Source organism: Alosa alosa, chromosome 9, assembly GCF_017589495.1.
Source record: "Alosa alosa isolate M-15738 ecotype Scorff River chromosome 9, AALO_Geno_1.1, whole genome shotgun sequence".
Classification (NCBI taxonomy): domain Eukaryota; kingdom Metazoa; phylum Chordata; class Actinopteri; order Clupeiformes; family Clupeidae; genus Alosa; species Alosa alosa.
In genome coordinates, this window is record NC_063197.1 from 18,818,117 (window position 1) to 18,962,295 (window position 144,179).

Sequence of the window (144,179 nt, forward strand, 5' to 3'; positions counted from 1 at the left end):
TATAATGGGTCCTATTTTAGCAATCAAAATGCTGAAGTGTAATGCACATGAATAAGAGTGACATCTACCATACCCTGGCCTAGAGCCGTGATATACCTGGGGTCCGTGGAGGTACTGCAGGGGGTCCGCCAAATTATTTAATCTGAAGATTTTTTTTTTCCTCTTCCAGAAATTGGAATCGTCCTACATAAACATAACACAAACAGAATATAGAAAAGATGCTTTCTATTCGTTGATAAAATAACATATAGGCTACCTATGAGTCTTTGTGCAATCATGTGATCACCGTGGGTACATGTCATGTGCAGCATTTAGCTGTCTTGCGTCAAAACATGTGACCTCCATCTGCCCCAGAATCTGTGCCACTCACCAGGGTCAGACCTCTTACTAGGTACGCTATGAGATATTGCATCCATACTCAAGCTTAAAGGAATTATCCGGAGTAAAATGCACTTTAGATCAATTTACGGATGATTGGGAGTACACACGTTGAGTTGACATCAAAATCATGTCATTCGGATATGTTTTGAGAAAGTTCGATTTTACCGTTTTTAGTCAAAACTCGTTAGCGTGGAAGTGAGAAGGGCATATTATTTCGCCGCTACAAAACGCTATTTTTATACCTCTTCTACAGTTCCAAACAACATTACACTTACGTGGTAGTGAGTAGAGGGTCCCTAAAGCGAAAGTCCGTAGGAGTCGATTGTCAAGTGTGGAGTAACACGCTCTGGAAATTCACAATTTCGTCGCGGTTTTAAAAAAAAACAAAAAACACATAGTCCAGTATTTCTTTTGAAATTGAAATGAAGTCGTATGGACTGGACTAATGTTTTTTTTTTTTTTTTTAACGGCGACGAAATTGTGAATTTCGGCAATCGACTCCTACGGACTTTCCCCTAAAGATGGCAGCAAAGATGGCAACATTTCCGGAAAGGTACTGGCTTGATGAAATTCATTCTGGACTCTCTATCCGACCACATAAAGACCTCGGGATACTTCGGATTTAACATTCATGCAAAGTGTCCCTGTCACTGCAATAGGACATTGGGATTGATATTTGGTTCCCGCTTCCAGCAGGAACCTACTCTTCCTACCTTATTAGGAGGTTTCTTATCCAAGTACTAACTAAGCCTGCTTAGCTTCAGTAATTCAACAAAGTTAGGGTATCTGCTGGTCTGGCTGCTGGCTAAAAACAAAAGGTGAAAGGCATATAAGATTCTAACTGTCTCACTGAATTGCATTATGCACACTCAATTCTCACTGGTATCTGCTAGACAAGTACCAAAACATGATTAGTTCATAGATTTCACATGTAAAATACAGTTTTGTGAACTTTCGTTCATGGGGGGCCTTACAATAAAATAATTTATGTGTACATTTAGTGACCGTACACCAACAAGGATTCCCGGGGCACTGAAAGACCGGGGTACACGTAACTTGGTGGGCATGTAACCCCACATGGATAGCATGGAACCATCGTTTTTCGTTTTGATCTGTAGCCCCCCCGCTGGACTGGACCCCCCGAAAGGAGGGTAGGGCAGACACAGTTTTCTGTGAATATCTTGAGAACCGTAGGGTCTGTTATGAACAGGCAAGATGGGGGTGGGGTTGTATAAAATTAATTTTACATGTGAAATCTATGAACTAATCATGTTTTGGTACTTGTTGTCTAGCAGATACCAGTGAGAATTGAGTGTGGATAATGCAATTTAGTGAGACAGTTAGAATCATATAGGCCTTTCAGCGTGATTTATTTTTGTGGAAAAAATGTGCCGGACTGGGCGGCGGTCATATTTTGTACCGCTCTGCGGTACATCTAGTTTATAGGTCATTTTGTATGTTTCAAACTAAAAAGTCACCACATGCCACTTTTAAACAACTATGCTTAGAAAATGCTGTTATAGGATAAGATTAACCCTAACCACTTCTTGTTGTTGATAGTGCATCAAGAAGATTCAAGAAAGGTTTTGCAACATTTCACGTTTATGCAATACTTTCCATGTTAAAGCAGAATAGAAGGATGGTGCGTTAGCAGCATAAATTGTGTTTATCAAGCTCAACCTAGATGTGGGCTAGATGTGCTAAAAAGAGGGAAGGAAAAACAAACAGGAAGAGGGTAGGCTGCTTAGTAGTCTACTTATGGAGCCCACACAGTGGATCTCAACAGAAGACCAGAGCCACGGGTTTGAACTGTGTGAATGACTTTGCTTAGCGCACGGCCCATTGGATGAATCGGTGAGTACAGGATTCTGTAGGATGAATAGTGCAGTTGTCTGCACTATTACGAAACAGTTTGGGTCATGTGGTTAACAGGAATACAGGCATGAATACTATTGATTGCCGGTCAATGATCAACAGTGATGGGGGTAAAGTAAACAATGTCAGGAATACTTTGTTTGAACTGATCAGTGGAAGGCAACTATCCCCTTCATGAATATGGCAAATGCAAAGTTATCCATGATGCAATGGTTTCCATGATCAATTATTTTCATTGATATAATAATAGTAACATCATAACAGTTGTCAACATTCTTGATATTATGAACACTCTCATCTTAAATTTTGCAGCACATACCTTGTCTGAATACATCTTGCACAATAGTTATTTGTTACTCAATGCTATTGCCATTGCCTCATTCACCACTGTTCCCCTTCGATGTCCAAGATGACTTGCCTTTAAATGTTGCCCAAGATGTTGCAAAATCTATCAACAGACAGCGTTCAGGGCAAGAGCCTCATCAGAACATGTCTCTGTCACCGCCCTAAAATACAAAGCCACACAAGACCCATCTAACCTTAACATTTATTTTTTATATTGATACAGTGGTAGTTCTGATCTAAACCATGTGAACTAACTTAGTTAGTCATGCAAGCACCAAAACCAGAAACGGCACAACTGGCACTGATAAAAGCATGTATGTTAAATTTAAATAGTGTCATTTGACAATATAATCAGAAATGCCAAGCTGTGTGTTATGTTTTTGTCTGGAGTCCAACTGTTGAAGTGCAATGCAATGTAAATTACATCTCCCAGTTATTGGTCCTTAAAACATTTCCTATTCACATTTGTTGCTTTCGGGCAACTACAGAGCTGTTTTGGTTATATGACGTATCCCAGCAAAGTATACTCTTTACAGACATCAGGACAAGCAGTCAATTATTAACACAGAATCCACTGCTAAATCTTGCCGTCAGACTGGGAGAGGGGGAGGTCTGCAAGATAATTTCACTGGACCGACCAGCATCTAAAATGCAAGCTGTGTTTCTATCCTTTGTCCTGTTCATGTGCCTATGCTCTTTAGGAAAATGTCAAAAAAGAAGTAAGTAATTGGCCAGACATTTTGGTATTGTTATATCTACTTATTACAACTATACATAATGAATGAATATATAGTGTACAAAACTATAATGCTTATTTTATTTTTTTCTAAAATGTAATGCTTTTGAAAGCTCTGCTGATAATTCAGCAGAGACAAGACTTTCTTATTTTGACAATGTGGAGGTGAAATCTTTGCACTTTGTATAGACTGTGAAAAAATCTCAATTGAGGAGAAAAGACCAGCTAATTTGGATTTATCAAGTCTTGAACCCAGCTACGAACATGGCCAATCAGTACGATTACGTTGTGAGCCTGGTTATACTGGATTACAACGGGCCAATTGCAATGATGGACATTGGACTGTTACAGGAAGAAAATGTCAGAGTGAGTATGCTGTATTGATACAACTAGAAGTTTGAATTTGATAAGGATAAGTAATCAGCCAATTAAAGCAGCAAGTTATGCATGCTTATTTGGTCAAACCATTATAATCTAGGCATTATAACCACTTTCATCCATCCTCATGATCTTTTTTTCTTTTTTAGAAAAACCATGTGGTCACCCAGGAGATACACCAAATGGAGATTTTGAGTTGGCCAGCGGAGATGACTTTGTATTTGGAGCTGTAGTTCAGTACATGTGCAAAACTGGGTAACTGTTCCAGGTTTCATCATGCACTTTTAGGTCTCTACTTACCTCTGCAGAATTTTCATCCTGGATCTTCAATTTATAATTTGATATATATTACAGTAAATGATCAACCCTGTCAGTTAAAGGTTTGGACTAACAAATTATCTTTTTGATAGAGTGATAGGTTAAAATGTGTTGTACATTTTTAGTACAGTTGGCTGAATTGACTCCCTCCAATTAAAATGAATGAGAACAATATTTGAAACCTCACTATAACCGAAATAGGATTTCTGATGTCAGGAAAGCATTTTAACAAGTAAAATATAATTTTTGAAAACAAGAATACACATTATATGACTAGTTACAATTGAATCAAAACTATTTTCATTTTTTTGTGTATTTGAATGTGGTCTTGTCCAAAATGTTCTTTTGTAGCTATCGCATGATGAGCAGAAACAGTCAGCGGAGTTGTGTGGCCAGTGGTTGGGACAATGACGTTCCTGTCTGTGAAGGTGTGGTACAGTAGCTCTGAACTATAAATTCCATTCCTACATTTTGGAAGGGTCTGTTCACTTACAGTAGTAGTTTGACCACAGCTGTTGTCTCCACTTGCCATGTCTGCTCAGAAATGCTTTTATAACATAATGTAGTATAGTAGAATGTTAAATTTCACAAATCCTGCCTGGCTCTGTGTACCAAAGACCAAAGCCTGCCTTGGACAGTTGAGAAGAGTAACTGAAACTTAATGTGGATCAATTATTGATAAAGAGCTGGTAAAAACATGAAAATATCATTTTTTTTCTATCTTTCAGAGGTAAAATGTCCAATAATACAAGTGGCTGATAATGTGCAGGCATCAGGCAATGTTGAAGAAGGGGGCTATGGAGATGTCATTCATTTTGAGTGCCAGTCGCCATACTTGCAGTTAAATGGACCTGGAGAAATACATTGCACTGATGAAGGAAAATGGAGTGGTGATATTCCAACATGTAAAGGTACGAATTTGGACACTGTAAATGAAACATGGAAAGTCATGTCAGCACAGCAAACAAAAGTTGGATGAGTGCAGTACTTGTCCTGTACCCAATAAGGAACACTTTCTATGAAGGTTGTATTTATAACGCCCTATGAATGCATTCATAATGTTTTATAAGGTGTCTATGAAGCATTGTAATGCTCATTATTACCATCTATGTATTCACAAGTCGTCATAACCAACTTCATGATGCATTATGACAGCTAATTATGAATGTTTATCATTTTAATCTGAATAATGCATTATAAATATGTCAAGATCTGCCTACTCACTTGTCAGTTTTATGATGCATCATAACTACTTTGCTTTGCTAAATGCGTATAGTGATGCATAAAGAGTTTTGACTTCTACTGTAGTCTTATATATCTATAGCTATAAGTATATGTAATAAAGTTATAATAATTTATTCATCTCCCTATAGCACAAAATTATAAACAGCTGTGCAATATCATAAGTGTTATTTGTCAGCTCTAAGTAAAGTGACAAGAATATAACCCTATTATTAACAGATATAAGTTCACTGAGTAATTAAAGCAACACCAAAATAATGTTTCCAAAATCGTTTCAGTGGTTCATCAATTTGTAACAGGGCAGGGGCGGTTCTAGGGGCGGGGCCACAGGGGCCCGGGCCCCATCTGAAATCTCATTGGCCCCTGACTTGTTGAGAACGACGATCAGACGATCAGAGATGCAATTCCATTCCCAAACAACTGGTGGCAGTAATGCACCTATGAAGCTTGAAAGCTAAAGCAAACAGTGAACTGTAAAAGAAACAATACATTTGGCTAACCAGAAATGTCTCTGCTAATGTGAAGAAACGATACATTTGGCTGAGGTTTGATTGTTTGTTAGCATGCTGATAGATTTCATGTATGGAAAGGTAATGTATGAAGTGTTTGAAATGGTGTTATATGAAATGCAGAGAAATGGACATCCTGTTTGTTTGGGGTCCGAAATTAATAACATTACATGCGCTAGTGCGCCTTACCAAATGTAAATAACGTTCGATTTTTTTTTTTTGTGAGGAAAAAGTTTGGCAGCTGCTAACATGAACATGAGAATACATGCCTATTAGCTAACGCTACGTTTTTGTAGTTAATGTGAGCTATCATTGCAAAGTTATTAACCACTATTCTGAGTTTATTTGATTCATGGGCTTCGCATGAATTCTGTCTCAAAGTGTTAGGACAAGGAGAGTTTCATTGAGATAAATTGGTTAAAGGAAAATTCCAGTTTTTAGCACTTTAAGGCCCTTTTCTGGTTTGTTTTGGATGAACTAGAGTGGTGGACACCGAAATTTTGATGATTGGTCCTGTCTCGACTTTTCTGACTCATTTTGAATCGCCTTTTCACTTCTCAGGGTGGCTGGCAATGGGCATACTGTAGTAGGCTACTCAAACATGTAATAAAACAACCCTTAATGTTCGTTTTCAAAACTCTGCATCTCACCGAGATTCAGCAATAATCAGTGGCGGTTCTAGGATTTTTCTGAGACAGGGGCCATAAAGGGGCCACATCATACACTGAGGGGCCAAGAACCGGTCAACATCCATACACAGAAAATCCCTTGTTCAGTAAGGCAGAGGCACATTGTCTCGTGTGATATGCAGGACTATCACGCTGGTATACCCAAAGTCCTTTTAGGCAAGTCCCTCCACTCGACGGCCATATTGCAACGCTTTTTGGTCACTCATCAGGCATCCTATTCGGCAGAAATATGCGTGCGCAAGGCTTCACGACACCAATCTTGTTCCAGCGGCGAGTTCACAACACATGATTGGCACGATGTCTTCACAACACACCATATGATTGGCTCAATGTATTCACATGTTGGCTCAATGTTTTGTTGACCGAGGAAGGGGTGGGATATGTTTAGACAACGCCAATATTGGCGTTACAAACTAGCCCCATGCATTTCTATGGAGGATTTTTTTTGAGTGCTGTGTCTCCTCATTAGAAAGTCTCTGGTATACCCACTTAAAAAGCATCACCATCTCAGTATACCAACTTAAAACAGACAAGGATAGGTATTAATATTTGGGGTTGATCACAGTATACCCACTACAGCTAACTAGACTACACCACAGCAGTAAGGTGCATACATTTCACCAGTCTTACCTTGTTCAAATACTTGAATGCTAAATGCTAAAAAACAAAAAAGCCAAAACAATTCTTAACAATTTTCCCATTTATGTATAATGTGCATTGAAAACACAATATAAAACTAAAATATAATAGACACTTCAGTGGAAATACATTGATATTTTAAACAGAAATCATACATCATCATACACACATTTTTCGTTCAATTAAACAAGTTTTACTTTAACTGTTTCCCCTTTTGTTGATAAGAGAAACCACTTTCACTGCCAGTTTGCGTGCATTAAAACAAACACACACACACACACACACACACAGCATGTGAGCAACAACTACATCATATTTACACAATTTTTTCAACAACTATTTTTACAATGGTCTTATTTGGAATGGTCTTTGAAGCCACCGTCTTGCTTCCAGTTAGAAAAGCCTAATTCTGATTTGAAGACTGGCGATGGGTCATTTGAAAGCGAAAATTACGGAAGGGGTAGCAAAACACTAAAGATGGAATATCTTAAAACTGCTTGGGGTAGTGAGGGGTCCAGCCGCCCCATCAACAGCAGGTTTGGGATTACTGGATCTGGGTCAGCAACATCACTAGACACATATCCCAACGGCTTGGAATTCAGCATCCCCTCTACCTCGATCAACACAGTCCGCAACACCTCCTCTTGTACTGTGTGGACATCTATATGGACTGCACGCGTCATCAGACACTTGAACCGTATCCCCCATCTTTTCTGAGCGCCGTCCAATTTTGACAGTGAACGGCCAAAAACAATCCACTCCAGTGGAAAAGAAGGGGGGCTTGAACAAGCACAGCCGTGCTTGTGGTAGGTCCGCCATCTGGGGCACTATCGGCTGTGCTCTCCACCTCTTGCAGTCTGGGCAGGTGTGTTGATGGCGTTTAACAGCTTCACGCCCATGTAGAATCCAAAATCTCCTCCGGATCTCTGCAAAGAGGCGCTCAGAACCTGGGTGTCGCAGATCCTTGTCAGCATCATGGATAATGAGCTTTGGGATCTTGTGCGCTGGATCTAAGACCACGGGATGGACAGCATCGGCTTCCAGTTGCTGAACGCTGTGGAGCCGTCCCCCAACTCTTATTCATTTTGTGTCCGGATCATATTCAGGGGCAAGTGTAATCAGTCGAAATCAGATGCCAGCAGCTAAATGGGTTTAGTCTTCGGGAAAGCTATCCTGCTGTGATTGCCGTAGGACATCCCTTTCTACTTCCAGGTAATCATCTGCAGTCGGACCAGTTTGACTGGAGGCTGCCCCATGGCGGGAGAGAGTAACAGCATGCACCATGTCCCTGAAGTAGTGGAACAGGTCTGGATCTGGGAGTGGGGGCTCTGCAGTTGTTGTGACGTAACTGCAGAATGTGGGCATAGTAACAGCATGCACCATGTCCCTGAAGTAGTGGAACAGGTCTGGATCTGGGAGTGGGGGCTCTGCAGTTGTTGTGACGTAACTGCAGAATGTGGGCTTCCGCAGTTCAGCATCTTCCTCCACCACGCCTGCGGAGGGAGTGGAGGGCCAGAATTCTGCTGGTCTTGATAGAAATGCTGGTCCATGCTTCCACCGGCCGTCCTTAGCTATCTCCAGCAATGTTTTACCCCTTGTGATGTCGTCTGCGGTGTTACTGGCAGTATCCACATAACGCCATTCCCTGGCACCTGTCAGTTCCTGTATCTCTGACACTCTTGTGCCAACGAACACCTTGAACCGGCAGGACTCTGACTGGATCCAGGTAAGCACGGTCGTGGCGTCTGTCCAGAGCACAACATCCTGTAGAGGGAGGTGAGCTCCTTTTGGCAGCAGAGCAGCCAGCTGAGCTCCTGTCAGTGCTGCACACAGCTCCAGTCTGGGCATAGATTGTTGCTTCTTAGGTACCACTCTGGATCGTGCAGTGAGGAATGACACTTTAACCCGTCCATGTTGGTCTTCTGTGCGCGACAGAGCCATAGGCTCGCTCAGACGCGTCACAGAAAATGTGGATTGTTCTAGTGCATGCCACACTGTCCATTTGAGAACTCACATAGCAACGGGGGATGGATATTTTCTGCAGGTGTTCCAACTCCCTTTCCCACTCTGTCCACATCTGTAAGGCATCTCCAGGCAGAGCTGGATCATCCCATTCTCTGGGTTTGTTCCACAAGGAGTTTGGCTCTTGTGGTGAATGGAATGATGAAACCCAATGGGTCATAGAGACTTGCCAGAACCCTGTATATATTCCTCATGGTAGGCATGAGGTGACCCTCCAGACGGCATTTATACCCAAGGGTATCCGAGTGGCAAAACCACCTAAGGCCCAAGGCCAACTCCTGCGGGTCTGTTTCTGATGCATTTAGCCACAACTCGTTGCTCTCCGATCTCAACTCCTTTGGCAGGTGGCTGATGGTCCCAGGAATGTTGCAGGCCCATTGACGTAGCTCAAACCCCCCCTAAGACAGGAGAGATTGCAGCTTATTTACCAGTAGCTTAGCTTCATGCAGGGAGGGTACACTTCGGAGACAATTGTCCACATAGAAGCACTTGTCTACTGCTATCCGAACGTCTTCCCCTGGCTGGCTATGATCGGAAACATGTTTCTGCAATGCGAATGTCACACAACATGGGCTACAAGTGGTTCCGACCTAAGAACTTGCCACTCAAAGACGTGGGTTTTCCTCCTTCTGTAGGTCTCTCCACAGAAAGCGGAGAACAGCCCTGTCTGGATCTTTGGCAAGCCGCCTCTCCGTGCTGCGGAGATACGTAAGAACAACTTCCTTTGGCGCTTGAAGCTTTGGCAAGTTCTTTACCCGCAGCAACGGGGTGGCATAGCGCTGAATCCCTTCTACATCCATCCGCACAGTTCTCCTCTCAAGCAGGTCGATGGCTTCCTTGTCTTGCTTGGAGCGGGTCACCAGTTTTTCACTTCTGTAGGGCAGAATGTCCATCTGCCAGAGCCTCTCGACGTGCTGGAACAACTCTGCGGAGGGGGATAGAGTAGACATGTGCAAACACTGGCTTTGCTGGAGCTGCTGTTGTACAAACCTTGTTGGTCCAGAAGAGTCCAAAAGTCTGGTCTTTACTGCAGCTGGTCCACCAGGGGGCCCCAGGCACACCGGCTCGATTGGGGTGATAAGATGTGTGTAATCTGAACCAATCAGAATGACTGGGTGGACTTGACTGAATGCTTGCAGTGGCAGTCCCTTCAGGTGTTTGTATTTCCTCTGCAGCATCTTCACCGGGTAGGTATGCTCCGCTAAGCCTAGCTGATCTGCAGTAAACGCTCCACTAATCTTGAAAGTCCTGTGTGGTTGACAGGCAGGAGAGATGGAGAATGTAACAAAGGCCCCATGTATCACTCTCATATCTTGACGCACTGTTCTCAGGGAGAGGTCTTCAGGTTCTCCTTGCAGCTTTAGAGCCTGTGCTGCCTTGGCCAGCAGAATTGTGCGCTCTGAGCCATCGTCCCTTTACATTTCTTGCAGGTAGTCTTGAGACGGCACTGTCCAGCCTGGTGAGCTCTAACACAGCGCCAACACTTCTTGTTGGTCTTCACCCACGAGGTCTTCTGCTCTGTAGTCAACAGACTGAAGTTCGCACACTCGTTCAAATAGTGTTGAGAATTTTAGCAGTACGGACAGTACACCTGTCTGTCCCCTGGCTTATTACTTACTGACGAAGGGGCTTCACTCACAGCTTTCCTGTCAGGCTGATCTGCTCCGTGTAGGATACTGGTGGGTTTGACTTAGGATCCCGACGCTTGTCTTTCTTTAGGTCTCCATCTGCTTTCCCACTCCCACTGAGGATCTCAAACACAGTCTCCAGCATCTTCAGCTCATACTCTAACCCAGGGGTTCCCAAACCTTTCAACCCGCGACTCCCAAAATAACCGTGCCAGAGACTGGCGATCCCCACTATCCCTGGATGTGACTTTTTCATTTTTAACTAGGTGGCGCTATACATTAAATAAGTGGTAATGGGATGGGTTGACATGCCCCCTTAAGACCAACATACATAAAAAAGGTGGACCTCCTAGGCCCTACGGTTCTCGAGATATTCACAGAAAACTGTCTCCGGCCACCTACAGGCCAGTTGGTGTATAGTAACATAAATTAATTTATTGTGTGGCCCCCCATGAACGGAATTCCACGAAACTTGGCGTGCATACAGAGGGTGTCATAATGATCCTACACTTCCAATTTCGTTCAGTTTTGACTATGTTAGGTCACAGATAGCTGTGATTACAACACCTCATTTTTACTTTTTTGTGTTTAACTAGGTGGCGCTATACATGAAATGAGTAGTTATGGAATGGGTTGACATGGCCCCTTGAGATCAACATACAAAAAAAATGGTCCTCCTAAACCCTACGGTTCTCGAGATATTCACAGAAAACTGTGTCTGCCCTACCCTCATTTCGGGGGGTCCAGTCCAGCGGGGGGGCTACAGATCAAAACGAAAAACGATGGTTCCATGCTATCTATGTAGGGTTACATGCCCACCAAGTTTCGTGTACCCCGGTCTTTCAGTGTCTCGGGAATCGTTGACGGAAATTTGGGCATGCGAAAAAGAAAAAAAAGAAAAAATCTGACTAAACCTATATGATGATCGCTGCGCGGCGGTCATAATAATATCCATGTAACATGAGTGCACATTATTGCTGTCGTGCAAACTTAACTTTGAAACATTACTTTAATTTCCATTTTAACAGAAGAATATCTCAGTCAGGGTAATATCCACAAACTGTTGTAAACATATGTACATTGTTGCTGCGCAAATTTTGCCAACTATGTTTCAGCGTTCCTCTCATCTAATGAGATGGATGTGCGGTATGCGCGGAACACAGCAAGTCCATTCTTGGTTTAATTGTGGAGACGGCCACATGGAGATCATCCTCCATATTTAGACGCGATCTGTATTTGTTTTTAATATATGTCAGTGCAGAGAAAGTCTTTTCGCACAGGTATGTGGAGCCAAACAGCGTCAGTACGTTCATCGCGGCCTTGAATAGCTGTGGATATTTCCTGTCGACTGAAATCCAGAACTCAGCAAGCGTCTTGGAATTAAAATCTGTCTTTAAAGTGTGGTCAAGTGACAGCTCTTTTATTTTTTCCAAATTTATTAGATTTATGGAAATCATTTCGCGACCCCGGGTCCCGACTTTGGGAACCCATCCTCTAACCACTCAGCGAAGTGCAGCAGAGTGGGGATGCGGATGCGCTGAGGGTACAGATATCTTTTAAACTCTGCTCTCATGTCTTGTGGGAGCTTCTGCAGCAATCTTGTCACATGTGACCCACACTGCAGCTCTATCTGGCCACTCTCTCCAAGAGGGTCAAGCATCCCCAATAGCGCTCGTGCTCACAGCGCAAATCTCTTGAAGCCACAGGTGTCATTGGTGCGGATGTTGGGGGCCTCCATCAATTCTGCGATGCGTCTCAGTGCCAGCTGGTGCTGGTTGACCATAGTGTTCAGTGAGGGATGCCATTGTGTCTGTGTATGGCTGCCTGGAATTGGTATAGGAGTCTGAAATTAAAAGAGCCTCCTCAAACTTTAGGTGATCCACCAGTATCTGGTATTTAAAGCGCTAAGTAAAGTAACAAACTGTCCAGTGCTATGTTTAACCGGGTGAATTCTCTGGGGTCTCCTTTTGTAAAGTGGGGAATGCTGGGCTTGGGTCCACGATACACCCGCTCTTGCTGGTGGTGGAAATCCTTTATGTCTGGTTGGTGACCTGCTGATGCTCTGCCTGACACAGGAATGCTGAACTCTGAATCACAAACTGAGGCTGCGTCTGGCTCACAGTAAGCTGGGGTGGGCACTGGAGGGTGCTGTGGCATATTCCCCATTCTCCTCATGTGCTCTGTGAGCTCCTCCACCAAGGGGCTCCACCACAGATAACTGGGTTACAGGTGCATGGAGGGCAAAAGGGACCATCTCGGCTGCCATTTACGCTTCCTCATGATAGGATTCCATAACATGGACCGTATAATCGTCAAACCAAGCTGGTGGTCTTTTCTCACGTTTAGGCCGGGCATCGGCTGTATGGTTGGACTGGTGGTACATCCTGGTTGATCCACAGCAACTACTCTTCCCGGGTTTCGGCACTAATTTGTTAAGGAGAGTAGCAGTCACTGATCAGTAATAATTAGCAGCCGCTGTGGTGCATTGGATTAAAATGCCGGAGATGATGTACACTCAATGGTTGTATTTATTGCAGGAATGAATGGAGTTGGTGATGAATATTATTGTCTGAGTTTGTGTATGTGAGTGTGTGTGTGGTTCTGGAAATAGACAAATACAGAAATACTTACTACCGTAAAACTTCAAATAATCACTGAGTCCCTAAGAGACGCCTGTCTCTTTTAAACGCCTGGTGTGGCTACAGGTTTGGGTTTAAGGCCGGTCTCCAGTAGAGGCCTGGTCTGTTTTTTTAGTTTCGGGTTGTATTTAATCTTCTAAAACCCGTCAGATCGTCTGTTTATAGATTCGCAATGACATGAAACCGTTACAGAAAGGAGGTTACAGCAGTGTGAATTAGATGTTGCAAGCCGTCCCAAAGCATTCACCTTGTCTGGTTTTAGAATGTTGCATCAAGTTGCTGCTCATCTTGGGTGTGATTTGGGCTTAAGTATGGCGCAGACTGCGCACGTAATGATTATGGCATTAAAAGACTGCGGTGAAAAGCTAGAGTTCCAAATTGTATAGCTTTTTTTACAATATGAACTATGCCTATGTCCGACTTTGTCATCGTTCAATTCATCCCTTGTGTTTAAAATTTGCGGATAGGCCGATGGTAAGCGTGTTTTTATGCTGGCAACAAAACCAGAACGATTCGCGAACTACCTTAGACTACCTTAGACTAGGCTATATCAGAGCCCGTCTACGGACATTCTCTGGCTATATACTGAAAAAGGGTTAATGATGTAAAGTCAAGTGCGCTTCTATGGGACTGGTGTGTGCACGCACAGTTTTTATTGATGAGTGGCAAGTGCTGCGCATAGTTGCAGTGGAATGTGGCTGCCCAGGGCATTATAAAACTTCTCACTCTTAGACCTACTCATACACTCATGAAATGGCGTATTTAGCTGTCTAAATTCGAATCATATGCTGGGGAAGAAATCGTCGGACATCCATGATTATTTTGTTATTCAGCACCCTGGTCAAGAATATGTTCCCGCCGCCTGGAAGTAGGCTATGATTTGAATGTAGACTGTTGTCAAATTTGGCAAATACAAAAGCGGGAGAAACAATATGGTTCATGCTCTCTCATGCTGTTTCATTAAATGCCAAAAGGAGGGAGAATTAAACATTAAGCACGTTCCACTTTTGCATAAATAATTCCTGAACGGTTTTGGTCAGGGCTGATAATGCAACTGTATTTGACAAAGGACCGCTATAGGCTATTTGCTAGTGACAAAATATGAGCTTTCAGTGTGATAATGATCTCTTTGTAAATTAAATGAATTAAAACGTGTTTCATCTGTTCTGGCTATCCCTGCTATTTGATCTTACTGTATCTCACTCAATGAACAACATCTCAACACTAAATGAATGATGATCCGCAATTGTCATCAGATAGCCTAGTCATATAGGTAGACATTCAGTGTGTTTGAAATAATTAATTCGATAATATTTTCCATCTTTGCAGAGGAAAAGTTTTGTGTAAAGGGAATTAAAGGCCTGTCTCGTCTCTAATACTAGCCGGTGCAGTTTGGCGATTTGGTCAAATAAAAGCCCGGGCTATTATTAGGAGTTTTACAGTATTCACATCAATATAAACATCCACAGATTAATGCTTAAGGCTAACAGTGACACACATATGAGCCTAGCAGCAACCTGATATAGGCTAGCAGCAAATCTCCTACAGTGTGCAGCCTAGTGCACCACATTTTTTCCATAGGAGTTACAGTCAAACACGCTGCACAAGAGCCTTCAGAGGGAAAGACACGATACAAAACATTATACTAGCAAACTAATAATGTATACAGTAACCGCGAACCTATAACAATAATTAAATGACACACACTCGTGTTAATACCGCGGCCCATAAACAAACACTTGCGTTCTAATAACACATTTACCACACGGAATAACACTGGCAATCTCAGCACAAATATTACAATATACATAACAAACAATGTGCCATAATCACAACACAATAATCCACTCTGTAAAGGCTATAGCCGTCTCCAATGTATCTGCTCCTTCTCTATTCCCGCCACTGAGCACCCTCAGCGCATCCCCAAACTCACACTCTGATAGGTTGAACAAGTGGAGTCAGAAGGGGTGCACGCGCTGCAAGCATGACCCAGCGGCGACAACTGGCTGCTGATGTTTCAACACACTTTAGGTCAATATCACACCGGAATTCTCCTTTAAAGCAACACCAAAAAACTTTCCCTTGTCGCACGCACGCTATTTGTTTATCCAACACCGGCTTTGCAAATAACGATGGCCACAGACAATGTAGAATATGTTGCACGATTTATGAAAGTACGATGTATTGCGACATCAGATGCAAGTCAAATTTGTAGTTTCTTATGTCTCATTCCATCGAACTACAGATCCGCTACCTGATCTGGCAAACTTACATAGTGCGGTTATAGCCGATAGAGGGCTGTGAAGCGAATGCAGAAGTGCCGTTCACCCTGTTACAAGTTGATGAACCACTGAAACGATTTTGGAAACATTATTTTGGTGTTGCTTTAATTACTCAGTGAACTTATCTGTTAATAATAGGGTCATATTCTTGTCACTTTACTTAGAGCTGACAAATAACAATTATGATATTTGCATAGCTGTTTATAATTGTGTGCTATAGGGAGATGTATAAATTATTATAACTTTATTACATATACTTATAGCTATAGATAGGACTACAGTAGAAGTCAAAACTCTTTATGCATCACTATACGCATTTAGCAAAGCAAAGTAGTTATGATGCATCATAAAACTGACAAGTGAGTAGGCAGATCTTGACATATTTATAATGCATTATTCAGATTAAAATTATAATAATTCATAATTAGCTGTCATAATGTATCATGAAGTTGCTTATGAAGACTTGTGAATACATATAGATGGTAAATATGAGCACTACAATGCTTTATGGACACCTTATAAAACATTATGAATGCATTCAGGGCGTTATAAATACAACCTTCATAGAAAGTGTTAGCGGATCTTGCTATATCTAACCAAAAGACTTAATAGAAGAATGCCGATATTGCATTTAATAAGAAAATAGCATAATATAGATGCATTTCTGTTGTTAATTAGTTTATATGTGAAAGTTAACATTTGTCTGCTTTAAGGGCCATACTCTCCCATTTATGTGTAAGTCCCTTTCAGACACACATTTTGAGTTGCGTACATTCTCCCATCAGTAAGCTAATTTCCCAAAATGTTGGCATGTTCCTTTAAGCAAGTCATTCTAGCCTATGTGTATTCAGACGTGCATCATGACCGGCTTAGCAATTAAAGCAGTGAGTCAGGTTTGAAGGACTCAAATCACAAATAATGTAAATTCAAATTCATCCAGTATGCCCATAGACATAATAAGAATGCTTGACTGGCAGGACTGTGACATCACCAATTCTATAAGATTAATTTTCAAACCAGGTAGTTGTCCCACGGACACCTAGGTGGGACTGGGAAATATTTTCTCCATTCAAAGTCAATGGGAGAACATAATTTGTCATAAGCTCTAACGGGACAGTTGAGAAGTGCATAACTGCCATCAAGGTGTGTGATTGACATATTTAGATCAAGGGCAGAATGTGCATAGGCTTACACACATGAGAATATGGGCTTATGTGAATAGGTGAAAGAATGTGTATCGTTGTTTATAAATATATCATAGTGTGCTATTTGAATTCTTATTCTAATCAAACTGCTGAAGCTTGGTATTTTCAAAAGATGGAAACTTGCATAACTGCAAAACTGTCATACTCAATGTGTCACAAAAGATTTTATGTACTCTCAGAAATACAATGTGAAAAACCGGACATCCTACATGGAAGCGTTATAGGCACCCAGCCAGTGTTCAGGAAGGATGATATCCTGAGATACACTTGTGATAAAAGATACAAAGCCTCTGTAGGACCAAACCCAAAATGCACCAAAACTGGTTGGACTTCAACACCGGAATGCAAAGGTGATGAGTTCTTGAAAAAACACAAATGGAGTAGTATCGTTTTACTTTCATCTGCCAGTGGCCTCTAATTGGTGACATTTTACTTGGATAGACCACAGTTGTTAACAGAGTGTCAACATGTTTTATAATAAGTATCTGTAGATAGTCTAAGCAAAGTGTGACTCACTTTTTTGTTGTTGCTCTTATTGTATGCTTTATAGAGATTAGATGCAGATTAGATAAAGCCTCCACCGGAACAACGAGAATCCCAGACCAAAGTTTTTACCTTCCTGGACAAGAAGTTGAAATTGTTTGTTTAGATCGATATCGGACCCCTACATTCAAACAGAAAGATTCTTTTCTCTGTGGAGAAGATGGCAACTGGCTGTCTGGAAAAACACCAGATTGTGAAGGTAAGAAATGTGTAATAGCCATGGCCCTAACATGTTCTAACTTCACTGCTGTAAAACTATGTTTAGAATTTCTCAATCATACAATGTAAAATTTTGCAAGTAACCACTAACACAAATGGTCCATTTTGCTACAGAAATCTTTTGCTCTCGACCTCAGGAATGGCAGGTGGTATTTCCTTGGCATTATAGTTACAGGTATAAGCAAACTGTAAGTTACAGATGTGCAGGAAAGTATAAGAAAGTTGCAGAGTTTGCTACATGTGGACTAGAAGGCTGGATTCCCAGAACTCTATGTGGTATGTAAATTCAGCTTTCTTTGTGTTTTGTATAGAAATTCAAATAGAAACTCTCATAATGTCAGTATAGTAGTTCTATGGACCCTATCTTGGCGACCAGAAATGTGGCGCAAAGCACTGACACAAAGCTTACTCTTACCCAGTCAGTGACGAATTTTTCGCCATGTGCTGCACTTTTATTAAACAATGTGCCCAGGGGTGTGACAATTAATGACATAAGGTGTGGTCTGGCGCATGATCTAACAATCTTACACCATCTACTGTAAAAAGCATTACGCCAATGACCAAGAAAAACCTGGTCTATAGCGAAAGGCGCATATGAAGCACAGCTGAAGACACACTGTCACGAGATGTAAGGTCCTTAGTTTTTTTATTCAGTCATTCAAACAGTATTGGGGTAAGTGGGGTAAGCTATGTTTTTGATGGTACCCCTTGTCAGTCAATAATGAAAGAAATTAACTGTGTAGCCTGTTTTGTCGTTGACTATGACATCACAGAGAAGTTTTTTCACTTTGCCTATAAGTTCAAATAATAGATGAGTACAGATGCATGTAGGATACTCTGCTAGGTTTTAGTAAAGCATGGTTTAGTGGAATACCTGTTCTGGTCTTGCGTGCAAGCAGATTCCTTCAAATGTGCTGCTGACTATCAAAATACCAATGCGCCGTTTGAAGTTGCGTTGCTTGCTGCACTGCCCAAAACACACCCATGATTGTTTAAGAAACTAAGAAATAAGAACCACCTTTTTGCGCCAAGTGCCGGACGTTTAATAACAAAACCAACCCGAACGGACTGGACACACCCCTAAATGTGTTTAAGCTTTTCGCACGACCGTGCGTTTCTGATCGCCAAGATAGGTTCCTAAATGTTCATGGTCAGGTATAATCACAACATACATATAGGCTAGTGGAATCCTGGTCATACAACAAATGCATCATTTTAACATGATCCAGGCTTGCAATTACCGTGCCTCACACATGCTGCAGATATCCCCCATATTTAAATAATTTGTGATTCCCAGTCAGAATGCAAAAACAGTGTCCTCTGAAGACTCTGAATGTATTGAAAATTGAAACATCCATAGTGTGATACAAAATGTAACTTATCTTTCAGTCAACCAGTACACATGTATCCCACCCACAATTGAAAATGGGTTCATAGTGCAGCATAAATTGGACAAGGAGGTCATTGTGATGTTTGCATGCACGGATGGTTTCAAACTAAATACTGGGGGGTGGTGGAAGGCAAGCCAATGCTATAGCGGCACATGGTCTCTCATACCTAAGTGTATTGGTAAGTGTTTTCATAAGATTATAATTATGTTATTGAAATAAAATGATACATTGTACAGCAATAAATATTGTAGATCTACAAATTATTTAAGTTAAGTTACGTTATGTATGTGTCCTTGAAGGAAATGTGTCCTCTGCATTTAACCCACCTGGGGGTAGTTTACACACACATATAGACACTGGGAGGAGTGAGCTCATCAGGAGCACACACATGCACCTGGAGCAGTGGGCAGCCAAAGATCCTATTATTGTTAAAAGCTTTCTTTGCAGCAGTAGGATAGTAGCAACTGGTAGCATGTGAGATTGGTAGTTTGGTGCCATTTCCTCACCTTAAGGTCAGTGTAGCAAGTCAGACAAAGTTGTTTAGTGAAGCTGAAATTCAACAGAGAGCTTTATTATGTTACCGGAGGTGGTCATCAGGTAGTCACACCCTCAAGATCTGAAGACAAAAGAAACTCAGGGCCAGATGTATGTACATTTGCGAACGTAGCAACACATTGGGAAAGGACAGCAACACATTGTTCATGTATTTTTATTTACCTTTCCAGATCAAAATATGTGTACTGCCCGACCTGAGGCTGAATATGTAAAATACACAGAGCCTGCAATGGAAGTTTATACAAATGGGAAATCTCAGCAGTTTCAATGTGAACCTGGTTACACATCAGAAATACAAAGCATTCATTGTGTAGATGGAGAGTGGGAGAAACCAGTTTGCAGTCGTAAGGTTTTTTGTCACCCAGTAAGATTACAATTGATTTCATTTTCATGTCAATTTGGAACTGATATTAACAACTGCCGTTTCCTCAACCAGGAGATGGTAATTGGTGTGAAGCTCCACCAGATGAAATCAATGCTATCATTGTCCAATCGCATAACAAACTGTACAGAGATGGGGTCACGGTGTCATATACATGTCGTGGGTCTTACAAAATTGAAGGTGAGAAGAACACAATCACATGCAATGCAGGACACTGGACCAATCCCCCGACATGCATTCGTAAGTACACAAGCTTTTGTAAAATTAACCCTGTCATGCATGAATTATGAAGTATTGAAGTATTGCCTAGAATTTTTAAAGACTGGCTTTGTTATTCAAAATACCTAAAAGTGAGATCCATTTAAAGTATTTGCTGAACTTTGTTTAATTAAGAAGTATTTAGATGAACCAAAGGGGTAAAGAACTACATGCCCACCCAGTTTCGTGCACCCCAGTCTTTCAGTGTCCCGAGAATCGTTGACACAAAATTACTGAGAAAAATTGAGAAAAATAAACAAAAAACTCCTTTGCTGCAACACCTGGGTGCTAGCATCCACCAGGAGGTTTACATACAGCATAGCCACTGTACAGTGTGCATGTTGGCTGTCATTGCAATAAGCCCCCTAAACCTCACTTCCAACTGCCTGGCTCTGCTGTTCTCTATGGAGAGTATGGCCAATCCACTCAATCGTTCTTGTCCTATGCTAGCCTAATCCTTAGGTAGGACTTAACGCATACCTGTCAACACTCCCGTTTTCCCCAGGTTCTCCCGTATTTCAAGGTCATCTCCCAGCACCCACCCGTTTTGTTATTTCTCCCGGAAAACTCGTAAACCCGTAATTTGCATGACCATCAAACTTCATTTTAAAATTATTGATCCATTCATTTTCTCTAATAGTCTGACATCTCCCAGGTTGCCAGATTGTGTATGAAATACACCCTACACATACACGATCACTTAGTTTCAAATTCAACCGTTTTGTCATAGGCTAAAACCAGGCAACCCAAAACCCAAATAAGGAAGCGGGTGCCGACTGCGCAGCCTGAGTCTCGTCGTAAGCATGCGGGCTAGTTGAATGGCCTACTCCAGAACTAGCTGTTGTGAAATTGTTGGGAATTTAATTGATTAACACATCACATACTGTTATTGAGTGTTGTTGATACACTGAACTTGTGCCCTCGGAACCAAATCTGACAGCAAGCAGCTTTGGAGTTTTGGAGGTAGGATGTAGGCAGGGAGCTGGTCAGCTTAACGTCAGCATTGCTAGCATCAACGCCAGCAGCAACATTCGAGGTGTTTTTTTTTTTTAAAAACTATTCAATTTCATTCATTTGGATTTAGTCTATTACAGTTCTCGTCTTTATTTTCTCTTTTGTGTGCCACTAATTGCTGATTATTATAACTAAGCCACAACACATCCAGAAGTAACTTCACAACATAATGTAATTACAAATGACAGGAAGTAAAATTATTGGATAAACACATTTCCCCATTCCGAGCAGGCCTTGTTCCTTTGTAAAAAATTGACAATAAATAAAGAAATTTAACTAGATGTACTGCAAAGCCGTACAAAATATGACCGCCGCCCAGCCCAGCACATTTTTTCCACAAAAATAAGTCACGTTTGTCAAATTGTGTTCATTTCCTACTTTGTTCCTTTTTTGTGTTTGTAATTGAGTGTGTGCAGAGTGCGTGGTTGTTTTTGTGTATATGTTGCTTCTGTGTGAGTTTATTGAGTGTGTGTGCCTGCATGTCAGTTAGTTTTTTTGTGTGTGTGTTTGTGTATGTAGGTGTGTTTGTATGTGTGGGTGCATGTGTTTGAGGGTGTGTGTGTGTGTATGTGTGTTTATGTGTGCCGTGTGTGTGCATGTATGTGTGTGTGCATGTGTAAAACTTGGCGTGCATTCAGAGGGTGTCATAATGATCCTACACTTCCGATTTCGTGCAGTTTTGACCATGTCAGGTCACAGATAGAGACAGACAGACCTGCGATTACAACACCTTATTTTTACAACATACAACACCTCATTTTTTATTTAAAAAAATACATATACAAATAGAGTCACCATGACCAACAGTTATAGGGCACAAGAGGTATAAATAGCTGTCAATCCCTCAAAACAGAAATGGTGCGAGAAAAAAATATCCGAGAACTGCTGATGTAATTTCATCTTAATTACGATAATGCGCGTTGGGCCCCGAGTACTGACTGGAGGGGGCCCCCCTCCGTGCCTGGGCCCCAGGTGCACCGCACCGGCGGCAGACACAAATTCACGGACGGGCACTACACCTTTCCAGGGGGGGCACGGGAACTTAAATTGATCACGGTAGTTTAAGCTTACACTTGACAAAACATTCTAATATGAAAATGTAGATGCAATTGTTGTAAAATGGTGCAGCTCATTTAAGAGAGCCCCGTGCGCAGGGATGGAGAGAGAGAAAGCGAGAGGGGATATGTTTGTTAGAACTGAGATGCGTGTGGAAAAAGTAGACGTGCTGTTGAGACTGGAGCTAGTCATATTCAAAATAATGCAAAAATAAATCCGCAGATAAAACCAAAATCCTTGTTCATTTGCTAACCACTTTCAGATAGAGTGTTAGGGAGTTAGCCCCGAAGTTACGGATAACTTTGGCCCTGGAGTGGTAACAAGCTCCCTGTTCTCCGACTAGGTCAGGAGAAAAAACAGTAAAGGTTAACGCTATCAAACAAACCCAGAGACTACTAGGCCTACTTCTACTAACTACGATATGAGATATAGGCCTACCTGCGAGCCGATAAGCCATATTTGTCATCGGATGACAGGGGTTAGTGCAGAAGTGAAGTAGACTGCGCCACGTAACCCCCTCTCCATTTAGGTGATGGGCTTACCTAATGTTCCTGATTGATTAGCTACGGAATAATACAGATTTTACAAGTTTTATTTGCTACTTGATTGACTAGATTGACAAACGTATAATATAGGCCTACATTTAATAAGTGTTCAAAATCAATCTATGGGATTGGGGTTGGTTGGTGCAGCCAAGCTCGTCCAGGGCGGGCACAGATGACTTCCACGGGCTTGGCCCCCCCATGATGCCGGGACTGCAGTGTAGGAACATAGAGGGCCCTATCATGACATTCTAAAGTGCATCGTCACTCGTCAAAAGTCTATTCAAATTTAGTAGGATGTCCAAAAAAATGTGAAGAATTAGCTAGTGAATTAACTTGCCACTTTAACACTTTCCCACAAATGTAAGGCTGTGAGACCTCATGTGCATGAAGTTAAGTTATGTGGTGTTTAAATTAGTGTTTTATCAGAAAAATTGCATTTAAAAGCAACATATTATATTTCAACTGTGGCAAAATAGATGTCACAAAAAAACACATAGGGCTGTATTTTGCACCCTGGCGCATGGCGTAAAACTCGTTTTCCACCCGGCGCAAAGTTTAATTCCTTATTTTGCACGTTTATTAACAACTTAGGGAGTGGCTTAGCGCATTCTCTAAAAATCGCTTTTGTCCACCTATAGCGAGTTGTTTATGTTATTTTAAGAGCGCATTGTCAACAGTCATATTGGCGGGTGCACAACGCACCATCCTTCCATCATCCAAGAACGCACACCAGCGCACGTCCATGCAAAACAAAACAAATTGCATGATTACAATGGGAAACATAATTAGAATACAGATATTATGAAATACTGTACATTTCATGATGAGTAGTTATTCACCATCATTTGCAAATTGGTAATGACGGTTTAAAGTGATTAGGGTAGAGGCGAGAGACACATATGGAGCACAGCTGAAGACGCAGTCACGAGATATAAGCAACTCCTGCAGGATAAATGTTTTTTTATTCAGTCATTTGAGCAATATTAGGGTAAGTATTGCTTTTTCCAGCCTATGTTTTCGATGGTGACCCATTGTCAGTCAATAGTGAAAGTAACTGCATATAACTGTCTTATCGTTGACTGACACCATGGTGAAGTTAGTTTCATTTTGCCAATGAGTTCAAATAATAGAGGAGTGCAAATGCGTAAAAGCTATACTAGGTTTTAGTAAAGCATGGTTTAGTGGAATGACTATTCCATACGGTCTCGCAAGTAGCCAGTGGCGCCGCCAGCCGTAATCCAGTACGCACTGTGCGTACAATTTTGCAACGCTTTATTCATGAAATCATTAAATATTACAACAATAAAAATAGCTTGTGTACTGTCTTAATTGGAACATGCTTCGGGCACAAATGATGTTTAGGGCAAAGAGAATGGACATCTCAACATAAGGATGATTGGTGTAAACTTTGTCACGACATGATAAGCAGTTCTGGCCCTTAAAAACGCAACGTTCCATTCAGTCATAAATCATTCAAGCGTAGTGCTCGTCATGAAAAGAAAACAGCAGCTTAATATTTTTCAGGTGTTTAACAGTAGCCTAATAGGAGCACTGTTCTTAGCAGTTATGCCGAAGGCAGTGAGATTAGCCATTGCATCCTACAGTCACGCTGTTTGGAACATCAGTTCGGGTTTCAAGATTGATAAGATTCAGTTAATGCGTAGAGTATGGATCATCTCAAAGTTTGGGACAACCAAACAGCAGTGTAAGCAAATCATTATTGTTAGGTTACCATAGCTGTCTTTTCTCTAGGCCTATCGCAAATTGCGACATAAGCTCATTGGTTTCTTTTTTCTTTTCTTTCCCTTGTTCGCGTGTTGGGTAGTGAAGCGATAATGCATTTAAAGCAATGTTCACGTCATGTGAGCCAGAGCCGATATGGCCAGAGCTGCTTGCTCTGTAAAGGTATTAGGTATTTCTGTCCCACCCAAATTGCGTTAAAATGGTGTGTTTAGCAGCCAGAATCTAAAAAAAATGAAATCTCCCTCATCCCATAACTTTTAAAAAGCTTGAAACACCTCTATATGTAGGGTAGCCACCGTTCTTTCTTTTTTTTTTTTTTTTTTTGATTAGCGCCCCCTGGGCCATGGTGCGTACTATGGAATACAAGCCTAGCGGCGCCCCTGCAAGCAGCCTCCTTCAAATGCGCTGTTGAATGTCAAAATACCGATGCATTTATTTGACATCGCGTTTTGCGCTGTTAAAGGGAATGACAGATGTCATTCTCATTGGTTTAAATGATGTTACTCCCCAAACACACCCATGACTGATTAAAAAACCTAGGAACACCTTGTTCGACGTTTGATAACGAAAACCCTCCCAATGTGGACTGGACATTGAAACTAAATTTGAATAAGCTTTTGACGAGTGACATGCGCTTTTGACTGTCATGATAGGGCCCATAGAGGCTCCATGGTCATGTGCCAAGAATGTGTGGATCATTAGGCAAAAATATTAAATAGTGAAAAATATATTAAAGCTTAAATCTTTTTTTACTTATCATTTTTATTTTAGCTGTATGTGCTGCCCCAGCTAATGCTGATGATGTGACTTACATGTTTGTAAGTAAAAAGGAATTTTATTGGCCGGGAGAAGTTCTGAAAATTGAATGTAAACCTGGTTACAGATCAGAACTGCAACAAGTTCAGTGTCGTAACAAAACATGGGAAGACCCAAATTGTACACGTAAGCTTTTCCTTTCAGAAATTTTTTTTTTATAACTGGCTTCATTATGATATGATTTACATTCAACCTCAATAACCTCAATATTATTAACTGTTTTCTATTCTCAAACAGGAGATAATACATTTTGCACAACTCCACCAAAAATTGAAAATGGAACTATTGTCTCCCAAGAACAAGAATACCCAAATGGATCTGAAGTGAAATATAGATGTGATAGGTTTCATAAAATTGTTGGCAAAGACACAATTACATGCAGACTGGGAAACTGGAATAAACCACCATCATGCATCAAACGTAAGTAGGCTACATCAGCTTCCATGATGTCGTCCCCGAAGGAAAGTTGTGCTGTCTTTGTGTCACATAATTCTAACTTTTTCATAATAATTCTGACTTTTTTTCTTCTAAACTCCCTTGAAAAGGGAGCATAAACTGTTACCATCTCCTACTCCACCCCCTACTCTTGCAGCTTTTGTGTATGTTTTTATGTACGTGCCTGTGTGTGTGTGTGTGCCTGTGTGCTTGCGTGTGTGTGTGTGTGTGTCTGGTTGTGTGGATGTGTGTGTGTGTATTCATGTGTGTGTATGTCAATTTGTCTCTATCAAATGATATGGGATTTTGAAGACTGATAACCTACCTATTTCAATATTTGAATTTTTCAAAAACTGATAACCTATATATCGGCCGATGGTCATTTTTAACAAACACAATGTAAAAATGTTCTCCCATAACAAGGTTCTAATCAAGGAGGGCATTATGTATTTGAATAGGCCTAACTATCTACCGGTAGATTCTTAATGAAAGGCTCTTCAATATACAGTAATTTATTTGTTTAAGAAATAAAAGAGTGTATAGAAAGAATCTTATTCTTATAGAAAGAATAAGAATAAAATAGGTCTTTGTTCTGTGATCATCACATTGCCATAAACTACATTGTGAGCAGTTTATACTTGCAGTGCCCGTTCAAACATGCTATTCCTGAAGAAAACCCATAGCCCAATTGCATGCCCGCATGCTTTAAAATCAATAATGAATATTGAATATTATTTTATAATACATTAGCCTTTAATACATGTGCAGTGAGCAGAATTTAGGCATGGCTGCATGTGAAATTTTTTACAGATCAAAATGATAAACCTAACAGCTATTTTGAGTTAAGGCTATGTTTATTGTTAAGCCTATTGAATAACTTCATGACAGAGAACACAAACCATTTCGTGGAATGATGCATCATCATATGAAATTTGCAACGCTGTGACTTAAAAACAGTCTCTGGTAGGCAGCATAAAGGTCACTGCATACTCGCCGTTCCCGACCTGTAGCGCGACAATGTGATGTCACAGGAGCACTGTACCATTAAATACTCGCGTGTGGTGGTCGCGACACACGTTGCAATATTCTCCTGAACAGAGGTGTCGCTGTTGTTAAAAGGCTAACGCAAACTAGGTTACACAGTAGAAAAAGCTGCAGTAAGAAACACTAGCTAGCCTCTGTGATGGTAGTTGTGAATAGCAGCAACCAAAGTCTGAAGTACCATCATCATTATCATCTAGTTTCCAAGGTGTGTGCAGGTAGATAGATAGAAAATAAATTGTTTCTATTCTTTCCTCTTAATTCCATGTGTTGCAACTCTTGCTGGTAACTTTGTTAACTTATCCAGCAAACTATTAAGAATTCACGACTGTAACAAAACACTGCAACTCTCGCTTGCCCTCGAACTAGTCCATCTTCCGGTTTCCTGTTTGTCACGCTCAGCTGAAAAAAATAGAGTGGTGCGCTACCGTGTGCTACCGTGTGCCAAAATCCTGGTGCTCCAGAGATCTACGTCATTTTGACGTCACATTGTCGCGCTACCGGTTGGGTGTTCGGCGAGTATGTAGTGAGCCTAAGTGACATCTCGCTTTGTCTGCCAATCATGGTCTGTAGCTGTGTGGTTGGCAGCCTGATCTCACCAAATGGTGTAGAATGACACGCCGGTTTCTTAAGTCATTTGGCATGTTATTTGACACCTTTCATGCTTTTGGCATACAGTTTGACGCTCTTAAGCCTACATTGACTTTCAATGCTGTGTGGCATTCAGAAACGTCCTTAAATTCGGGACAACTAGCATATCGCTCGTTTCAATTTGGGACCTTGCAGTCGGAATTGTCATTTGTTTATTCAAAGTCTCAAGTTCAAAATAGCCTGGGCTATTCCAAGTGTCAGTTTATTGCACATAATTTCCCCCTTGTTTTGAATAGACTTGAATATGGAATATTTGGGAATGTGAAAATAATTGCTAATGGACAAATTAATCATTAGATTAATCAACAAATTAATCGTTAGATGATCATATTTGTAAAATGTTTTGCTTGCGTAAAGGGAGAGACATTAAACATAAAGTGTTTGTTAAAAATGACTATTGGTCGTTATATTGGTTATCAGTTTTTGAAAAACTCAAAAGTCGAAATCGGTATCGGCCCTCAAAATCCCATATTGGTCAGGCTCTATAAAGACAAGGAGACAAATTGAGATACACACACACACACACACACACGCCAGAAGCAGACACACACACACAAACATGCACACTCAAACACCCGTACGCATGCACACAGGCACGCACGCGCGCACACACAGGCATGCCAAACAAGGATACACAAAAGTTTCAAGAGTGGGGTATAGAGGAGGAGATGGAGACAAATTCTGCCCTGCAAAGGCTAAGAGCAGTATCTGCACTTTTTCAAAAAAAAAAATTTGCACAAATAAGAAGTACATGATCTGCTCTTCAATCTGTTAAAATTCCATATGGCTACCTAATACATTTCTTAGCTAAATTTACATTTTTAGTTTGCAGTTTGTATAGAAAAGTAGAGGGAAACCAAGGCAGAGTGTATCTGCCCTTACTGCCTTGATTTCAATGGCCATTACTGCATTCTGCCTTTGTTTCACTTGCCCTTACTCTAATAGGGTGTGTGTGTGTGTGTGTGTGTGTGTGTGTGTGTGTGTGTGTGTGTGTGTGTGCACAGGGACAGACTGAGACTAAAAAAAGGCCCTGGACTTTCTTCTAAAAAGGCACACTACCATTCACACTCACACACACATTAGGTGTCTATCATGATACAGTCTCACAATGTTAAATGCCAGTGAAAGTATCATATTCAAAATAGTCAGTCGGATTTTACAAAAAGTAATTAACATATACTTTGACAAATATAAGCAGCAGTGTGCAAAGGTGTCAAAGGTTAGGTTTTGGTGTGCAGCAATGCAATATTGCTTGACATGAAAGTCTACAAGAATAGCTGATTGATTTCGTTCCATTTTTTCATAAATGTTTATAAATGACAGAGTTGCCATTGTTAAGGCATCAAGTACCTCCTCAATTAATATAAAAACTGAGTGATTATGATAACTTGCTACACTTTCCACAAAATGTTATTGTATGACCATGTAAGTATAAGCCGTAATGCAAAGGCAAAACGCAGTATAGCCTGTAAAACTACCAGATTTTGCCTAAATGTCAAAAAACAAAATGTTTAATATTCACCTTACTTTGACCTATCTAAGTATACCCCTTGTTGTTGAATATAATTTGATGCTTATACTTGGTGTAAGAAAAACACAAAAAGCTGTTTTTCTCAGTTTGGCATTTTTGCAGATACTGCTCTTTGGCTTTGTAGGGCAGAATTGATAAGTGTGAAGGGGGGGTTGGGTGACTCTACAGTACGTCTAAGCACTTAGTGTAAGTAACAATATAAAAAAGACACTTTACCAGTAAAATATCACAGGAAGCGTCATCACACCTGCGGCGATGGCAATTGTCAGGGAGGTAAAAAGGGGCGTAGTACAATGAGTTCTTGAATTTAAATAGATGTGCTGTTGTACTGATTGGCCCTTATCTGGATACCTCACTCAGAGTCACTCACAATGCAGCCACCTGAGCTTGAATGAAAAGTGGGCACTGCACCACTTCATTCTGCTACACCTGTAAGAGTAGAAAGACTCAAATTAATAGACAGGACGCAGAGATAAAGACAAACTACGTTCGCAAGGATAAAAAAAGAAACATGTGAATCAAATGGAGCATGTTCTGGATGAAGAAAGTGGTGGTGAGTCTGATAATGAGAGTGTGGATGTAAATTGATATCGGTTCACATGTCTCTATGGTATCAGAGACAATCTACAAAGATAAGTTACAGCACCACACTCTTCAACTGACCAAAGTAAGACTAAGGATCTATACAGGAGAGGCTGTGCTAGTGTTAGGAGTTGTCAATGTGACACTGGATTATAATAGTCAATAAGTGACTCTACTCTTGTACATCATCAAAGGAAACCGTCCAGCCCTGTTGGGCCGAAGCTGGCTGGAAAAGCTCAGGCTGAACTGGCAGGTAGTGTTCCTGGTGGATGATGGTGGCACCGGTCCTCTACAGGAGATATTAGAGAAACACTCCAAAGTGTTTGAGGATGTCCGGATACTCAAGATAGGACTCAATGCAGGCGGAATCTTCAGACAAACACGTTTATTTGCTTCGAACTTACAGTTATAAACTTACTTACAGACAGACAGTACTTCGACAGGGTGAACAGAGAGACGATCCGACAAAGAACAGAGAAACAGGAGGGTAGAAATACACAGACCAATTAACAGAAAGATAGGACTGTATGAAACCAACAAGACAAAAAACAGGGAACAGGTGTGAGGAGAAACAGAGGGAAACTAACGAGACAGGAAGTGCAGACCATATAAGGGAATGGGTGAAGACAAAGACACATGACCAGACAGGTAAATACAGAGCACAACATAAAACAATACACAGAATGGCCACCAGGGTGGCACAAAGTCATCAGTCCAGGCCAGATCCTGACAGAAGAAGAATTAGGCAGCAGGAAAGACATAACAGTTAAGCTGCGAGCATTAAGCCAGGAAGTACTTCAAAGTGCCTGAAAGCGAGACATGTTCGTTATGCTATCAAACCCAAAGTTGAAGCTGAATTAGATAGATTAGTTAAGAGTGGTGTGTTGGAGCCGGTGAGAACATGTGAATGGGCCACACCAATTGTACCAGTCATAAAAAAGATGCATCTCTAAGAATCTGTGGTGATTTTAAAGTCACAGTAAACCCATTGATGACATTTTCGCTGGTCTGGCTGGGGGACAAAAAATCAGTAAGGTGGACTTATGTCAAGCTTATGATGCATGTGGACCGAGAATCTCAAGGACTACTTACCATTGTAACACATAAAGGTCTGTACAGGTACCAGAGGCTCTCTTTCGGAATCACATCACATCTGCAACCACCCTGCATTGTTCCAAAGAGCTATGGACCAAATCTTGAGTGGGTTACCCGGGGTTCAGTGCTATTTAGATGATTTGTTGATCACTGGACCTGATGAGCAGTCACACTTGAGAAACCTGGATGCAACACTGCAAAGACTGGAAGAATATGGTCTCAGAGTAAAAAATGAGTCAGCTGAGATCTTTCCATGGCCTGCTGACCTACTATGCAAAACTTGCCTTCAACCTCGCAACAAAACTGAATCCGCTGTTACACAAAACAAAGGCTTGGGAGTGGACAGACAAATGCGAGAAGGCTTTCAAAGACGTGAAGTGGGCTCTGTCTACATCCAGCACCCTCGCTCATTTTGACCCTAAACTACCAATTCAGTTGGTTTGCGATGCCTCACCATACGGTGTGGGCGCGGTGGTGTCGCTTATTCTCCCATCCGGGGAAGAGAGACCTATAGCTTTTGCTTCGCAGACTCTAAGCCAGGCGGAAAGCAGGTATGCACAAATTGAGCGCAAAGCTCTGACCATCGGCCACTTACCTCTATCTCTGGCTCTCATACTGGCATTCCATCAATTGCAGTCAGCCGCATGAAGCGATGGGCTCTGTTATTATCTGCCCACCAGTATGACATTAAGTATAGGAAAGCGGGTCAGCATAGTAATGTGGATGGGCTAGACTTCCGTTGCCAGTTGCGCACATTGAGTCAACTCCAGCTGACATTTTTTACTTCAGGGAAGTGATGGCTGCCCCTGTGACTTTAGGTCATGTGAGGAAACACACCTGGACCGACCCAGTCCTTTCAGAGGTTGTGGACATAGTCACTATGGGGAAGAGGGGAGTGTTGACATCAACTTTGCAGCCATATCTGGCACGAAGGAATGAGCTCTCAGTCCAATCTAGATGCCTATTGTGGGGCTATCGCGTCATTATTCCACCACCATTAAGAGAAAAAATGCTGGGGTGCTGTGGCTCAACAGGCTACAATGCTCATACCATATACGGGTCCAAGTGCCCACGGGGACCCAGGTTCGAATCCGACCTGCGGTCATATCCCGGTCCCACCCCATCTCTCTCTCCCACTTACTTCCTGTCTCACTCTTCACTGTCCTACAGGCTTTTTGCCTTCATTTGCCTACACAAATGAAGGCAAAAAGCCCAAAAAAAATATATACAAAAAAAAAAAAAAAGAAAAATGCTAAATGAACTCCACTCTGGACACTGTGGTGTGGTGAGAATGAAAGAAATTGTGCGCAGCTATTTCTGGTGGCCATGCCTTGATGCAGCCATAGAGGAGAAGGCAAGGTCATGTTCTGACTGTCAGAAGTGGAGAAACCTTCCCCAGCTAGCCCCTGTGCGCCCTTGGGACTGGCCTGAAGACCCGTGGCACAGAGTTCATATTGACTTTGCTGGGCCACAGGATGCAGGCGCCGCTCCCCTGGGACCGGACCTCCTCTCGATAGCATATCCATTTGTCGCTGTCGCTAAGCCCCGCCCCCCATTGTTACCGTGTGAAAACTCGGACAAACAAACCAGACTTGATTAGAAATACATTGTGGACAATGGCAGCTGACAGTATATGAAAGCAGGCTTTGAGGACGTTTTGGTGGTAAAGGATTTACTTTCCTCCAGAAGCTATCAAAAGGGACTTAATTATGCTATGGAGGGGTGTATTCAAAACTTTAGAATACATGCAAGGTGACAAGCAGTTGTGGCGAGTAGCCGTGCAAATCACCGTGCAAAAACCACTGACGTTAATGCTAGCTAGCTAGTGGAAGATTGATACTAAGATATGTTAGGTTACGTTAATATTTGATGTAACGTTAGTAAGAATATAATAGTTGGTTAATGAGCATTTTTATCTTAGGATTTAACAGGGAACCTGCTGCCCCCACGTTGTTGGCTTAGTAGCCTACATTACGTCGAGCTCTTGCAAACGCGAGAGACGTACTGTAGGCTACTGTTGATGAAAATATATCCTGTTTTCTAGCCTCTCGGGGTACCGGCTATCAGTATTACACGTCCCCCATGCAAAACGTTTGACCATGGTTATCCGTCGGGTTTTTTGAGTTAATAAACTCCAAAAATAACAATTAATTTGTCATTTTATGCCTCCTCCCTGTTGTTTCCTATGGAGTTGTCCGAGCTGATGTCCGAGTCCCGTTGAGCCTGGACTGTCATTGGCTCATCAGCGTTCTAAGGGTGGCGCTTAGCGACAGGTCAATTCATCTCGCCGGGTCGGGTGTGGGCCCACAAGAGTCGGGTGTGGGCCCACAAGATAATCTCCCTTGTCACTTTCATCATAGAGGCCGACCATAGACCACCCTGGTGGTTTATGTATGCTACTGCCGCCGTGCTGTCCGAAAGGATCAAAACGTCCAACTGTGCAATAATCGGCTAGAAGTAATTCAGGGCTTGCCTGACCGCTAGATGTTCTAGGATGTTTATGTGCTGGGCACTCTGGATGTCTGACCACCTGCCTTTTACAGAAAACCCTTGACACACCGCACCCCAGCCCGTCTTGGATGCGTCCGTTGTAATTACAATATGTGCAGAAATTCGACCTAGGCATACACAGGGGCGGATCTAGAGATTTTTTCCTGGGGTGGCATGAGGTTCCAGGAGGGGGGCCATGGACATTATTCAAAACTTAAAAATCTACGGATTTCATTGAATATGTTTTGTCTACATTACATTACACGAGGTGGGAGGCAAATCGGAGATGTAGCTGGCTTTTTGGATGATGTGGGTCTTAATATGTGAATTTCTTTCTCTGTGTAATCACTATACAGTCTGTGTAGTCTACTTAAATTATACAGTGTCAAAAAGCAATTCTAGGGGGGTTTGGAGGTATGTTCAAGAATGTAATTATCTACCACCTCACTAATAAACATGCAAACACACATACTGGTGGACAATAACTAAGTACTGGGTATGGGTATCTAATTCAATTATTTAATTCTTTGGAAGGTTTTTACTTCAACCCCCACTACAATTAAAGGCCAAATATCTTTAGCAGGGATTAGAAACGATTCAAAGAATGAAAAGGAAAACACAGTTTTTTTTGGAAGGACGTAACTGAAAACAGGAGCAAAACCAATTGTTCGAGATTGAAAAACGCCATTTTCAATTTTAGATAACCGTTAATAACGGTATTTATCATTCGATTAACCTTTGTTTGAATATTATTCAAAACTCCATAGGCTTGGAAAGTCACCTGCCCACACAGTGTTCCCCAGACCCCTTATAAGATGAATTTAGTCAGATGTTATGAATCAGTATCTCCCCTGCATAATTGGCTAGAACTACTAGTTGATGTGTAAAAAGAATATTAATATCCAACACTATCTAACTGCCTTTTCCAAGTATGTAGTCTAAATTACTGAAACAATTTGTGAAATAAGATACCAGAGACACTAGGCAAATATTTATAAGGACATTTTCTGTGCCTTTAAGTTAGGCTATTATTTTTAAGACCTAATATTATATAGGTATTATAATATTATGATATCAAATAATGTTTTTGCTCAGAACGAACCTAAATGGAAATCGGTCCCCCTCAGTCCCTGATCTTTAGTGCCAAATGTTGTTTTGCCATTCACAATTTAGGCTACTCACTCACAAAGTGGTGAATAATGAAGTACATGTATACTGTATTAAAGTACCTTTATAAATATCCTATTAACCTATTAAAATATCCTATTAATTATTAAACTACCTCAAACACGAGTGAACAAGCAACATGTTAATTTCTTGAGGACACAAACTCCTGTGCTGGCCTCAGCTTATTGGTTCATCTACCAGCAAATGATTGAAATCTATCACCCAATGAAACTGGAAGATTTAACTGGAATCTAGACAATTACATCTCATGCACAAAGCTTCATATGTGATGTGCTTTGACATCATCAAACGTCTAGTCTATAGCCTATTCTGAGTAGGGTTTGTTTGAAAATAGTAGGCTACTTTTACTTATTGTGATTGAGTAGAATTTCAGTCATGTAACTGTAGGCCTACTTTACTTGTGTAGATTGATTTACACCATATATGAAAAGAAAGGAAAAAGGTTTTTGAGAACCCGTGTTGAATTATCACGTGTATTAATGGGTTGACATTGACAGCTGTATTTACAATCAAAGGTTATAAACTAGCGACACACACAAATACACTTTAAACGTTAAACGTTAAGCTACGCATGAGCATGCCCTTATTATCTGACCTGACCATCATCGAAAAATTCGATGAGACAAAGTCTTGCGGAGGTAAATGACATAGACTAACAGTGAGGTTGTTGCAGGGTTAACTGATTTATGGACTGACTATGGGTCTGAGTATGGACTTGGTGGTCAAACTTACCACTTCGTTGTAGGCCTACAGACAGTTGGCACATAGTTGCATGCACTGTGCAATCTGCTGCCAATGGTGAAATTTCGCGGGGGTCACTGCACTCAGTGCGCTGATGGTGATGGGTGAAACCATTGTGAGGGGGCGGGGGATTCTAAATCGGCGATTTCTGTTTGAGAGAAGTTTGGTGCGGGTTTCACACCTTCTCACAGTCCAACATGTATGAACATAAAATATACTAAATATAATAAAAAATATTATCTGATTTATAAATGGGGTGGCAAGACTGTGTCCCAGGGGTGGCAGTTGCCACCCTTTGCCACCCCGTATATCCGCACATGGGCATACACCCTTGAGATAAACTCTCTCGTCCCGCCACGGCTCCTACGTCTGTAGGCCTTCTAAATTGTTTGTCACAGTTAAGTGTTTGTGCTTGTCTCTGACCGGATGTAATTTGTGAGTGTTGAACTACCGCTGGACTGGGCACAGATGCTGCAGTCCTAACGGTGTTACAGATGAGGCTGCTGTAAGTAAACCTAGGAGCCTCTGAAAATATTGTGCAGGTAGGCAGCGCTCTCTTGTGGCCACCCCAAGGTACTGCCTGAGGGAGATTGTGCGTGAGCTCGAGAGACAAGCTGTCATTGCATTGGAGTGAGGCAAGAGGGAGAGTCTAAATGGAAGAACAAGGGCAAACCGTAGAAAACGCCTGTGTGTCTGGGGATGATTGACAGGTGGAAGTAAGCGTTGGTCAAATCTAATTTCACAAACCAATCTCCCTCACGTATCTCCTCTAGGATTCTTTTCGTCGTGAGCATACGAAACGTGTAAGTGCGCAGTGCTCGATTTAGTTGTCTCAGATCCAATAACGGTCTAAGGTCCCCATCTTTCTTGGGTACAAGAAAATATCAATTGAAGTGGCCGCACGGCTTCCCTGATTGCATTCTTTTTTTAGCAACGACTATCTCTTGACTGAGGATGTGCGCTTCCTGCTCAGACAGGCCTACCATATTTAGTACCCAGGGCGAGTCTTTGGCTATCACACGCCAATAATGTATATGTTTTTGAAAAGGGGACCCGTGTAATGTTGACAGGGGAATCTTTGACCTGTGTATTGACACTTCATACGATGGTAGGGAGTGATTGTGTGTGGCAATTACGATGTTTGTGGAACTGGTGTGCTTATGACTGAGGACCGTGCTGTGCCCAGCGCGGCAAGGCAACGGGGTGCTTTAATGAGGACAGTGGGCCCGTTCGGTCGTTCCCCGTGGCTTTTCTGCACAGAGGAAAGACAGCATTGGAAGTTGAGAGCGGGCATGTTCAGTTATTCCCCATAGCTTTTCTGGTACATAGGGAAGACGTCATTGTAGGTTGACAGTGGGCATATTTAGTCATTCCCCGTGGCTTTTTTGATGGGCTGAGGCCCCTTTCCCCTGACGCCGGTCATCACATCAGAGACGCTGAGTGCGCTGCTTGGGGCCTGCCTGGCGTGGTTCTTGCATGTCCGGCCTGAATTTGTCCATCCTCTGCCTGTTGTAAGCCTTGGCGGGTGGAAACCGCGGGGAGAGGGCCCGGGCTGTTGCCTGTTGAAGTTAGTGTTCGAAGCCGAGGAGCTCCGTGAGGTAGCCGAGTGAGAATGCCTCCGTATTGCTCCACACTGTTCTGCTTGCTGGTGGACAGTGGAATGCTGAAGATGAGGAAGCACATGCTGGTACACCACTGACTGCTTCTGAGTAGGGTTGGGCACCGAAACACGGTTCTAATATGGCACCGGTGCCGACGCAAACGGTAGTAACTGCATCGAATAACAACATGGATTTCGGTGCCTCATTTCAGTGCTTAAATATTGTTTTTTTTATTATTTTTTTATACAAGGCATCACTGCATGTCATGCGCCATCTCTAACGTCTTGCTCTGATAGCAACACATCCAGATACAGTTAGCTACTGAACACTGAATGTATATACCAGAGGGGTGCACCACATAGGCGAGTGGACAGTGTTTGACAGCTTGCGTGAGCCCAAGTAGCTTACTTTAAAGCGATATCACGAGCTCCTGTCAAAATCTAGCAGTGGGCCTAACTACACACAAGCAAAAGGCTATGAAACATCATCAACAGTATACGTTACACAGTATCCTTGCTAATGCACTAACTGGCATTTATTTGTAATGTTATCAGCAAAGTTGTAAGGTGAAAACTTTATTTCACGGTGTGTTCTAAACAACATAATGGCATGATATTAATCTTTCATGTGCATGAGGCCCATATAGCATCACAATGAATAGGAAGATCATGTTAAAAGTTAGCTGGCAAATACATAAATATGTAGGTTACATACCTGATGTCACTGAGCTGTCAAAGAGGCTACGAAACCATCTCCGTATGTTATCGCTAATTAAACTCAGCTGACTGGTGTTAGCGCATAGCCATAGTTGTTGTTAAAATGCCTACTAGGCTAGCGCTGGGACTCTAAACACTTCAACACTGACATGTAGCCTAACACAGGGGTCCCCAACCTTTTATCTACCATGGACCTGTTTGATTCCCATTTTTTTTTCACGGACCGGGGGGGCTTCGGGGGTTCAATGTTCCATATGTGTTGTGCATGCATTACTTGAAAAGAACTAGCTCCAGTTATGTATGAACAGTGAAGGTAACAAACTCTTAAACATGAGAAAAACGTGAACTTGAAGAAGTGAAAATTGAACAATATGAACAATGAATATTGAACAACTTAAAACTACATCTATCAAGTGTGAACATGTTTAACAAAATATGGGAACAAAACATGGGAACTAAACGTGCATTACGAATATAATCAGTGGGAGCCCTGTGCTTGTTTCCCTGCAACAAGAAGGTTCCATCTGGGGGTGATGGAAGATAGTGACACCCTCAGTGTGTTTGAAATGTCCAGTCGATTGCGCAATTTGGTCTTAGTTGCAGTCATTGCCGAAAACCCGGCCTCGCATAGGCCTACGTGGTGGGAAATGGTAGCAACGTTTTCAGCGCTTTTACGGCTATCTCGGGATATTCTGCTTTGGTTTTGATCAAAAAACCCGCCAGAGAGGTGTCCTCATACACATTCTTAAGACCACCGTCATTTGCAATTTCGATTAATTGCTCTTCCTCCTGCGCTGACAAGTTAGGACTATTCGGGATATTGACAAATGGCTTGCGGACCCACTCATTGGTTTGCTGTGGATCTTTGGAGGATGGGAAGTAATGCTCAAACTCATTTGAAAGCGCAACAAGGTGATCGCGCACCAGCTGCGAGAAAGGGCCCTGCCTCAGTTTCTCCCAAAACCCCCACTACTGTTTGGAACATATCAAATACACCCCGGTCCACTAGTCGTCCCCACAAATCAAGCTTGGCTTTAAATGCAGCGACTTGAGGCTTTGAGAGACTGCTTTGAGTCCACTGACTGGAGTGTGCTACTGAATAGAGAGGACTTCACACATTGCACTACTGACTATCTGAACTATCTGAAATAGTGAGGACTTCACACATTGCACTACTGACTATCTGAACTTCTGTATGGACATTGTTGTTCCCACAAGGACTGTACGCTGCTATCCAAATAACAAGCCTTGGATAACCAGCAATGTCAAGACCCTTCTCAATAGGAAAAAAGATGGCGTTTAAGGAGGGGACATGGCAGAGCTGAGGCGAAAGTACAGGGGAACTCAAGATTAAGCTGAAAGAGGCAAAGGAGGACTACAGAAGGAAGATGGAACAGAAGCTGCAAGATAACAACATGAAGGAGGTGTGGGACTGTATGAAAATCTATCACTGGCCTTAAGAAGAGCAGCAGCTCTGTGGAGGGAGACCTGGTCAGGGCTTAACCAGCTGAACCACTTTTTACAACAGGTTCGATTGCCCACCCCCAGCCCCCACCCCACCTCATTACCAGTGCAACACTCACCCCCACCATCACTGGATATTGCACCCCTCCCCACATGGCTACCATGAACAAAGAGGTGACAACGACCTCAGTCAACAGCCATCAGACACACAGACCTCAGATGCTGCCCCCTCCCTCCCTTCCCCACCTCCATCATCACTGCTGATCAGGCTATCGCACCTCCTCCCCCACATGGTGACCACGAGCAGTGCGACAACAATGGCTTCAGCCAATGGCCATCAGTCCCCATCCACACGACAACCCCTCACAGAAGCACCCCTCCTCCTCCTCACCCTCCCTCCCCTCACCCCCCATCATTTCAGGACCAAGTAAGTTATCTCTTAAGGAAACTCCATCCTCGTAAGGCAGCCGGGCCTGACAGACTGTGTCCAAGGCTGCTCAAGGCCTGTGCTGCTGAACTGGGGGAGCCACTGAAGCACATCTTCAACTGGAGTCTACGTCTTGGACAAGTTCCAACACTGTGGAAGACATTATGTCTCACCCCCGTTCCCAAGAAACCACACCTCAGCGAGCTTAATGACTTCAGGCCTGTTGCTCTAACATCACATGTGATGAAAACAATGGAGCGGCTGGTCTTAGGTATGCTCAGACCCCAGGTACGCCATGCACTAGACCCTTTACAGTTTGCATACCAGGAGAAAGTGGGCGTGGACGATGCCATCACTTATCTTCTACACAGGACACATTCTCACCTAGACAAGGGGAAAAGTGCTGTGAGAATCATGTTCTTTGATTTCTCAAGTGCTTTTAACACCATCCAACCCCTCAGACTGGGAGACAAGCTCTTGCAGATGGGTGTGGACGCTCACCTGGTAACCTGGATTACAGATTACCTGACCGAGTGACCACAGTTCGTCAGACTGAAGAACTGCCTCTCTGACACTGTGATCAGCAGCACCGGAGCGCCACAGGGAACTGTGCTCTCTCCAGTCCTGTTCACCCTGTACACATCTGACTTCCGCTACAACACCGAGTCATGCCACATGCAGAAGTTTTCTGATGGTACTGCAATTGTGGGGTGTATCAGGGACGAGCAAGAGGAGGAGTACAGGAGCCTGGTGGAGGACTTTGTGCATTGGTGCAAACTCAATCACCTTCAACTTAACACTTCAAAGACCAAGGAGATGGTGGTGGATTTCCGAAGGTCTAAGCCCGCTCTGCTACCAGTCTCCATTGATGGGGTCAATGTGGAGGTGGTAAGCACCTACAAGTATCTGGGTCTCCACCTGGACAATAAACTGGACTGGTCAGCCAACACTGATGCACTCTACAAGAAAGGACAGAGCAGGCTGTACTTCCTGAGGAGGCTGCGGTCCTTCAATGTGTGCAGCAAGCTCCTCAGGATGTTCTATCAGTCTGTTGTGGCCAGCGCCCTCTTCTATGCAGTGGTATGCTGGGGAGGAAGCACAAAGAAGAAGGATGCTGGGCGACTTGACAGGCTGGTAAGGAAGGCTGGCTCTGTAGTGGGAGCTGAACTGGAGTGCATCACTTCAATATCTGACAAGAGGACCCTAAACAAACTGATCAACATCTTGGACAATGAATGTCATCCGGCTCTACAGCACTATCAAAACCAAAAGAGCTTGATCAGCTGGAGACTTCGCCACTGCCATGCACAACTGAAAGGCTGAGGAAGTCATTTGTTCCTAGGGCCATTGAACTGTTCAATGCCTCACTAAAGGGAAGAGGAGAGATAGACTTCTCTGCTTAGTCTGTCTGCCTCTCCACCCTCTCCATGTCCATGTTTTTTGAGTACTGACTGCCCACTACTGCTTACTACTGTTTTACTACTTTTTTACTATTGTACACAGCCTAATGTTTTCACTACTACACTGTTACCTCAACCTGTTCTTGCACTGAAATAGTTTTTTTTTATTTTACCTTGTCTACATTACACTTTACTCTCCTATTTGTCTATATTATTTATGCTGGTCTCTAGACCTTACTGTTGCACTGTTGGACTAATGTTGGACTACTTTTTGCACCTTCACCATGACACCCACTCTCTTGAGCACCTTGCCAGGCACACACAACTAAGGACTACGGTTGGACTACTGTTTGCACCTTCACCATGACACTCACTCCCTTTAGCACCTCACCAGTCCTGGCCCTGTCACTACAAGCGTCTTATGCTTGATCACCCTCAAGCACATTGGACTTTCTAAATTTAACTTATATAGTGTATTTAGTATTTAGTTTTGTTAGTTTCTTATCTTATCTTCTACTATCTTTATTGTACAGTGGAGTTTAGTTATATGTTTATACTATACTAATGTTTACCATTTCTGTTGTAAGTGCATGTTGTGTGTTATGTCTGTATGCTACTGAGACCCTTGAATTTCCCCTTGAGGATCAATAAAGTATGTATCTATCTATCTATCTATCTATCTATCTATCTATCTATCTATCTACTTTATCTGCCAGTTTAAAGACAGTCAATATTCTCCCCTGGAGTGACAGGTTGAGGTCATTAAGCAACCCGAATATGTCACACAGGTAAGCGAGTTTTGACACCCAGTCCTCATCAATAAAAAGTGCAGCTAACGGTGACTTTTTTTCTGTAAGAAATCTCTGCAGCGGCTCTCGCAACTCAAACACTCTGGCCAGTGCACCTGCTAAAGATGCTTGTTTTTTGTTGCTCATTCTAGCAGTTTAGCAACTTCGTGTGACACTACCGATCGTCAAGAACTGATCAAGTGAAGTGAGCTGACCTGAGGCTGCGCAGCGCCCGGTGGTTGGGGACCGCTGGCTTAACATGTTCAAAAGTATTGTGTGTATTGGCGGCCTTACATTGTACGATTTTGGTCTGTTTTCACAGTCGGCGACTAAATTTCCAAAGTTGGACAGAAATCATGGGAGTTGTACTGGAATCGCGGCGCGCTCCCGTCAACTAGATCGTTAAGTGTAAGGTGCCAATCTTAGCGGTTTTAAGTCAGTCGGAGTCAGTCCTTTTCTAATTTTGCCGTTACGACAAGTCTTTCTAGTCGTGGCTCATTCAAATAGTGACGTGAACTATAAAAACCAATAGTGACCTCTCTCCAACACCAAACAGGAAGGGGCAAAGTAGGCGACAGCTGTAGTCTATATGATTATTTGTTATTCTTATAATATTTGTCATTTCTTATATATATTTAGTCGGCTCTTCCACGTGTCAGAACAACTCTATATCGGTTAGGGATGTCACGCATGAAACAATGCTGCAGAAATACGAAAATACGACTTTGAGTTTAGTAGGCTTTTATCATTTCAGTTCCTGTTTATCTATTGCACAATGGGTAATATTTTAAAGGAATCTAGTTGCAGTCTTGTAAATAGTGACCCTGCAAGATCCCTAGTCATTGCAAAATCATATGGATCAAATCAAATGTGACTTAAAACTCTACTACTTGTCTTTAGATGTGAGAGGGTCTGAGACTGTAGTCTTTCAAAAATCTTTTCCAAAACTTTGCAAATCTTTCCAAAGTCTGTCAGTATAAGGAGGGCTTTATGGGTTAAGACATGACATTTCTTGAAGTATTTGGGAACACACTGAATTAACTGGAAAGTAGAGTCCCTGTTAGATTAGCTCGCTTGCAAATGCCGTTGTCCATGACCTGGCAGTTCTATGGCAATCGGTTTTAACATACCTTATGGCAAACCGCCTACACTGGGTAAACTTGAAAGCAGAGCACCATTGTGTGTGCAAGCTGTTTTAATATTTAAATGTATTATTCATAGGAGCAATGAGATATTGATAGTAAATGGAATATAACAGTTCAATTTCATGTTCAAATTTGTCTTATCAATAAAAACTAAAAAAAATCATGCTTTAGACCAGGGGTTCCCAAACTTTTCCATGACAAGGCCCCCCAAATACCACTAGGTTCTGGCCAAGGACCCGATGTGTTATTAAACCCATCGACAATACTACGGCAAATGTAAAAATACATTAATCTAATCCTAACTAGATGTACCGCATAGCGGTACAAAATATGACCGCCGCTCAGTCCTGTACATCCGTTCCGCGAAAATAAATCACACTTCAATTTGTCTCCATATTTTACTCCATCCCCCACTCTTGAAACTTTTGTGTATGCTTGTTTGGCATGCCTGAGTGTGTGTGTGCGGCTGCACAGAAAGTAGCCTACTGGTGCTGAAAAGGTGAATAGATTGTAGAATAGCCAAAGAAGATGTAGCATTGTTATAAAACCTTTAAAATCTCTAAACAATCACAAGTAGGGCAGTTCATCACAGTTCATCCATTGCAACTGGATTGATGAAAGGTCACTTACACCTGTAGGCTACATTGTATTTGGGAAAAGCAAAAGGTATCAGCATAATGTTATTTATTTATTTATTTATTTATTTTTTATGTATTTTTAAACAAAAACATCTCTGTCAGTTCCATGCCGTTTTCAACAGCTATCAAAAACAAAGGTCATTTTTGGATGGATGGATTTTTTTGTGAATGTTTCTTCTTCTACATAAGATTTTAGTCATCTTTAGTTCATGTAATACTTTATTGTCAATGCACAAATTAAGTAACAGTAGTCTGAAACGTTATTGTTAATGCACAAATTAAGTAACAGTAGCCTAGTCTGAAATGAAATGCTGTTTTACATCTAGCCAGTGGTGCAAATAACTGACATGTCCAAATGGGCCTTGATGAAATGCGTCGCTAGACTGTTCATACACATTTTAACGGGCCAAAGTTGAAGAGCTTTTGTCCGTTATTGTTCGTGCAAAAATAGGCTGATTCATGTTCCCTTGCATTGTGTAACTGAGGTCCATGGCTAGTCTGGCTTTCATCAGACCAAGCTCAATCTTTTAAGAAATCAAAAAATAAATAGCGGGCAGATCAGGCTGGCTTCACCCAGCCTAGTCCATAGGCACCCGATATTGTTTAATTTTCCGATTGAGATATACACGCTCTGGCTATTCTAAATGCAAAAATGCATCAAGGAGTTATGACAAAACGGTAACTAACAAACTAGATCCTAATAGAAAGCTTGTTAGCTTCCCTAAGCTACAGGTAGGATTATAAGGTAGGCCTATTTACAACATAAATTGTCAATAGGCTATGCTGGCTTACACAAATAAAATCTCCTTTGAAACCAATGGCTTACGCCTTGTAATAACATTCATCAAGAGTCGGACTTAAACTGCCATATCGATGGGACCCAAAAATTGTAATAACATTCAAGCAGCCATAATGAGTCAAGGAAATTGTTTGGATACTTCACAATGAAGTAGCTACAACTTCTAGATGGGACCCACTACACAGTAGCTTAAGGTTAAACAGGCGTCTCAGTCTCACGCATGTATAGGCAAAACTGTATCAGACCGGTGTAACGTTGGTAAATCTTCCATTGCACAGAATGATTTTGTAGCACGTGCAATAAATAACAGTCAAAAGATACAAACAGTGCTGCTATCAATTTGCTTGGTATAACCGCATTTATAGTTTTCTACAAATGCAATCAATCAAATGCCTCCATCACTCAACTAACGCTAACGGTAACATTACCTAGGTCCTTATTGATATTACAAGGTTAACGTACCTGCAGTAAAAACCAAGCATGTCCGATAAAAATCCTCAGATTTATTTCGGCTTCAAGAAGAAATGGGAATTACACTTCATGTGAACATCGTCCTATCCTTATTAGATGTCCGCTGCGGTAAATTACAGTCCTTGTAGGAAGCGTCCATTGTTTTTTCCAACCCACTTTTAACTTCCAACAAAATTACGTCTCACTGCAACGATGCGCCATCTAGTGGACAAAGAACTACTTATCGCCAATAAAATGAAAAAATGCAGCCATGATGAATATTTATTTTGGCTTTCTTTTAATCCTACTGAATTTGTAATTATGTATCGGCCGTTCTAATACCGATAGTATGTGGGTGCCTGTGTGTGTGCATGTGTATATGTGTGCACCGCCATTCAGTCACTAAATGCCAATGAGTGTACAGTCACTAAATGTACACATATCCTAATTTTTTGCAGTTCCCCATGGATGAAATTCTAATATTGCATTTTCATTTTTAAACTTGGCATACCCCCAACAGAGAACCCCAGAACCCGGGGTGGTGGTCCCAGGTACTAAATGAAATTTTTCCGTAAAAGTCTAGTGGGGCTACATACCCACCAAATTTCATGTACCCCGTGGTTTTGGTGTCCCGGTATCAATGACCAAAAATTCAGGGAGAAGATGACGGGAAAAATTCTTGAATTATGTGCATGTGTGCGTGTACAAATTTATGTTTATGTGTGTGGGTGTGTGTGTATGTGTGTATGCTTTGTGTGTTTGCCTGCGTATGTGTGTTTGTGCATGTGCATGCATGCGTACATATGTCTACTGTGTGAGTATGTGTCATAATTATGATTACTATAAATGTATGTGTGTGCGTGTGTATCTGTTTATGCACATGTGTGCACATGGAATGGGTTAACATGACCCTGGAGGCAAACATAATGGAAAAAATTGGTCATCCTAGGCCCTACAGTTCTCAAGATATTCACAGAGAACTGTGTCCTGCCCTTCCCAGTCCTAAGGGGCATGTCAACCCATCCCATTACCACTTATTTCATGTATATTGCCACCTAGTTAAAAATTAAAAATATCAAAAACAATTGGTGTTTTCATCACAATATCTCTATGTGACAAGGTCAAACTGCACCTAAATTAAAAGTGTAGGATCATTATGACACCCTCTGTATGCGAATGCATGCCAAGTTTTGTGTACTTTCGTTCATGGGGGCCTTACAATAAAATAATTTATGTGTACATTTAGTGAAAACTGCGAAATTAAAAGTGTAGGATCACCAACAAGGATTCCATTTAGTGACGATACACCAACAAAGTTCGGACACTGAAAGACCGGGTACACAAAACTTGGTGGGCATGTACCCCACACATGGATAGCATGGAACCGTCATTTTTCGTTTTCATCTGCAGCCCCCGCTGGACTGGACCCCGAAAGGAGGGTAGGGCAGACACAGTTCTCTGTGAATCTTTTATGGTATGTTGGTCTCAAGGGCCCACATCAACCTGGCTCATAATCACTCATTTGTGATTTGTCCCCCGGTAAAAATGAAAATCAGTAGGATCAAAAGAAAGCCAAAATAAATATTCATCATCATCATCATGGCTGCATTTTCAGTATTGGCGAAGTAGTCGTTTGTCCACTAGATGGCGATCGTTGCAGTGAGGCGTAATTTTGTTGGAAGTTAAAAGTGGGTTGGAAAAACAATGGACGCTTCATAGAAGGACTGTAATTTACATGGCGAACATCTAATAAGGATAGGACGATGTTCACATGAAGTGTAATTCCCATTTCTTCTTGAAGCCGAAATAAATCTGAGGATGTTTATCGGACATGCTTGGTTTTACTGCAGGCACGTTAATCTTGTAATATCAATAAGGACCTAGGTAATGTTACCGTTAAGCGTTGGTTGAGTGATGGAGGCATTTGATTTATTGCATTTGTAGAAAACTATAAATGCGGTTATACCAAGCAAATGTATAGCAGCACTGTTTGTATCTTTCGACTGTCATTTATTGCACGCTACAAAAATCATTCTGTGCAATGGAAGATTTACCAACGCTACAATCGGTCTGATACAGTTTTGCCTATACATGCGAGACTGAGACGCCTGTTTATTTTGTTTTTTAAGTGCGTGCAGGGTGTGAGAGGGGAATCGATGTGCTTTCATTACAGCTTGGTAGTTGTAGTCTGTGAAATTAAAAAGCACGTGTGTGTGAAGTATCCAAACAATGACACCTTCATTTCATTATGGCTGCTTTAGCAAAACACCTTAAGCTACTGTGTAGTGGGTCCCATTTAGAAGTGGCTACTTCATTCACGCTTTCCTTGACTCATGGAGCTGCATGAATGTTATTACAACTTTTCGCCACGATATGACAGTTTAAGTCCGCTTGATACTGTAAGGCGTAAGCCATTGGTTTCCAAAGGAGATTTTATTTGTGTCGCCAGCATAGCCTATTGACAATTTATGTTGTAAATAGGCCTACCTTATAATCTTACCTGTAGCTTAGGGAAGCTAACAGCTTTCTATTAGGATCTAGTTTGTTAGTTACCGTTTTGTCATAACTCCCTGATGCATTTTTGCATTTAGAATAGCCAGAGCGTGTATATCTCAATCGGAAAATTAAACAATATCGGGTGCCTATGGACTAGGCTGGGTGAACCCAGCCTGATCTGCCTGCTATTTATTTTTTGATTTCTTAAAAGATTGAGCTTGGTCTGATGAAAGCCAGACTAGCCATGGACCTCAGTTAAACAATGCAAGGGAACATGAATCAGCCTATATTTGCACTAACAATAACGGACAAAAGCTCTTCAACTTTGGCCCGTTAAAATGTGTGTGAACAGTCTAGCGACGCATTTCATCAAGGCCCATTTGGACATGTCAGTTATTTGCACCACTGGTTAGATGTAAAACAGCATTTCGTTTCAGACTAGGCTACTGTTACTTAATTTGTGCATTAACAATAACGTTTCAGACTACTGTTACTTAATTTGTGCATTGACAATAAAGTATTACATGAACTAAAGATGACTAAAATCTTATGTAGAAGAAGAAACATTCACAAAAAAATCCATCCATCCAAAAATGACCTTTGTTTTTGATAGCTGTTGAAAACGGCATGGAACTGACAGAGATGTTTTTGTTTAAAAATACATAAAAAATAAATAAATAAATAACATTATGCTGATACCTTTTGCTTTTCCCAAATACAATGTAGCCTACAGGTGTAAGTGACCTTTCATCAATCCAGTTGCAATGGATGAACTGTGATGACCTGCCCTACTTGTGATTGTTTAGAGATTTTAAAGGTTTTATAACAATGCTACATCTTCTTTGGCTATTCTACAATCTATTCACCTTTTCAGCACCAGTAGGGTACTTTCTGTGCAGCCGCACACACACTCAGGCATGCCAAACAAGCATACACAAAAGTTTCAAGAGTGGGGGATGGAGTAAAATATGGAGACAAATTGAAGTGTGATTTATTTTCGCGGAACGGATGTACAGGACTGAGCGGCGGTCATATTTTGTACCGCTATGCGGTACATCTAGTTATTTTAGCCGCAAGCACTTTCCGATGGAGCATACAGTGTGTAAAAATTGCATTTGGGGCTTTCTGCTATATGAGAGCTATCACTCTACTATTGTTCCCAGTCATTATCATGGGAAATATAATGTTCAGATATGTGTCACATTATAATGGCATTGTATATCAACCCTCATAGTAATAGGTATATTTTAAATTTTTCAAATGTATTTATTTGTTGCTTTTATCTTTTCCTTCCAACTTGCTGAGGCCCCCCTGCACCCCCTTGTGGCCCCCCCTTTGAAAACCACTGCTTTAGACCATTTTAATTTAAAAACAAAGTACCGGTTCAGGCACCGTTTCGGCACCGGCACCGTTTTAAAAGTCGATTTAAGATGAAAAACCCAAACGATATCCAACCCTACTTCTGAGTCACCTCAAACTTCTGTCAGCATGGAAATTGCCTCGCCTAAGAGACCGCCTACAAAGTCAAAGTCAAAGTCAAAGTCCTTTATTGTCAATTCCTTCACATGTTCCAGACATACAAAGAGATCAAATTACCTCAATCCCACTGAAGACAAGACATATTTGATCAATTTTAAGTCCACAGACAACATAACATTCAAGTAAACAAAAAGTAAGTAAATAAGTGAATAAGAGGGCACATATAATAATTGAAAAAATAAGAGCAGCAAAATTTTTTGAAATTGTGCATAGACAGTCAATAAAATACTAGTGCAAATACTGTAAAATACTATAAAATACTGTTTGACCTAAGTAATAAAGAAAGTGGCATAGTGGTGCAAGTTATTGTACAGCAGAAGTGTTGTGTTTTCAGGACAACAACACCAAGTTGTAAAGTGTACAAGTGTGCAAGTGTTCAAGTGTGCAGGTGGAGTAGTGCAGGCCCATTGTGGGTCCAATGTCCAGGGTGTTATGTAGCTGAGGGGTGGAGGGGGAGAGGAGGGAGAGAGTTCAGCATCCTTACAGCTTGGTGTATGAAGCTGTTGCCCTGGTAGTCCCATGGCTTCTGTACCTCTTCCCAGAGGGCAGTAGATCAAACAGATTGTGGCCGGGGTGACTTGCATCACTCACAATTTTGGTCGCCACCGGTGTAAATGTCCTTCAGGGAGGGTGAAGCACCAATGATCCTTCCAGCTGTGTTCACTATGCGCTGCAGGGCTTTCCTGTTGTATTCAGTGCAGCTTCCGCCCACACAGCCATACAGCTGGATAGGATGCTCTCAATGGTGCCTCGGTAGAATGTGGTCATGATGGCTGGTGGAGCACTTGCTGCGCCTGAGTTTTCGCAGGAAGTACAGACAAGACAATTGAGCATCTATGAGGACAGACTTGTCTCTGTTGTGAATCTGTGTGAGATTCAGCCAAAAGTGGCGCTCGAGGACCACCAGGTTTGACATCGTCCTACCCATGGCTTGGGCTCCTCCTGCTTTTCCCACCGATGTGACGTATGCCTTCACCTCGATCATGGAAGTAGCTCTACACGGCTTCGATGGCAGGAGGGGCTTCGACTTCCAGCGAGGCGCTGCGGAGGGGCACAGATGAGAAGAGACGACAGTGCTAGCACCGAGTGAATAAAACCCAAGCATCCCACACACGTGTCGTCATAGGCGCCGGAAGCACAGTGGCCAGGGAGCCGATGGCCCCCCCACTTTTGGCTCAAAATATCTTTTAATAAACAAAATCATCCACGGGAAAAAAAAAACACCGCGCAAAGCTATTTGTGCAGCGTCACTGTTGAAAAACCTTAAACTTTCTGCCCATGGGTCAAAACCGATGAGCAAAACACCAGCAGAGCGCGCAGTCAACACCCCTGAAAGTAATTGTGGTGAATAATTACTTAATATTAATCTTAGACTGGCAAAGTTCAGGAAAAACTCAGGAATCAGGTTTATTCTGTTACAAGCAGAGAGGGTACAAAAAAAATGGTCTATTGTCTATGTAGCCTAGGCCTGTAGGGCCTAGGTTGGCCTGTAGCCAACCTCTCCCTCGCTTCAGTTCTCCATCCTTCTAATCTTCTTCTTGTCTGACAAACATTGCAGTTTAGTTACTTTTGTATGGTTTAAACAAAGGAAGAATTTTGGCGCCAAAACAAGCCCACTTGGTTGGTTCTCCACTTGGCATCAGACACACCTACTCACACCCACTTCACACCTATCTGAATAGCATGAGGAGAGATATCTTATATATCAGAAATATCACTTATAGAATGTTCCAAACATTCTCACAATCAAATCATTACAATCCTTGTACCGAGACTATTACAATGATACCAAACATGAATATATTTACATTTCATGACACATGGATACATTATATCAAGGTAACATCCTTTGACCTGATAGACCTTAGAACCAGTACATTAGCATTTCTTTGGGGGAGGGGAGGGTGTCTTTGTTTTAAACCAAGAAGGGCCACATGGCCAACTGAAACTAGTCTAGAAATTAAATTATTATTAATTTTAACCGTAACATTATTGCTATCACCCCCAGGGAGCAGACAGCGCTCCACTCTGTGACGCTCATTGTCAATCAATGCAACATGTGTGGAGGAATTTTCTGTGTCCCCGTTTCCCAAACCACATTTGCTGATGCGAATTTCTGCTGACAAAAAGGAGGCTGCATTTTGTGTGGACATCTTAATGCAGTTTAAGGCTGATTTATGCTTCTTACTTGTGAGCCTACGTGGGTCAGCGGCAGTCATTCTCGCGTTCTCCTTTACAGCAACAAGACACAATTCCTCAAACTCTAGCATCGCCCTTTACTCATTGTCTTCATCTTTTTTCCCCTTTTGAAAAAGTGTGATATTCATACTCAAGTCATTCGCGTTCTGTCTCCCTGTACTTTGGAGACTCCTCCAGCAACTCCAGCTGAGGGGCAGTGGTTGTCATTAGCATATAGTAAAATGTGAACGATTATCAATGATATGATAATACTGCTATGATGATACTGCTTTTATTGCACAACTGAGAATTGGGCTAATCTGTTACAAGGTGCTGTCATCTATCCGAAACATGGCATGCTTGGAATTTCACCATTTTGGGGGCAAGGCCACTTGGCCTTCAGTTGGGCATATTTGGTGGGGGGCACAAAGGCCACATGTCAGTGCACCAAGGCCAAAGTTAAAGGAGCCGTATGTAAGAAATGTATTTCACTTAATCATGAAATAGCCCTGATATGTCACTAGACATTAAGAAATCATGTTCATTTCAAATACTTATATCACTGACAACAGTAGTCCGGCCAGGATATTGTCATTTAAAAAGTGAAGTTGCAGCCCTCAACTGATGTTGATGTGTTTTGTCATGTCATGTCATGTCGTGTTTTGGCCTGATGCGCCACCCTCCACCTAACTACTAATAACAAAGTCAGTAGTGTTTCGGCATCCGGGTTGGCAACCTCGAGTCAGGGGGGAGGGGACACACCGCCCTACAGTAATTTGAAAGTGATTGCAATACCGGTTTTGGCCACAATGTTACATATGGTTCCTTTAACAATTTCAATCATTTTTATAGCCTACTGTATAGTTAACTATTCAGTAGGCTATAACTATACAGTAGGCTAAAAAAAAATATTGAAATTGTATTTAGCCTATTCAATAGACCTGCATCACTGTATGAAACATTACAAAAACATGAAACATGACATATTACATAGAACTGTAAATCATCTGATCATCTAATATTTACAGATATCTAGGCTATTTAACATTTATTTTATATTTGGCCTGTTATGAAATCATGTAAAATCATGGCACCAAGGCCACAGTGGCCTGTAAACCTCTGATTTTCAAAGGGGCATCTCGGCCAATGCAAGGGGCAACGACGGCCATGGCCGTCATGGCCGCCGTGAAATTCCTACCCTGTTGGGTGGGTATTGCAATGTTCAAATAAAGCATGTTAACCTATTTTATTTAATTCACTTCTGTCCGCCTTGTGTGATATCACTCAAGTCTTGCTTTAGTTAATTAGCAAGTTACTACCAGAAGCTCAAAAATGCCGTCATGTAAGCTACTTTCTAAATTTTCAACATAATCGGAAGCAGCTGCAATTGTAACAGGACATGTTGAAAGAGACCTGCTGCGTCTACTTTGATAAGCAGCGTCATGAACCGCACTCAAATACGGTATGTTTTGTTTAACTTCAAATAGCATAGGCTTTGTCTGTCCACTTTTGAAATTACATGCGGGGCTGAACCCCTGGCAAATGTGTGTGTGGTCCTATCTGAAATGATTAGTGTCTGTACCCATTGGCGCCTGCAGGTGGCTCAGTGTTGGGGTCGTTACTCAAAAAAGTAATGTATTAGGCCTACACATTACTCGCTACTGCGTGTCGTGAGTCTCATGGGGAATAATGACGGTGCGTTAATATTCGCTACCGTCTGGGCTCTCTTGTGAGTGGTGGACCATTAAGGCAGTGAGTGAAGACTAAGTTACAGCTTTCAGCATACACGGCGAAATGTATCACTGGACCAAGCTCAATCTTTTAAGAAGTCGAAAAAGAAATCGCCGGCAGATCAGGCTGAGTTCACCCAGCCTAGTCCAAGATAGGCGGGCGATAGAAATATTGTTTAATTTTGCGATTGAGATATCCACGCACTGGCGCCCCCTGCGACGTGTTCGCCCCCCGGTTTCAGAGCTATTCTAAATGCAACTCTGTGGCTAACTCACTTAGTTGTCCTGTTAGTAGCCTAGGTTATGGTCATAAGCAAATGAAGTGACAGTCGAAAGATACAATTAGTGCTGTTATCAATTTGCTTGGTAGCCTATAACCGCATTTATGGTTTTCTACAAATACATCAATAATCAAATTGGCCTCCATCACTCAACCAATGCTAACGGTAACATTATTTTTTTTACTTACATCCTTACGTCCTATTGATATAATTTAAGATTAACGTAGCCTACCTGCAGTAAAAACCAAGCATGTCAGATAAACATTCTCAGATTTATTTCGGCTTCAAAAAGAAATGGGAATTACATGTCATGCAGAAATCATCCTACCCTTATTAGACGTTCTCTGCGGTAAGCTACAGTGTTGTCCTTGTAGGCTAGGAAGCGTGTCTTTCCAACCCACTTTAGATTAACTTCCAACAAAATTACGTCTCACTGCAACGATACGCCATCTGGTGGACAAACGACTAAAATGCAGCCAAAAGATAATGATGAATATTTGGTTTTCCTTTAATTCTACTGAATTTGTAAGTATTTATCGGCCGTTCTAATTGTCGATACCGATAGTGTGTGTGTGCATGTGTATATGTATGCACCACCATCTACAGGCCAATGAGTGTACAGTCACTAAATGTACACATAACTTAATTTTTTTGACCCCCATGGATGAAATTCTATGAAACTTGGCATACCCCCAGAGAATGTCAAGGTTAATCATACACATAAAATTTGGTGCAGTTCTGAACATCTTAACTGAAGAGAGGGGCGATTAAAGCAGAATGATTGCATTTTTATTTTTTACCGGAGAGGTGTAAATCACAAATGAGTGATTATGGGCAAGGTTGATGTGGGCCGGGAGTGGCCCCCGGGGACTCTAGTCTAGTGGGGCTACATACCCACCAAATTTCATGTGCACCGGTGTTTCGGTGTCCCGGGTATCGTTGACCAAAAATTCAGGAAGTAGATGACGGGGGAAAAAAAAAACTTTGACAATCACTATATGACCGCTTCGCTAGCGGCGGTCATAATGATCATCGCATTTGGAAGAGGCACATCGATCAACTGGTCTCCACATCAGGTTCCAGTGACGATCAACCTCAGCCCAACCTCAGGATCACCCGGAACATCAATCCCAATCTGAAGAACCTTCTGGTCAGATTGCAGAGGGTGACGCTGTTCCTGGTACACCTCCACCATTGTTGGGAACGTTACTTTAAAAAAGTAATCAGTTATAGTTACTCACTACTTGTTCCAGAAAGTAACTGAGTTAGTAACTGAATTACTCTATGATAAGAGTAACTCGTTACCAGGGAAAGTAACTATTTGCGTTACTGTTACAAAAGTTGCTATATGTCAAAGAATTTGGATTTTTTAAGCAGTTTTGAGCAGCCAGTTGAAATGAGTAGAACAGACAGGTGTTTGTAGGCTACATAACTTTCAATATTTAATAGATAGATAGATAGATAGATAGATAGATACTTTATTGATCCCCAAGAGGAAATTCAAGATATTGCACATCGACAGACTTACGGTTGACTTCAGCCTGTGTCATAGGTTTTTGTTGTCAGGCAGAAAGATCTAGCTTTTGCTGCTTGGAGGACTTTGCTCCGAGTCCTTCTTTGCTAGTGGATGGCGAGCTATCATCTGTGGTGGAGGTATCGGTGTTTTTGGCCACTAGCGTGTGTGAGATGCTTCATTAAATTAGAGTTGCTTACAACAGATGTAGACAAAGTCTTCGCTCCTGGACATGTACACATTACATGCATGTTCTTGCCTGTAAGTGCTTATATCTCCACATTGAAAAAGCCAGCTTTTGGGATTACTCCTGACCTCTGCTGTTTCGTTGAATATCTGTTTTAGCTGTTGCGTGTGTGTGTCTGGCACGTGTGCTGGCAAGTGTGTAAAAACACTGGCTCTGATTGGCTATCATGAAACATGACTCGACTCTGCCTTAGCCAATCATAATCGCTTAGTCATTATTAACCCACCTCCTCACTAGCTGTGAGCCAGGGTGCGTTCGGATTACACAGTTTAATCAATCAATGCATAGTAACGCACCGCATTTAATGTCTAGTAACGTTAACAGTGTTGTAACAATGGGAAAAGTAATTAGTTAGATTACCCCGTTAGTGAAAAAAATAACGTTGTTACCTAACGCCATTCTTTTAAACGGCGTTATTCCAAACACTGACCTCCACCAGTCCAGGTGTTTACTCAAGGCATCACGTCACACCAGCCGTGCTCCATGCCACCCTCCTTCGGTGACACTTTGAGTGACATACCCACTGAACGTACTTATCCCAAGAGAGTTAGACACCTTCCAGACAGACTCTCCTTGCAGTAGAGACTAACCCACTACGTTGGGGCAAAATAATCCCCAGGGTTTAGTCTGGGAAATTAGGCAGTCCACCCTCTTTCCCTAGTTTTGTTTATGTCACAAAATTGTTTATTAAACAATGGTTAATAGTAGGGATGCACAATATTGAATTTTAGGCGATATCCAACATGCCGTTATTTACAAGATCATTATGGCCAATTGCCGATGCTGATACCAATACACCTCTATTTTTATTAATTGAAACGTCTCTCCTGTACAACAATTAACCTGTTATTATAATAGTGTAGGCTACTTGCTGTCAATACGGTGCTGACATTAAAAACTTTTTCAACCCTGTATCATTTTAGAAATAGACATTCACTCATGAAAAATATTTAAATTATTTAAAATATGGCACATACAGTAGAACCTTTGTTATTCTGAAATGTGAAAAATTCTTAAAATTCTTCATAGATAAAATTGACACAATAAGAGCCAACATCCCACCTCCTGACTCATCACCTAGTTAGCCATCTCCAGCACTTTATACCAATGTCTTCTTCCCAGCTGTCTGTGGTGGTCTCCCACACAGGGATGTAGTGGTAAAATAAGAGGTGGGTAAACTATGAATTTTGTGATCTTGGTGAGATGAACTGTGCCATGCGGTATCGGATTTTTGTGGTAAGGCATTCAGAACATGTTTGTTCTTTCTTCTTTGCAGACTGCAGACCACAGAAATTTAAACAGTGCTTCCTTTTGGAGCTAGTACTGATTGGTTCTCATAAAAAAACAATTAACTGTGTCACTCAAAATTTCCTGACTGAACTCAGCAGTGGCATAAAAAATATTAATGGCCAAACATTGCTTCCCAAATAATGTGTTTTTCAGGCTGTAAAACTAAATAAATATCAAGCGCTGAAAATATGATATATGGAATTTCAACTGAAATATTTGCAACTTGTAAGATTTGCTAATCAAAGATATGCATTTTTTGTAATGATACAGCACAGCTTTATAATGTATAACTAATTATTTTGAGGACCCCCAGTCCATGGCTCACTTTGAGAACCACATACTTATATGTCTTATATGTATTTATACGTCATTATTCTATGTTCCATTCAGAAAGCTGTGGTAAGCCTAATGGCAAACATATGGAGTTAAATCCAGATGTGGTTGAGTATCAAGATGGAGCTACCGTGAGGTATACATGCAAGTCACCATACACTGCAACACCAGGTGGAGTTTTGAATTGTGCGAAAGGCCAGTGGAATGGTATAGTGGAATGCAAAGGTACGTTTTCATTATCTATCAATTATCTTGATACAAACTTCCAATATGGTTGTAAAACAATTTGGGTTTTGTATGTCTTTGCAATTACATTTTTATGGGAAAGCACATTTGTTGTATGAATGTATGTTCAAACTGACCTTTAAAATAGACAGGGCCCTATCTAGGGCGATCTGAAATGCTTGGCCAGAGGTGCAAAGCTTAAATATCCCTTTAATAACCCTATAAAAGACATTTAGGGCGTGTCCAGTCCACAATTGGTTTGATTTTGTGATCAGACGTCGGGCGCATTGTTACAAAACGGTTGTTCTTCTGTTTCTTAATCAGTCATGGGTGTGTTTTGAGCGTAACATCCTTTAAACCAATGAGAGTGACATCTGTCATTCCCTTTAATAGCAAGCAGCGCAACTTCAAACAGTGCATTGGTATTTTGACAGTCAGCGGGGCATTTTAAGGATACTGCCTGCATGCGAGACCGTGTATGGAACACAGGGATTTCCCTAAACCTTGCTTTACTAAAACCTGTTTGTGACCAGCAGAGAGTAGCCACCATGCATCTGCACTCTCTTATTATTTGAATTCATAGGCAAAGTGAAACTATAATAACTTCATTTTGGTTTCATAGTCAACGACAAAGTTATACACAGTTATTTACTTTCACTATTGACTGACAAGGCGTGAGGTTTAATGAAAGTGGAGCGCATGGCTCCATTTATCACTTTATTGAGCTTAATCACTTAATTTTTCATGCTCAAAAATAAAAACGAGAAAAGGCGCGTAACTTTTTTCATCTCCTGTTTCTCGATGATAAAATGCATCCCTGTCTTCAAAAATCTCTTGAAGACCCAGCTCTTCCAACACACTTAAATTACACTTACCATGACATCCTTCTCTATCCTGTCTATTCTTCTTATCTACATCCCTGAATTAACATGTCTCTGAACTGTCAATCAATTTTTATAAAAGGTAGCACTTATTATTACAGTATTGTCTCCTATCAGCACTGTACCTTGACTGTTCTCTATTTTACTTCATGTTGGGTAATAATATGATATACAAGAAACTACAATATTTAATAATCACACTGAATAATTAATTTGGACCATTTAAAATTATTTTACAAATTGTTTATTCTGAAATTAACCCTTTGACTCTTCTTTCTTTTGCATTTTTTTAAATAGTGCCTGAATATTCATGTGTTCCACCTTCAAATGAGAGCTTCATACAAGTAATTGGGAACACAGATGAATTATTTCATCATGGAACCTCTGTGAAATTCCAATGTCCACTCTATTATACTTTTCTGGAAGACCAAATCGTGGAAGACCAAATTGTGAATACGTTCGAGAATACATGCCATTATGGAGAATGGACCCATCAAATGACATGTTGGAGTAAGTACACTGATTTAGCGTAATGCCTGTATCTGAACTGATGTTGTTACCATAGAAATGATAAATGGTAAATTGAGCCTTATAAACTGGATAGTGGCTGCTAGTGGCTTTGATTATTAGTAGGCCTACCATATTTTGTGGACTATAGGTCGCACTTTTTTCATAGTTTGGCTGGTCCTGCGACTTACACAGCCATGTTTACCAATGACGCACAATATACATTTATGAAAATATATATAATTGAACATGTTTTTAAATATGTTTAAATTCATATTAAAGCAATGGTTCGGAGTAATTTTACCCTAGGGTCCTTTGCACCATGACCTCGAGCCAAACACCTCATCAGAAGCTTTTTTCCCTTGGTCGAACATTGGTCGAGTTAGCGCTATCAGGATAATAGCTTAGAGCAGGCGCTAACGGAACCAACGATGTATCTCATAAATTACCCCACTAATAATGCCCGGAATGGTAACAAACTTCTACAGTAGTACAAATATGTTCTGTACTCATAAAACGAGGCATTGTAAAGTTTGTAAGTACACCAGGAGTTTATTTAAATAACACTTGCCTGATGGCTCCTACTCTCTGCTGCTAGCTACTGCTGCATTAACGTTATTTCCGTGATTTGGGAAAAGCCTGTAAAAGTCCTAGGTTCTGTTAGCTATTATCCTGATAGAGCTAACTAGCTCCTGATAGCGCTAACTCGACCAATATTCAATTTAATTCATAAAAGAGCTCTTCTTAATATTTTATATTGTTGCCTGGTTTAATATTGTTGCCAATGAAAAGTCGTTGTCCTATGGGTCTCCAACACGTCGCTCTCAAGCTACCAGTCACTTGCCGCCCCCTTCTGAGCTTGCCAGAGGCTGAAGCAGTAGCCTAGGCTACATTTAAACAATTGTTGCTGCGAGGCATTCCAGCCTACGAATTTCATAAAAAAGTAAATCATGCATAAGTAAATAAACTAGATGTACCGCAGAGCGGTACAAAATATAACCGCCGCCCAGTCCAGCACATTTTTTCCACAAAAAAGTAAATCATGCATAATTAAATAAACTAGATGTACCGCAGAGCGGTACAAAATATGACTGCCGCCAAGTCCAGCACATTTTTTCCACAAAAATAAATTACGCTGAAAGGCCTATATGATTCTAACTGTCTCACTAAATTGCATTATCCACACTCAATTCTCACTAGTATCTGCTAGACAACAAGTACCAAAACATGATTAGTTCATAGATTTCACATGTAAAATTCATTTTATACAACCCCACCCCCATCTTGCCTGTTCATAATTCTGAGAAATTCTTGAATTGTGTGCGTGTACACGTTTATGTTTATGTGTGTGTGTGTGTGTGTGCGTGCTTGTGTGTTTGCCTGCGTATGTGTGTTTGTGCATGTGCATGCATGCGTACATATGTCTACTGTGTGAGTATGTGTCATACGTATGATTACTGTGAATGTATGTATGTGTGTGTGCGTGTGTATCTGTTTATGCACATGTGTGCACATGGAATGTGTTAACATGACCCCTGGAGGCAAACATACGGAAAAAATTGGTCATCCTAGGCCCTACGGTTCTCAAGATATTCACAGAAAACTGTGTCTGCCCTACCCTCCTTTCAGGGGGTCCAGTCCAGCGGGGGGGCTACAGATCAAAACGAAAAACGATGGTTCCATGCTATCCATGTGGGGTTACATGCCCACCAAGTTTCGTGTACCCGGTCTTTCAGTGTCCCGGAATCCTTGTTGGTGTAATGGTCACTAAATGTACACATAAATTATTTTATTGTAAGGCCCCCCCATGAACAAAAGTTAACAAAACTTGGCATGCATTCGGAAGGTGTCATAATGATCCTACACTTTCAATTTCGTGCAGTTTTAGGCCCTTGTTGGCAGCCTTCATTATCTCCCGGCTTGCCTCAGCTTGCCACCATTCACTCCTCATTAACATTCCCGGTAGAATTCTCAATATTTTTGGCCTCTGTGTCCAGTTACATAGTCTGTCTTTTGAGATTTTGAGCAACTTATAGTCCGGAAAATATGGTAATCATCTCACAAATGACAATATAATACAACTTATTTATAACATAACTTCACATTTAACAATAATGAATGAGAATATAGAATAAATGGAGTAGAGTGAGTCTGCAATATAACATGCAATGTATAGGCAAGCAATTATACAAACTAGATGTACCGCAGAGCGGTACAAAATATGACTGCCGCCCAGTCCAGCACATTTTTTCCTCAAAATTGTGACATTTTTGTGAAAAAATTGTGAAATTTGTCAAATTGTGTTAATTTCCTACTTTGTTCCTTTTTTTGTGGTTGTAATACTTGTGTGTGCAGAGTGTGTAGTTGTTTTGTGTATGTATGTGCTTCTCTGTGTGTTTATTGAGTTTGTGTGCCTGCATGTTGCATGTTAGTTTTTTTGTGTTTTTTTGTGTATGTAGGTGTGTTTGTATGTGTGGGTGCATGTGTGTGAGGGTGTGTGTGTGTTTATGTGTTTATGTGTTTGTGTGCATGTGCGTGTTTGTGCGTGTCGTGTGTGTGCATGTATGTGTGTGTGTGCATGTTAGGCTTGTGCCGATGGACGATCATCGTCCATCGTGATGGTTGACAGACATCACAATGGGAAGCAACCATTGTGATGCCACGCCCCCACATGCCAGGCACTAATTCCTGCTGTAACATAGGCTAAAACATAAAAAACCTTTCCCTGGAAATTATATATATATATATATATATATATATACTTTAAAGGCTGTCAGCCAAACAGTTATCACTTATTAGTCTACCGTCTTGTAAAATAAAAGACTTCAAATAATTTCTGATTGTGACGTGAATGTGTACAGTGGGCAGTGCTTCGACTTGGCCAGTTTCCTTCGCGGTCCACTGGCGCTGCAACAACCGACAGAGGTCTCAAGTGAGCATGGTGTCTCGTAAAAAGAAATGGAGCTGGAAAACCCTACACAGACTTCACTACAGACTTTAGCAGACTGGTTTAGAAATAATTTAATAGCCAGAAATATGCCTGCCCTGCCCTAATAAAGACATATTTGGTTAACGGCCAGTGAATCCTGTTTGCAGCCGTAGAATAAACTGTTTAAACATTCTGGTTTTCCCGTAGAAGAATAGACATCATTTGGACAAATTAAACATTCTGGTTTTCTCCTGTTAGTCCCCTGTTATCACGATGATAGACATCATTTGGACAAAATATAGAGCATATTTAACCTCCGTTGCTCAGCCAAATGCCTTCCTGTTTGTTTGTAATGGATGCTGTTATCGCTTTGTCATAGGCGGGGGTGCGCCGTCTCTCGGCACCCACTGAAAACATCGGCGACGCGTTATAACAGTTCGATTTTTAATGGTCAAAGTTTACTTCATTAATGTGATTGGATATGTTGCTGTCAATTTATTTTAACCAAGGCTTTGTCTTCCCACCTGGAAGAATCTTCAGCCCGAATGATTAAAATGTATAAAGCCCTGAATATCATTTTAAAAGTAGTCTGACAAAGCTTATCGTTTTGTGACACAGCTAAACACTGGTACCTCATGGAACGTCTATAACATAGCCTAGGTGGTCACAACTCACAAAACTAAAGCAGATAGAAAGAACTCACGCAAATCTAGCCTACAACACGCAGACAGCTTCATGCAGGGGGAGAGGCCTGGCAGGTGCTTTTATGATTGTTGGCTTCTGATGGTATCTTGCTAATTCACTGAACTGCATTAGGTGACACAAATCGTATTGCCTTTATCTTATAACTCCTTGTCTGAGCGACTACCAGTCCTATGGGTTTTAACCCTTAAAGGAGTACCGTCACACCGGTGTCACGGGAATGTTGAGAAATTAACGTTCTAAAGAATATCTGGGTTCATTGAATTCAACATAGAATTTTAGAACCTTCAATTGTTGCGGAACTTAGAATGTTCAAAAACCTACACCTTTAAGGGTTAAAAGTCAGATGTTCCCTGACAAAGACATTCGAAAATTAATTAAGCAATATAGCACGAGTGAGAGTGGGGTTGGTCATGGATATACCCACGGTGTTGTTGACGTCGAGGCCGGAGGCAGAGGCGGCCGAGGCAGGCAAACAGCCGTGGGAATATCCATGACCAATCCCACGATCCAAAATGCTATATTGCTTTTATACAACAATTCTACCACAAACTAAATAATCTGAAAACATCCCGTTATTGTTTAAAAATGTTAATTTCGACATCGTTCTTACGCACCAAAAAAATAGTTCCCTTTTCAATAGACAGCGTCTTGGTTGCTAGGTAACCAACATTCCAGATCCCTCATTCACGGTCTTTGTGGTTTCGTGTCTTCTTGAAAGAAATGTTGAAAGTCGGGCTGAAATCACATTCATATCTAGGTTTGCTGCATGCATGTTACAAGGATGGGCCATGTCATGTAAGGGACATGGTACTGCAAAAAAACGGAAACATAGTCTACATTGCAGAACCACTCAACTTTATTAATTTATGGTGAATAAATGTTACACTACTGTGCACAGCCTGGCGGACGATGCTAGCAGGTTAGCAGCGGTTAGCTAACTATGCTAACGTTAGTTATCTACAAGTCTCCTCCAAGTGACAATCATATTATACACAATGCTGGCAATGCTGAGAACAATTAGCATCCTCGTTTATCTTACTTGCATTGAGTTGACTGTGTGGCTTAATCCACAGATGTGGTGAAGCACTGTTTCGTTATGGTTTGCTAAGGAGTAACTATAGACAGTAAAAGATAGGGACCCATTGCTTGAAATAGTGGAGAGCTGGGATGAGAACATTGTGTCAAATCTTCGCATTGTATTGCGGAGTGATTTATTATTAGCTGTGCTAAGTCTGAGTTGAAATGTCCAGGGATATTCCAACTCATGGAACGTCTCTCGGCCAATCAGAAACAAATAAATAGTTCCATAGAACCCAATTGTTGTATAAGAATGTTTATTGACTTGAAAAATACACAAACTCCCTTCATTCAACCCTTGAAGACATCGCGGTCTGGTGCGCTATGTAGATCGTTTCTCGTACCATTTAATTTCTCAGAATTTAGGTCTACTAGGGCTACAATAACGTCATCACCAAATACATCTTTTATTTTTAGTTGATCAACCACAAAGAGTAGCATAGGCCTACTGTGCACAGTGCACTGACGACTGTAGCAGCCCAAGGTAACCAGTTGTTGTAGATGAGAGGCAACCCCTTGTTTCAGATAGCCTGGACAACATGTTACCTGGGTGTTGCCTACGTTATTAATTAATGGAAGCCTACAATAGTTAATTGATTCGCGTAACATTAGTTGGCTCAAAGAGTAGGGAATCAGGATGGAGAGAGTCACGCGTGTGTTGCTTTTGCGGGATCGAATCCAGTTTAATGCTAGTTTTCAAAACATATATTTTTTCACATGTCTTTTGTCCAAGTGGCTGTAATGTAGCCGCGGCTCATGGCGTATGGCGACTTCAAACCGCCTAAAACAACTTGTTTGTGAATGTCTGACAACTGCTGCAAGCGCGCGCACGCGCAAGGAAACCAGTAGGTGGAGAAACTAGAAGGCACACAACACCGAACGATTTTAAGGCTATTTCGCATAGGCTACTCAATGGTGCTATTTCACACGCATTATAGCGACCCCCACTCACCGGGGTTAGGTGGAAGGTGTTAATAGGCGATTGGTGGCCTACAGTGGACTAGGGCTGTCAAAATTGCTCAAAAATGACGTTCAATATCCCCTCTAAAATAAACACATGTATTCAATATATTGGAATATCTAGGCTATATTATTTTGGCGCATTATGTCAGTGGCCCAAAGATCATGTCATCTGTTTTTAACTTTTTGTATGGTTATTGCTTGACGGGGGATCCCAAGCAGCTTTCAGCCATAAGGCATTTCCTAATTCACCCGACACTGATATTCAAAATGTTGAAACTATTTCAGCATAACCTATAAGCAGTTTAATTAAATGTAATGCTAGTTGTAAACAAACGGGCTACTTGGTGAGGCTTGGCCTCACAGATGCGCTCGTGCCTTAAATGGGCCTATTAACTGACCGCCCGATTCACGTTGGCTGGGGTGCAGGGGGGGCCATCAGACATTTGTTCCCAAGGGTCTATGCCCCCAACGAACGCAACTTTTCACCTCTGAGACAGCTTAAAAGAAGTCTAGAGGACTCCTAACTCACTAAGACCTACTTACTGTAGGCTGCGCAAACCACAGGCCTTTTTTTTGGACAAGCCTGCATTTGAGGCAGGCCTTCTGTTGAAGAATTTTATATAAATCCTGCACTAACAGTAATCCTCCTACCCCCGCTACCACAGCTGTGGATAGTGTGGCATGCTCACGCTTTATGTCTCCTTCTTGCAAACTAGGCCTATAGCCCAACCATTTACGTCTTCAAAAAATAACAACTTGCCAGATATGCCTTCATATCTTTGGGCTTCATTCAGCATTTTGTTCTTCCACTGGAAATGACTCTTCTACATTATTTTCTGCCTGCTGCATCCTTTCTGTTTGTATTGTTTAGAACATTTTTGACGTATTGAGTTAATGCATTAAACATTGTTTGCTGGTAACCAGCCACAAATAGCCTACAGATTCTTGCATGCGTACATTCTCTATTCTCTCCAAAATGTGCCCGTTCTATAGGCTGGCCAAGTGCATAATTCTGCGGCATAAAGCAGATGTATTTGTTTATTGTACAGAAAAATAAAAATAACCTGTCAAGCAGTCAGTTGACTACATTGCAGTCAATAAGTAGGGGAAATTACAAAACCAAACGTGGGTCATAGTTGTCTAAGCCTCTGCTGTGAGGCCAAACCCATGAACAAAGACGCATTGATATCTGCAATAGAGTTTTTTTTGGCGAAACAAGCTCACAGCCGAACGAGTCATAGCACTGATGGGAGAGGCAACTGTCATGTGATCTCCCCACGGGCCAATGGATGTACAAGTTTTCTCCTGTGCCTACGATATTTAATCCAGTGTTTTGTCAAGTTGCAAAATGCTATTCGTTTTAACGAATTTTTATGATAGTACCCTATACAAAAAGTACTTCATACTATCTTAATTGCTTTATACTCAATACTTGACCAATGGCTATTGCATCTGTCTATTGAAAGTGAAAATATGGCATGTGATCTACTGTGTAGGCTTCATAAAATAAAATAAACAGATTGCTAATGGCCTACAAGCAGATCTGGGGTGCGTTTCCCGTACAACTACGGAGGTTAGCTTTTTACTAACCGGATGCATCGTTCAACTAACCAACATGTAAGTTACGACTGTTTCCCAAAACATATTTACATAGTACTGTAAGTTTGGACCATGATAGTTTCCAAACTTCAGTAGTCTGGACTAAGGTAGTTAATGACGTTTAGTAGCACGTGAACGGGCACCTGCACATACTTCTGTGGCGCATTGCGCTGAGGCCGGAAGATGACAGCCGCCGTTGCACAGCAGTTCCCTGTCCAAGAGTTCGAATCTGGGTTAAGATTTTGACAACAATATTGACATTGTTGTTTACCTAAGTTTATCTTTTGTGCAGATCATATTATCCAAAGTGAATCAACCTCCTTGGCTCGGTTTGCGTAAACTAACAAGGACCCCCCCTCTATGAAAATCAAAGGCTACATATTCTCAGCTGACTCGTCAAAAAATGCGCACCACCTTATTATTATCTGCAGGTGTGTGACTTTTACTTACGTGCACATGGCTGCAAACTGCACATGTATTTTCTGCCTTGGGCATTTTAAAATATGGATGTATGGTGGTTAGAAGTGTACATATCAATTAGAAACCTAAATATATTTATAATTATTAATTTGCAAACAAATAACTGGCGTCAGTGACGTCTTTGACATGAAGATCCCTGGAACTACTAGCATTCTACCACAGGTCGAGAGGTGTAGTTGTAACTACACAACTTTACGATAGTGGTTACGAACGTTAGTTGCTACTATGGTTTTGGGAAACACTAACATAGTGTAACGATGCACTGGACTATGTAAGTTCCAAATATGAATGTAATTCTGCGTTATAAAGCAGATGTATTTGTTTATTGTACAGAAAAATAAAAATGACATGTCAAACAGTCAATTGACTACATTGCAGTCAAGAAGTAGGGCAAATTAATTTACGAAACCAAACGTGGGTCATAGTTGTAGCAGGCTAGTTGTCTAAGCCTCTATAGCGTAGCCTGTTAAAAACTTTGCAGAAGCCTGCCCAAGGCTACAGATTAATTCTGAACAGTTATTTCTCTACTGGCTCAATTATCACACCACTGTTTTGATTTGCGTAGTTGCGTTACCCCAACACTGACAATAATGTAGACAGCAAATTTCGATTTCGATTTTCGTTACCACCGTGTAGTCAAGCCTTAAGCCATACCCAAGTTGCCTAAATCGAGGTAAATCAAGCTTTTTCATAAGGGGCGGCAGGCAGAGCGATGTACAGTGGCAGAGCGACGCACAGTGGCTGAAAGTGGTACTAAAGCTTCACGCAGCTTCACGCCTCGTAATGCGTGACTGAAGTGGCCATTTCAAAGTGATGCCCACTGTAATTGTCTTTTTGTACATGTCTCGCAGTAGGCCTAAAGCCTACGTTGAACGTAAAATATGTAGCCTAATGTTTTAGCAGAAAATAGTCCTAATTAATTATTGTTGTTATGACTAGGACATTCTAGCGCTCTAATATTTTTGCGAGGCTACAGCACTGAAGCGCCAAATGAGTCCTTCTCCTCCGTGTTAAAATAAACCATTTCTTTTGTTAGTTATAGGATCAGGAGGTAGCCTAGCCGTCTTGTAGGCTTGTATTTCATGCATTTAGCAAAAGCCCCAGACAGTAGCGGGGTGGTAATCGGGATTCGTTATTTGTAAAAGTGTTTTTACTTCGCCCTCCTATAGCCTGGACTGTGCGATCGCAGCCCCTTACTTTCACTTTCCGTCGCCCTCAGTCGGCATGGCCGGTAGTCTATAACATGGGATGCATAACGTAGGCTACTACTGAAGATTTTAGATGAGTGACCACGATAGTAGTCTTTAGTAGCTTTTTTGCTAGGCCCAGAAGGCTGGCAATGTGGAATATTCCGCTGGTTGTGCATGAAAGTTTTCATCCTAGGCCCTACGGTTCTCAAGATATTCACAGAAAACTCTGTTGGTGTACAGTCACTAAATGTAAACATAAATTAATTTATTGTATGCCCCCCCCATGAACAGAAGTCTACGAAACTTGGCGTGCATTCAGAGGGTGTCATAATGATCCTACACTTTCAATTTCGTGCAGTTTTGACTATGTCAGCCAGAGATATTGTAATTACAACACCTAATTGTTGCTTTTTCATTTTTAACTAGGTGGCGCTATACATGAAATGAATGGTTATGGGAGGGTTGACATGGCCCTTTAAAACCAACATACAAAAAAAGGTGGTCCTCTTAGGCCTTACGGTTCTCGAGATATTCACAGAAAACTGTGTCCGGCCACCTACAGGCCACTTAGTGTACAGTAACATAAAATAATTTATTGTATGACCCCCCATGAATGGAATTCCAAAAAACTTGGCGTGCATTCAGAGGGTGTCATAATGATCCTACACTTCCAATTTCGTGCAGTTTTGATCATGTCAGGTCAGAGATACCTGCGATTACATCTCATCTTTGCTTTTTCATTTTTAACTAGGTGGCGCAATACATGAAATGAGTGGCGACGGATCAAAACGAAAAACAATGGTTTCATGCTATCCTTGTGGGGCTACATGCCCCCCAAGTTTCGTACACCCCTGTCTTTCAGTGTCCCGGGAATTGACGGAAAATTACTCATGCGAAAAAGAAAAAAAACGGATGAAAAAAAAGTCTGGCTAAACCTATATGACCGCCACTTCGCTGCGTCATAATTATTGTGTACATATAGTATCCTCTCTCATTGAACTTGGCATCTCCAGTTACTAAGCAATGCAAAATATCATTGATATCATTTAACATGGCCAATCAAATCGTTTGGGTGGGCTTTATACAATGAGCAACACTGAAGCAATAATCCAGGTCACCTGAATGAGCTCGAGTTGATTTTTCACTGCACCTGGAGAAGTGAGATGCTTAGATTCTCCTTTTGTATTTGTTATGCAAGATATTGATAAAAAGGGCCTGATTTCCCCTTTAAAGGAATTATCTGGAATAAAATGCACTTTAGAACAATTTATGGATGATTTGGAGTACATACGTTGAGTTGACATCAAAATCATGTCATTCGGATGTGTTTTGAGAAAGTTCGATTTTACCGTTTTTAGTCAAAACTCGTTAGCGTGGAAGTGAGAAGGGCATATTATTTTGCCGCTACAAAACACTATTTTTATACCTCTTCTACAGTTCCAAACAACATTACACTTACGTGGTAGTGAGTAGAGGGTCCCTAAAGCCAAACCGAAGTATCCCGAGGTCTTTATGTGTTTTTTTTTTTTTTTAAACGGCGACGAAATTGTGAATTTCCAGAGCGTGTTACTCCACACTTGGCAATTCAACTATTTTTTCGCAAAACAGACGTGCGCTGTTTTCATACATATGGCGGAATAACTAATCAATCGCTAAGCACTTTTCCTCCCCTGTGTTGAAGAAAGAAACTAGTTTTGTATGCATTATTGTAACAGATGGGCTAGATTATTGGTAAAGTAGTTGAATAGCACACTACTCATGCATTAGGGTTGGGCAATGTCCCCTTAATTGTGCGATACTCCCACTTTCTCCTGAGCTTCCTATGAATGCATGTGCGTGACACGGAAAAGCGCAAATACCCATTCTCAGCTCCCGCGTCAGGCAGTCTTTGCTTTTTCCTCAGTACAGCCTGTTTGTACATACCTCACCATTTTTTACATGCACATTGCAAATCAAATACACCTGAAGTGGGCACAGAAACATTAGTACATCTGAGTGTGTAACATGATGAGAAGTTACTTCTATTGTGAAAAATGACAGTTTATACTTAAAACCAGATTTGTTCATTTGTCTTCTGTGATTTATTTCAGAACCCTGCACGGTGACACAAAAGGACATGGATGACAGAAACATTGTGTTTAAATACCTTAGGGAAGGTCTAAAGTATATCATACATAATGACCATTTTACATTTGAGTGCAAACAGAGTACAACAAAAAAGCCTGGTAGTGTTGGCATGAAACGGCAGTGTATCAACGGCAAGATGGAACTTCCTGAATGTCACTAATACACTAATATACCATTTATGCTTCCCTCATCTGTTGTCGTTTGGAATTCGAAATTTGGCTTTTCACAATCCAATGATATATCCAATGTGCAAACTAGTTGGTGATGGAATGGAACTGCCAGTATGCATGCTACACAGAGGTCTGATAGGGCTGTGCATAGCCTTATAAGTAGGCAAGATACAGTCACAGTCAGTTTTTAAGCAAAATACACACACTTTTGGAGTTTTTTTGAGAAAACAAATAAACCAGGACCATTTCAATAGCTCAACACAACTGTGTCTTTTATTTTGTCTTTTTAATTATTTTTTATTTTATTTTAAAATGATTTTACCTTGTGCTTTTTATGTTTTCTTTTTTCTGATGATCTTTACCTATAGTTACCAAACTATTATCTGACTATTGCTTTTCTGCTTTTTTATATTACTGTTTGATTTTGTTTATGTAAAACACTGAATGACCTCTGTGTATGAAATGAAAACGCTATATAAATAAACTTGACTTGACTATGGCAGGTTTGGTGTTTCAGTCTGGTTTATTCAGTCTGGGTAATGAAAAAAACAAGTTGTGGCCCTGGAATTATCCTAATTTTCTACTACACCTAATGCTTACTGAAACAAGACTGTGAGAGTGAACAATGCTACAGGCTTAATATAATAATATGAACATTAGCATACACAGCCAATCACAGTTATTCATTTACCTGTTAACTTTGCACTTCTGCTCCAAATGGTTACAAAAGATTGGCAAATACATTTTCATGTGTTTGTGTTCACCTTTTTCATGTGTTTGTGTTCACCTTTTCATGTTGTTGTGTTGACCTTTAATTTTGTCTTGTATAAACAAAGTACAAACAAAAGTATAGATAAAAAATATTGGACCGCCTGACATTACAGGAACTTCTGATATCTAATTCCATATGCAAATGAGGAAGACTGCAGAAAGTCAGTTGCTGAAACATTTAAAAGGTAAAAACTAAGAATTTCTTGAGAGTGTATAAGAACATTTAAGATAAATTGAACTAAATTAGGCTAAATGTTTGGATCAATACATAAAAATACATAGCCATTTGCAAGACCTACGTGACACAATTTGAAATATGTTTCATGCCTAAGGCTAGCCTAAGGCAGAAAGAGTAGCAAGATAAACCCCCCATAGGGTATAGAACAGACCAGACATCAATGTCAACAACTTTGATAAGTCAGATGTATAAGGAGGAGATGGGGTGGTGGTGGGTTCCAAAAAAGCTTGCAGAGAAAGTGGCAAGAGTATGCAGGCTACAGCAGAGTAATCAGCTGGGTAGTTAACTGAGCAGTTAGCCAAGTTGCTGGGCGTGACTCCATGCCTTGCCTGAACTAACGCTATGCTCCATTTCTACATTAAGTGGTTAAATTACAAACAAAAATCTTTTTTTGAAAACACTGGATAACAGTACAGTGCATGGCTGGATTCTGTTTTATGGATTCGCCTGTGCTGAAATAATAGCAACATAGACTGACACACCAGGCAAAATCTTGGGATGGCCTCTGAACCCCCAAACTAGAGTAGCTCAGTCAGGTTTATATAAGGATTACCTGACAGCGCTATCCCATGTCATTCTCTGGTACTGCAAACAGTAACCAACTTCCAGATGACATAATAAATAGACCTCTGAAGTTCGCCTACAAAAAGGCTGCCATCTTTGCCCATAAAAGGAGATCCGGTATCTTGCGATTTTTCCTATAAGGGGTTTTCACGGCGTGTCATCAGACTGAAAGTCGCCATATTGGAGACACTCCGCACAACAAAGTCCAGGCACTGAAGTAGACCCTGAACGTCGTCAAGGAAAATGGTTAATCATCGCCGTCTTTTAGGTTGTACCAATAGGTCAGACCAAGAAAAACATTTGGAATATTATCGACTTCCAAAAGTTACTAAAAGCCAGGGAGAGGAATGCCAGAAGTTATCAGAGGAAAGGAGGCGCTTGTGGTTGGCAAAGCTCAACCAGGATCTGTGAGGGAAGGATCCAAGAAGAGGGAGCCAACTCATAGGGATCTGCACCGCCAATAAACCGTAATTTCTCGAAATATCACGCCTTTTCTTGTGGTCCAAGTCCTTCCCTATATGCCTTTGCATCTTGGACACGTTCTGATAAGCTTTTATGTTGTTTAGACATGGCTACATTCACTTAAACAGTGGCGGATCTAGACATTTGTTGGGGTGACGAAGGGGTGGCATGAGGTTCCAGGAGGGGGGCCAGGGACATTATTCAACGGATTTCATTGAATATGTTTTGTTCTCTACACTACATTACACGAGGTGGGAGGCAAATCGGAGATGTAGCTGGTGTTTTGGTTGGTGTGGGTCTTAAAGGTAAACTATGCAGTATTGGCAATTTCCTTACTGTGTTCTCGGTTTTTGCTTCTTTTTCGCTGGCTCTGTCATGACGAATGTCTGAGAAACTCCATCTCTACCTTTTTCTAGCCGGTGCCTGCAGGTGTGTATGTGTATTTGAATGCAGTAAAGCAATTTGTTACACTCGTTATACTTCCTGACACTGAGGCCGTCGGCCCGCCAGCCCACAGTTGCAAGGGTGGTTTTTCCGCTCACAGGCGCTAGGGGGAAGCGAGACGGCCACCATTCAACCCGAAAAAAGTCATATAACCATTCCAATGACTCTGAAGCTGTTAAATGAAGGTAAATTAAGCTACAAAAACTTGCATATTAAGCTAAAAAATCTGCATAGTGTGCCTTTAATATGTGAATGTCTTTCTCTGTAATCACTACAGTCTGTCCTTAAATTATACAGTGTCAAAAAGCAGTTCTAGGGGGTTTGGAGGTATGTTCCCCCAGAGAAATTTGTTCAAAAATGACCCCTTAAATGATCCCTAAACAATTTACATTTCGACTCCACATCATTGTAACACCATACCAAACCCCTTAAATGACCCCTAAAAGCCATGCTGTGGGCTATTGTTCTTCTTAAGTTTTCTTATTAGTGGGTTTGATCCAGCAAGCCCACTATTGTTCTTCTTAAATTTTCTTATTATTATTAGTGGGTTTGATCCAACAAGCCCACTATTGTTCTTCTTAAGTTTTCTTATTATTAGTGGGTTTGATGCAGCAAGCCCACAGCATGGCATTTAAGTTTACTTATTAGTGGGTTTGATCCAGCAAGCCCACTATTGTTAGTGGGTTTGATCCAGCAAGCCCACAGCATGGCTGTTTTCTTATTAGTGGGTTTGATCCAGCAAGCCCACTATTGTTCTTCTTAAGTTTTCTTATTAGTGGGTTTGATCCAGCAAGCCCACTATTGTTCTTCTTAAGTTTTCTTATTAGTGGGTTTGATCCAGCAAGCCCACAGCATGGCTGAAAGCGGAGCAAGCCCACTATTGTTCTTCTTAAGTTTTCTTATTATTATTAGTGGGTTTGATCCAGCAAGCCCACTATTGTTCTTCTTAAGTTTTCTTATTAGTGGGTTTGATCCAGCAAGCCCACAGCATGGCTGAAAGCGGAGCAAGCCCACTATTGTTCTTCTTAAGTTTTCTTATTATTATTATTATTATTAGTGGGTTTGATCCAGCAAGCCCACTGTTGTTCTTCTTAAGTTTTCTTATTTATTATTCCTTTTCACCCACTTTTTGGACGAACTACTGCTCCTAGACCGTTTGAGCTATCGACGCAGTTCGAACTCCAAAAATTCAGGCCCGAACCGGTGTAACTTGCTTGTTACTTTCGTGTCGCTGGCCCTTGACGTTTTCGCGGTATTCCCGTTTTTCGGCCCCATTGAAATAAATGGCGGAATGTTCAAGGATTCTAATTCCGATTGTGACATCACAGCTCTAATTGTTTAAAGCCTGTGGTGCAGGTTAAACAACACTGTCAATTAATAGGTACATTAAGCACTCAAGATATGTGTATAAAGTTAGATATGTCTCCAAAATGGTGTTAAAGTCCAGTTTTTGGTTAGTAACGGTTATTTTTTATGCAATTCGGCGATGACGTCACATGAGGTAGACGTGGTGGAAGCAGAGATAAGAAGGAATCCGACCTGCGGTCATATCCCAGATCTTTGGTGGAAGTAGCCTCAGCCTTATAGCAGCTACTAGCACTATGGCGTCTAACTGGGATGAGGAAGAGGTGGCAAGACCCACAGTTAACATTTATGATGGCCCACAGCCATATAATTTCGAACCGGTTAGACGTGAGAGGGCGAATGAGGAAATACCGAGAGCTGATGATCATCAAAGAGAAATAAATGCATGGTCAGAGGAGAATCACTGGATCACTTCCCGTGATTGATTGTCATTGACACCGTCAGGGTACCGCTTACCGGGAGAGGGAGAGAGTAGTAAGCGTGTCTGTGTCGCTGTGTTTGGCAGGTGTCTGTGTGGGCGGTGTCGTCCCATGGAAACTGTGGTGGAGAGCTTGTGTTGTAGGGAGGTGAGCGCGTTTTGGTCGCTGGTCGAGGAGCTCACCCCGCGCCCAGCAAATATAACGTGCCTAACGCAGCATCCTGGATTTGAGGCATGCTGCCTGAATCCGTTTGTGCTACACATAGCATACTCACACTTCAGGCAGGATCATGGTCCCCTTCAAGCCAGCACGCACGAGTATGTTCATGGTTTATGTTTACTTTACCAATCTTTTTACACTGAGTCCTTTGAACCAACAGTTATAGGAGAGAGGAGATGTGTTGCATACACAATAAACATGCATAAGAAACAGACTTAAAATGATGTCTCCAACCTACTTACAGAGTTTTAAACTAAACAATCTTTCCTACTTATCCCTAGGCAATACCGGTACACTGCATACAGGCAGGCTATACGCTGGGCTTATGGAGTTTTAGGCAGGAGTATAAGGAAGCCTCTACCCTCTTGTGTGGTTTCAACCATCAGACAACAATTTCAAAGTGGTGACCAGACCTATCAGGGCTTTCAATGGCCTCGTTTAGATGAAAATGAATAAAAATAATTGTTATGCTTATTCTGTTGTGATCGCTCCATTGCCCTTAAAATGTTATAAAGTACACAGAACACATTAATTTTGATTAAAACAAAACAGTTTATTGGCATTGCTTGTAATGGTTACTGAACATTTAAACATTTACTGAACAAGGACAAAGACACAGGTTGGAAGTAAACAAAAAAATGGTTACAAACATACAAGGAACACTGATGAAGGGCTAGACCCGAAACATTTGCACCTTGTTTCTTTGGCCTGCAGTAGTGTGGTCTTACCTGAGGGTCAGCTGATGGTTCTCTTTCTCACACACAAACCCATACTATTTCATGCATGCATATACATGCAGTGATACATGCAAAAGCACATCAAGCAGACACACAGTGAGCCCAGACAACACCGCACACAGAGGTTGACAAGGCACAGGTAAAATGATTGGTAAATTATTTTGAATTACATACAAGATATTTCATGCAAATAACAACAAAAAAGAAAATCCAAGCACACAGATAGAGGAGCAGACATGCAGCATGCAGGACCCCTTGAATGGGGTACAGAGACAATTATTGCCACTTACAAAGACGAGAAAAGGTAATGATTTTGTGCAAAGTAAAAAACAAAGCAACAGCACACAAAGAAAAAACAAAACATGCAGCATGCAGGAAACCACCACCAAATGAGATGAAAGGGACAGAAGGAAATTAGATAACTAACAACTAAAATAAATACTTACAACTAAATAATTGGATTTGTCTGTGGAAAAAAATAATAATGTATAATTAGTTTTTTTTGTAGCGTGACTGCCGGGCTAGGTAGAGGCTGACGGCCTCCTCCTTAGGGATCTGTTCGAAGGATTTGGCGATAGGGGCGGGTGCATGGGAGGACAAATTGGCGCTAACCTCTCGAAGAGCCGCGGGTGAATTGTTGTAGCTCTCCCGAAGGGCCTTCATTAATGATGTTGCATAACCTGCAGACATAATAATAATAATAATAATAATAATGATAACAATGCTGTATAAAGATCATTGTCACTGATCACAGATGTCTCGTGCGCCATCTCAAGATATGATAGAACTGCATGACACTGCTTACCGTATGAGGCTGCCTCTTTGATGGGACGCACCACATGGGCTCCTTTTCTGAAGCGCGGATACCGCACACAGTACTTCTCCGTCCCGTCACTTCACTCATTGTGATTGTAATGCAGCGCCGCTAAGAGAAGCCTACAAAATAACACATTTGAGAAAACCTTTGAAACTTGGTGTATGTATGACAAAATACTACAACAAGCATGATAATATGTACTATCATTACTAAGAAAGGCATAATAATTGGTAGTATTATTCCATTGGATAGCACTGACCTGCTATACATCCCAAGGTATGAAAACCCTGTGTGCTTGGGCGCAAAGTGCAAGATAAGGGAGTGGTAAGCCTCAAGGGAGAAGGTCTGGTGCTGTGGAGACAGCTGTCGAACATCTTTCTGTAAGGCTGTCCTCATGATTATGTTCTCCAACTTTACTGCTGCCAATGAGCCTGCAAAGACCTAGGCAGGGAGGCAGACAGACACATAGGCGGAAAACGTACAAATAGACAAGACAGATAGACAGAAAGTTATGAGATTGCCAGGGAATGAAAAAATAAATTCATCACAAAGGTCACATGACAAAGCATTCAGACAATCACTCAAAGACAGCAAATACAACAAAACTATGTAGAGCGTGCATAATACCACATACTGTGTGTACTGTACCTGGCTCCAGCCACTCTTTGTTGCGCTGATCCCCGTCTAGAGTGCCATGGGCACAACTGGAGAAGGCAGGGGTGTCATGGTCATGGATGTCCTGGATGTGGTTGACTAAACTTCTCCATTTGGCCTCCATGACCGCTGGGTTGCCATCTGGGGTTGAGGCTGCAGTCCAGTAGAGATGATTCACTATAGCTGGCCTCCACAATCGTAGTTGGTCACACTCTTTTGAAGCTGCATCCAATGCCTTCCCCAGACCTGTTTTAGAATAAATGGTATTAATTGATATGCACTAACACTGCTAAACTGCTTCAAGGTTCCAACAATGGATACATACTTTTGGCAATGTGCCACACATCAAAGTAATGGCGTGTCCCTTCAGGACTCAGCTCCTCTCTCACCCATTTGGCAACCTAGAGAAAAAAAAAAACTTTTGTGGATGATTGACCTGTGTGGCCCTCAGTGCATCAGCAAACCACAAACATCCAGCTTCAGTGCAATTCAGATATTTACATTCTATACTGCATTTTTAGTGTAAATACCTGGCGATGTCGGTCGGTGATCAGCGTTGCCAAATGCAGGTCCTTTCCCCTCAGCAGGCCAACACTGCGCTTGAGCCCTTCAAGCTCACACCATGAGCTGTTAGGGACCTCTGAGCTCTGCAACATGACATAACAGTGTAAGTGCAGAATGCTGGTGGTGTTGAAGGAGGTGTGAATGAACCGAAGCGTTGCTGGTCCAGGCATTATGATACACTGTACTCTAGTTAGGCAATACACAATAAAGCTCTATGCGTGGTTGTACTAGTGGAAAGACGTTATATTAAGATACAATCCGTTTACCAAATTGCAGAGTTCATTTCTTTGTCTAATAATATCAGGTTTACCTGAACAAGCTGAACATCCACCACCTTGTTCACTCTGTCCTCTATCAGAGAGTATGACCCATACTTCGCGCAGTGCCCAGGAGAATCTGACCTGGAATTAATTACAAATTTTAATTATGTTTCCAGTTTTTAATAACCAAGGTCTGTAAAGATAATACACCATGTCATCTGCAAATGCTGACTAAACCACCCTACATGATAACAAATAACAAAATCAAAACGTGCAACTGGTCTATGAGCTCTCACACTGGTTTACCTGCAGTCACCAGCAAGAACTAGCCCGCCATCCATTGCCCGTAGATCACTAAAAATCTTGGCTTGATCGTTCTGCCAGGCCTGAACGATTACAGGGATGGTATAGTGGCGCTGATGTCGAAAGAAACTGCTTGCACTGATGCACTGCAGGCCAAACAGGGTCAACATTCTTAATGTTTGGGCCCCACTTAACAGGAGGTTGCAGGTCGGCATGTTCCTGTGGAGCATTGGCTGGTTTTGCCAGAAACGGTGGTAGCCACATGATGCACAGACCTAGATATGTAAAAAAAGAAACTTGAACGAAACACACATGACCAATACAGTATAACACTTAAATATGATGACATCACAAACCAACAGACTAAAGCCAGCCTGGTACACACTGTAAATTAACTGGCAAGACAGTCAGAGCTATCAGATTTTAATGAGATATTCTGATTTTCTAATCAGATGGCATGCTGCGTAAACAAAACCGTACCTGCTTGATCTTAACAAAAGTTCCTTCCTGCTGCACGATGCTACTGTCCGACCTCTCACAACAGGCCGGACAGATGGCAAAAAGCCCCATCAGCTCCTCTTGGCAAACAATGAATTTGTCAATGCCACTACAACAACAAAAAATGAGGGGGGTCAAACTACCAAAGCTACAGTACATAAAAAAAATGAGCATTCAAAATGGTCTGTTGGTTTTAAATTATCTCACTTGTGGTGAGGGTCACACGTGTAAGGTGGCTCCTCATCATATACTTCCTCCTCATCCTCCTCATGCATCGGCTCTTCAGGCACCCACGATAAGTCACTGATGACAGAGGCATTATCATCATCATCATCATCATCATCTGTCTGTTCAGGACTAGCAAGGGGAGTGGAGGTTTGTGGGCTGAAAGACGTCTGTGTGCCCACGCTGACCATCTTGGGCTTCAGGTTAACCTGCACAGCTGTGGCAAAGGCAGTAAACAAACATATAACATTCATGGCAAATCTAAGCGGCTATGTTTTTGGTGTAGGCTATATATTCATTTCATCAATGTGTATGGAAATGTCCTTCTTACATACTGGCAATGTTTTAGACAGAATATCTACCCCTTAAAATACCCAGGATTTACCGTGAGACCATTGGGGGGGCTTCAAATCACACTGTGTCCCAGCATCAGAAGTGGAGGAGGGCAAGAGCTGATCCCCAGTATCGACACTCTCCACAGTGTCTACACTGTCCATGGTCTCCTGCTGTGAGGCGTCTTTCAACATCTTGTGAAAACAAATATAAAAAAGGTCAGCGAAGAGGGTATACAAGAGAAAAAAGATTACATTACAGTGGACCCTGATATGCGGCTTACTCGATGTTTTAAAAATACATGAAAGACATTCAGAACATATTTGATGATGTTGAAGGTTACTGTTAAATGTTTACATCAATACTAGTGGTAATAAATGTCTAGAGTGCATGTGGTGCATAAACTCTATGAGGTAGTGTATTTACTGTATTGGGAGGTAGCTAAACTCTGAAGTGAGAAGTGGATAAACTCTATTTCTGAAATGTCAGAGGTGGGTAAACTGTGTTTACTTGCGTTAGCCTCCACTACAGCACTGGCGACACTGTCATGGTCAAATATATGTGAAAGAGAACCGCAGTCTAACAAAACGCAAACACACTGTTTAGTGAAAGTGTGAAAGCTGCTTGATGGATCACCACCACTGATCCCAACACTAGACATGAAGCTTTCATGGCGATATGGACATTTACTTCAGGGCTTTACTTTGTTTTGGCTCATATTCGTGAATCACGAAATATGCTCTTTTAATGTCAGACTGATCATGCTTGTAGTGGAGGCTGTGTCAAAGGAAACACGGTATGCAAAATACACACAGAGCTAGCTAACGCGCAGCTTGTAAACATTAGCATGATGCTTACAGTGGCACTATCTCGCTTGCGGCTGACGGTGTCTCTCGACCTCGGGACAGGGCAGGCAGAGAGGTTTGCATGGACAGACGGCACAGCGGTAGGACTTAACTTCGCCATCCTCTCACTCTTTAAACCAAGTGAGACCATCTTGGCATCCCCTGAGTGGTAATCCTCCTCCTTGAAATGCGCGCTGCATATTCTCGAGAAGGCGGTGACAGAGCTAGCTGAAAAATCTGCCCGCCTAACCTTGACAAACTGCACCCAGCTTCGGAAGATCCCTTTGTCCTTGGGGAAGGAATGGACCCTATGTCCAGTTTTGCTGGAGTTCTTGCACCCGGCACAAACACAGTAGTAAACCATTTTATCCATTTATATCTACTCTCTCTCTCTCTCAGCTATCTATGTTATGTTATGTTATGCTATGCTATGCTATCTCTCACTATCTATCTATGCTATGTTATACTATGCTATCTCTCTCTCACTATCTATCTATCTATGCTATGTTATACTATGATCTCTCTCTCTCTATCTATCCATCTATCTATCTATCTATCCATCTATCTATCTATCTACTTATCTATCTGACACTTACTCTCTCACTAGCTGCTAATCTCACTACTCGTCTCTCTCAATGTCTGTCTCCCAAAGCGAGTACCTCATGTGACGTCATGGAATGCATTGTGGGAGAAATAAGAATCATCGGAAACCTGTGCTAACCGCTAAAATATCACCTACTTTTCCTTATTATTTTTCTTTTTTGTGATACCTTACAACATCAAATACAATGGATAATTGTTTAAATGTTTATTAACAACTCTAATGGGCTGGGCTGGGCTGTCTGTGTATATGAAGGTGTGTGCATGTAACTTTTGACCCGTATGTCCGATTTTCATGAATGAGGTACCGTTGGAATCCTTTAATGAAGCCCAGTTCAATGCCTTGCCAGCACCAAGTGTAAAGGTCATGTAAAAAAAGATGAGATATTTTTTTTTAAAGCCAAACCATTTTCATATAGGTCATTAAAAAAAAAAAAAGGTATTTTCCCAATCCATTCAACCCAGTTCAATGCCCAGCTTGCTCCATTCAAAGTCTGTCATGTATACAGTTGTATATTTTACAACATTGACATACACACATTCACACAGAAATTAAGTATGTCCACACAACACGACTTTACACAAGTGAAGTTACTCATCATTGCCCGGCAAGAAGTCCATAACCAATTCAATTGTCTTACCACGACCTGTGGAGCGTACACGAAACGTTAAATCATTACAGGTTCTGTATGCTATTTAAAGCCGACCTAACGATGAGTCCCTTCATGACGGTGTGTTGCAATGCATTCTGGGTGCTGTGCTGTGATTAGACTAGAAATAAATCGCTACCAAGGCTCCAAATAGCAACACACTTACACCGTAGCATAATGAGGGTATCTGCATGTAAACCGAAGCACTTTACAGTCGCTCACTCCATGCAAGGTGGACCCAGTTGCTAAGCAGTAAAAAGAAAAGTAAAATAGCACAGCTACTTAGGACAAACACAGGGTGCAGCTATCTTTGTTTTCAAGTCGTAAGAACTCTGCTGAATTTTTTGTACAAGATCACTTATCATCAGATGACTTGAAATGCGCATAGTACCACTTACTACTGGTAAGATGACAAGGGGAACACACAATCAGCCTCTAAGCAGACTGTGGGCCTCCAGCCTCAGCCCCTGTCTTCGCCCCCAGTCTAAGCCCTTAGAGGTTGAAGCTCACGCTCTCCATGGTCTCCCGGGTCAGAGTAAAGCTCGACGCCTCTCTTGCACCAGAGTGCGTAAGCCTGTGCATTTTCACACCCACTTTTACAATGGCAACTGTTACTCATGACTCATCTTAGCCCCAGTGTGGTAGCTTTGTCTACCCCAGTTTTGCCTAAATTGACCCCACATGCAGGTCACACAGCCTATTTTGCTATTTCTTGCCTTTGCCTGCAGTCCATAATGCTCTGGCAAGCACACACCTTTACACACCACCACACCTCACTACTTACCTCAGCAATTGGTGAACATGCACAATCATAGGTTCTCCAAATGATTGCAAAAAGCTACAGTTCATTAATATAATCCCTAACCTCTACAATAATTCTACCCATGGTAGTGCCACCTCATTGCGCTTCTATTCTGAGAGAGAAAATAACAAAACACACCACAGTGAAACATGCCAACCACCCAATTCCTGCACAAGACATACTGAGAGTGTTTTACAGCAGATACTTTATTATGGCTAAATATGACAGCATCAAAGAATGCCAGCAGGAGTCTCTATGCCCCTCTCATGCTCCAGCATCCAAATCCTTTCTACTAACCTAAAGTGTTGACCTCACCCTTTAGAAAGGAGTCATTGAGCATTGAGCCCCCCACCATGAAATTATTCTAAAATCTACCAGCCACTCTAACTTTTTACCACTAGAGATACAGTATGACATTTTGATGTCATGACCAAAATGATCACGGTTATCAATACTAGGCCTATTGCAATATGATTCAAATGTGCTGACTTTTTTCTAAACCAACACCAATGTTGGACAGAAGTCATAATTGGGTTCAGTGTTTGCACAGAATCAGTGTTTGCATATTTAACATGTTTCATACACTCTTTGCAACACTGCATTTCGGTCGTTGCTTTTACCCATACCGAAACAGATACGCAGGCCAGTTATGTATCCACCACCTCCAAAACTCCAAAGCTGCTGTCAGCTTAATGATGTTCTAAGGACACCAGTTTCCTATTGTGTATCAACAACACTTAACAGTGTATGTGATGTGTTAATCACAAAATTCAACTAGCCCGCTTGTTCGCGAAACTTGTGGCTGCGCAGTGTGAACCCGCTTCCTTATTATGACCGCCGCGCAGCGAAGCGGTCATATAGGTTTAGTCAGATTTTTTTTTCTTTTTTTTTTTTTTTTTCTTTTTAGATGCCCAAATTTCCGTCAATGATTCCCGGGACACTGACAGACCGGGGTACACAAACTTGTGGGCATGTACCCCCACATGGATAGCATGGAACCGTCATTCTTCGTTTTTGATCTGTAGCCCCCCGCTGGACTGGACCCCTGAAAGGAGGGTAGGGCGAACCACAGTTCTCTGTGAATAACCTGAGAACTGTAGGGCCTAGGATGACCAATTTTTTTTTGTATGTTTGCCTCCAGGGGTCCATGTTAACCCATTCCATGTGCACACATGTGCATAAACAGATACACACGCACACACATACATTTACAGTAATCATCACATTATGACACATACTCACACAGTAGACTTATGTACGCATGCATGCACATGCACAAACACACATCACAGGCAAACACACAAAACACATTACATACACACAAACACACCCACACACATAAACATAAATTTGTACACGCACACATGCACACAATTCAAGAATTTTTCCGTCATCTACTCCCTGAATTTTTGGTCATTGATACCGGGACACGAACCACCGGGGGCACATGACATTTGGTGGGTATGTAGCACCACTCGACTTTTACGGAAAAATTTCATTTTAGATCCCCGGGGACCACCACCACCGACCCCCAGCCCCCTCCGTGCTGGGCCCCGAACCGCAAAAATCAGTTTTTCCTAAATAACTACCTGAACCGTGGCACTGAGGATGAAGAATCTTTATGGTATGTTGGTCTCAAGGGCCCACATCAACCTGGCTCATAATCACTCATTTGTGATTTGCACCCCCACCCCCGTAAAAATGAAAATGCAATATTATTCTGCTTTAATCGCCCTATCTTCAGTTAAGATGTTCAGAACTGCACCAAATGTTATGTGTATGATTGACCTGGCATTCTCTGGGGGTATGCCAAGTTTAGAGAATTTCATCCATGGGGGTCTAAAAAAAATTAGGTTATGTGTACATTTAGTGACTGTACACTCATTGGCCTGTAAATGGCGGTGCACACATATAAACATGCACACACACAGGCACCCACATACTATCGGTATTGAAACGGCCGATACATAATTACAAATTCAATAGGATCAAAGAAAGCCAAAATATTCATCATCATCATCATGGCTGCATTTTCAGTATTGGCGATAAGTAGTGGTTTGTCCACTAGATGGCGCATCGTTGCAGTGAGGCGTAATTTTGTTGGAAGTTAAAAGTGGATTGGAAAAACAATGGGCGCTTCCTACAAGGACTGTAATTTACCGCAGCGAACATCTAATAAGGATAGGGCGATGTTCACATGAAGTGTAATTCCCATTTCTTCTTGAAGCGAAATAAATCTGAGGATGTTAATCGGACATGCTTGTTTTTACTGCGGATGCGTTAATCTTGTAATATCAATAAGGACCTAGGTAATGTTACCGTTAGCGTTGGTTAGTGATGGAGGCATTTGATTGATTGCATTTGTAGAAGACTATAAATGCGGTTATACCAAGCAAATTGATAGCAGCACTGTTTGTATCTTTAGACTGTCATTTATTGCACGTGCTACAAAATCATTCTGTGCAATGGAAGATTTTACCAACGTTACACGGTCTGATACAGTTTTGCCTATACATCGTGAGACTGTGACGCCTGTTTATTTTTGTTTTAAGTGCGTGCGGGGTGTGAGGAATCGATGTGCTTTGATTACAGCTTGGTAGTTGTAGTCTGTGAAATCAAAAAGCACGTGTGTGTGAAGTATCCAAACAATGACACCTTCATTTCACTTTTAGCAACACACCTTAAGCTACTGTGTAGTGGGTCCCATTTAGAAGTGGCTACTTCATTGGCGCTTTTCTTGACTCATGGAGCTGCGTGAATGTTATTACAATTTTTAAGTCCGCTTTGATACTGTAAAGTCCGCTGAAGCCATTGGTTTCAAAAGGAGATTTTATTTGTGTTAAGCCAGCATAGCCTATTGACAATTTATGTTGTAAATAGGCCTACCTTATAATCCCTACCTGTAGCTTAGGGAAGCTAACAGCTTTCTATTAGGATCTAGTTTGTTAGTTACTGTTTTGTCATAACTCCTGATGCATTTTTGCATTTAGAATAGCCAGAGCGTGTATATCTCAATCGGAAAATTAAACAATATCGGGTGCCTATGGACTAGGCTGGGTGAACCCAGCCTGATCTGCCAGCTATTTATTTTTTGATTTCTTAAAAGATTGAGCTTGGTCTGATGAAAGCCAGACTAGCCATGGACCTCAGTTACACAATGCAAGGGAACATGAATCAGCCTATATTTGCACGAACAATAGCGGACAAAAGCTCTTCAACTTTGGCCCGTTAAAATGTGTATGAACAGTCTAGAGGCGGACGCATTTCATCAAGGCCCATTTGGACATGTCAGTTATTTGCACCATGGCTAGATGTAAAAACAGCATTTCGTTTCAGACTAGGCTACTGTTACTTAATTTGTGCATTAACAATAACGTTTCAGACTACTGTTACTTAATTTGTGCATTGACAATAAAGTATTACATGAACTAAAGATGACTAAAAATCTTATGTAGAAGAAGAAACATTCACAAAAATACATCCATCCAAAATGACCTTTGTTTTGATAGCTGTTGAAAAGCGCATGGAACTGACAGGATGTTTTACATAAAAATAAATAAATAAATAAATAACATTATGCTGATACCTTTTGCTTTCCCCAAATACAATGTAAGGTGACCTTTCATCAATCCAGTTGCAATGGATGAACTGTGATGAACTGCCCTACTTGTGATTGTTTAGAGATTTTAAAGGTTTTATAACAATGCTACATCTTCTTTGGCTATTCTACAATCTATTCACCTTTTCAGCACCAGTAGGCTACTTTCTGTGCAGCGACACACACACTCAGGCATGCCAAACAAGCATACACAAAAAAGTTTCCAAGAGTGGGGATGGAGAAAATATGGAGACAAATTGAAGTGTGATTTATTTTCTTGAACGGATGTACAGGACTGAGCGGTCATATTTTGTGCCGCCATGCGGTACATCTAGTTTGGGTTCGGGGTTGGCAGGTTTTAAGACAAAAAGGTTTAAATTGAAAGTAAGTAATTGTGTATGTGTAGGGTGTATTTCATACACAATCTGGCAACCTGGGAAATGTCAGACTAACAAAAAAAATTAATAGATCAAGTGATAACAAATAGGGAGGAATAACAAAACGGGAGGGTGCCGGGAGATGACCTTGAAATACGGGAGAAACCCAGGAGAAACAGGAGTGTTGGCAGGTATGCGAGTTTGGTGGCCGAGGCCCCAAATAGCCTGACCTTGCCGAATGGTAGCGTCGCCTATGGCTATATAGCATAAAAGGCATTAGGCTACAGGCCCCATCACTCAAGGGCTGTGTTGCAGCATCTTGGAAGAGCATCTCTATTGAACATGTCTGGTTTAAGTGCAAGCTGGGGTTAGAGCGATACCTTTGCTCACATGTATAGCCTGCATTGGTAGCCTGATCTGTGCTTTCAACTTCACACACGTGACTGGCGCCCAGCGTGTGTGTGTCACGTCTCAGTCTCTAATGTCAAGTGTGCTCAATGTGGACTACGGCAGCCTGTCAACTCACACTGATCGCTCTGTGTTGTCGGCCTCACACCAGCACCTGCATAGCATGTTGCTGCAGTTCTACAGTGGGCGTTACTTCAAATTGGCCAGCTTCCCTCAGATTACACGACTTTAATTTGTATTTCTCCAGTGACGCTGCAATGACACTGCAACAACCCAAACAACCGGCAGATGGCTCTTGTGAGCATGGTGTCTCGTAAAAAGAAATGGAGCCTGGAAAACCCTACACAGACTTCACTACAGACTTTAGCAGACTGGTTATCAGACTGGTTTATATCAGACTGTATATCAGACGTGCATGCCTAAGACAGCCCAGACACTAGCAGCTCGCCAGGACGCGGAGGTGTCACTCGCGGAGGTGTCACTGTTTTCGGAGGGGAGGCCCACATTGATGGAGTTTGGGAACCCATGCTTTACACCAGTGGTCCCCAAACTTTTTCTTCCGAGGGCCAGCTTACTATGCCTGGCTGTAAGAGAGGGCCAGTGACTCGGAGTATATCAGTAACCATAAATAGCTTAGTGCTGTGAACAACAGCAGTCTACCTTAGTTGAATATTCCATTACATTTAATCTATAGGCTATTGCAATTTAATACCATTGTTAGCTGTGTTTTATATTGCCATCATGTGTAAAATGTTACTCAAATTAAATAATACTAATAAAAAGACTTTTGCATTCCCAAAGGTATTAGCAGGTAGTCCCAAAAGTATATTTCATTAAAAATGTGTGAACTCTGAACTCTGAAAATTTAAAGTTCTCAAACTATGAGAATTTTATGAAGTGCTGAAGTGGTCTGAAATGACCACCATTCTAACTTTCACTCACCTGAACTTGTGAACATTGTATGAACATTTGAACAAATAAAAATAATTATCCCAGAAAGTCCCAGAAATATGACTTGAATATAAGTTAGTTAGTTATTAACAATTCATTGATAAACTTTTAGAATACTTTGAGCACTGATGCAGTCAGCATAGGCCTCTTACATTGTTGCAGGTAGGACTACATTTCATTCCGTTTTTGATGGCAAACGCGAAACAGCGCCAAAACAACCACCAGTGGACAAAAAGAGTATTACATGTGTACTGTTAAGACTCGCCATAGAGAATGAATGGGGGAAATTGCGGAGGTTATGGTTTGAGGATGTCGTACTCCCGTGCGGGCCGGTTGCTATATAGGCTACCACGGACATGTTTTGGGGAGCCACCCAAAATGAGGTGGCGGGCCGTAGTTTGGGGACCACTGCTTTACACACTTGTCATCTGCCTTCAGAGCTACTGTGATCTTAGGTATGCTAAGATGGCAAACTTGTAAATCAAGACTTAAGAGAAAATTAGCCTTGGTGACTTTCTTAGCCACTTTTAATGTTGTCTTTTGTCTGGTAACATATGTATTTTAATTTATTTTTACATATTTTTTAAATTTTCCTTATTCATATTTTCTATTTTTATTTGACCCTCATGCTTCTTTTTATTATCTACTATTCTCTGACAGCGTAAAGAACATTAAGTTACACTGTATATGTATTATTTATATACAAAGAAAACTGCCTTGCCATGCCTTGGCTAAACTTATTGAAGTGCTATTTAGTGTGTTACATATTGATGAGCATTTAAAGGAACCGTATGTAAGATTGTGGCCAAAACTGGTACTACAATCACTTTCAAATTACTGTAGAGCGTTGTATCCCCTCCCCCTCCCCTCTGACTGGCAGATCTGGCAACCCAGATGCCGAAACACTACTGACTTCATGATTAGTAGATAGGTGGAGGGTGGTGCATCAGGCCAAAACACAACATGACAACATCAACATCGGTTGAGGGCTGCAACTTCACTTTTTAAATGACAATATCCTGGCCGGATTACTGTTGTCAGTGATATAAGTATTTGAAATGAACATGATTTCTTAATGTCTAGTGACATATCAGGGCCATTTTATGATTAATTGAAATTACATACGGTTCCTTTAATTGTCCCCACCATTCTGGAGGGTACTGCAGCCATAGATATCTATATCTGTGGTTGCAGTTCTCTACTCCATAGTTGTTTCAGTTGAAGGCCATTATAGCATTGCTGTATTTACATATGTATCTACATCTTCATATGTAGTAAGACCTTTGCAAAGGATTCCAAATGTGGCAGCGTGTTAGGTTTTTAATCAGCTGACGAGGACTTTTGTAACTCCTCTGCTGGTGACTCTTCATTTGTTCCTTGCCGCTGCTAATATTCCATTTTAAATCCCTTAGGTACAGGACAGCCACAATACAAGTTCAGCACCACCTTCTTTAAACACGTCTCTGCCTTCCCTCAGCATCAAGAGATTTAATGGTAGAATGACTTGCCTGCTACTGCCTTTCAAACAACAGTTTTCAAGATGCTATTCTCCAAGAAGCCTTGGTATATTCAAAAAGTGCCTCAAAACTCACCTTTTAAACATAAATCACAATTGGCTCAGTTATTTGAGTCATACTTAATTAATAAAATATAGTGTCATCGTTATTTTCACATATAAGAAATATGATATGTTTAACCATAACCAAAATGAGAGTATTTTGGGGAAACAAATCCATTGAGGCAAATGCTAAAATACATTTACAAATTTCCTTTTGATTTTTTACTAGCTTTGTTCAGGGCTACTTGAAACAGCGAATCAATGGTAAATTTCAAATATCTAAAATGATTTGACTAGTTCAATGAATCAGTGGGGAATTTACGAAATGTTCAAAATCGTTTGATGTCATACAAAACATATGATGGGTTTAAATTGCGAAATACTCCCAGTGGGTGTTGTGTCATTACAACATTGGGACATCCTGCGCCTCACTGACGTGACAAACACTGGATGATGAACCACTGAGTCATGTAAGAGGCGGGCCAGTAGAGGCAATATATGTATTTACCTGCCCACAAACACACAGCCCTGCCAGTCCTCACTGGACATGCTACATGCCACAATGAAAACAACTCTATTGCTGTTCTACAGTCTTGTGTGTGTTGCCACCGATGCCTCACAGACAGACCTTGACGAAGGTAAGATTTTTTTAACTCTCTCTGTCAGTCAGTTGCTACATGAAGTCTGTAAGTCAGTGCAGTGAGCAAAAATGTATCCACAGCTTATTCCCAGTAGGGTAGGCCTAGACTGTAAGGCTTAACTAATGAAGTCTGTAAGTCAGTGCTGTGAGGCTGATGCTTTTGACTGATTTGTGGTTTTGGCAGTGTGCACTGAGCCACTCCCAGTGGTGGCCAATGCAGAGGTGTCAGAGGAGTACAGGAGGCACAACTACACCGATGGCAGTGTCCTGCCCTTCTCATGTAGATTAGGCTACGTGTCGGCAGGACGGACTATGTACTCTTGCTCCAAGGCCAAATGGCTTAGAGTCCGCAATGGGAAGTGTGTTCGTGAGTAAATATTATTGCTTTTCTGGCAGCTGGCAGCTGGCCCAAATGTGTCTGTCGATATTTATAGGGTTTCCAACATCGAATATCTGCTGTTGTGTTTTTTTGGATAATTGTTCATAGCCAGACCATGTGAACTACCGGAGGACATTCCAAATGGGAGTTATGACCTAGTTGAGGGAACTGATCTAGTGTTTGGAGCAACAATCAAGTACACCTGTGATGAGGGGTGAGTCATTTATTATTCTTTTTTTGTTTAATTATGACTGCCGCATAGGTTTAGTCAGATTTTTTTTTTTTCTGCATGATCAATTTTCTGTGAAGGATTCGGACACTAAAAGACCGGGGTGCATGAAACTTGGTGGGCATGTAGCCCCACAAGGATAGCATGGAACCACATTGTTTTTCGTTTGATCTTTTCTTTCATGTGTCCATGAGTCCATTCATTTTGAACAATTTGCCAAATGTATCCACAGCTTATTCACAGTAGGGTAGGCCTAGACTGTAAGGCTTAACTAATCGAAATATATATGCTCTCATAAAATCAAATTAATCCAATTCTTGTATTAAACCTCTGCCCATTTTCAAAATATAAAGGTCAGTGAACAGAATTCTTACATAGCCTACTGTTTTTGTTATAGCTACCAAATGATGAGCAGATTTGACACACAAGTGTGTATGGTTGATGGATGGAGCAACAGTTTGCCAGTTTGTGAAGGTAAGTTACAATAAGGTACAATAATCAGTAGTAGATAGTTCAACAGCCAATCAAATGGAGCCCTCTTTTCCCGAAACAAAATCTGGGCATTTACGCTATTACTCTATTGATTGGCTGCAATGCTGTTTGTGTGCACCTTTAATATTGATATCCCTTATTGAGGATGCAGTGAAATTCATGATTTGTTTCTATAATTACACAAATTGTGGTATTGTTTATTTACACATGAATTCTTTGTAGCGGTTACCTGTTCGCCTGAGGACAACCCAAGTTTGATTTTAAGAGGACTCCCCGAGGATGACACCCCCATCTCATTTGGCCATAAGTTACAGTTTGAGTGTGCGGATTCAGGTAGGGTCATAAGAGGAGAACCAGAGGTCACCTGCACATCGGCTGGGCAGTGGAGTCATCCCTTTCCTCGATGTGAAGGTACGGAACGGAGATATCAGATGGCTTATGATTACCCTGTTTAGTTAATTTCTATGAACAAAAACTGATTCAGGGGTGCCGACATAGGATTTTAAACCTGTATTGTTCCAGTGTTTCCTTGCTCGTGTTTTCTGTGTCCCTGACCTGTTGTCTATAATATCCATATAGCCGTGCTCAGGTCCTAAAATACTGAGTGTCGATGTGCTTGCTGCTTGGTATTTAAACCGACATTTAAGCTCCAAAGATCCCTTCCCAAAACTCTATTCACCCGACGGCCAGAACAAGGCTACAGGGTGCACTTGCCATTACACCTCAGTCATTTTTTGGCAGTTTGCAAACGGAGTGCATTACCACCATCTACTGGACTGAGGTGTAATGGCAAGTGTACCCTGTAGCCTCGTTCTGGCCGCCGGGTGAATAAGGCGAATTAGTGATCATTTCCACAACATAAAAGCAAACGTTTTTAGATAGTCACTCACCAACACAGGTGGTTGTGTGCATGCACTCTTTGTGTGTGCTGAAAGAGGAGCATTCCCAGGGCTAGGTTAGGAGGTTGGGTCTAATTTATTGAATAATATATAAATGAATAATCAAGCAACCCTGAACATTGTAGAAGCCTGAACAGTGCATGCCTGCTTAATCCTGTACTGACCATTAGCTCCATTAGTTGCAATTGGATTTTTTCTTTTCAGCAAAACTCAAGCTGTTTGTTTCACTCAGTTGTCACCTGTGAGTTGGAGAGGACATACTCCAGTGTCACCGTAAGAGGAGTTCCAGCTAATGGTGAACCTGTTAAATATGGGAAGACCCTGTACTTTACATGTGCTGAAGATGGGAGGACCATAAGGGGAGAGAGGGAGGTGACTTGCACATCCACGGGGGAATGGAGTGCACCGTTTCCTAAATGTGAAGGTAATGACACCAGTCTTTTTGAAAACTCAAATAAGAACTCTTATTGAAACAAAAAAGAAAAAACTCTAGTGAACTAATGTACTCTCTACATCTTAGCGATTACTTGTGCACGTGAAAAAATCCATACCAGTATCCATGTGAGAGGCCTGCCCACTGGAAACGGTCCTGTGATATATGGAACAAAACTATATTTCAGTTGCGCCCATTCATCCATGGTTCTGCATGGGGCGAGAGAGGTGGTCTGTTTGGATAATGGGCAGTGGAGCAACATGTTTCCCAGATGTGGTAGGAATCATTTGCTCTCCACAATTTAGTCACTGTCAGGTTTATCAGTGTTTAAAATCAGCGTTCTTTACAAATAGTCACATTTTACTTCAATGGTCTCATAGGCTAATACTATGCATATATGCTTAGATTATAAACACAGTACCTGTTGAAACTGTTATAAGATCCATTTCTGTTAAGGTTGGTTTGGTTAAGTGATATTCAGTAATTCAATAACAACTTTAAAGAATGAACTTGGATTTCAACAAACATTTAATTCACAATGACTTAAATATAGGCTACATTTCCTTATAGCCTATGCCTTCCAACCTGTCCTTCCTTTGTTTTGCTCTGTAGAAAAACAACCAGTGCCTGATGGTTCATGTGGTCCACCACCTCCAGTTGAATTTGCAGATATAGTTAGAGGATCGAAAGTAGTATACAGTCATGGGGACTGGGTGGAGTTTCAGTGCCAACCTTACTACCTTTTGGAGAGTAGGAACTGGTATCCTTCGTGGATGCAATGTAAGAATGGGAAATGGGAGAATGAGTCAATGAGATGTCGTAGTAAGTACATTGATTTGGCTTTTGCCTGTGCTTTATATCAGTCAGTCACCAGGGTTTTGTTTTTGGAAGTGTGTTGATGTCTTTAATTTCCGTTTCTTTTAGGACCCTGCACAGTAACATTAGAAGACATGGATAAAAGGAACATTGAGTTTCAACGTCCTAGAGATGACCTACGGCATGTTACACATGGTGACCGTATAACATTTATTTGCAAACCAGGCACAAGTAACAGCTATGCAAAACTTACACAAAACTGTGATGACGGTCACATGGATTTTCCTAAATGTTACATCTATTGAATTAATGTAAATATTTTGGGTCATGTCAAACAGCCAAAAGACTAATATAAAATATGTAAGGGATAATGTATTGTCCGCCAGTAATTATCAGAAAATAAGTCCCGACAGGGAGAACAGAACCCGACGCCAAGCGAGCGGAGGTGTTTTTTTTCGACCTGAAGGGACTTATTTTCTGATAATTCGGCGGAACAATACATTATCCCGCTTTATTACACGACTACTTGCCAAAGCGAGAAAAGAAACCTAACACAATGGGTCTTTAAAATGATTTTGCTACCGTTTCGTGTCTTCTGCTGACAAAATAAATAGTTCGCCACACAGATAGAACTTGAGTTTCAGGTGTTGCGTGGCAACGTCTTACTAGTTTACGTTCCCTTTCAATGAAATCCCATTGCAATAAGCGAACAGACGTCTTGCGGAGCGATATGAAAGACGTTAATAAACCCGTTGCCATTGACAGCGTAGATTTAACATTGGGCCTTCCCAATGTTCGGGCCTTTCATGTAAATGGAACTTTCTGCAGCACTCTAAAGAGCCGTGCAATAAATATTGATAATAGTTGAACACATCTAACTCACTGTATTCTTCTGTATACTCCTTCATGATGTCATTGAATTAAAGTGGTTTCAACCAAGATCTTGTTGGAACTCTGACAAGTAAATCTTTTTTTTTTTTTTTTTTTTTTTTTGTTTCTAACACCCATTTTTTTTTGAGACTAATGTGGCTCCGTTCATAGTTATGGCAAGGATTCTAGAGCACTCTGCGTGGTGATCTTGAAGTGTGACCCTTCTAAAAAATGTACTGTAACGTACGGTATGTGCAGAAACAATCAGTATTTTACTTAAACTGTTTCTGACCCCATTTTCTACAACCCAATTTACAGATTATAGTTGTAGGTCCATATAGTTGTTGCCCGACAACAAAATTAAGACATTTTATAAGCATAATGGCATGAATTGACTGTCAGTAAAGCAATAACATAATTTACTCATTGTTAAGTCTATGCAGGTTTTCCCTGTTGTGGAACTGGGGATGTGTCAATTCACTTAATTTATTGCCATAAACATGAGGCTCGTTTCCATTACAGGTACTCGGCCCACTACCCAGGTAAAGGGGACAGGAACGCCCCATAATTCAGCTCTTTCAGTTGTATCTCCACTGCTTACAGAAACCACCCAAGCAGCCTTTTGCAATCATGTAGCCCTATTTAGAGTAACCAATTGTATTTTAGGAATAAATAAATCCATACAATTTACTAGAAAGGGGAAAAAGAATTTATTCACTCTTGTTCAAAGCACATCGATAATATTTACAAAGCAAAGTGAGGAAACTAGTGATGTTTTGTAAGTGATGAAACTCCCATTTCTGAACAATCAGCTCAGTTAGCTTAGCAAGTCCATGTTTTCTCACTGCCTTTAACAAAAATTAAGATTGTAACAGTGGGAAGTGAAAGGCAGTCTGCATGTTCTAACTGGTGACAAAATAAATGACCATTTAAAATAATTTTAAAAAGTATGACACAGGCACATAAAAAAAGGTTGTCTATACACACAAACATACAGATATGACCATTTCATGAAAATTAGCACTGAGCAATGCATGGCTAAATCATTTACAAACTTAATGCAGATGCTAGCATTTGGATGGCACAAAGAGGATCAATGATGTCTCCCAGCTTGTCTTTCCTGAGTACCCACTCTGGGACAAACCTGTAAATGAGAATAATTTAAGTCAGATACACATAATTTCTCAATGTGTGTGTGTGTGTGTGTGTGTGTGTGTGTATGCACAATCGCACATAGATTCAGTGTACCTTGGTGGCATCTTCGACTTGCGAGGGGTGGCTGGGACAAGCAGACTGCCATTGAGGGACCCATTCATTTTTTGTCTGACCACCATTCTCTCTGTGTCCTTCTTGCATTTACGCATCGTAAGACGGTAGATGCTGCGAAGACGATCCATAGCCTTGGGGATGTTTCTCACCTCCTAACAAAATGTTGAAAAGGTGATATAGGCCAGTGATAATGCTAACTGCCTTTTAGTTCACATCATGATCAACTAGCTAAAGAACTATTCAAAGTATACAAAACAGAAAACTACAAAATCAGTAGGAGTGCAAAAAATGCCCAGGAGTGCAAAAACTACAGCTCTGTGACTGGAAGCCATGCCCTGAGGACGGGTTTCTGGCCCATTCATTTAGAAAATTGTCTGATCTTTCCAGAGAGATATTAACTTGAGGATTCACAGCAACTAGTCATAATACCATCAAACTGAAACTACAAACTAAACAACTGTAATATCCATGTCTGTACTGGCTTTTCTTACCGCTGCCCTATGGCGGTCTTGCACAAGTAGAATCAGCAGGAAACACGCCTTGGTGAAGATGCTCCCTCCTTTGTCGCCCATTTTATCTCCTGCCTTTTCCCGGTAGATCTGCAGGAGATCCAGGAGCATGTCCACAGCATGCTCGACTGCAAACACTGCCTCTATCGTCCGGTTGTACTGTGGGGTAATGTTTTTTTTTAATATATCATTATAAACTAACGACATGTATTTGTGTCGTTGTTATGATCATCATTAAGCTTCAAATGACGAAGAGCCGTCATCACAAGGGGCTGTGTTCGGGGAGGTGGATTAAAATTGGCCTACCTTGGAGAGGTTGAGGAGCACCTGGATAGACAGGCTGATTGTCTCCATGGAGGGAAGGCTCCTGTTGCAGCTCCTGATGAGAGTGACAATTTTCTCTGTCGCTCCACTCTTCACCAGGTGTTCACAGCACTCGGGCGAAAGCCTGGTCGCGGTCTCTGCAGACAAATTATGAAACACAAATGGTTACTGTAGTCCTTAAACGGAAGGTATTTCTAGCTTACAACGGGCAAATGCAACTTCAATAGAAATCCTCACCCAAGTACTTCAAGGCTAAAATAATGTAGCCAAAGTTGTGGCATCCCAGGAGATAACCAATGGCCATTGTGGTCTTATTGCGTAGGCAATCCTCCTCCTTTACTTCTTGGTTGATTTTCCGAAGACGATGGCGTATGGCAACAATTTTGCGGGTGTCATTCAGCTTTCGGGAGCAATGACCTCTCCATAAAGCCTGTAGGGAAATGCCAAACAGACAATCAATTTGCAGATTTGGGTATGCAACAACATAATGCTAGGTCCCCTCTCCACTTGGGTTGGGAATCAAAATGTTAGAATCGAGTAGAATCGATAAGAAGGAACCGGAACCGATAAGTAGAACCAAAAACCGAAATAAATAAAAAAATAATACATTTGAATTTGGTTCTGCCTTTTAATTCACAAACACAAGTCTTTTTTTAATGTTGTGTATAAGGGCAAGTAAAGATACACAAGTTTGTCACAATTTTGAGACTCTGTAACATCAAGGCCGAGCAGTCATTTTAATTAGCAACTCTAGATTGATGTATTATTAAGGCCTAGTATTTTAATGCATAATTATGTCGGAGGATCAATACTTAGTAGTACAGCACAGATCACTTTTTGAATAAAGAAATGTTAGATTTTGTTTTTACATTTTGGAATAAAAAAAATAATTTAAATAAATCTGGTTTGATAGGATTCCGGTTCTGATTCTACTTATTCGATTTTGGTTCGGTCCGTGTCCTTGAAAAGGAAAAAAGGGAAAATTGGATTAAATTTTCTAAAATCATGTTTCCTAATTCTTAATTCTATTTGTTATCCACTAATTATCCATTTTTCTATCCAACGTTAAACAAATACAAAATCAGGATACAACTCCAAAATCTTAAATACCGGTATGCATTTATTTGACCAGCAAAAAAAAATGGAAAAAAAAAAATACTTTACTGATGAGCATTACACGGACCAAACCAAAATCGAATAAGTAGAATCAGAACCGGAATTCAGGGTTCCTACACATTTCAAAATTCCATACTTTTTCCATACTGAAATTTCCAAACTTCTCGGTAGATTTTTCTGACCATATTCTTGACATTGCGGCCACATCTGGTTTGGGATAACTCGATGAAAACAAAGGTATGGACAACTGAAGTGAATTAAAAAATGACACTTAATATTCGTCCATTTAGCTGGGTCATTTTTAGTTGTATCTTGACGATGGGGACTGACAGTTAGGCTACACAACAGTAGGAATGGTTCATTATGACCTGAGTGAAGTGATTAGTACTGCAAATGCAATAGTCTGGAAACACATTTTTCCATACCCTTGTTTCTTTTTTCCATACTTATCCAGACCTGGAAATTACTAATATCAAATTCCATACTTGTCCAGGTTTTCCATTCTGCGTAGGAACCCTGGGAATTGATACCCAACCCTACTCTTCCATTACAAATATTACAATGAAAAAGTTGATTATAACCAAAAAACTGTCCATCAATAAAGATGATCATTAAATGAGGAGATATCCAGCTCATTGGCCTCCTGTGCAAGGTGTGCTGCCATGTACCTGTGCCCTAATGATGCCGCGCTGCATCTTTTCCTGGCGACGGCTAAGCAGCATTCCCCTCACAGTGCGCTGGATGACCGTGGCTGCCCGATGGCGTCTGGCCAACCATGCCCTGGCCGCCCTCTGGGTTACAACTACCTGCCGACGCTCCTCCAGGTATCGCTTCCTCTGCAGCTTGGTCTTCATCCACCGCTGGAAACACAAGTGAGGGATTGTATAATAAAGCGTGAGTGAGTGACCTGCCCACTGATGGAATCAACCATCAGATAAGACAGTTAATGATAAACAAATTGCATGAGAAAGTTGGACAAGACGACATGCTGACATTTTCTTAGGTTTCCAGAGAACATCTTAGGCTTGGTGAACAGGACCATGACCAAGTATTCCACTATTTGCTACACTGGTAGGACCAGGAAGCGGGCAGAGAACATCAAAGAGCCCACACACCCTGCATACACCCTCTTTAACCTCCTCCTCTCTGAGAGGCGCTACAGATCCCTGCGCACAAATACAACCAGACACAAGAACAGCTACTTTCCCTCTGCCATCACTGTACTAAACTGCAGTTAGAAGTGGGCTCATCCCCTCTTAAGCCATTCACCCACTTATCCCTCACATTACATACTCATCATCCCAATATGCATCTTGCACTCATTACATGCATGCATACATTTGCAGTATTATTTCTGCACTTTATATCCACTCCACTCCCATGTGTCTTGTATACTGCATTTTGTATATTATGTTAATACGTTGATATGTGCCTACTTGTATATTGTTGTCTACATTGTACAGTGTGTGTGTCTTTATTACTATTGAATGTTTTACTACTACATGTCTATTTGTCGAATGTACAGAGTTAACACCTACTGAAGTCAAATTCCTTGTATATGTAAGTATACTTGGCCAATAAAAACTGATTCTGATTCGCACCAAACACTCACTGAACTAAGAGTCTCTAAGTGTTACTTGGCAACAGCTGGTGCTAGAGTACAAAAAAAAAAGAAGTCAGTGTACACACCTGGATGCAGATGACTGAATGGATCTGTTTTCTGGCCGCTTTCAGAGCCTGATGGGCACGGAATGCCTGCTGAATCTTCACGGCACAGAGATGGTGGTAAACTGCGGCAGAAAAGCGCAGCCTTCTTTGGGCATTCTCTGCTTCCATCATCTAGGGAAGCAAGCAATCAATTACATCTTGAAAAATTAAACATGAATCTGTTAAATCACCAACAACCTACTAAACAACATGGTTCTGAGATCGGACATGGGATTTGTTAACAGTCATCAGTTAAACTTGACACCTAACCATGTCTGTCTCTCAAATCATCAGTAATGTAATGCAACTATGTCACAGGATAGATTAGAATGACTTAAACAAGTGTAAACAACTAACTAAACAACTGTACCCTTCTCCTGGTGAGCCAGCCACGGCAGTATGCCTGCAGACTGGTGGCAGCTGCGTTCCTACGCCTCTCATTCTCTTTCGCCAGACACTCCTTTCGCGCTGCCTGGAAGCGCCTCTGGACCTTTAGGGCTGCCTCTTTGAGACGCCTGAAGCCCTGCCTCTGGGAATGGCCTCTGAAGTGGGCTTGGATCAATGTGGCTGCCAGCCGCTCCTGCAAACCATTGCATAGTTAGCATTTTCTCTGAACCACTACATTTCTGATATATGCTCTTCCATGGAAATAGCAAATGATCAATTCTCTGAGAAAACACAGGGTACCTTGTGAATACATTGTCTGGCTCTGTGGCCTCTCCATAAGGCTTGGATGGCAATCGCTGAAGCCTTCATATTCAAATAGTTTCGATGCTGCTGCCTTGTAGCCAATGTCTCTCTCCATCGCTGCTGAATAAGGAGAGTCCTCTGCTGCAATACCAGGAATCTGGAACAACCCATTTAAGATTGAAAAACTAGACCATTCTTGCTGAGGATTCTGAAGATGTTTATTTTTTTTTTTAACAGTCACAGTATGCATATGGTCTGAGGGAACTAGTATCTGCATTACCTTCTACGCTGTAGCCTGGCCTGCAGACACCTGTGGATGGTTGCAACAGCAGCTTGTCGGGCGACGTAATGTTGTCTGGCCAGGGTTCCTCTAAACCACGCCTGAATCTTGATTGCAGCCTGCTCCTGTTCGGCATGCTTTTTGAACTGGTATTGTCTGAATGCTCTCTTCAGATAAACATTCAGAAAAAGAAACCAAGTCAAGCAACTATTGCAAGAGGCTAAAGACAGCTTTACCCAACATCTTTATCTGAAAATACCTGAATTAAAAGAGCAGATGATTTCATTTTCAGGAAGCGGGCCCTCTCTTTCTGGGAGTGGACTTGGGCTCTGTAATGTTTCTGGATAACCGCAGCTGCAGCCTTCTGACGTTCCAACTGCCGTCTCTCAATTGTTCCTCGGAAAGCAGCCTAGTGGGTTGGGGTGGGACACATTTAGAAATACACTTAGAAAAACTATTGGAAATATTACAATTATTTCAGACGTTGTGTCCGCAATCACTATAAAGAATCCAGTCATCAGTGTACAAACATACAGTGCTCTTACCTGGATTGTGATAGCACTCTTCTTAAGTCTCTGGAACCTCCTCTGTTCTACAGCCCTACGCAGGTGTGCCTGGAGGATGGTCAGACTTCTGAGAGTATGCAGGTAATGCTGCCTCTGCTCCCTCTGGGCTTTCTGAGCTCTGTAGCGTCGCTGCAGGATGAGGGCTGCGCTGCACTGCCGGAGATAGCTCCTTCTGGCCAGGTACATCCGGACGCTCGCCTGCAGCCTGATGGCACTGCCTCGCAGCAGCAGGAGCCTCCTGCGGTGCATGGCCATGCGCAGCACTGCTTGGATCTTGACGGCAGCGTGTTCCCGCTTAGCGCTCCTCCTCGCCTGCATGCCACGGAAGGCTGACTGCAGAGTCAGCACCGCGTGCTGTACGGTTTTGAACATGGCTCGCTCCTTTTGGACCTGTTGGCACGACCGGTACCACGTCTGGATCACTGTGGCCGCGGCACGCATTTCAGAATACCGACGTTGAGCGAGTTGAGCCCTGAAGGCTGACTGAATGGTCACGGAAGCAGCCTTCACCTTAATGTAATGACGTCTCTTCTGGCTCATCTTAAGGAAGGACTGGATGGTCCTGGCTGCCTTCATCCGCTTTGCCAGCTCCCTTGCCTTCTTACCTCTATATGCTGCTTGAAGGCAAACAGCTGCAGTTCTCAGTTGCTGGTAATTGTGCAAATGCTCATTTCGGAGCTGCACAGCCCTGAATCTTTGTTGAAGCACAACGGCAGCCCAGCACTGTTTCCTGAAGGACAACCACTGCCTGTGCCTCCTGAAGTGAGACTGGATAACTATGGCCGCCCGGTGCATTTCAGCAGCCCGTTGCCTGGCACAATAACCTCGGAAAGCTGACTGGATGACTATGGTAGACTCCTTCAACTTAATGTACTCTCTTCGAACGCTTCGACTCATGGTGTAGGCCCTGTAATGCCTCTGGATGATTATGGCGGATAACTTCATGGCCTGGAACTTCACATGCTCCCGGTGTCTCCTGAAACTTGCCTGGATGACTTTGGCTGCCTGGTGGGATCGAAGAATCTCCATCCTAGTCTTGTGCCCTCTGAAAGCAGCCTGTAGGGTGACCACTGCATGCCGCAGGCCTAGGTAGCGCTGCCTTTCCTCTCTGCAAGCTTTCATGGCACGATATTGCCGTTGGACCGTGAGGGTAGAAGCCTGGAGGGCCAAGTAATGTCTGCGCTCATGGCAGGCTCGCAAATGGCTCTGCAGAATCCTCGCAGCCTGGTGCATCTGCTGCAAACGTTGCCTGGCTTTCATGACATGGAAGGCTGCCTGAAGCACCGTGGCAGCCCATTTCTTTCTTCTATAGTCCTCTAAATCTTTCTTCATCTCTAGCTTGGCCCTATATTGGTCCTGTATAACCTGCACTGCCCTCAACAGACGTATGTAGTATGATCTACAGAGGTGTTTTCTAATGTGGGCCTGTATGAGCACTGCTGCTCTTTGTTCTTGCTGCAAGTGCTGTCGAACCTTCATGCCTCTGTAATATGCCTGAATAGTGACACAGGCTTTTCTCTTGTTGAGGTACTCTTGCCGACACTGCATTGCCATATGCTGAGATCGATACAGTCTTTGACAGAACACTGCAGCGGACTTAAGTGCAAGGAAGTGTTTCCTCTCCTTTAACGTTAAGTACTTCCTCTGAATCAGAGTAGCCATTTTGTGCCTTTTCTTTATCTCCTGCCTGGCTCGGTATCCACGGAAGGCAGACTGGATTGTCAAAGCAGCCTTTTTCTTGGCCTTGTACTTCTGGGTGTAAGAGTTCCGCATTCTGTTGGCCTTGAATTTCTCTTGTAAAATCCTGGTGGCCCACAAGAGCCTCACATACCGTGTTCGGCAACAATGCATCCTGAACTGGGACTGGATAATGAGAGCTGCTGAATGCATCCTTTGGATCTCACGCCTTGTCCGATTGCCTCTGAAAATTGCTTGAACAGTGGTAGCACTCTGACGAAGCTTCAGATAGTCTTCTCTGAATTGTTTTCCTCTTAGATGGTGTCTGTATTGCCTCTGTATGACGACTGAAGCCAGTCTCATAGCTTGGAATCGCACTCTTGCTCTGTACATTCTGTAGAACGCCTGGATCACTGTAGCAGCCCTTTGTTGCTTTTGCATATCTTTTCTCACCTTCATACCTCTGTACATGGACTGGACGGTGATGGCTGCATCTCGCAACAAACAAAACTGCCTCTGCTCTTGCCGTGCCATCAGCGTGGCCCTGAACAGTCTCTGGATTTTTATTGTGGTCTCTCTGAGAACAAGGTACTCCTTCCGCTGTTTGTATGTTCTGTATGTCTGTTGAATGACTGTGGCAGCATTTAGCATTTTTGCTAGACGTTTCCTCACTATTGCACCACGGTAATGGGCTTGGATGCATAGAGCTGCAGATTTAAGGGTAGAGTACTCAAGCACAGCTGTTTTCCTGGCCAGGTGAGCCCTGAATCTCTGTTGAATTAACTGCGCTGCCCAACGGGATCTCTGATATCTGACAACCTCAATATGCCCTCTGAAGTGGGCCTGAATGACTGTTGCAGCTGTGTGCATTTTCCTGACATGACTACGAGCCTGCATGCCCCTGAATGCTGACTGCAGTTTAAGGGCTGCTGCTCTGACCTCCAAAAAGTCTTTCCGTGCTCGCCGGCCAGCGACAACTGCCCGGTAGCGCTGCTGGATAATGGTGGCCGCACACTTTGCTGCGAGGTAAGCTACTCGCACCTTATGAGCTCTGAAACATGCTTGAATGAGCGTAGCTGCCTGGCATTCCTTCTGCAAACGCCGTCTAACTAAGAGTCCGCGGAAGCTTGCTTGGAGTTTCACGGTTGCTCTCTGAACCTGCTGGTAACGCTCCCGTTCAGCTCGACCCAGTAATTGTGCACGATAGTGCTGCTGAAGTACGCTTGTCGCCATTCGCAATGCCAGATATCGCTGGTGGCATGCAAAAGCTCGCACATAAGCTTGGATCACTGTGGCTGCACGGTTCTTTGTGCTCAACTCTTGCCTGACCTGCATGCCACGATACGCAGCCTGCAACACAACTGCAGCTCGTCTCAGCTGGAGATATTCAGTCCTCGCCTGCCTGGCAGAGAGCATGGCTCTGTACTGTTGTTGGATGACAAGAGCCGCTGTTCTTTGGGCCCTAAAACGAGATTGAGCCCTGTGGCGACGATACTGCGCTTGAATCAGTGTTGTGCATCTATAGAGCTCTTCTATCCTCTTCCTGTGTGCTCTCCCTCGCCAGATGGCCTGAAGTGTCACAGCAGCGTGTCTGAGCTCCAAGTGGTCCCTCCTGACCTGCTCACCCAGAACTTTGGCCCGGTACCTGCACTGCACAACCACAGCAGCTCTCTTCAAGGACCGAAAAGCTCTCTGAGCCACGGCCATCCGGAAAGCGGTTTGGATAGTCAGTGCTGCCTGGTGTCTTCTTTCCAGCTCTTTGCGAGTCTGTAAGCCTCTGTAAGATGCCTGCAAGGTTACAGCTGCCTGCTTCATCTTAAGGTAATGCAGCCTTTCTTGGTCCCGTTGACGGCAGGCCCAGAACCATCTCTGGATCAAGAGAGCCGCTCTCCTCATCTTCGCAACCTGTCTCCGGATGAGGTATCCTCGATAGGCACTCTGAATGCTAATGGCAGAGGACTGCTGCAGTTTCAAGGTCAGGAATCGACGCTTCTGAGAGCAACCTCTGAACCATGACTGAATGCTCACTGCTGCACATTTGAGCTTGTGGTATTCTTTTCTACATGTATGCATGCGGTAACAGGCTTGGATCACAGTGGCAGCGCGATTCCTCCTCAGAAATTCTCGGGTTCGCCATCCTTTATAGATTTTCTATGACAAAAATAACAAAAATGTCTTACTTTTCATTTAACACAAAGTTTTGAACCACATCAATAATAATGCCACAGAAGACAACTCACTTGTATGATGGTTGCTGCATGGTTATGACAGGCAAGAAGATGAGCCAACCTTATGCATTTTAAAGCCTGACGTGCAGCATAACCCCTCCAGGCACTCTGGATGGCGATTGCTGCCACAGCATGCTTTTCTGTTTGCCGCCTCAGAAGGAACCTCCTTACCACAGCCTGGATCTTTGCGGCTGCCACGTTCCTCATCTAAGCAAAGAACAAAAATTAGGGGGAGGGGACTAAAATCATACCTGTACTTCCATCATTACCATGCAACACAGAAAGATTAGCTAAATGTCAGTTAGCAACTTTTGTTGGAGGGAATGAGCTTACCTGGTAAAGCTCAAGATCTTTTTTCAATCTGTACTTCCTCCATGCTCCCTGAATGACCCTGGCCGCTCTGGTCTCATTTCTTAGGTCCAAGAGACGAGTACAAAGGAATGACAGAAAGCATGTAACGACCTGAAATAAGGAAATAAGTCTTAGTCAGTTTCATGTGATATCTACAAAGACATTTTACCAGAAAATATGTACAGGTACATTCATGACTCAGACAAGAAGGGATTGTCCTAATTGTTCAAACTTCACTTGGTCCTATTCAGCTGGATACAACCTGTAAGTATTGGCTCCTGGATCTAATCGGTTTGATTACAGTGGTTTTATAGCATGTATCTCCATGTCTTTTATCACATGGAGTGAATTATATTTTTTTATTATCTAATTTGTTTACTAATAGTTTATTCTTATTCTTTATTTACTGCACACTCCAAGAGTTTTACACAAAAATGTAGAAACAAATGTTTGGCAAACTAAATCTCTTGACTCTTACCTTCTCATTTGGAATGGTGTTTGACATGTCAGAGGGGTTGATCATAGCTGGAACTCCTCCAAGATATGACACCGCAGAGTTCACCAACATGAAATTACTCTTCTCATTCTCAAGCAGCTCTTTGAAGTCAACTGAAAAGGATCCTAGGCCTAAGAAAAGAACATGGGTAATAACATTATGAATAAATTACCTCCACAATATAGCTATACTATAAAACATACTGTTGCTGATTATCTAAATCAGCTAAGATTTGCTGAACGATGAAGAAAATACACTTATTTTGTTTGCAGGTGCCAAACAGTAGACAGTCAACATACTACCAACACATGTAAATCTACTGTTAACTAGCTTTGCACAGAAGTGTCTGCTGATAATGAATAATGAAAAACATTAACAGATTTTTGTTTCCCCCGATCCAGTCAGCGTGTGCAGTCTGCACAGACAAAATGTAAATGCTGCATGGACAGTCTGTGCATACTGTGTGGATTTCAAAATTTGCTTCATCCGCATTGTGCAGAAACCCCAGACTGCGCCTACAGAACTACACTTGCTCATTCACGCTTACCATTTGGCGCCACAGGGTCAGCATTGATTGAGGTGTCCGAGTCACTGCTGGAGTTATTGAGCTCCACTCTGCCACGGTGGCCACAGTCTATGGTCTGAGTGGTCTCCTGCCGAACCTTCTCCAAGGGCAGCTGGCCGGGGTGGTAGTGGTGGACCAGATGGCAGAGAATCCGGCCATCTGAGAAGGCCACTGTGAAGTTCTCAGCCTTGGGAACAGAAAAAAAAAAAATAATAATAATAATAATAATAATAATAATAATAATAATAATAATAATAAAGAGTATAAAAAAAACATGGATTATAGGTCACACACTAATGCCTTGGGAAAGAAGATGGCTTACCTTCAAATTGTAGAACTCACAGACAGCATTCACCCAGTCCATGAGCAGTGTGATCTTCACATTGCTTTGTTTCATCTCGGGCTGGGACTTCATGGCCTTGAGTGGGACACTTTTGTCTGTCCGAAGGGAATTCAGCTTCCGTTTTGTTCGCCATGTCCTCCTAAGGAAACTGATTTCCTCCTTCAGCTGTTCTTCATCTAGCAATACCTCCACCTTAATAGAACAGTGTAACATTCACAAGATTTAATTGATTGACATGGCAAGTTTAATTGATTGACATGTCTATAGCTTTGTGACGTCTTGTGCAGAGAGAACTGCTTCTTCAATTCAACAAAACTCAATGAAACAACACTAGAGCACAGACACATTCAATCTTTATTTATTCTCGGAGGTTCATTGAAGGTAGTCCTCATTTTCAGTGAAGCCGAGATTACACAGTAATAATGGAATAACAAGAGATATAGTATAATAATTGTGGAAAATAAAACAAATAATAACAATAACCTACATACCATTATAAAGGAGGAAGGGAAATAAAAATACAGAAAATATTAATAATGAAAACATACCTGGAATGCAAAAATGATTTTCCACAGAAGATTCAGAGTTTTCTCTCTGTGTCCATCCACAATGTCTCTGGATTCAATAGCTGTGCCTGCATGACAATACAACACTACCTCAACCCCAAAACACACAATTCCAAACAAGCATAAAATAAAATTGCATTTGCACTATTCCATATTGAGTAGCATTCATTAAAAGCAGCACTGAAGATTTGCTCTCTGGGTCCCCCTACAGTTGAGAAGCACAATTATAAACAAACTAAATATGCGCCTTTTGCTACAAAGCATGAACATAACTGATACATTATAGAGGGAATGCACCGACGGCAGCCTGTAGAAAGAGATCCTGTAGCATAGCAACTTTTCCATTTCAATTTCGGGGGGTGGGGTACAGTGTTCCTACCCGAACACAGAAAGTTGCTAGGTCGGTAATCGTCTATAGAGGGCTGCTAAGACAATGGCAGAAGTGCTGTTTGTCATATTATGACATTTTTTTGGAAACTTTATGTTAAGGTAAAACATATAACGTGGTCACTCACCGCGCTCGTCTTTCAAGTCCACCCCCCTCTCTCTCAGCACCTGAAAGGCCAAGTCTACATTGTGGACTTTCTGGAGGCGGCAGATGGCTGGCATCCTAAGCCTCTTGGACAAACTCCAGTCCTGGAGGAAGAGCTCCATGACACGCCTGATGTGAAGATGTGAAGAGAAATTCAAACTGATTCACGGAACCAACAAACTAACAATTCTGTTCTGAAACCAGTCCTTACAAGTAGTCTAGCCAACAACTTTGCATTCAACAACAATATAGCATGCAACTCTCAGCAAACAGATCATCCCAGTCAAAGGTATAGAGCTCCTAAAACAAGCAGTCTTTGACATTTGGTAGTGAGGCTAGTTATAGAACAAGACGACTTACACCAAACGAATTCCACATCGAAGGTCTGTGGCCAAGTTTCTCACAGCAAAGTCAAACTCATCCAGAGGGGTTTGAATGTGGGACACTGCTAACCCCAAGTGCCCGAGGTGTCGAGACAAAATCCCTTCACCACTTAGGAAATCTCGAGAGAAAGCCAGCAAGAGATCCTTACTGGTCTACAAGACACACACACAAAAAAAAAATCCAATACCATATACATCAAAAAACAAAATACATGAATTAATATGTTTATTTGTGGTTCTTTTGCCATTTATTCAAATAGCACAGTGAAGAGTGACAAGCAGCAGGTCGGAGAGAGAGATGGGGTGGGATCAGGAAATGACCGCTTGCACCACAGCACCCCTCAATACCACAGTAACACAAACTCTACCTTAAATTCAGCATCCATGCAAAACAGACAGGGGTCGTGTTCAATCAGCCTCGACTCTTTGGCCTTGTCCAGGAAGCAGACCAGCAAGAGGAGCTTCTTCAAGGTGAAGCGCGACAAGGCCTCCTCGTGACCTGTTGAAAGCATCACACAACCCGTTGCTTAATCTGCAAGATGCACAACGCTGTTGTTCTATTGGGTGTATTTGAGACTTGAATCATCCAGATTTGGTACAACCATATGTTGCTTGCATACTGAGACAAACAAATATCCTGGTAGTTAAGCTCATGACCTGGATTATAAATTAAAAGTAAATGGATGGATGGATCTGAACAAAGCGTAATTAATAAACAAAAATGCACATGGAGCCAGAGTATGCAACACTTCTCTAATATTTCTAAGTTCTTTACAGTGGTTGACATCTTGTGACAGTCTTTTGGTGTTGGTTACATTTTGATTATGTAGTCTAACAGTAACTACCAGGCACCGTAGTGCTAAGTGCTGGTAAACATTACCATCTTTGTACAGGTGTGGGACTTTATGGTGTCTGTATTCTGCAGCGATGTCAGGGTTCCACAGCAAGCGTCCGAGAATGAACATGGCCAACCCCATGACGTCATTGTTACTCTCCAATGAAATCAGCTCGCCGTAAATGGTCTGGGGAAAATGGTGACCGTATGATCAACTATTCATTTCAAATGACTTTAATGGTCATATGAAGAGACAATACATGTTTTATGTAGACCATCAATATATGAGCACATCCGAATTCCACAATACCTCCAGTCCAATACGCAGCCAGAGAGGATTATAGGACAAAAGCCAGTTCAGAACTTTTTGCCGCTCTCCTGAAAGAGAAAATAAAAAAGGACCTGTACAGTTAACAAGCTCCTACAGTTACAACACTGAAGCACTGTAGAGGTCTTTGTACAATAAAGTATGAACTTTCACACACCAATGTCCTTCCACAGGTGTCGGTCCTTGCGGATGAGCAGTCTTTTGGCCTCCACCTCCATCTCCAGCCTCTGGATGGCCTTCACCACAGCCTCAGAGGAGAACAGCTGGCACGCAGAGCGACGCAGGCGGTTTAAGCGTCGACGGGCTGTGTAGGTTTTTAGCGACATCTCCTCCTTGGTTGGGGCTTTGGGAACGGCAAACTTGCAGTCCCCCGTTGCCAGTGACAGAGCGTTCACTACACACACACACGTCAAGAGGAAAATGTACCATCACAAACACACCAAACAGATCAGTTCAGGACTGGAGTATGATGTAGAGGTTTGGTGCATGATCACAGGCACACATTGATGGACACATGACGCATAATATCATAATCACATCTGTACTTCCAAAGCTACACCAGCATGTTGATTTTCCAACAAGAGGAGATAACATCCTGGACCTGGTCTACACTACACACAAAGGAGCATACAAAGCCACCCCCCTCCCCCACATTGGACTTTCAGACCATATCACTGTTATGCTAATGCCCGCATACAGACAAAGGGTAAAAGCGAACAAACCGGTTCGTAAGCAGGTAAAAGTGTGGCCTGAGGGAGCCTCCGATGCTCTTCAAGACTGCTTTGACACAACAGACTGGGAAATGTTTAAGCAGGCAGCCACTTACAACAACCGGACAGACATAGAGGAGTATACAGACACTGTAACCTCTTACATCACCAAGTGCATCGATGATGTGACCCACACAAAAGACATCATCACTGGCTAACTGGAAGCCATGGCTGACAGGGGATGTCCTCAGGCTGCTGAGGGCCAGAGACAAAGCCTACAGAGCTGGGGATGAAGCTGGCATGAAAACAGCGAGAGCCAACCTGTCCCGTGGCATCAAGGAAGCAAAAAAAGGAATACACTCACAAGATAACCACCCACTTCAAAGACAGCAGGAACTCACAAAGCCTATGGCAGGGCATTCAGGCCCTCACGGACTACAAGCCCAGCCACAGAGCTGTGAGAGCAACATCCCTCTGCTCAACAACCTGAACCGCTTCTTTGCTCGCTTTGAAGCACAAAACAGCACCTGCCCACAGAAGACCCATCCCCCCTCTACATGAGCAGCCCCTGTGCCTCTCTGCCGACAGCGTGAAGAGGACACTTGCTGCTATCAACACCCGTAAGGCAACAGGTCCAGACAACATCCCAGGACGGCGCTGAAGGACTGCGCCAGGGGAGCTTAAGGATGTCTTCACAGACATCTTTAACACGCCCCTGAAGCAAGCCATCGTCCCCATCATGTTTCAAAGCTGCCACCATCATACCTGTGCGAAGAAAACTGCTCCATCCTGCTTCAATGACTACCGCCCTGTGGCACTGACACCCATCATCATGAAGTGCTTTGAGCGGCTTGTCATGTCACATATCAAAGCCATTCTCCCCCCCACCCTGGACCCCTTCCAGTTTGCATACCGAGCCAAGCGGTCTACAGAGGATGCAATCTGCTCTGCCCTCCACCCAGCCCTCACCCACCTGGAAAAAAGAGACTCATATGTGAGATTGCTGTTTATAGACTTCAGTTCTGCATTCAACACCATAATACCACAACAACTCATCTGCAAACTTGACAAACTGGGACTCAGTACCTACCTCTGCAACTGGCTACTGGACTTCCTCTGTCAGAGGCCCCAAGTAGTACGTGTTGGCAACAATACCTCAAGCAGCATCACACTGAGCACAGGGGCCCCCAAGGCCTCGCGTGCTCAGTCCGCTGCTCTTCACCCTGCTGACGATGACTGCACTGCAACCTACAGCAACAATCACATAGTGAAATTTGCTGGCGACACACAACTCTGGTGGGTCTCATCACCAAGGGCTTACGAGACACAATACAGGTTGGAGGTCGACCATCTGACCACGTCGCGCAGACACAACAACCTCCTGCTGAACGTCAGCAAGACCAAACACACTGTTGCTGACTTCGAGAGGTCACACCCAACACCTGCCACTGACCATCGACGGTGCTGTGGTGGAGAGAGCGAGCAGCACCAAATTCCTGGGGTGCACATCAGTGAAGACCTCTCCTGGACCACCAACACTGCATCACTGGCGAAGAGAGCTCAGCCTGTACTTCCTTCCTGCGAAAACTCAGGCGAGCAAGTGCTCCACCAGCCATCATGACCACATTCTACCGAGGCACCATTGAGAGCATCCTCTCCAGCTGTATCGCTGTGTGAAGCGGAAGCTGCACTGAATACAACAGGAAAGCCCTGCAGCGCATAGTGAACACAGCTGGAAGGATCATTGGTGCTTCACTCCCCTCCCTGAAGGACATTTACACCACCCACCTCACCCAAGAAGGCGACCAAAATTGTGAGTGATGCAAGTCACCCCGCTCACAATCTGTTTGATCTACTGCCCTCTGGGAAGAGGTACAGAAGCCTGCGCTCCCGCACTACCAGACTCACCAACAGCTTCATACACCAAGCTGTAAGGATGCTGAACTCTCTCCCTCCTCTCCCCCCTCCACCCTCAGCTACATAACATCCTGGACATTGGACCCACAATGGCCGCCTGCACTACTCCACCTGCACACTTGAACACTTGCACACTTGTACACTTTACAACTTGGTGTTGTTGTCCTGAAAACACAACACTTCTGCTGCTCTTACATAACTTGCACCACTATGCCACTTTCTTCTTTATTACTTAGGTCAAACAGTATTTTATAGTATTTTACAGTATTTGCACTAGTATTTTATTGACTGTCTATGCACAATTTGGACAAAATTTTGCTGCTCTTATTTTTTCATTATTATATGTGCCCTCTTATTTACTTATTTACTTACTTTTTTGTTTACTTGAATGTTATGTTTGTCTGCGGACTTAAAATTGGTCAAATATGTCTTGTCTTCACCGTGGGATAGTGAGAAACGTAATTTCGATCTCTTTGTATGTCTGGAACATGTGAAGAAATTGACAATAAAGCTGACTTTGACTTTGATTCACCCCTTGCAGACACGTGACTTAAGTCACGTGACGGCTCCATGCTGGACGGCAAAAAGATGGGAGACGGACAGCAAATTACATTATGTCATAAAGATTATGATGAACTGAACACCATTACTATAACATCTTTGTAGTTCAATGTATTGCTGTTTGGGGTCTGATAGTCAAAGAAGATGCCAGTGGTGTTGTTAGATGAAATGGGTCATGATCGCAAATGTAAAGTTATTAAAACTGGTGGTAACAGCAAGGGGAGATAACGTTAAGTTAGGCTACTGTAATTAACATTATGGTAAATGAACACCCATAAGTATTTCTGGACTAACATATTGCAAAGCGATTTGGTTACTTTATTTGTCTTGCTTTTATCAGTTGTAACATAGTCAAAACGTTAAGAATGTCATATCAGAACATGAAATAATAACTAGCTGCCACACTTAGAAGCTAGCTATTCTAGCTAACGTTTATCGTAGCTCATAGTGCTAGGGCTAATGTAACTTCGTCAGTTTGTAATGTTGCCCAGCTTAATAAACTTACTTCTTACATGTCTTAAGTTAAAGAATTGAAAGAAATAGGAAATTTTAAAAAAACTTGAACGGTTTTATCTGTTTACATTCAGATCTTGCCAAAGACTTTGCCTAAGTGCTATCTGCCGTCCTGTTCAGAGTCCATGGTTGCTATAGCAACCGCTGCTGTGCTTCATACACTGAGAAGATAAGCATGCAATTGTGGTTGAAATACTCCCGAAACACAAAGAAAACAAACCAAAATATATCTATGCAAGAACATGGGATGTTGTTGTATTCCAAACAATAAGCCAACAGTCGTGGAAGGGCATTACTATGGTTAAATCTCACTATAATCTCCTAGCTGTGCGATATGTCCCATTACAACCCATTGATTTGATTCGTGTTCTTGCCGTCCACTAGGCTATTTTGCTGTGGCGCGAACAAAACGTGACGTCACTTGCAAGGGGTGAATAGGTTTCTATTCAGACTAAATCATCAGACTAAAACTCCATGCAAATCAATCCAGACTGATAACATCAAGTCAGCACATGTGTGTTATCAGGCTATGTAAAGTTCCACTGTTGACTAAACAAATTGCTTTCATATCCTTTTTAGGTTATAGCTCACCAAACCTGAACTCTGGTAGAGTAAAATAAGCTTCACAGGAAAACACTACATACTAATTGTTCACATTTTATGTTTGAATGCAAGTGACTGAAGGTGCCACCACACCCACCTTTGGTGACCTCTGTGGTGACCCTGAAATCATCAGGTGTGAGGACATAGTTTATCCACCAAGTGAATCCTCGTTCCTGCTTCTCAATCCACCTCTCATCATAGAACATGTTTTTGGCAGCAAAGGGCATGGGGTGCCGTGGTATGACTGTTGAAAAAGCAGAGTGAGTAAGCAAAGTAAAGACAGCACAGACAAATGTATACTTGTGAAGATATGTAGATGCAATCACCTGTTTGAACTGGCTTTATGAAAGTCAGCTGTGACTGTGCCACAGCAATGACTTTTGATTTCTTCACCGTGGAAAGGGACACTGACTTTACCGAGGGAGCTGTGTTTGAAACATGTTTGAACATTAAGACAAAATGTAGATGTACAATGCAACATTTTCATGTACGGCTTTTAACAGAAGCACATCTTTACCTCTCTGGTTTGTCTTTGGGGCCGCTGGCTTGGACTGGGGCCTTGAAGTCCTTCTGCTTGTATAGGACCTTGCGCTCGGCACTGCAAAAAAAACAAAACAAACAAACAAAAAAATAAACAAAACAAAGATGAGATTCAAATCAATGCGCAGTAATTGTTTTTTTTTTTTTTAACTAGTGAATAGGTCACACCAGTAACATTCAGTGATAGAGTGTCAATTATTCTGACATCCAGTCATGCTCTAATGGACTTGCATTTAAGTTGTCCGACAATCTTTATTTGGGAAAACTAGAAAAATGTTGCTTAATCAAAATCTGTGATTTAATACAGTTTCATAAGTAGACAGCAATTCAGTTCTCTGAAAATACACTTTAGGCTACTTTGTAATGATTGAAACTACAATTTTAATCTCCGACTCTGCCCTGCAGCAGCCATTCAATTCCCTTATTGCCACTTTCTGAATTTAAAAGATTTATCCAAAGGGTTATACTGTTTGCTAATTGTGTTCCCCAACTAGGCCCATGTCTGTTATATAAGAAACAAAACAAAGCAACTGTCTCTGGCACTCTAATATGGTATAATACATCATTCAATTCATTGTCCTTCTAGACACAGACACACACACACACTTTCTACTCACCAGCTGCCTTGGGCTGCTTCTGCTCCACTGTGGACCGGGCCACAGGAACTTTGCCTGGAGCTCTGCTGATGGTCTCTGTCTGGCCAGTCTGTGCTCTGCCTCTCTTCACCTGAAACGTCCTCTTTGCATCCTCCACGTCCTCCCTCAGGAACTCGTCGCTCTTTCTCTTTTTCCCCAGATGTGGTGGCAGTGGCCTGTGCACAGCAAACACTTCTTGCTGTCGCACATCTGGAACAGGAACCTTTGGCACACACTGGACAGTCTCCGGTGAGCGACCTGCTGATTGGCTGGTTGCTCTGCTGCTGGAGGGTGGTGTTGGCACTGAGACCAGAGGTGAACAGTGGGAGGCAGTGATTGGGGCACTGCCTGAAGATGAACCAGTGGGGGAGAAGTCTTGCCTGGAGACCGCAGAAGAGGCCATGGTGTCCAAATCAATCACAGGCAGAGCACCTATATTTCTTGCAGGCTTATCTACAGGCTCCACCTGATTAACGCTCGGCAACTCCTCCAGGAGTTTCCGCCGTGATGTTTTGATTCTGTGCTCATGGTGATTGCTTGCTGGTGACGACGGCACTCTGCTTTTGGTAATTGTGGCAGAGCTGACTGGTGGCCTTGCAGGAACAGAACCCTCACAGCTGACCTCAAATCTACATTCAAGCTCTAGGGCTGGTTTGGGTTTCACAAAGAAGGTAAGCCTGGGCTCAGCAAGGTTCTGCTGAAAGGGAACGGTAACGTCCTCACTTGCCTCACACTCTCCCAACTCATTGCTTGGGCCTCCCATTTCAGACTCCAGTGAATCAGAGAAGTCAAAGCTTGAACAAGCATTTGGAGGGCTCACCGGCTGACTGAGATCAGAGTCAATGATGACCAAAGCTTCTTTCAGTGACAACCCAAGTGATTCAGGCAATGGTGCCTCATCGGAGGCAGCGGGTGCTGGGTGTGTTTTAATCACAGGCAGTGGGCTTTGATAAGCCTGTTCTTTACACCTAAATGTGCTTGCAATAGGAGAGAGGGTCTTGTTTAAGACTCTACGTTCGGACAAACCTGCAGGAGTCTGCGGTGTGCCTGCTGTAGGCACAGCTAAAAGTTTGTCCGCAGGAACCAACACCACTTTGGGGGAGATGCTTTGATGGGGAATGTTCTCAAAGTCATCCTGAAGGGACTTCAACTGGGTCTTCAATGCCTGGGGTGTGCAGGGCTTTTCCTGAATCAAATGGTCCCTTTCACACGCAGCTTTAGGCCTCAGAGAAGGCCTTTCACTGTTACACTGAAACAGGGGAGTCTTCAGCTTCTCTCGTTTGTACTGAGGCTGTCTGGGTACATGGAATGTTCTGTTTGCTGCTTTATGTGGTCCCGACTCTGTTTTCTTGGTCCGGTATGAAACAGAGGGATCGGTCTTCTTATTTTTGATAGAGTCCCACAAACTTTTCTGAAAGGCATGGGAAAAAACACTTTACCTTCTGTGAAACACTGTGTGTTTAGTTCGCCAAATAAAAAAAAGAAACAAAGCAGTCATTCTTTTCATGTGAGTAAAATTAGGAAAAGTTATAACACAATTGCACTATCCAATATTCATCTCAACCCACTAAACAAATGTATAACAGTGAGCAGTAAATTAATTGGATTAGAGCAGGAATCACTTAATACTCAAATACTCATCAGTATTTACAATAGAAGGACTATATTAAAAGGAACACAAATAGCCTTGGACACCACTGACTCACTACATAGCCATACCGTCTCCTACCTTCAGGCCAAAGGTACAGATCACACACATTCAGGACTAATAAGAGCTTCAGGACTATGTCAAGCTTTGTGCATGCATCCATCAGACTCATGAATGTTTGAACACCTTTTTAATATCAAAACACTATTTTAATTATGTATTGCTTATGTGGTATGTAACATGTCCGTATGTTACATATAACCATGCTCCATGTGGTGTGTACTATGTTGTATGTAGGCTATGGGATGTGTACTATGTATTGTATGCATTGAAGCTTTTCATATGTTAAGTTTCTAACAGGAAAGGTTCTTTAAATGTACACATACCTTTTTCTTTTTTGGCGTTTCCACTTTTCCCAGCAAAACAGCTTGATGCTTAACAATTCCATTTGCTATAAAAGTAATAAGTTCCCTGACGCCCCCCTCCTCCACAGGTGTCCAAGTTATGGTCAAGATGGTACTGCCATCGGGCTAAAGAACAAGAAAACAGACCCAACTTAACTTAGACGTGTTATTTCGAAGCAAACATGTTTTTTGTTGTTGTTTTTTTTGTACAAGTAATGGTGATGATACCGAGTAATAAGAAATGTTATTACTGATGATAAATCATTTAGCAGCTACATGACAAACTTTGAGTAACACATGGCAAGTAGTCTAGAATTGTTCGTAGCATCCGATATTCTGGCACCAGGTGACATTTAGTGATACGAGCTAACTAGCAGGCAAATTAAATAATGTTTAACACAAAAGTTAGTTTCGATAAAGTAACATACTCACCTCAATTGTAAACTTGGTTTGGTCCACTGAGAATCCTTTCGATGAGGCTATTTTATCAACGATCACGACTATAGGAGCCTCATCGGTTGGATTGTCAATTCGTAAAAATGACGATTTAGATGAACCCAACTTAACAGTTCCAAATGACACAAAAGGAGCTCTTGAAAACTTAACTAAACTCAAAACAGCAGTCGAGTCATTGTTTTCCTTATTTGTGTCCATGCCACTGAATTGATCTTCAGACAAGTAGTTTGTAGGACTAAATGCCATCAAATCACTTTTTGGAACTGCCATCTTTTGAAACTACACGATGTAACGTAATACTAAATACACTCTACTCCGGCGACAAAATAGACAAAATCTAAATACATCTCAGTAGAGTAGCCTAGCACATGCAGTATGTTCAAAACCTGATAAACAAACTTGTGTTTGCAACACACGACTCAGTTCCTGGATCCTCTGCTCAATTTGAATTTTGTCACGACATTACCAACCAATAAAATTGTAGAATGTAAATTCATTATCCAATCGCTGAGAGAAAAACAAAGATAAGCCAATATGAGCTAAGCGAGCTTTTAAAATCCCTTACGTCACAACCAATGGGACGTTTGGTGGGCGGAGTTGGTGGAATTGAACGGTTGCTGCACTGTCTTCGCAGAGTAGGTTACTACCCGTACAGAGACGGTTGATAAAATGACACCAAACACAAGAATATAAAACATTGAAATATGTCCTGAACATGAGCCAATACCAACATATGCATCATGCAGCATCTAAAATGCATATTTTTCAGCAACAGCTGATAACACTAATTTAGCTGTGACCCAGGAAGGGTTATCACCAAAATGTTATTTACAGAGTACAGACATGGACCTTTTCAAACCTTTGCCACCTTGACTGGTATTGATATCTGACTGCAGTGCGAAACCCAACAACATCTATGACGGTGTGGAGGTGCAAGCATCTTGCCCATCTGGCAAGGCACAATCAATTCTAAATGACGTAGGTTTTGAACAGGCTATTGCCATCCAGGCAATGTCTTTTTGGGGGAAGACCTTGAATATTTCAGGAAAACAATGCTAAAATGAATTCTGCACGTATTTAAACAGTATTTCTCAATAGAGAAAGAGTCCAGATGCTAAAATGGCCTGTCTGAAGCAAGACCTGTCAAATTAGGTGCATCACGGAATGAACATGATTAAGAATAGGCCTACCCCATAGGCAACTGAAATCCTATATTGGGCAGAAAAGGGACAACATTTATTTCTCAAAACTCTCAACTCTCCTCAGTTCCTTAACATTTACAGAATGCTGTTAAATGAAGGCGGAAGCAGCACAGTATGCCCCCGTCCCAACTTTTTTTGAAACATGTTGCTGGCATCATGTTCAAAATGAACGTAGGCTATATTTTCCACAAAATAGTCTATGTTTTCATTTTCAACATTTGATATGTTGTCTTTGTCCCTTTTGCAGCTAAATATGGGGTTGTGATCTGTATATTATCACATTCTGTTTCGCATTTTACACAACGTCCCAACTTTTTCTGATTTGGGGTTGTACAAGGCCCATGGAGCAACTTGCGGTTATTGAACCCATTTTCAGGCTACTACATGCTAGCCCAGCTTCTTAGCCATATGCTACCACCACCCTTGCTATAATATTTAATTAACTAAATTGTTGTTTATAGAACATCCCATCACAGACTGCATATTTCCCTTTCTCACCAGGTGCTGATGCCTTCAGACATGATGGCATTCAGCATATTTCATTCAGCTACTGTCAGGAAGGTAGGCTACAGTCTGAAAGTGAGAGTATAAGTACATGTCAGACTCTCTACTACACACAGAAGCAATGTACATCCCAGGATATGCGGTGAATGGTAAAGCACACAATACTCACAAAGCCTTTCCTGAAATGATCAAAGCTTAAATTACTGGTATTTTGATGGACTTTGATTCACACACACTAACTGGGTTTCCATCTGGCTCATCCACATATTTTATGCACAATCATGAAAATTTGGCTAAAGAAATGTGCATCTGCATGTGTTTCACACATTTTCACATACAATTATTCCCACAGTTAAACATCTAAGATTTTTATACATTATTTACTTTCCTGTCAATCATGAACCAATGGAGGTGGGGAACTTCAGCAGAACAGCCACTGGAGAGAGTTTTGTGGTGGAGTTACCCCCAGGATCTACAGGCCCTCCACCATTTCCTCCCTGTAAGATCTGACCTGAAGGCCAAACTGGAGGGAGACAACGTCCCTCTTACCTGGACTGCTCCTGGGGCCAGGGAACAGGTGAGATACCACTCCCAAATATGATATCTGATGGTATCAAATGTTATGGAGGTTCACCACCACAAGAAAAATGTATACAGATGTGAATGACCCACTCACCCAACCCATGCAAAACCCACCCCTTTTATTGAATTGAATTCTGATACATAATTTCTACAGCCTTGCTCTACCATATCCACTGGAATGAAGACTTGGGGTTGCGGAGAACGGCCTTTGATAAGTCTGATGATGTCAACACATCAGCACTGTCACCACAAGAGGCTCCATTGAGGAATACTCATTCAGCTCATCCAACTTCAACAACGGCACTAGGTTCTTTGCCATTGCAGCTGAAAACACAGACTCTTTACCATCAGGAATGTCAAACATTGCCCGTGTGGTCAAATTGGAACCTCCGGTACCCCAACAACATAAGAGCACAAATGTGATAGCAATTGCAGTGAGTGGCATAGTGGCTGCCATAATTGCAGTTATTGTATATATTAAATAGCGTTCTAGCAAAAAGCACAAGGTGTTCCACAAATAATTAGATGCAAGTTGTGGCTGTTGTTGGTGATGATGTTGTGAAGAATCATGGTGATTGAATTATGTGTCAGTTTTATCTGCTATAATGCTTTTAATTGGGCAGCAGATATTGTGGACATAAAGGAAAGTCTTCTCTCACTTGATGTCCGCTTTATTTTTATATTTATTAAAACACAAATACAGAATTACTTGACGTCATTAAAACCTACAAATCAATCTCTAAATGTAAGACATTCAGACTCTACTGCATAATGCATTGCTGCAAATGTGCCGTTGCTGCCATGGTGGAAAACAAAGATTTTCAATCGATTTCTGTGTAGCCATATTTAAAGTTAAGCTACAGTAGTTGGCTGATATTTGGCAGACACTTTTCCCACACAAGGTGAGAGGATAAGCACATGCCAGTGCCACAGTTTAGATTATATGGGTCCCAGCGTGAGGAAGCACCATATCTCAAAAACTGCTTCTATTGCCTGACCTACAAACAATTGATGGGAAATGCCTCTGTAATCAATACTGTACAACAGTGCACACTTACACATTCACCATTCCATAAGAACCACTGTTGGAGAGTTACAGACAAAGGTATCATCTTGGGGTAACCAAGTCCCCCAAAAAATCTTCAAAAGTGACCTCACTGCTAATAGATTATTTAGAGGGCATGCCAAGTAAAAGCCTGTCCAGTCATTTAATTACCAATGTAAATGTCAGGAGTTACTGAATGGTACAGTGACTTTGTCTGGAAGTGTGGTCTATTGTCAGATTAAATTAAAATTGCGCTCCTTGGCTAGAAACACTTTAGGTGTGTTTGGCATACAAGAATGGCTATACTGAAAAGAACCCCATGCCTAATGAGAATTGTGGTGGAGGGGCTGTGCTATTGTGGGGCTGTTTTTATTTCCAAAGGCCTTGGGAACCTAATTAAGGTGCATGGTTTCATGAACACCAAGAAAAATCTGAACATTTTCAAAGGAAATCTGTCAATCTCCGCCAAGACACTAAAAGTTGGTCATGACTGGATCATTCATCAGGTCAATGAACCAAAACAAATGTCCAGATCAAAACCAATATGGTTTGCTGAACACAAAATCAAGCTTCAGACATTGCCATCTCAGTCCCCTGATCTAAACTCCATAGAAAAACAGTGGGGTGAGTCAAAGAGGAGGATGCACAAGTGTAGACCTAGGAATCCGGACAATCTAGGGAGATTTTGTAAACAGTCTTAAATCCCTTGCTTTGTATTCTCCAACTTTGTTTTATTGGCAAAGGGAGGCTTAAAAAGTTATTACAAACAGGGGTGCCAATAATTGTGAGCGAAGTGTTTTTGTTAAAAATATTTATTTCTTTATGAGATTTTCCTTTTTCTCGAAAGAAATTTGCTTCCCTTCAAGGTTGTATTTTTCCTATTTTTTTCATTGTGAGATTACAATAAATCACCAACAGATTATGTTTTATACTGGTTTTTAGTCAACTTTAGCAGAAGTGCCAATAATTCTGGAGGGTACTGTAATTTACATGGTTAGGGGAATGTTACTGCAACCAAAATAGAAACCTATAGGTACCCTAAAGGTTGTCCCTAAACAAATGTTAGAAAAATGTTAGGAGAGCTTTCTGCAAACTAAAACACATAACAAAAAAAAACCCATTGTATTTCCATCAGAAAAACTTTCCTGGCAAACCATAGGACAACATTCTCAACTTTCAAGCAACATTCCCATAACCAAGAAAAAAGATTCCTCTAACGTTCTAATAAAAAAAATTGTTAGCTGGGTTGTTTTTATTACTACTATTAGTAGTAGTAGTATATAGTGGTAGTAGTATTATCAGCGCTGTAATCTGTCTTTTGCTGGGCATGGGTTAGCGGTTCTCTGTTGGGTCAATCACACGTCACATTGTTTTTGCAGAACTGCATCTCAAATTTCAGTTACCCTCGTGATATAGCAGACTTCTCATACCTGTTTGTAGGGAGAGACAGAGTTCTTATCTTTTACTCTCAGATTGTTAGGTCAGAAGCCATAAAAACATTGTCTTATGAGAAACTTGCCATAAAAACATATTACGAGAAACACAGTGTACCTTGGACAATTTTATTGTGGACCTTTGACATTTTGATCAATCTTATGTTCAGCATGGTAAAGTTCCTTGCAGAAGTGTCATAGCCATGGATCTGCAGACATCAGGACTGTTCTTTGTCATCCTATTGTCTTGTACATTTGGAATACAGCTGAATGAAAATGGGTACACAGGTGTTCTCATTGCCATCAACCCAGCTGTCCCTGAAGATCCAGCACTCCTTCAAAGCATTGAGGTGATGCTGTATCACAATATTCAAAATCATTTATCATTATTTTTATTTTATTATTAGTATTTCATAAAATGTGAATTGAAATGTGATATTGACCATTAGTTATTCTGTGATTTCCACTGTTCTCTGTCTTTACTATTTTAGGACATGATAAAAGACGCATCAAGCTATTTATACTATGCTGCTGGGAAAAGATTTTATTTTAAGGAAGTGACTGTATTGGTTCCTTCTAACTGGGCAGGCAAATATGAGAGGGCTAAAACTGAGAGGTATGACAAGGTATGGAAAAAAGCATCTGTAACTGCTGAAACATGCATCTTCATTTTCTTCAAAGATGCAGAAATACGCTAATGACTTCAAAATGGTCAAACTAGCCTAATCAGTAAAATAAATTATGCTTGCCAATAGCCTAGTTAGTCAAGTTGCTTGGATTTCCCCTTGGGGATCAATAAAGTATCTATCTATCTAAGTAATGATTTGAAGATAAATCATTTTTCTTATTCAGGCCCATGTCATTATTGATGAGCCAAACCGTGCATATGGAGATGAGCCCTACACCCTCCAGTATGGTCAATGTGGAGATGAGGGCCAGTACATTCATCTCACCCCAAACTTCATGCTAGATGACAATCTTGTTGCCGTGTATGCAAAAAGAGGTGAGCTAGATGACCATGCTGATTTGTTGATGGGGACTAAAATTGGGGAAATGCTGAAGTAATGTGCTCATATCTCCCAGCTCCCATAGCATTAACATGGGCAAATTGGTAAAAATCAAGACAACATTGACATTTTGTGTTTTTATATCTGATGTGCTGATATTTATCTATTGTTTTTCCTGTTCTTCATGATGCCAATTTACAGGTAGAGTTTTAGTGCATGAATGGGCTCATCTACGGTGGGGTTTATATGATGAGTATAGTGATGAAGAGCCATTCTACCTGTCTAAAGAGGTTACAGTTGAGGCAACAAGGTAACACATATTTTTTATATCAGCTTCATCAGTTTCACAGTCACTAAACCGTGAAACTCAATTAACTCAATTGAGATATTTGTGTGAGATGTAGCCGGAGTTTACAGGACAGTAGCACTACCAGAAATAAGAGTATAAGTATATTAGACAGATCCAGTCACTGCTATTTTATTCTCCTTTTGGCTCGGTAGCTTACCGATAATTGTTGCCATGCAGATTTGATTCAGAGAAATAGTAATCTGTACCTGTGTATAAGTAACGTTACATACATTTATAATGTTATTCCACAAAAAAACGAGAGGGGCTAAATATGCTAAAATTTCAGTTGGTTTCCTGTCATAACACAACAGGGAGTAAGGTTTACTTTGGCCTTCATTACACATAATCTACAGGAAATGTATGCTTAATTTTTGACTACTACCATTGCTACTATTTTATTCTTCCCTTCAGGTGTAGCAAAAACATTGATGGTGAGCAATGCACATCTAGAGAGGACTGTGGGGACTGTGCAAAAAACACAACAACTGGATTGCCCACCAGTGACTGCATGTTTCTACCAAATCAATCCTCAACAGCAAAAGAATCAATTATGGCTTATCCAGGCTTAAACAGTGTAAGTGTACAGAAGAACAGATGCAGCATGGCTGTACGTTTCTCAAAAGAAATGGCCTATTTGTTTGATATTTTATTAATAATAGCATCATATAATTAGATTAATTGGATAGGTATTAATGTTAAATTAATAAGCATGTTGTCGTGTATTACACACTAAAAAAAAATTCTACATCTTGTTTAAGCATACAACTGGAATAGCACATGGCAGGGTATGAAAACAAAAGTATGCTTTTATTAACACAGCCACTTATCTAGCCAATATCACAATACCAAGAGAGCGCCCCGGAGGTGGATACTCATATTTATACTTTTATAAACAAACCAATTAGAGACCTCCACTATCTCATTACCAATCACAAATGCCAAAACGACAAAACTAATACCTTTAGTCATTTCTGTGTTCAGAACACCACAGCTCCTCCCCTGTAAAATCTAAAATTCACCCCCTCCCCGCTTGAACCCTCTCTGGCTTGACGGCTGGATCAGGATCGGAGATTAGATGATGATTTATTGATGGTACAATAACGAATAACAGAACACAAGCTGTGTCTCGAACAGTAAAACTGTGCAGAGTCTAACAGTGTGGTTGTTATTAGAAGCGGCTGCGCTTGAGCTTCCCGACAGAAGGTGCTCTTTCTCGATCCGTCTCAGAGTCAAAACCTAAGACAAAGCCTGTTATACTAAAACATACGAACCTAATTATGCCAACGTGGCAGGTGCCAACCAGTGTACAAAACTGGCTCTGACCCAGAGTTATGCACAATGGTATGGACCTCTCCCCGCTGTATACACACAGAAGTAACATATGAACACATCAGAATACAGTGAGAATACCCCAGAATTCTACATACTATTGGTTGTTCTTCCACATTGTGTGGTACAGACGGTTGTTCCAAATCATAGTCTGCATTGAACTCATCAATGTCCCAACCAGTTTCATCACAAGAGTCCATTTGAGTCGAGTGAGTTGGATTTCCCTTGATACCAAACATCTGGTTTACATGTCTTTTCACACAGTTCCATTTACTTCCACGCTCTAAGTTACAGAACCCAACACTTATAACGTATAACTCCATTCAACCATTTCTCCCCTCCCCTGTAATTCTTTACTAACACCTGTTGACCAACCTTGAAAGACCTGACACAAGGAAGGTTTGGCTCTGTTTCACTTTGCATTCTCTGAGATAACTGAGGTTTGATAAGTGACAACCTGGTTAGCACTTGTCTTCTCAGAAAAATCTCAGCTGTAGACTTCCCTGTCTTAGTATGGGGTGTGTTTCTGTACCCTAACAGAAAATTTGCTACACAGTGCTCAAGTGACTGCCCACCAATAACTCGATTCTTGGCAAGCGATTTCTTGAAATTTTGCATTAACTTTCAGCTAAACCATTACTTGCAGGATGGTATGCAGGAGATTTTATGTGTTTTACTTACATTTCTTAGAAATGTCTCAAACTCTTGCGATACGAACTGAGGTCCGTTAACTGTTACTTCTTTTGGTAACCCATAAGCTGCAAACAAGTGTCTCAGTGCTTATTGTTTTAGCTGATGTGGCAGTGTGCATGGGAATGATATCTGCCCATCTATCTAGCCATCACTAGCATAGGGCCTACCTTATATAGCCTATAGTTTGTTAACAGTCACGGTTTTGTCATAACTCCCTCTATGCATTTTTGCATTTAGAATAGCTCTGAAACCGGGGGCGAACACGTCGCAGGGGTGGGGGGGGGTGCGTGGATATCTCAATCGCAAAATTAAACAATATTTCTATCGGGCGCCTACCATGGACTAGGCTGGGTGAACTCAGCCTGATATGCCGGCGATTCCTTTTCGATTTCTTAAAAGATTGAGCTTCAGACTAACCATGGACCTCATAGTTGCAAAATGCAAGGGAACATGAATCAGCATATTATTTGCACAAACAATAACGGACAGTAGCTCTTCAACTTGGCCCGTTAAAATGTGTATGAACAGTCTAGCAACGCATTTCATGAAGGCCCTTTTGGACATGTCAGTTATTTGCACCACTGGGTAAAAAGGCATTTTGTTTTAGACTACTGGTATTTAATTTGTGCATTGACAATAAAGCTGAATATCGTGAACTAGATGACTAAACTTATGCATATGTAGAAGAAGAAACATTCACAAAAATCCATGACATGACCTCTCTTCTTGATAGCTGTTGAAAACTGCATGGAACTGACAGGGATTGTTTTGTTTAATAATATTAAATAAATAAATACATTATACCTTCTGCTTTTCCCAAATACAATGTAGCCTACAGGTGTACCTTTCATCAGTCCAGTTGCAATGGATGGACTGTGATGAACTGCCCTACTTGTGATTGTTTAGATATTTTAAAGGTTTTATAACAATGCTACAATTTTTTTGGCAAGTGCTACAAATCTATTCTCCTTTGCAGCGCCAGTAGGCTACTTTGTGTGCGGCCCGCAAACACACATTCCAAACAAGCATACACAAAAGTTTCAAGAGTGGGGGATGGAGTAGAAGATGGAGACAAATTCATTAAAATATTTTTTTTTCGCGGAATGGATGTACAGGACTGAGCGGCGGTCATATTTTGTACCGCTATGCGGTACATCTAGTTTACTTTCACTATTGTCTGGCAAGGGGTTACAATCGAAAACGTAGCCTGAAAAAAGCAACACTTGCCCCAATAATGTTTGAATGACTGAAAGAAAATCCTAAGGATAATTATCCTGCAGAGGGGTTGTTCTGGGACTGGTTGCTAAGGGCTGCTTACATCTTGTGACTGTGCATCTTCAGCTGTGCTTTATATGCACCTCTCCCTATAGACCAGGTTTTCCTTGGTCAGTGGCGAAATTATTTTTTGAGGGTGTAAGATAGTGATTTTTGGATCATGCGCCAGACCACATCTTATGTCATTAATTGCCACACCCCTGAGCGCAAGGTTTAATAAAAGTGGAGCGCATGGCGAAAAATTCATCACTGACTGGGTGTATGAATAAGACTTGCGTCACGCGTTGTGCCACATTGCGACGGCTGCACAATAGGGCCCATAGGGAGGAAACAACAATGACTTTGAAAAAATCATTAAAGTGGAATTGAATTTGAACACATTCTCTGCTGTTAATGGTCTGTGTAACTGAATAGAAGTATGTCTAAGTGAAGACAGAACAGTTACAGTATATTGCCATCATTATGCTTTATAACCCTTATGAATGTAATTGTAATGCTTTATGGAAACTGGGTTCACAGAAAGTGTTAGCATACTTCCCAAGTTAATGGTATGAAAATGTTCTTTCATGGTTCAGGTGAGTGAGTTCTGCACAACAGAGACTCATAATGCTGAAGCCCCAAACAGACAGAATCAGATGTGTGGCAACAGAGCAGCTCTGGACGTGATCCTCAACAGCTCTGTGGATGCTGGAGCTCAACAATCATTTGCCACCATTCCCAGCGTAAATATCACCTTTGTACAAAGGAAGTCCAGGGTTGTGTGCCTCACCTTGGATGTGTCATCGAGCATGTCGGTAAGACATAAAAATCATTTCTTTTTCAAAATGACTGCATTTTCACTTTGTGTTCAAGATTTTGAGAATTTTATAATGATGCTCAGTGATTCTTTCATGATAATATGTATCTAATGACAGAACAACAGGAAAATACAAATAAGCATAAATAAATGTATTTCTAGACTAAATGATCTTCTGTCATTCCTCATTTCAGTTTAATGATAAAATACTGCGTTTGCGGCAAGCAGCGACCTTGTTTCTTCGAGAGATCATTGAGGATACAGCTCATGTTGGTATTGTGCAGTTTAGTACTGAGGCCGAAATTCTGAAAGGCTTGACAGAGATCAACGGTAACCAATCCAGAGAGGATCTTGTCAGTGCTCTCCCAACTGGGACAATTTTATATACATATGTATGCAAGGGACTTTTAACAACCTTGGAGGTAAAAGCAGAGAATGCTTTAGAATTCTGTAAATGAGCAATATCATTCTTGTCTGCAAAAACCACTATAGTCCTCTTTTTGCAGGTATTAAAGCAACATGATCAGAGTGCAGAGGGAGATGAGATAGTTCTTCTCACTGATGGTGAAGCAACGGACAATATAATGACAGATTGTTTCAACGACATTACCAGGAGTAATGTGATTGTGCACACTATTGCTCTGGGAAAATCTGCAGACAATACACTAAAACACATGTCAGATGAAACAGGTAAGGTGGTATCAGATATACATATAGACCGACAGACAACTTACTCAGAATCAGAAAAAAACATCAACATCAACCAAAGTTTATTGTCTTGTATATATCAAGAGTTTGGTTCCAAATTGCTATAAATCCATTTTTGAAAACATTTGAGAATGGTAAGGCGGGCCTACAGTATCAAGCGGACTTAAACTGCCATATCGTGGCGAAAAGTTGTAATAAAATTCACGCAGCTCCATGAGTCAAGGAAAGCGCGAATGAAGTAGCCACTTCTAAATGGGACCCACTACATACAGTAGCTTAAGGTGTGTTGCTAAAGCAGCCATAATGAAATGAAGGTGTCATTGTTTGGATACTTCACACACACGTGCTTTTTAATTTCACAGACTACAACTACCAAGCTGGAATCAAAGCACATCGATTCCCCTCTCACACCCTGCACGCACTTAAAACAAAATAAACAGGCGTCTCAGTCTCATGCATGTATAGGCAAAACTGTATCAGACCGGTGTAACGTTGGTAAATCTTCCATTGCACAGAATGATTTTTGTAGCACAAATGACAGTCGAAAGATACAATGACAGTGCTGCTATCAATTTGCTTGGTATAACCGCATTTATAGTTTTCTACAAATGCAATCAATCAAATTGGCCTCCATCACTCAACCAACGCTAACGGTAACATTACCTAGGTCCTTATTGATATTATAAGATTAACGGTGTCCCGGGTATCGTTGACCAAAAATTCAGGAAGTAGATGAGGGAAAAAAAAAAAAAAAACTTTGACAATCCCTATATGACCGCTTCGCTAGCTTTGCTAGCGGCGGTCATAATAATAAGAAGAAGAAGCCAGGAGATTTCAAGATAGTGGATTCCATCCACTATAATAATAACTAGATATACCGCATAGCGGTACACAATATGACCGCCGCTCAGTCCTGTACATCCATTCCGCGAAAATAAATCTTATTAATGAATTTGTCTCCATCTTCTACTCCATCCCCCACTCTTGAAACTTTTGTGTATGCTTGTTTGGAATGTGTGTTTGCACACATTCCGCACACAAAGTAGCCTACTGGCGCTGCAAAGGTGAATAGATTTTTTGTTTCTGGGCCAAAAAATTTGTAGCATTGTTATAAAACCTTTAAAAAACAATCACAAGTAGGGCAGTTCATCACAGTCCATCCATTGCAACTGGACTAATGAAAGGTACACCTGTAGGCTACATTGTATTTGGGAAAAGCAGAAGGTAGCAGCATAATGTATTTATTTATTTATTATTAAACAAAACAATCCCTGTCAGTTCCATGTAGTTTTCAACAGCTATCAAGAAGAGAGGTCATGTCATGGGTTTTTGTGAATGTTTCTTCTTCTACATATGCATAAGTTTAGTCATCTAGTTCAAATGATATTCAGCTTTATTGTCAATGCACAAATTAAATACCAGTAGTCTAAAACAAAATGCCGTTTTTTTTGTCAGTGGTGCAAATAACTGAAAAGGGCCTTCATGAAATGCGTTGCGAGACTGTTCATACACATTTTAACGGGCAAAGTTGAAGAGCTACTGTCCGTTATTGTTTGTGGAAATAATATGCTGATTCATGTTCCCTTGCATTTTGCAACTATGAGGTCCATGGTTAAGCTCAATCTTTTGATTTTCACCCAGCCTAGTCCATGGTAGGCGCCAGATAGAAATATTGTTTAATTTTGCGATTGAGATATCCACGCACTGGCGCGTCCCTTGTGTGTGTGTGTAATGTGTATTCACTCCAAATTGGCCCACCATACCTTCCCAACTATGCACAGTATCCCATTAGCTGCATGCCATGGGGCTATTTACAATTTTCTATTATGTAACTTGAGCGTGAACATTTATCAAAATTAACGGGCGCACATTTTGTTTGAGCAGTAGACAGAATACGCACGCAGGCACGCAACTAGGCTAGGCTACTTGTTATTTTCTTTTACTCGGCTATCTATGGTTATCAGCACACAATGTTGAGCTAATTCACTAACTCAATACTCATCATGGATATCACAAGTTTAAACAACGAAAACAGAAAGTATGCAAAGCTAGAGGAGTTATTCCAGATGGGCAAGAACAAGGTAGGCAATTGGTGTAGGCTACTTGTCAGAACGTTAGACTGTATAGTAGGGGGGCCTATGTGTCTAATTTGGGGGCTTGTGGGATTCGCATGTTAATTTTTGGAGAGTAGTATATCTTTGTTCTAGGGGTTCTTAAGAGTAAAAAAAAACATGTCTCCATTTTTTTTGAAGGTTTTGAAGGACCCAAATCAAAGGTCAAATTCAGAAAAGGTCAGATTTGGTGTTTTGTCCATAAACCTCACATTGCTGGTATTATAGCATAGGGTTTGGTGCCAAAAAGCAAAGATATTCTACAAGGTAGTGTGCAAAAGTGGGCCACATAAACAGTATAATCTTATAAAACATTTTTAGGCTGATGATTAATCTCTTTAACAAGAAATTGTGCCTAAAATTCTCAAATTCTCAATTGTCTGCTTAAAAAATAATACTTCAATATCAATACTATCAATTCATGCCTATTAATGTGCTTGAGTGTAGGCCTAGCCTGCTTTGTCAGTTCTTGTCTACACCCATTCAGAGCACAAAGTGCAGAGATCTCTGTTAAATCAAGTTTAACAGACTTTTACATAGTATCAGCTGAAGTCTGAAAGTAGCCTTCCGTAGCCTATGTAAGTGTGTAGAAAAGAAAGGGTAAAGGATCATATAGACAAACAGACAGGTGTGTGTGTGTGTGTGTAAGAGAGAGAAAGAGAAAGAGAGACACTACCAGCCTGGAAGGATTATGAACTTTCAGGCCCCTGGGCCCAGAAGTATTAAGGGCCCCCCACTAATTGTTGCGGGGGACATTTGTTAAAATTTATTTGATGTGATTTCCTGTATTCTGGTGCATTTTGGGGATGGCCAATACTTTAATTCAATCAGATTCATAGCCTATGTGTTGATATGATGTGTTGATATTGAGGCAATGATTCCATGCAATGGCTTGGGCCCCCTGACTCCTTGGGCCCCTGGGCTTAGGCCCGGTAGGCCCGTGCAGTAATCCATCCCTGACTACCAGTGACAGTTGGCTGATGATAGGCAGTGATAGAATTTAGAATATCGAATAACCTGAAGCACATAGTGCTCTGTTCTTCATGGTTGGTGATATTAGTGACCTTCTAGCCTTCTACATTTGAGCAAGCACATTTTCATAGTTCATGGTGGCACAGTCTAGTTAGGTTATATTCTGAGGTGTGTCTTTCTGTTAGTCAGGTGATGGCACACATATTCTAAATGAAACAGATTTTGGGCTATGTATCCAGTGGCAGATATGTGTGGACTGGTAAATGACCCATCACTAGAGACGTATGCCAAATTTCTTGTTTTTGTCCATGAGAGAGTATGGAGATGGGGATCACGGATCAGCCAACGATTACATTGTTACAGTGCAGTTATTTTACAACAGAACAAAGCAGTTTGGCACAGGAACTGCTACAAATCCACCTGTAACAGTGAGCATCTGCAGCATGCAAGATTCCCTACTAGAAATCATGTGAAGCAGGCAGGACTCAGTGTCTTCAGAAAGGACGTGGTAGACCATCTTCTGAACCTGCAGCAACACCTGCAACTGCATCAAGTCCATCTAGAGGGACTTTGCACTTGTTCAGCAGCAGCTGCTGGCAGCATAGAAGTGCTTCTTCTGTCAGAAGCAGACAAAAGTCTGCCTTCTCTTCATGAGGTGTCCTCTTTCAATGCAGGCAACCAACCAAGAACTCTAAGTAATATTTTGAAGTCAATGACTTTTAACAGGTAGCCAGTGTAAAGATGCTAGGATGGGGGAAGGGCTTAATAACAGATGTCTTAAATGACTGCGGTACATGCCCTGATAGAATTATTTATAATCTAGAGCAAAACATTATCCAGGAAGGGGAGACCAGTCTTAAGAAGGTGAGAACAAATAGGGTTTAGTAGACTAGTTGTAGATTATGATGAGGAAATTGTGGAGGTGAGATGTAATATGTTGTGTATATGTAAATGAATTAAATGTTGTTTGAGGTCTCATCTGTGATTCTGTGATTTTGCTATCTTTCAGCAATGGAGTATGTGTATTGGGTGAAACTGATTGGTTATTGATCTTATCTCTAATTGTTTGACATACAATCATAATACTGACATACAATCATACTGTTGAAAATAAGAAAATAACTGTTTTGTGAACTTTATTCAACATAGCCAGTGATTTAGGCGAAATTTATGGTGTTAATTATAGTGAAATATACAATTTCACCAAAATAGGGTTAAAACAGGTAAAAAAAAATGGAGACATAATTTTTCTCCATGTTCAATGACCTCTAAAGACAGTCCAACCACTCTCCAAAAATTAACATTTCAATCCCACAGAAACCACATAGGCCCCCTGACTAGTATTGCAGCTGTTTAAAGCCAGACGTCACGTTACGCTAGAACAAAACAAGGTACATTTAGCCTGTATTGGGCTGTATAAGTTGTCCAAATGAATAGGTCATTGTAGACGTTGATTACTATTGCATGTGTATGTTGTTATGCTATGTAGGCTACTGTTCTGACCAACAGATAAATATTGTCCACGCGTGTGCGTACCATAGCATTAATTCCTGCAGGCGCCCCTGTCCTTTGGAACCAATGGCTTACACCTTACAGTATCAAGCTGCCACCTCTTGGCGAAAAGTTAATAGTTTTACATATCAGTAATACATTTCACATAGCTGTGTGAATCACGGAAAGGGCGAATGAAGTGGACACTTCTAAATGGAACCCAACCCACTGTACAGTAGCTCAAGGTCTGTGGCTAAAGCAGCCATAATGAAAGCGTTATCATTGTTTGGATACTTCACACACACGTGTTTTTTAATCGCATAGACTACAACTACCAAGCTGGAATCAACATCGACTCCCCTCTCACACCCTAAACACGCACTTCGAACAAACAAAAAGCGCCTCAGTCTCACGGAATAGCCATAGGCAAAACTGTATCTAACCGGTGTAACGTTGGTACTAAATCATCCATCGCAAAGAATGATTTTTGTAGCACGTGCAACAAATATGTGTAGGTACAGCCCTGCCCTGAATACATCTCAACGTGCGCTCTAAAACATCTGGTTTAAATGGAGATGTAGATCATCACGGGTGCGTTAATAAATCTACATTGCGCGAAGTTGACACCTAATTATTCACTTTGGACGAATTTATGTAGTTTCAGTTACTTTACTTTGAGCCATGCTCTTCCTTACTTGAATCACCTTTGAAAATAGAGGATTGAAGTAGCCTATATGGGTGTTTGGGAATGAACGTTGACTCAGATGCTTTTTGAGACTTTGAGCAGAAATGTCCCAGCCCGGTGTTTAGGATGCATCATAGACAGGTTATCTTTCAGGTATAGCCTATATATTTTCCATTAAAAAACCATCACGTAGCGAACGTGTTATGGCTAACTCACTTAGCTCCTGTTAGTAGCCTAGGTTATGGTCATAAGCAAATGAGATGACAGTCGAAAGATACAATTAGTGCTGTTATCAATTTGCTTGGTAGCCTATAAATGCATTTATGGTTTTCTACAAATACATCAATAATCAAATTGGCCTCCATCACTCAACCATGCTAACGGTAACATTATTTTACCTACGTTCTGCTATTGATAGGATTAACGTAGCCTACCAGTAAAAAACAAGCATGTCCGATAAACATTCTCAGATTTATTTCGGCTTCAAGAGGAAATGGGAATTACATGTCATGCAGAAATCATCCTACCCTTAGACGTTCTCTGCGGCAAACTACTGTAGTCTTGTCCTTGTAGGAAGCGTAGTGTCTTTCAATCCTACTGAATTTGTAATTATGTATCGGCCGTTCTAATTGCCGATACTGATGGTATACGTGCCTGTGTGTGCGTGTGTATATGTGTGCACCACCACCTACAGGCCAATGAGTGTACAGTCACTAAATGTACACATAACTTAATTTTTTAGACCCCCCCCCATGGATGAAATTCTACGAAATTTGGCATACCCCCAGAGAATGTCAGGTTAATCATACAGTACACATAAAATTTGGTGCAGTTCTGAACGTCTTTACTGAAGAGAGGGGCGATTAAAGCAGAATGATATTGCATTTTCATTTTTTACCAGGGGGTGCAAATCACAAATGAGTGATTATGGGCTAGGTTGATGTGGGCCCTTGAGACCAACATACCATAAAAATGTCTTCATCCTCGGTGCCACGGTTCAGGTAGTTATTTAGGAAAAACTGCATTTTTTGGGTTTCGGGGGGCCCAGCGCGGAGGGGGAGTGGCCCCCGGGGACCAAACGAAATGTTTCCGTAAAAGTCTAGTGGGGCTACATACCCACCAAATTTCATGTGCCCCGGTGTTTCGGTGCCCCGGGTATCGTTGACCAAAATAGAAGAAGTAGATGACGAAAAAAAAAAAAAAAAAAAAAAAAAAAAAAAAACTTTGACAATCCCTATATGACCGCTTCGCTAGCGGCGGTCATAATTAATATTGTGTACATTTAGTGACTGTACACTACACATCCACACACTCATGAACACACGCAAACACACACAAAGATACATGCACACACATAAATGCACACACACACACACATAAAGATACATGCACACACATACAGGCACACAAACACACACATAAACGCACACACACACAAGCACAGACACAAACACACACACAGGTATGCACACACATACACACACAGTAGACATGTTGCCATGCGTACACACATGCACACACAGGCACGCACGCACAGACTCACACGCATACACACACATACAGAAGCACACGCATGCACACACACTCATAAACACAAACATGTACACAGACACACGCACAGACACCCACACGCACGCCGTCAAAAAAGTGAGCACAAGAGGGACGGAAAATAATCGTTCTTGACTCAAAACCCAGGTTGCTGTTAAAAAGGTGCGTCTAGAATCATTGTGGAGATATGGAGAGGCTTGGTAGGTAAGGCTATTATAACAACCATTTTGAGAGCTGTGAATGCAACTAAAAATGTTTCCATTGATTATTTAAAAAGGGTATGAATAATTTTGGACACAGCATTTATCATTAAAAAAAAGCTTATTTTTTTGATTCCATGTTTTGGCATGTGACAGTCATTTTCAGTCAGAACAAACATCGATAAAAAGAAAATCAACAGTAAATCAATATTTGCCAGGGGTATGAATAATTTTGTTCTTAACTGTATGCCCTGTGCCGACATTGTAGCTATTATCTACATACACAATAGAAGGCAAAAGAAGCTCAACTACCTCGTAGTTAACGTTGGGTTCCCGTAAGAAGAATATGTAGCATGTCCGGTTGTAGGGAAGCTAACTTTTGACGTAGTTATGCCGTCGCACCGTAGGAAGATAACCGTATAGTTTGGATAAAGTCCAGCCAGCACAGAAAACTCATGAACAAAGCTACTAGATCATTGTATGTTAAGGTGACGCATTACATAGAGGCAAGTAAACCTAATAAAAAATGGCACTAACGTTAATCATTTCAGAGGTTTTTGATGGGTTGACAGTAGCCTAGGTCAGATAAGTGGAAAGAAGATTGGCTAAAACCTTTTTGTTTTGTTTTACCATTGACTGTGTTTGAAGATGATCATGTCTGGTCGTTTCAACATGAACACGACTTGATATCACTTGTGAGGATGATATTAATAATAATAATACATAAATAAATGTTTAACTTTGATGACTGAAGGCGAAGGAAGCGTTATAAAAATCTATGTGAACCATTCAGTTCGATGGCTAACGTCACAAAGTTAAGTACAATGGGAAGCAAACTGAAAAAACGTTACATTTGTGTCAGTGCCCTCCCATTGAAAACAAAGGAGTCTGTTCGTCCATTTCTTTTACTATGGGAAGAACGAGTGAATAGTTTGCTTGCTCATTGTTCAGACGCACGTAGCAGGTTGTGTATCTGTCTCCTTCCCACAGACGTTTACGCGCGCTCTATTATGTCTAGGACCCTCCCCCTCCACACATTAGCCACTTAACAGTGCCATGCCCTATCCTTCTCACACTCATTGGCCTGCCACAGATTCCGGATTCATTGACGGGTCCCTTACACGTTTAACATGTAAAAAAAGGGTCAAATTTACTGGTCGCACATGTGCGACTGGATGTAAAATTCAGTCGCAAAATGCGACCATTTGGTCGCAGTCTGGAGCCCTGAAATGATATAACTGCATGCGGTACTTTGCATCTTGTGCGCCATATTTTGTGTATTGAGAGAATATTTCATCAACCTTCATCAACCTACAATCTAAAACATTGAAGATGACTGATAAACCACCGAAATAAGAATCTTTGAAAACAAGCCACACCAAGCTTCAAGTAATATCTCCCGGACAAGAGACGTCAGAAGATAACGATAACCTGTTACCCAACAACATCAGGGAAATTATGGAAATACGCTCCGACATGGCACATTTTACACAATCGTGTCAGTCTGTAAGTGAAATGGAGATAATGGAGCATTTTGAGACCCGTCTGTAAAATCTGGGTTTGTAGAGCCTATGTGATACCTTGCATACAATTTGCATTTTAATCTGCTGTTATTTTGATTATTCATTTTTTTTTCCAAAGGTGGGATTTTCTTTTATGCCGCAGAGAGTTTGGACTCCAATGAACTGGTAGATGCCTTTGCCTCTCTTATAACTTCTGATGGAAATTTAACTCATCAGGCAATCCAGGTGAGGAATTTCTGTTTTTCATTCATTTACAGGACAAAATGTTGTATTCCAAACCTCTCAGTGTCACATGCAAGTGCATTGCAGTATTGGGATATTGCTGGGCAGGTCCAGATTGGAAGAGCAGGAGCAAGAACATGTCTTGGTACCAGTTGGAAAGCATTGGGTATGTCAGGAGAGGAGACAGAAGCTTTGTTGGTGAACAAACTAGACCAGGGGTGTCAAACATAAGGCCCGCCGGCAGGTTTCATACGGCCCCCAAGATGTTTTGGGTAGGAAGGGAAAATTAGAAAGAAAATATATTCACATCTAGCTGTCTTCAACAATTTGTAATAAGCAATTTCTGTGATTGAATTGATTGAAACCTAGCACTAGCACTACAAACCATCTTCAGGAAGGAAGAGGCCAAAAAACTGACATGGAGGTAGGGTGTTTCAACAGAGAGAGAGCAGGATATGACCAGTAGATGATTTGTACTTGTTTGCTCACAAGTGGGTATAGTAAAGGAGTATTAGCCTGGCGGGCCATCCTATATCATTGAAATGTATAGTCTGGAATCGAACCATTCACCTCGCTTAATCCAAGAGGCGGGCAGAGAATTGTCTTTCAAACTGCCTAGGCATGCAATAGGCCAGCGCTACGACCATATCCGTATCCGGTCGGCAAAACGGCAAATACATCCTTCTTCGAAAGGAATGACTTAAGTGCATTGTGTTGCTCAACTTTCAAAGAAAAGTCCAACTCCTCCAAAGTTGACGCCAACGCCGATTCAAACAACCGCTCTTCGTAAGCCATAGCCACCTTCTTTGTTGTTCACCGTCACAGGACTGTCGTTATCCTGTTAAGCCCGCCTTAAGACTCTCTAACAAAGTAGAGCGCTGTCATTGGATGACGTCCATGGCGTCAGCCAATAGAAATCCCTATGGTTTGATACTAGACGTACAGGCTGAGCAAATTAATTTGCCACCGCTAGGGTGCGTCTAGATTTCTAGGCTAAAAGGAGTATATCACCAAACAACAATCTGAAACCAATGCAGAGAAATGAAAATTGTGGTGTTAGCTAGCCAGCTATATCCTTGGGAGCCCGGTAGGGGCGCTACGGATATAAATAATGAAATAAACCTGAGGAGGGCTGGCATTCGAGGTTCGCCTAAGACCTGTCTCCTGTCGATTATTCAACGCCGCTCAACATGGTGTCAGAATTGGTCTAAATTACCTACCCACACCTATAATCGGATAGTCACAGATAAGAAGGGGTACTTTTACTCTTCTGACGCTGCAAAGAGGACTGCTTCGCTTCAAGGGTAGCTACAGCATTTGCATGATAGCCTCACAGAAGTTACCGCTAGCCACGATACGTTACCATTACTCACCCAGCCTACAAACTGACACGGAGACGTATGAGAGGGACTCACTCGACAGCCGGCATGACACAGGAGGAGCATCTCGCTGCAGCCTGTGGGAAGGCGGGGCTTGACATCAGGCCCAGCCCACATCCAAGTCAGCCATGTTTTTTTGTATTACGTCACGCAGTTTAAAATTGCTCCCTTGAGGGAGGCAGTCAGTTGAGAGAGCCAGGAATCGCAACGAGACTGAGCGAGCTGCTACATTCTACAAACCAGCAACTTACTGCAAAACACGTTTTATTGTGTAATTCAACACGTAAACTGTGGATTCAAACCAGTGCAACAACTCGCAACAGCACCAACGTTTCCATAAGAACACCGTTGTCACACTACTCGTTTGTCAGATAGGAACTAGCCAGCAAAGGTAACCACCCAGATGGCAAGAGGCTGGCGGCGGCCCACCGGTATCGCTGCCGCCGGCGGACCGCTGAGTTTTTGCACATCGGTTCTACCGCGGTCCGCTGGGCTGGGCCGACAAGTAGCCTATCTACCGGTGGTCTGATATCTGCTTGCTATCTGGGCAGTAGCCTATATTTGAGATGAGGATATGTCTAGCTTGATCTAACCGGTTAACGTTACACAATGCATGCTTCTGGTTCACCTTAATAAAGCAAAATCGCCCCTTGTAGGCTACATTTGGTTGTAATGGAGAATTCTTGCTGTTAAACTGATAGTCCATGATAATGAAACAACACACCATTCTACCTTTGAGGGCTAAATTAAATGAAATATGGATCGTTTTCCGTTTGAACACATTGTCATCAATATTTAAAATGACACGAAAAAGTACACGAACCCAATTACAGTAACTAGCCTAGGCCTACATGAAAAATTCACTGTTGTTGCATGAAATGTCATTTGTGTTTAGCCTATCATCTATCATCTAGCTCTATCATCTAATATGAGGGGGCAGCCATGGCCTACTGGTTAGCACTTCAGACCTGTAACCGGAGGGTTGCTGGTTCGAACCCCGACCAGTAGGCACAGCTGAAGTGCCCTTGAGCAAGGCACCTAACCCCTCACTGCTCCCCGAGCGCCGCTGTTGATGCAGGCAGCTCACTGCGCCGGGATTAGTGTGTGCTTCACCTCACTGTGTGTACACTGTGTGCTGTGTGTTTCACTAATTCACGGATTGGCATAAATGCAGAGAACAAATTTCCCTCACGGGATCAAAAGAGTATATATACTTTTACTTATATGAAACAATATACTATATAATTCGCTAGATCTACCGGGCAGCGGCTGTCGGTAGTAAAGCCAAAGCGTATGGGGAGTGACGTAGGCAAAGAAAACATGGCTGAGTTGGATGTGGGCGGGGCTTGATGTCAAGCCTCACCTTCCCGCAGGCTGCAGCGAGGTGTAGGGGAGAGCCGGGACAGTTGAAACACTTTTTAACTAAATGTAATTTACAAAGCGATCGTACCACACTGAAAGCTAATATTTGGTCACTAGTAACCTACATCTGTCCTCTGTCAAATACAGATGCATTTTCAGCTTTGAACAAAACCGTTCTGGAATTATTACAACAAAAGTGGGATGTGCGTAATATTTCATTCGTCCCTCCTTGTCGGGACAGTTGAAACAACATAAGGGGACGAATGAAACATACAGTTTAAGCCATATAAACGTCCAACAACTTCGACATTTTACTACATATCATGAATGGTACTCCCAAAAGGTTTTATTTTAGATAGATTGTTGCAGGGCTATACGTCTTTTTGCATGTCTGTTAACAACTCATTGCCATCATCGTGAAGCGTGTATGAAGCGGTTTTTGAAATATCATGCTCTGTGGATGATTCTGCCATGTTTATAGCTAGAACGGTAAGCTTTCCCATTTATATCATGTTTATATTGTTTAAAATGTCATTTCACTAGGTTTTTACGTGGGTTAGGCCACTGCACATCCAAATAAGTAGGCTTAACGACCCACCGGCCGTCAGTCTCCATAGGATAACATGGGAAAACTCGACCCCCTGCCTGGTGGGCCCAAATGTATTTTCATCTTCCTAAAACTGTTTTTCCATGTCTCACCTCCATAAATGGTTGTTTAAACACAGATATTTGTGCATTTAATTAAAATACATGGAGCCTGGTCGGGACGATTGAAACACATGTTTCAATCGTCCCGACACAGACATGTCACTATAGCTTGTTTTGCTTTCCATGTAAACAAGCATGCGATATGAAAGTCTGGGATTGTGGAGAACACTAAATGGTCTACTGAATAAGCATTAAGTCAAACCTTTAAATGAAAAAATACTCATTGATAATCGAAAAAATGTAACCGCAAATGAAGTTTACTTTTGCGCATCAAACCTCGTTTATCGCCAGTAACTCCGTGATATAATTACATAGCGGGAAGATATTTGGCTGATAGAAGGAGGTTAACATGCTCTATGTTTTGACCGAAGGACGTCGGTCTATTATCATTACACTCGGAGAAAACTGGATTGTTTCATTCGTCCCGTGTTTCGATCGTCCCGGCTCTCCCCTACTTACTTGTGACACAGCAACAGGCTTTCTTTCAGATGTTTCCCATACATTGACTAATCTGTGGCGGGGCGCCACGAAAAAAAATCGGCTGCCACAGATTAATATTCTATGTTTAATTTAATTCAATTTAATTTAATTTAAATTAAATATAAGGTCAAATCCTTGCATTGCCATTGAGCTGCGCTTTTTACGCACGCAGCCTTTCCTTGCCCCGCCCCGCTCTCTCTCGTAGCCCGCTGCCACTCCTCTGCATGTGCATTTAACAAAATATTCACGATTGTTGAAGGATTGTTGTTGCCACATAGAAGCATTGCATAGAAGACGTCTGGCTAAATTGCTATTAAATCTGCTTAGCATCGTGACCATGCTGCGCAAATTTGTTCAAAACTGCTGCATTGAAGTGAACTCTGCTAAGGTCTTATCACAACATAGTAGGCTACATTGAAGAGACTAAACTAAGTTAAGTTATGAAATCAAGCAGTATCTCAAAGCTACCGTTAGAATACTGTTTGGATGTCGAATTTAGCATGCTTAGCCTACTTACAGCTGCTTGTCAATTTCGTTGAAGGGCTCATTTTATTGACTCTGACACTGAATGTTTGCAAAATCCCGATGTAAATGGAAAAGTGTTTTCCAAAATTCAAAAGTGCTTGTCCCAAGGAGAAGTACGTGAACCTTTATTTTAACTATGTAGAAAACGTTAGAAATTGCATCCACACATCAGCAGCCTTTCAACTGTGTTACAATTGCAAGGGTTCCCTCAAACGTCTTAAAATGACAGGCACTCAATTAGACCTATACACTACCAAGACGATCTTAATCGTAGCCATGGGTAACCCATATCAACCTGTGTGGTCGTAGCACTGAGTTTAAAATTGACACGGGGGCCCGAGGTGCCCGTGATTCCTGAATCCATATATCTGGACCTGCAGGCCCCTCCCCCACTGGGAAAGACAGCTGAAAGACGCTAAAATCTTCACAAAGCTAGACGCGCAGTCAGGATTTTGGCAGATCCCATTGTCTGAGGACTCTATGCTTCTGACGACTTTCATTACTCCATTTGGCCGCTTCTGCTTCCGGAGATTGCCTTTCGGAATCAGTTCAGCCCCCGAGCACTTCCAGCGACGCATGTCCCAACTCCAGGAGGGTCTAGAGGGGACCCTGTGTCACATGGACGATTTCCTTGTGTTCGGGGCTACACAGGCACAACATGATGCGCGTCTTATGGCAGTGCTTGAGCGCCTCCTTCGGTCAGGGCTCACACTTAACACTAAATGTGAGTTCTCCAAGAGGCAGGTGAAGTTTCTGGGGAAATATCTCCCAAACCTTGCAGAAAGATCAAAGCCTCTCAGAGACCTCCTGAAAAAAGACACATCCTGGTACTGGGGCCCACAACAGTGCCAAGCCTTCACTGATATAAAGAAGGAGCTGTCAACCCCACCTGGCCTGGCCTTGTATGACTCCAGTAAGGAGACCAAGGTCTCAGCCGACGCATCCTCCTACGGTCTGGGGGTGGTTCTCCTTCAACGGTGCCGAGATGCAGACTGGCGCCCTGTGGCATACATTTCATGGGCTCTTACGACCACGGAACAGTGCTACGCGCAGATCGAAAAAGAGGCTCTGGCTATAACGTGGGCGTGCGAGCGTTTCAAGGATTTTCTGCTTGGCATGAATTTTCAGGTTGAAACAGACCATAAGCCCCTGCTTGCCCTCCTAGGGACCAAACAACTTGACGAACTGTCACCCCGCATTCTGCGGTTTCGAATGAGACTCATGTGGTTCCATTTCTCTCTCAGGTTGGGGCTGACCTCTGTCATCTAGATAACTCCACTTACCTAGTCATGTTTGACTACTTCTCACGGTCCATTGAGGTCGCCAAACTGCAATACACCAAACCGACCAATCTGTGTCATTATTTGTGTTAAATATCTGTGTTGGAAAAATTATATAGCCTACACGAATTTCAGGTTAAGTTTTGTTGGCTTATCTCGTGGCTTAACGGCAGCGCGTCGGCGCTCTGCGCGCTCGACCGGAGTTCGCATCTTATCTCCCCTTTGCACTTCTGAGTAAGAGTAGGCCTACAAGACACAATAGGTTTTGACCATAAATATTTATGCATATAGTTACTCTACATCAGGGGTCTCAAACACCCGGCCCGCGTCCGGCCCAATTCCGAATGTCAAAATAATAATGTAATCCGGCCCTTGAGACTTTTTAATTGTGACAAACAACGATACTGATTAAAATAGACGATGGTTCCAAGTACGGTGACAGATCTCATTTGTACTCTGCTCCATATGTGCTAGACATCCAGAGCTTCATTCAAACCCAAAATCGCTGCGCAAAGTTTTCAGGAAATACTTGTATTACACGCGAGAAACACAAAGACGTGCATTTGTAATGACGCGGAAGCGATGCAGGCCATAGTGTTGCATAAATTGAAGCAGAAATTAAGCAGAAATAGGCCTACACCAAATGTTGAAAAACATTTACGTGTGATGAAGTCTTAGGTAGTCTGTGTTATTCACCTATTCTAAATCTGAAGGAGTATATCCTTTTGGAGATTATGATCGATCGTCTATTGAATGGAGGTGCTGCCTGCGGTAATGACGGTGTCCACTAAGCATACCATGCTTATTTCGACCCTCTGCCCAACATAGCTTGGAGGTTGCAGTGGTAATCGTGATGATAGTGTCTGTAATGGACGTGGTACAGACAGCAGGGCTAGTAGAAATAGGGCTCTAAACTACAAAGTCACCCGCAATATGATGCGAACTTCTGGGTACTCAGATTACCCGCGATAGGAACTCATTTAACCAGAATACTTTATTGTAGGCCTTGTGGTTTAGAAACCATATACATCTTAGGTGTTGGTATACATCTTAGGTGTTTTCCTGTTAATTTGTTATGTGGGTAATATGAAAAAAGTAAACCTGCTCAAATATGTTCATCCAGTATTTAAAGGTGCATAATTTGAGGTGCTTGCCATCCAGTGGCAAATTAGATGGGTAAATTTACCCCCTTCATAAACTTTTGTTTTACTCAAAAAATTTTACATTTACAGTAGGACTTTATCTCTGACCACTTTCAAGCCATGGCCTTTTGAAATTTTGATATAAAAATCCAATGGTGTTGCTTTCTTAACCCTGACGCCTATAGTTTGCCAGGTTTAAAAAGTTATTTAAATTAGAGGAAAATATTTTTATTTGGTGTGAAACACACACATACCTGTTTTTATGCTTTTCATTTGTTTTATAATTTGTATTAATATTTATTTTATCATTATTTTATTTATAAGCTAAGGTTGCTAGCACAGGTGTCTAAAACTAGATAAAAAACTTGCACTTTCTGTTTGCAGTTTTGTGTGGTATTTGAAAAAAAGAACATTGCATTTTCAGAAATAGCCGGCCCTCCAAACAGATGACGTTGGCAGAATTGGCCCCCAGCTCATTTGAGTTTGAGACCCCTGCTCTACATTGAGAGACTGACCGTTCAAAATCCCCATGTCATGTGACCAAAGTTAAGTGAACCTTCGGTGCATTTCACCGGTGTCAGCAGGCGTGCCCGCGCGTTCAATTAACGGTGTAGCTTTCTCTTAAGCAATAACCATGATGGTGTAGTGGTTAGTGAGGGTGTTTTTTGCACGGTAGCCCAGGCTGCTCAAATGTGGTTCGATCCCCGTTTGATTTGTAAGGTACTGTTTCAGATCGTATCTGTTTATGTTTTCTTACTTCACCACACAGTTTCAACTAAACTCTCAGAATGGTCAAAAATCGAGAGTTTTTATAAGAAGAAAGTGATTTAGAGAACACATAGTGGCAGCAATAAGATTCTCTTTATTGTGACTTCATGTGGTCTCCCATCCAGTAATTGACCAAGGGCATGCTGCTTAGCTTTTGACAAAGACTGAACACAGGTAACAGAGCGAGCCACGAACTTTACAGACTACATCTCCAATACGAAGCATTTGACAGATTTGTTTCACCCTAAACAGCTCTGAGGTGTCGGAATTGTTTCAAAGCCTCGGAACAATTCGGCACAATTGCTTCGAACGTTTCAGTGTTTCATAAAGCCTCGCTTTGCCCATCCCTACCATATACAGACTTACGAAGATTAGTAATTTAACACGAAAACGTTGCCTGGTGTCCCTTTAAAGACTTACTTATATACGGGACTACGACTAGACAAAACAGAAAGACGGTCCGACGAAGGACAGAGAAACAGGGGGGTAGAAATGCATAGACCAATTAACAGAAAGACAGAGAACTGGACGAAACCAACGAGACAATAACGGGGAACAGGTGTGGAAGCAGAAATGGAGGGAAAACTAACAAGACAGGAAGCACAGACCAAATAAGGGAAAAGGGGTGGAGACAGTCACATGCCAGCAGACAGGTAAACACAGAGCACATGACAGAAAACAATACACAGAATGGCCACCAGGGTGGCACATAGTCAACAGTCCAGGCCAGATCTTGACAGGTACATGTTTGTGTCACCCCATCATGGGTTTCACCAGTATTCTCTGACTATACAAAACAAGTCTTAACCTTAAGTAAGTTACACACAAAGAGAAGGAGTGACCTAGTATGAATATGCAATGTAAAGGTATGGTGGGAGGGGATGTGGCCTCTTGGTGCCATCAAGTCTGGTCAGCTTCTATTGTCTTTTACCTTTCATTTGAGACCAGGATTATGCTTCTACAGGGGTTCATGTGCAGTAAGCATTTGATTGTCAGAATGCATTTTGGATAACCAAAAGTCCTATGGGGAGTTTCCATAGGCATTTTACCAAACGCATGAGCATACCTTGGCAAATAATGGTCTAAAGCACTCATATTTTCATTCTATATTAATCTACTTTTACACACAGCTTCACAAGACCTGGTGCTAGGGCTCAGTTGTGTTTCTAAGTGATATCAAGTGACCTAGAGGGCTGAAATGTGGTCAGTTCAGATTTGCTTGTAATCCGGCAGAAAGAAAAAAACATATTCTAGCCTCTGTAACTCTGTGTCAGTACATCACAGAGTTATTTTTCCTACGAAAACTACAGGTTCTCAGCTTTCTATAGAGGTCAAACATTTGATGGTAGGCCCCAAAAGAGGTGGGAACAATGCCCTTGTAAATAGCCACAGTACAATTTCAGGCAAAACTTAAAATTTGTATTGGAATTCATGTGGTTAATTACAACTACCCCCTTTCCAGGGAAGTTCTTCAGAGGCCTGGCCACATACTGTTTTTACAAACATTGACATTTTACACCTGGTGATAGGCAAAAGGCCTCTAGACAGGCTTTCATTGAATTCAAGGATAAACAAAGGATACTCTGAATACAGACTCATGGATACAAAAATCACAAATGACCATAAGAAGTACACA

At 41.7% G+C, this 144,179-nt stretch overlaps 5 protein-coding genes across 6 annotated transcripts in view; 3 read left to right on the plus strand and 2 right to left on the minus strand.

The window, feature by feature from the left end:
- Positions 1–2,158: 2,158 nt before the first annotated feature.
- On the plus strand, positions 2,159–69,554 carry LOC125301126 (complement factor H-like). Of its 2 annotated transcripts, none has more exons than XM_048253432.1 (17): positions 2,159–2,235; positions 3,138–3,320; positions 3,527–3,703; positions 3,865–3,970; positions 4,385–4,461; positions 4,762–4,944; positions 17,068–17,238; positions 17,439–17,630; positions 17,765–17,926; positions 19,040–19,219; positions 19,767–19,940; positions 20,033–20,218; positions 25,366–25,536; positions 25,648–25,830; positions 56,257–56,424; positions 57,603–57,815; positions 68,846–69,554. In XM_048253432.1, exons 2-17 carry the CDS (start codon positions 3,251–3,253, stop codon positions 69,040–69,042), a joined length of 2,610 nt encoding a protein of 869 aa, XP_048109389.1. In that variant the 5' UTR covers positions 2,159–2,235; positions 3,138–3,250; the 3' UTR covers positions 69,043–69,554. The 2 variants fall into 2 exon arrangements, with proteins under 2 accessions (XP_048109389.1, XP_048109388.1); XM_048253431.1 differs by having other exon boundaries at positions 2,213–2,235; positions 3,196–3,320.
- A 5,613-nt stretch (positions 69,555–75,167) lies between these two features.
- Positions 75,168–78,119, minus strand: LOC125300300. The gene is made up of 10 exons (XM_048252073.1): positions 77,978–78,119; positions 77,575–77,809; positions 77,350–77,476; positions 76,873–77,144; positions 76,617–76,707; positions 76,273–76,389; positions 76,068–76,143; positions 75,737–75,988; positions 75,348–75,519; positions 75,168–75,207 (listed from the first exon to the last, which is right to left on the minus strand). Exons 1-10 carry the CDS (start codon positions 78,117–78,119, stop codon positions 75,168–75,170), a joined length of 1,524 nt encoding a protein of 507 aa, XP_048108030.1.
- Positions 78,120–88,214: 10,095 nt separating this feature from the next.
- Positions 88,215–92,028, plus strand: LOC125301127 (complement factor H-like). The gene is made up of 9 exons (XM_048253433.1): positions 88,215–88,352; positions 88,539–88,721; positions 88,842–88,947; positions 89,360–89,436; positions 89,677–89,865; positions 90,586–90,777; positions 90,874–91,062; positions 91,399–91,608; positions 91,711–92,028. Exons 1-9 carry the CDS (start codon positions 88,262–88,264, stop codon positions 91,905–91,907), a joined length of 1,434 nt encoding a protein of 477 aa, XP_048109390.1. The 5' UTR covers positions 88,215–88,261; the 3' UTR covers positions 91,908–92,028.
- A 1,130-nt stretch (positions 92,029–93,158) lies between these two features.
- Positions 93,159–115,655, minus strand: aspm (assembly factor for spindle microtubules). The gene is made up of 30 exons (XM_048253435.1): positions 115,201–115,655; positions 114,751–114,894; positions 112,699–114,127; positions 112,059–112,139; positions 111,868–111,966; positions 111,639–111,785; positions 107,395–107,631; positions 107,220–107,287; positions 106,955–107,096; positions 106,443–106,573; positions 106,052–106,227; positions 105,675–105,820; positions 105,142–105,227; positions 104,573–104,785; positions 104,233–104,437; positions 103,668–103,816; positions 103,172–103,300; positions 102,851–103,045; positions 98,913–102,761; positions 98,627–98,776; positions 98,368–98,534; positions 98,085–98,244; positions 97,768–97,977; positions 97,380–97,529; positions 96,359–96,550; positions 94,812–95,004; positions 94,557–94,711; positions 94,233–94,409; positions 93,721–93,893; positions 93,159–93,616 (listed from the first exon to the last, which is right to left on the minus strand). Exons 1-30 carry the CDS (start codon positions 115,492–115,494, stop codon positions 93,520–93,522), a joined length of 9,744 nt encoding a protein of 3,247 aa, XP_048109392.1. The 5' UTR covers positions 115,495–115,655; the 3' UTR covers positions 93,159–93,519.
- Positions 115,656–120,193: 4,538 nt separating this feature from the next.
- The window catches only part of LOC125300301 (calcium-activated chloride channel regulator 1-like), a 45,263-nt gene continuing 21,277 nt past the window's right edge, over positions 120,194–144,179 (plus strand). Inside the window, exons 1-9 of the mRNA XM_048252074.1 lie at positions 120,194–120,340; positions 120,482–120,616; positions 120,843–120,993; positions 121,199–121,307; positions 121,758–121,920; positions 125,219–125,437; positions 125,634–125,861; positions 125,946–126,129; positions 134,796–134,902. Coding sequence (XP_048108031.1) covers positions 120,194–120,340; positions 120,482–120,616; positions 120,843–120,993; positions 121,199–121,307; positions 121,758–121,920; positions 125,219–125,437; positions 125,634–125,861; positions 125,946–126,129; positions 134,796–134,902 — 1,443 coding nt within the window. The remainder of the gene's footprint in view (positions 120,341–120,481; positions 120,617–120,842; positions 120,994–121,198; positions 121,308–121,757; positions 121,921–125,218; positions 125,438–125,633; positions 125,862–125,945; positions 126,130–134,795; positions 134,903–144,179) is intronic.

Coding starts and splice junctions, on each gene's coding strand:
- LOC125301126 (XM_048253431.1), top strand. Junction 17,927..19,039: donor GATTCCCAGAACTCTATGTG/GTATGTAAATTC, acceptor CTTATCTTTCAG/TCAACCAGTACACATGTATC. Junction 56,425..57,602: donor TGGTATAGTGGAATGCAAAG/GTACGTTTTCAT, acceptor TTTTTTAAATAG/TGCCTGAATATTCATGTGTT.
- aspm (XM_048253435.1), bottom strand. CDS start 115,494: ATGGCAGTTCCAAAAAGTGATTTGATGGCATTTAGTCCTACAAACTAC. Junction 106,574..106,954: donor CCCACACCTGTACAAAGATG/GTAATGTTTACC, acceptor TGCTTTCAACAG/GTCACGAGGAGGCCTTGTCG. Junction 103,817..104,232: donor TGACCCTGTGGCGCCAAATG/GTAAGCGTGAAT, acceptor TTCTTTTCTTAG/GCCTAGGATCCTTTTCAGTT.
- LOC125301127 (XM_048253433.1), top strand. CDS start 88,262: ATGCTACATGCCACAATGAAAACAACTCTATTGCTGTTCTACAGTCTT. Junction 89,437..89,676: donor CAGTTTGCCAGTTTGTGAAG/GTAAGTTACAAT, acceptor AATTCTTTGTAG/CGGTTACCTGTTCGCCTGAG. Junction 89,866..90,585: donor TCCCTTTCCTCGATGTGAAG/GTACGGAACGGA, acceptor TGTTTCACTCAG/TTGTCACCTGTGAGTTGGAG.
- LOC125300300 (XM_048252073.1), bottom strand. CDS start 78,119: ATGTTGAAAGACGCCTCACAGCAGGAGACCATGGACAGTGTAGACACT. Junction 77,810..77,977: donor GCCCCCCCAATGGTCTCACG/GTAAATCCTGGG, acceptor CCTTTGCCACAG/CTGTGCAGGTTAACCTGAAG. Junction 75,520..75,736: donor CAAAGAGTGGCTGGAGCCAG/GTACAGTACACA, acceptor AGGTCTTTGCAG/GCTCATTGGCAGCAGTAAAG.